We start from the raw sequence: 115,149 nt of genomic DNA, 5'->3' as shown, positions 1-115,149 counted from the left end.
TTCATCAAGTAGGCCACATCTGTAAGGCCATTACATTTATATTACACTTATTATGTAGTGTGTGTGTGTGTGTGTGTGTGTGTGTGTTGGTATAGAAGCAATGGATTTTCATGCCATTGCTGTGTTTTGTAAGAGGACAAGTTGTGGGAATCAGTTTTATCCTTCTACCATTCAGGCTCTGGGGGTCAAACTCAGGTTGTCAGGTCTGGCAGCAAGCATCTTAACTTGCCAATGGGCCATAATATTTTTAAATTGCTTTTTATTACCTGTCAAAGAAGGGCCTCTTGTGTGCCAGACACACAGCAAGCATTTAATAAGCTCTGTTACTCTAGCCATTGAGTCAAGCGGTAGGCATCTATCTTCACTGATAGCTAGATTTCCGTATCTCATCCCCCCCGTCAGTTACATCATTACAACCTCCTAGGTAATAACTAAACTGATTGTTTTCTTATGAAGTAACCAAGTTAATAGAAGTGGTCTTATAGCTTACATGGAGGTTTTTAATCTGCAGTAGTTGAGGAAATTCAGTTCCATTATTTAAAATGTTTTGGAAAGAAATTATAACATTTACATATCATATTTGCTTTGAAAAGAAATTATAACATTTACATATCATATTTGCTTTGAAACAGAACATTTTTTAGCCAGTGTTAATGAATCTTTACAGATAAAGGACGGGTAACTCCCAAGAACTAGTACAGGAACAACAAATGAATTTGTCTCATATAAGGACCTTTTAAGATCCATTATCATCCACATCTTCCCCAAACTCCGAAAGGATTGTTTAACTAGCTACCGATAAAATACCAAGTGACGGTGGAGGTGGAGAGAGAATACACTCGGGCTTCCTGGAGGAGAGATATAACGAGAGTTTGGGAGTAAGTCATGAGAATGTGGGAAGGCACCGAGACCACACAACTGACTCTGCCCTTCATGGCTTTAACGATCAGGTTTTTACAATTTATCTCTTGCTGCCGAACAGTTTCTGTCCTCTTCAAATAAACAGATTTGGGACAAAACTTATTTATACAGTTTTGTAAAAATATAATTATTATTGATCCATATTTCCATACACAGGGACACTTTGATTTGTGTGTGTGTGTGTCTTTGTTGTTCCAGAGGGTTTGAAAAAATAAAGACTATTCTTGTTTCTTCTTACTCCATATCCAGTTTTTAGAACACAGGCAGCTGCAGGGCCAGCTGCACTTGCTGAAGGCCAGAGAGCCAAGCCAAGAGTCAAGCAATTATCAGCCGTCGGCATTTTTGCAGAAATACACAAAACGTGTAGAATCGCTTAATTCTATCCCCTCCTATCCTCTTCACATGGAAATTGGCGGCTAGGGCACATGCTGTTTTTCTCCCAGGCCTTGTGTCAGGGGGGCTATTAACACTCGCTCCTGCAGCCGATTCCCGGGCCATTTGGGATGTGCACGCGTTCACACCAGAGCACGGCCCACGGTGTCTTCACGCGCTGCCGTTTTGTTTATGCGGAGCGAGGGCCGCCGGGGTGCGAAGGGTCTGCAAGCACAGCGGGCTGCGAGGACTAGATAAAGCCCGGCTGCGACACCGGAGCAATCGCGCTGCCATGGACACCGCGGAGAGCGCCGAGCGCGCGCACAGCCCAGCGCTCCCACCCCCGCGCAGTCTCTGCCCGTCGCCAGCGCAACCCGGGTACCTATCAGCCAGGATCCACCCTCTCTCCGTGCCCGCTGCCAGCGGAGCCAGAGGACTGCTTGGCCCCGGCTCATCCCCACGCACCCTCCACCTCAGCCCTCGCCCTGTGCCCGCTGCCCTTGCCCGTGCCCAGTGTCCGTGCTCGGTCCTGGTTGTGTGCTGTGGCCAGGCTCACGTTCTTTACGCGCGGTTTGCGCTTGCCATCCTGCAGGTCCGAGGGCTTCTGGAGACCTTGGCTTCGAACCCCCAGAGAGAAAGAGAAGCAGGAGGAGCCCCGTGCTGCAGACGCGGTGAGTGACAGACAGCATGGCCTGCAGCGGTTCAGGCTGCAGAGCATCCCCACCCCCACCTCCAACCCGGGCCTGGGCACTAAGGCCCCGGGTGACCTGCGCTCCTAGTCTGTCCATTGCTTAACAGTGTGCCTGCCCCAGGCCCTGTAGGTATGAAAGGCAGGCTGGGAAATTCTCTGCAGTGATGTAGCCAGTTGCAGCTGAAGAGCTGGTTTGAGGAGAGACCCAGGGACACGGTCCCTACCTGAACCAGAGACTGGGTGGCACACAACTTCTCAATGTCTACAGAGATGCATGGTGACTGCCTTTATTCCTTTCCTTCCTAGTTGCCCAGTGGCCCTGGAGTGACTGAAGCCCCAGGAAAGCTTTCTCAGTACCAACACCCTGTCAGGTGAGTCACAGGCCTTAAGGTCTTCAACTCCAGCCCTAGGGAGGACCTGGGGGCTTCATCGTGCAGCCTGGTTCAGTAGCCGGTTCTGCAGTTTTTCTTTCTTGGAAGATTTGCCGTCAGTTACTCTGTGTTCCCATTCTGAGGATTCTGTTATTCACAGAATGGGAAGCTGTCCGATTTTTCACATAAAAGGACTGTCACTCGATGCGTGGTGAGTAAATGCTAAAAGAACTGGCAACAAGACAAAAAAACCGACTAGTCAGGAAAGTGAAGGGATGGGCCTGGGTACCTAGTTCAGTGGCAGGATGTTTACCTGCTGTGAAGGAGGCTCTGGGTTATAAGAAGGGAGATACCCTGTGCTGGAGAAGTTGTTTTGAATTTTTATTTATTTATTATTTTTAAGGCAGTGTGAAACTGTCTGCGCAGCATGCAGAGTGTATGTATTATTTTCTTACAAACCAGAAGGAAGAATGGGGTAGACATTTTACAGGATTGTAGCAGATCAAGCTTGATACTTAAGAGAAACTGAAAGTGAAAGGGTCTTTGGACTAGGCTAAGAAAGGTCAAAGGTGACCCAAGGCTGACCAGCTGTTTACTGTTTTTGTTTGTTTTTACTGTTTTTTGTTTGTTTTATCTTTTGCCACACAAAATCAGCTATTCTATAAAATTCTTTGTAGTTTTTTAGCTTTTATTTGAGACGAAATGTTTATAATTGTGTGGTGTTCTCTGGGCTGTTAGGAGAAGGCCTGTGTGCCCGTGTTAAAGGCCTGGCCTATGACTACGTGTTTATATGTGGTGTATAGTAGTTGATATGTGTTGATTACCTACATATGCTAAAAGTAACCGAGGGACACAGGGAAAGCAAGTGACAAGTGTTGAAATAGAGTTTATTGTGGTCAGATTTTTTTAAGATTTTATTTTTATGTGTCTGATTATTTTGCCTGCATGTATGTATGTGAACCATGTATATGCCTGGTGCCCACAGAGGTCAGACGAGGGAGTAGGTTCTCCTGGAATTGGAGTTAAAGACAGTTTTAAGTTGCTATGTGGGTGCTGGTACCTCAACCCAGGTCCTCTAGAAGAACACTCAGTGCTCTTAACCACTAAGTCATCCCTCCAGCTTAACTTTGGTCACTTTTGAAGTGAGTTCAGAGTACTAAATACTAAATACATAATTGTTGAAGGGTTGGAGAAAGCTCACAAAGGGTGGATTATAAATTAGTTATGGTTACTACGCTGAGTCTCCAAGAGTCAGATAAGGGGACACTTAGAGCAAAAGACATGACATAGAAAATGAGAGACAGGATCTTGGTACAGCATGGCTCCTGCTAGAGCTCCTAGACCAGGAATGTGGATGTAGCTGCAGTGGTGGCAGCAAGGAAGTGGAAGGTCAGAGCCTATACATCTCCATGTGGAGTTGTGTCCAGAGCCCATGGACTTCACTCTGTAGGAGGTGTTGATGGTTATCAGTTTTAGCCAGAAGAATGGTGTAATCAGACTGATGCTTCAGGAAAATCATTAAGGGTCTAGAATAATGATTTAAAGCATCCGAAGTGAAATTGGAAGTAGTTATAAGTAAGAAATGAAGGAGAACCTTTCTAAGTCATCAGAAAGGGAATCGGGACTTGTGGAGATGTAGGAGGTACTTAGGTGACAGAGCTGGGATTTATAATGCACTGGGAAGGTAGGTGAAGAACAGCTAAACAGCCAGAATGCCTCCCAAATTTGTGACTGCTGACCAGGTGAGTGCCGTTCTATGACAATGCAGATGTGGGGAATGAGTAAACAATTCTGAAATGGATGTGTTGTATTGCATGTGCTTTAGGGCATCTAAGCAGAGCGATTAGGGAGAGAGACACAAATATGCCAGGAGCCAGCCTGAAAACCTTCCCTGCCAACACAGGGGTGAGGTCTATGCCTATGAAGGCTGGATGAGGTCATGAAAGGGGTAAGGGTATTCTAAAGAAGTGCAGAGCAGGGGGAAGAGCTGACCATTCTCAGAGAATAGGGGAAGAGCAGACTCCACCTAGCATACGGAGTAAGGGAAGGCTACGAAGCTGGAAGAAAAATCAGAACAGGGAGAACTCAGAAAAGGATGGCATCCCTGGAAGAACTGTCCACAGAGAAATTCTGACCAGAGTATGATGATACCAGCTGACCGTTTTGGATGGGGAAGGTTAACAATTCCAGTTACATACTAGAACATATATTGGTATATTGTAGACAACTCTTTGCTGAAAAAATTAATTGTAGTTTTTTTATTAAGTTTTATTAATCTCCATCTTCACTAATATTGTTTGTCTTATGCTTTTTATTCAGTGGTCAGTTCTTTGAGGGTAGGGTTTATGATTTATTCGCTTTTGATTGGTGGATTATGTTGGCACAAGAGCTTGCTACCACATTTATTGGATGCATAAATGCTACTTGTTTAAGTATCTGGATTGTAAACATTTTTGTGCCCAATGTGGGTCACAAACCCATGGCCCTGAGATTAAGAGTCTCATGCTAGCTCAGTGGGTAGAGCATGGTACTCTTATTTGCAGGATCATGGGTTCGAGCCCCGCATTAGGCACCATTATGTAAACAGAGACTGCACTTTCATTTCCTGCCAACCCAGGCCCAAATAATCACACAGAAACTATATGAATTACAGCACTGTTTGGCCAATGGCTCAGACATATTTCTAGTTAGCTCTTACTACATCTTAAATTAACCCATTTCTATTAGTCTATGTATCGCCACGTGACTGTGGCATTACCTAATTTTCTACATGTCTTGTTTCCTTGGCAGCTGGCTGGCATCTTCCTTGACTTCATCTTCTTTTTTTCTCTGTATCTCTGCTTGGATTTTCCACCTGGCTTTACTCTGTAAGCCACTGGCTGAAACAGCTTTATTCATTAACCAATAAAAGATATATATATATATATATATATATATATATATATATATATATGAGGGCATCCCACATTAAATATATTATGCTAGAAAATTTATGTAAACTCTGTTGCTTAACTTCCTGTCTTTTAAAATTGAACACACTGAACACAATATAATCTTTTCTTTGTTAGACTCACTTAATTATGTGTAGACAAGGTTCTTTGCCCTACACCAAAGTGACTTCACAAGAGTTGTTAGCTCAGCACTGTCTATTTCTCTTCTTTGGATGAAAATTTAAAAAAAGAACACCAGGCCAGATCAATAGTGTCAAATTTTTAAAATTCTGAGGTAATGATGTTTACTTGCAAATTAATTGTATAGAACCTATATAACTCTCAATACATTGATATAGTGTTCCCAGATTTGGTTGGATAAGAGAGACGAGGGATTGGGAATAAAGACTGGCGTTGGAGCAGCCTTTCTACCTAGCTAGTTGTGGAGGCATAGACAAGCTTTTAAAACTACTTTTCATGTACATTTCTGATCAAGTGTATTGGCTATATCTATAACAAAGAGCTATACCCAGAGGTTTTCTGCTGGACAGTGGGTGATTGCTGTCTCTGTTCAGGGTCCAAGCACTCTGTCATCCTAGTAAAGTTGGCTGTCACTCACACCCACGTCTTTGGAGCAGTGGTGGATGTTTTGCCTTCTAAGGAAATTTAGAAAATGGAAGTCTAACCTTCTACATTTTGTAAGAATAAACATACACATAACTCGTGAAGCAAGATAAGCATTGATCTTCTGCTTTAGAGGTTGCAGCCAGTTTTAAATCTAACCCATAGCTTGATGTAGATGTAAGAGAATCAAGCATTTATTTGTACTCTGACAAGCGGACTTTATAAATACCGTGGTAGTAGCAGTTTTAAACTCTGCATCTCAAGGCTGTCGCTAAAATGTGTAAACAAATTGTTAAGCATAGAGAGCTTATGGGAATTGATCATTCTGTGGCTATCAGGATCCTGACTGTAAAACATAAGGATGGTGTGTCATCTGCTTCTTTCAGACTGTTCTGGCCCAAGTCCAAGTGTTACGATTACTTATATCAAGAAGCAGAGACTCTCCTGAAAAACTTCCCAATTCAAGCTACGATTTCGTTTTATGAAGATTCTGATAGTGAAAATGAAATTGAGGGGCTGACCTGTGAAAATCAATCTAATTAGTTACTTCTGATGACAATTGAGCTGGATAGGATTTGAATTTTGTGTATAAATGTATCATAAACTTTTAAAAGTTATTTATTTGTATATAAATTGTTAATAAAACTATTTTGTAATCACCAAGTGTTGCGGCTTTTCTTTGTCCCAACACTAGAATTAAATGTTGGGATTTAAGCTAGGCATCACTGGGCTCTGGTACCCACAAAGGATACTTTTGGTCTTTTTATTAAACTGCAAATTTATCCTTAGTTACAATTTTTCAAAGAGCCATAGTACTTGTTTGCTTTTTGAAGACTGGCTTTTATAATGTCTGCTGTTTGTTATTGATCTCAATTGGATGTTGTAGTTATAGATGATGTAATCTTGGTAGTTAGTGAAGGAAATTGCATCCTGCGATGAGTGTCGTATATACTAGTATATGTTTGCTAGCTGATGGTGGAAATGCTCCAGTTAATCTTATTTCTCTTAATTTTTAAGGACTGTAACTAAGCAGAGGGTAGTATGACTCTCACCCTAATTCTCTCCTTTTGTCCTTGATCTGGTGCTCAATACTTACTGAAGGATTCCTACAATTAAAACAAAATGCTTGAATTGGAATTATTTGTATGGAGTACAGAAAAGTTCAGAACATGAAAGTATGTTTTCTTGTCTTAAGTAAAGCTAAGATTTTACAGACATGAATTTTCACATTATCCATTTCCCCTTTGCTCTAGTTCCCTGCTCACAATTTTCTCATATAAATATTTTCTTATGGGAAGCAAAACAAATTCTCAGTGGTTTTTCTTACATAGCCATCACATAAGAAACCTTACCCCATAATTGAATGAGGCAAAAAATGCACAGGTTTCATGGTTAAGGTGACATATAAGCTATAATCATGATGTATTTTTAGTTTATACATCATCATCAAGTCAACAGTTCAACTGCAGGTAAACATTTTTATTAACCTATAATCTGAGCTACTTGTGAGGATGAGGCAGGAAAGCCACAAGCTCGATGCTTGCCTGGCAATATCTCAAAAATATTTTTCTGCAATATTTGCGAATAAAGATGTGTAAGGTGGAGATGAGAGATAATCAGCCAGCTAAGAAGTACCTCTTGCTTGAATGACTAAACATCTTCACAGACCTTCTCTTATGATATTAAAACATAATTATCACAACTTTGACTGTCAGTAACTCTGGAGACTACATAATAGAAATAAATAATGTGTCCAGAGTCAGGAAAAAAATAGAAACCAGAAGAAATTGGAGAGTGTTATACAAAACTGTTCATTGGGAAAATGTTCTCTTTCTGTTGGATTTTACTCTGTGGACCTGTATATTCTCTCAGATTATGTAAAAGAAGGCCCAAGACATCACCAGCCCAGACCCACAACATTAGATGCTTCCCTTGCTAACAAATTAGGATAGTATAAGGAGCCCTGTCTTTTGTTAGATACCTATTACTAATCATATAGGCAGTGTGGTTTAGATATGGCCATTTATTTCTACAGAAACCCAAGCAGTAAGATAAATATTCCTTTAAGAAACTAAAAGCCTTACCCTCTCTCAGGAGCAGATTGTGGTGGGGTGCGGAGAAGGCAGAGGGAGCAGGTGCAGAGGAGGGAAGGAGAGAAGGGGTATTAGTATGTAAAAAATAAAAAACGAACACAGAAACTCACACAAACCATTAAGTATAAGAACAACACCCAAACCAAATTACTCCATTTAGGGGTGAGCTCCCCGCAGATTTCAGGGAAGGAGAAAAGCTACAGGAGGAGAAAGAATGTGAGTGTGTGGATGGTGTGGGAGACTGGAAACGTCCTTTATTTGTTTTCCAGAGAATGCAGAAAGGTGAAGTTTTCTCCTTAACCCACAGCAGAGGCTGCTTGCCTTAGGCTTCTTAGCTCAGGAATTTGTGAGGTCCTAGAGCTTAGTGTTTCGCAGGAGAAAAACATCCAATAATCTGAAAGTTTTTAGAGTGTTATTTTCTTCTATATTTAAACAGTCTGATGGTGTTGTTTGTCAAGGGACAGGCGCTGGTGTTCTGTGTGAACAGGAATCTACAGGAAATTACTGTCGGACTCGATCAGCACCAGGGCCTGGGAACAGCTTCACCCACTAATCTCCCAGCAGAAAGCTGTCATTTCCCTGTGGTGCTGAAATTTGGACCAGAGACTAATTGAGCATGCGCTGCTATCGCACAGTCCCTCCCCCTCCATCCACCGCTCCCATCCCATCCTCTTTCCCTCTGACTCCGCCCCCACCCCGCCTCCCGTGAGCGTGCCACGTCATGGCGCGCCTGACCCCTGGCGACCCCGGAAGTGGGTCGGGGGCTTGGCCTCTGCCCGGCCGCGGAGCCGGAGCAGGCGGTGGTGGCCGCTGGGGGTCCCGCCAGGCGATCCTGTCTGGTGGCGGAACCCGGACGCGGCCCGGGTCGCGGGGCCCAGGATGCTGAACGTCCCTTCCCAGGCTTTCCCGGCCCCCGGCTCCCAGCAGCGCGTCGCCTCCCAGGGGCGCAGCAAGGTAAGCGAGGACGCCGTTGCCTACTGAGTCTGTTCCTGCTGCTGAAACTGGTCTCTGTAGGTCCGCCTGGCACCCTGGGTCCGGCGTGGTTGCTTCCCTCCCTCAAGCTGCCTTCTCCAGTCTTTTGTTCTTTACTGCCAGAAGGACAGGGTTGAGCAGTAACGGCCAGAGAATCTTCGCTGCAAGACAGGTGACTAGGGAAGTCTGGAGTCTGCAAACCTCCCATCGGATTTACCGCCACCTCTCCAAGTCCTGCGCCTCTATGCATGTGATAGCCAAACTGTCCCAGCACTGCCTTTTCTAAGGGCACTCTTGGCTGACTTTGAATATGATACCATGCTCTTGAATATTTGTTGAATATGGTTACTGTTAGCAGCAGGTGGAATACGGATATATATTTACAAACTTCAATTTAAAAAATGTGCCCTGTGTTCACTGCAAGGCGAATGCTATTTGCTTATGTTATTTTGGCACTTCCTTATACTGTGACCACATCTTGGTGTTTTCTTTTGGGACTTCTGCCTTCTTGGGCACTTGATTTCTGAGTTTTACTTTATGTGACTTTGGTTACTTCACTGAACGTTCCTATTTTTCTTAGACCTGACCGTAGATCAGAAAACGAGTTGAGGTTTACATTTGTTTTTCAGAAGTCTGTGAACGCAGCTTTAATCATACATAGTATTTAGATGTTTTATGTGCTTACCGATGGCCACATATGTCCTGAGGACTTTTCCTATGTCCATTGAATCTTCGTAGTTACCCTACGGAGTGGGAACTTTTACTATCTCTATTCCGGATAAGAAGAAATAGGTTAGCAAAGGGTTGACATTAGTCGAGTAGGCTCGTGATGTGATTATAACACTTCCTTCATTGATGTGTGTGCATCTGTTCACCGGCCATGGAGTCATGGTGTGCAGGTGACATGGTCTGTCAGTGTCCCGCTGACAGCTGCTATGGCTTCTTTGCCATATGGACTCCCTTTCCTGAACCATAAGTCAGAATAAACTCTTTCTCCCGTAAGCTGATTTTAGTCACAGCAGCAAAAAGTAACTGATACAGTATGGTGTGGTGAAGATGCAGTCTCTGAGAACTTAGCCTGGGGCAGTACAGATAAGTAAACAGATAATTATAATTCATTCTTCAGTGGGGTGTTATCACCAAGAAGGGGTTGGAGTCAGATTGGAGAAAATACTGTGAGCAAGTGCCTGATACCAATGGGGTAATTTCTTCCCATTTGGCCAAAGCATTTGATAGAAGAGCTGACGCTGAAACACATAATGCAAAGCATGACCAGCTGTGAAGGGTGTGACCCACAGTCGAGGGATTTGCAGACATAACTGTAAGGAACCACTGAAGAAGAGACACTCATGATTTGTTTTGCGTTTTCAAAAGATTTGACTGCCCTGGGGATTACAGAATGGAGAGCCCAATGATTTTCTCTGGGATAGGAATTGTTTTTCTCACTCTTCACTCTTTAGTTGGAATTGAGACGCCAGAAAAACTTCATCAATGGTCAGAATGAGAGTGTGGAATGAGATGATAGAATGTACCCCAGAGATACTGACCTATATACTTTGGGGATAAAGGAATGCTTAAAATAGATATGACTCTGAAAGTTGAGTTAGACAAGCTTCTTTGTGTGTGCCTGTTTCTGCAGTACCGTTCTCATGGTACTTTGTCATGTGGTAATTGGACAGATGTGAAGAGTGGCCATATTCAATTCAGAAGATTTCACTAGATTATCATAAAAAAAATACTGGCGTACCTTTGTGAATACACTTTGTGTCATTGTAAGAGAATACCTGAGAATGGAGAAAGGACAGATTTATTTATTATAAAGGGAGGGTAAAGAAGCTCCTGTCTTGTCATAGCCTTTTGCTTTGTTGGATATGGTGAAAAACATCATGGGACAATAAACAACACAAAAGAATGTGTAACTTCAAACCCATTCATAATCAACATAAGCCCTCATAACCTAAATATGTGGGCCCCAACTTGGAGAGTATTACATGTGCTTTCGGGAGGAAGCACATTCGGATCAATCCTTTACCTGAAAACCTTGGAAGTGTATTTTATAAATGAAAACAGAACTCAGAATATTCTGTTACTGAATATACTGTAAGTAGGGTTTGGTAGACATTTTCTGCAAAGGGTTCATGATTCAATGCCTATGTTTTCTGTTACCCTAGTCAACAGCGTGAGTCCTCTTGACCTGTGTCTAAGGTGCATGCACTGCCCATCCCTAAGTCACTCAGTAGCCATCTTTTTTGTTACTAGATAGTCGAAAATGAAAGTCCTGGTCTTCAAGTCTCCATTAATTTACCTAGTAATGGCCCATGTGCTGGAGTAGCAATACTGGAAATTCTCCTGTGCCAAAGAAAAGCCATGAAATGCTTCCTATAAGTAGAAATGTGAACGTTCTTAGTAAGAAAAAAAATTATCCACAGTTAAAACAATTTTCCATGAATTGTGAAGGAAAAAAGAAAATGTATGAATTTTTTTAAAAAAGTATCCCTAGGGTGTTTGGTGTTGCGCTTGGTTTCAGGAAATCTTTGAGGCAGGATTAGCTAATCTTGGTTGGAGGTCTCTGTAGGGAACTCATTCCACCGGACAAAGCTGTGGTGGCTAGTTTCTACACACACTGTCTACATTCACACTCAATACCAGAAGATAATTTTGCCAATTCCCTGTATCTGCGACACTGAGGGCCTTGACATTTCTGCCCTGTGCTTATGCCAATGACTTCTTCATTTATAACTTCCTCCCCTGTCCCTTGCCCCCTGCCCCCGCCCCCTCACTGCCCACACCCTCTGCGCAGTGCTAATCTTTCTCAATGCTATACCAGTGTGTTTGCAGAAGACATTGTTGCAAACTCATTTCTGATGTTTTGTGTATATTAATAACTCAGTAAAGGTCCACGTTAGCCAATCATTGCTGTATCTTCTATCAAGTGTCTTGATTGTTAAGGTCACAAATTTTGGTTCAAATTGGCAACAGTAACATAATTAGTAACAGAGGTAGGACCTGGACATCCCAGCTTTCTGACTTTAGATTTAGTACCAATATGAGGGAAATTTTTGAGAGAATTTCTAAGTCCTTTCTCATAGCCAGGCATCCTAAAAAATATTTTGTTTAAAATTCTAGGCATCTGAATTTCCTGAACCTCTTGAACTAGATGGAAGGGCCTCTCTCTCCCTGTAATAATAATAATAATAATGATGATGATGATGATGATGATAATAATGATAATAATAATAATTTAAATTACCCAAAGGTAAAAAAAAGTCAAAGAAAATAAAAGGGAGATTAAATTATAAAAAGAAAATAAAAAAGAAAGAAAGAGCCAGTGGCATCTTCCCTTTGTAATCCCAGTACACAAGAGGCTTGATGGCTACCAGTTTGTAATCAGCCTGAGCAGCTACAAGGCAGGACCTCCCCTGTTGAAAACAACAAATAAGGTAGATTAAATTTGACATTCCTCACACACAAGCGATGAGAGGATTTGCAGAATTGTTGGGCTTCAGTTTTATCTTTTCATTCATTTATATTTTAATAATATATATTTATATTTTTTGAGATGGGATCTTGTTGTGTAGTCCAGGAGAGCCTCAGCCTTGCCATGTTTCCATCTCAGCCTCTCAGGATTTCTTTTTAAAGGAGAATAAAAGGGCGACAAAGCCCAAAAGCAAGTCAAAGGAAGCGGGAAGGGAAGCAGCCAACTTGAAACGGATGTAATTTCTGTGTTCCACTCTTAGGTACCTTTAAAGCAAGGCAGAAGTCTTATGGACTGGATTCGACTGACCAAAAGTGGAACAGACTTAACCGGACTGAAAGGCAGGCTAATCGAGGTAACTGAAGAGGAGCTTAAGACACACAACAAGAAAGACGACTGTTGGATATGCATAAGAGGTGGGTGGTGGTTATTTAACACTTCAGAAACTTGCTGGTTTTCCACTGGTAATGCACACAGCCCAGTCAGGATTTGTTTCAAACCGTGACAACAAATTGCCTCACTGGTATAAGATGATGGCGTTCTCAGTTTGGACAGTATTCTTCCTTATAACCTTTTACATTTGATGCAGAAGATAGGGCTGGAATAGAAATCTTTCTTTAGCATCCCTATTGCATTCCCTTTGAAATGAAGCATGAGTTTCCCAAATAATTTACTACCAAGGCAATAAAATTAAAATGTTCAGTGACACCCAGTATGTGGAATAATTGCCCATCCCAGAGCCTGTGGTCTCTGAGAATCTAAAGGAAACCGTGTGTGTGTTGTATGCACGTGTGCATAATTGTGTGTCTATATGCACTTGCTGGTGCACATGCACAGTTGTGAGCACGCTGTTGCATGTGTGTCTGTGGAGACCAGAGTGTAATGAGATTCAGATTCAGATGCAGTGAGAACACTGTCTCAAAGCATAAGGAGGAGACAGCTGAAGTCAGCCTCTGGCTTCCATACAGATGTGCACATACCCCTAACTGATACAACACACGTACACAAAGAACCAGTTCATTGGGACTGTCATGTTAAGGTGTGGTAACAGAGCTTCAGAGTACATAACATACATTAGCATAACTGAAGGATAGAATTAAAATTTTCATTGAGTTGTATGTAGATTTTGTTCAGCAATTGTTGGAACTAGATAAACAATTGTAGACACAGTAATGAAAGTGGTCATGCAGTTTCTTTATTTAACACAAGGTGGCAGAGTTGTCACATTCTTTAGACTAAGGCTTAGCGACACTCCCATTTCTGTTGCTGAAAAATGGTGAGTTACACCATGTCTTTACCTTGTGAATGTATCTTTTTTCATCATGTTTTAGGGCCAACATAATTAACAATGCTAAAAATTCTAAGTAAGTGAAAATTCTGTTCTATAATGGCTTATACTTGCTACATACATGATCTACATTAAATATATTTATTGGATGAATATAATCTAGAACTTTAAAATTTGTTTGAATGTTAAAACCAAAAATTAGTTTTGAATGTTTACTTTGATTTTGTTTGTTTTTGTTTGTTTTTTGGTTTCTCTGAAGCTTTAGGGCCTGTTCTGGAACTAACTCTTGTAAATCAGGCTGGCCTTGAACTCACAGAGATCCTCCGGCCTCCTCCCGAGTGCTGGGATTAAAGGCGTGCGCCACCACCACCCAGCTGAATGTTTATTTTTACTTAACATTTACTTAACAAGTGTGTCAGACTTTTTTGGGATCTTGAAATCCCCTAGTCTTTTAACAGTTTTTGAGACTATTAAATGACTTTTGTTTGCCTGATTCTCTAACATTACTATTGACTAAAATTAAGAAAAGTAAGGAATATTCAAAATTAATTTAATAAAGGTAATAACCCTACTATTTGTTGTAAATAACACCTATGTTTATGAAAATAACTTTTATAAAAGAAAAATAGAGAAGTACATCACTTTCTTTTTTGGTAAATATCTCTAATGTATAGTTTAATGGATGACGGCTCATATATACTGTGGTGTTACTGTCTCCAGTCTGATATTACATGTCTGTTTAGCTTCTAGAAAATCTCACATTTATGAAAGGACAAGAATTCCAAATAAACATAATATTTTAGTTAGTTTGAGGGAAAATTTTCACCTTGGACCACCAGAAGTGTTTTTCCTGAGCTTGCTCTGGAGTTGTACTATAAGACTCTGTGACTCTGTGACCTATAGAAGAGAAGAAAGGAGAAATGTCGCCCAAAGTATGGTGAAACCATTAATTCTGTACGGTTAGCCACTGTGGTTCACAGGCATAATTACCTAACCCGAGACACTGGCACCTTCATCTGGGGATGACGGATAGGCATAGGTGTCACTTGGGGCTAACGCAGTGCTATCTGTAGGCACTGTCACATAGATCTGAGTGTGAGGTTGCAGTGGAGTGTGCTGCCATTCTGTATTTAGTCATCTGAGATAGTGTGGCCGCATGGAGGTTCTGAAGGTTGTAAAGGCTTTTCCTGTCTCTTTAGAGTTGGAGATAACTGAAAATCAAGCTCTCAGAAACTGAGACATTCAAAATTGCCATTGAGAAGGTTAAAAAGAAAATTGGTCACAATGCTTGGTACATATATGATAGACAGTAAATATATTTATTGAATGAATATAATCTAGAACTTTAATATTTGTTTGAATATGAAAGCTGAAATTTAGTTTTTAAAATATTTCCTTTTACTTATCTGAGTGCTGTCAGACTTTTTGGTCTTGAAACTCCCCTCCCCCATTCTTCAAATCGCCAAGCATAGAAAGCTGTGTATGAACATTTTTGTCTTTAAAAAATACCCAAGAGCTGGTTGTGGTGGCGCACACCGGTAGGATTTGCTGAAGGAGGCAGAGGCAGGAGGATCACGAGTTCGAGGCCAGCCTGGGCTACACATTTAAAAAAAAATACCCAAGACAAACAGCTTTTTATAAAAGGTTTATTTAGCCAACATTTTCAAAGGTTTCAGTCATGGTCACTTAGCTGTGAGGCTTTGAGGCCTGTGGCAAGATGTAACATGATGTTAGGAATATGTAGCAGAGGAAACTGCTTACCTTATAGAGGTAGAAAGACAGACAGGAGGGTTGGATCTTTAATGAGCTTGAGTTCCTTCCACTAGGCTCACCCAGCTGAAAGGATGTATGCTACACGTCAATACCACATGACCCATTACATTTCCTCCTAGATGAGTATGTCTAAGATTAGTGAAACCATGTATATCCATACAGCTCATACACATAAATACAACCTAAATGCCCATCCAATGATGAGTGAGTAAATTAAATGTGATTTATCCACATGGCATATTACCTAGCCGTAACAAAATGGATGAACCTTGCAGATATGCTACGTGGAAAAAGGAAGCCATATACGAGTATGTTTTGTATGATTGCACTTGTATGTAATGCCGAGAATAAGCAAACCTATCAAAATAGAATGTTGTATGTGTGTGTATGTGTGTGCGTGTGCGTGTGCGTGTGTGTGTGTGTGTGCGTGTGTGTGTGTGTGTGTGTGTGTGTGCGTTTGTCCACAGAGGAGAAAAGGAGAATGCTACTGTGTGTTGCTAAACTATGTACCCATTATGCAGTCTGTGTCCTCTTACAAGGGTTCCTGATTCTTGACACTGTCAAGAGAGCATCTTCCTCTTAAAGTATGCTATCTCCTGGTTTTAGTTTATCTTTTTTAATTGAAAATAGATTGCTTTTCATGCAATATATTATTTACAGTTGCTTCTCCCCTAACTCCTCCCAGATCTTTCCTACTTTCTCACCTATCCAAATCCACACTTTCTTTCATTAGTATACAAACAGGCATCTATAATAATGATAATATTAATAATTAACACACCAGAATAGGGCAAAACAAAGAAACATAAAAAAGAGCCAAAGTAGAAGCCTAAGAAACATGTACACAACCTGAGACACACATTCTCACACATGCACACACACACACAGTTACACACACGTTTAAAAAAAACCTATGTAAGCAAAATTGTAAACCATAATATATAATAAGCAAAAGATCTGTACGATTTTTTTTAAAAAAAGGAAATGCCCAGACAAAGCATTATGAGACAAAAATTTCCAAAAATACCACTGAGTTCATTTTGTTTGGCTGCCTACTGCTGGCCATGGGGTCTATCCTTAAGTGTGGTTTGTGTACCCTATGAGACTCTGTTGGAGAAAATGAATTTTTCCTTTGTGAGCAGTTATCAATTGGAGATAACATCTTTAACTCCATCAAAGACCTCAGAAGGATATAATATTACCCAAGTAAACAGCAAGTACAGTGCAAGCCACTTCCAACCCTATAAAAATTATAGACATCTGACTGCCTAGACAGGCACCCAAGGTTCCTCTGCAGTGTTGAGGCATTTAATCTTTGGCCTGCAGGCCTAGAATATTAGGCAGATTCATCTATAAAGCAGGAATTTTGAAGAATTGATCTGCCTAGTCTTGACAAAGTTCAGCAGTCACTTTTCTGGGTGTCCTGCAGAATCTCTGGCAGGCTTTTCTATGAAGCAGGAATGTTAAAGGACTATCTCACCTTATCTTGGCAAAATTAAACAGTCTTTTTTCTTTGTGTTCTGCTTCTCTAGTTTATACAGCATACTGTCAGCAGTCAAGGCAAGAACAGTTTCTTTCCCCACTGGCTAATCTTGCCATAATGAAAGCAAAATCCATAATGAGTTTCTTCTTTGCTCATTATCTTTGAAGTAAATTGATGCTACCAGGAGTATACGTGTCTCATCGTCAAGAAAAGGCCTATGTTAACAAAATATTTTAAATGTCATATTCTGTAGGTCTTTGAAATGTTTGAGGACCATCTATCTAAAATAAATCTCTGTTTGACCTTGAAAACATACCTAACATGACTAGTTTTGTTGTTACAGGTGACTAGTAACCTATATTTCTTTGTTATCCTAAATAGTTTATAATAATAACTTTAAAGGACTAGAAATTTACATTATATTGTTAAATGAGCTGCATAGATACAATACTTTGTTTAGAGTAAACATGTAAGTACAGTATGTTCTAACAAAAATAATTTTAAATTTGTGTCACTATACCAAAATCCATACCAACATAAAATATTTGAGATTAGTGGTTGTTAAAAAGAAGATTCAACAATCCATCCTTTTCCCCCCACTATTTCTACACTATAAGAGATCCCTGAATCTAATCTCCTTTATTAAGCTGTCTCCTTGACTATGACCAGTAACAGTCTGTAACCAACCTCCCTAAATTATGACAGACATCTATAACCCATTGAATGAAAAGCCATCCACCCCCACCTCTTGGGAATGTAGGTGTTGTGTTCTCCAGACTGCTTTTGTTGTTTGGGGATGCTGGCATCTTTAAGAGACCCTAGGAAAATAGGGGTAATGGCAAAGTCCAGTGAGAGTTAGCTGTATTATTTGCTGTACAGTATCTGTGCAATGGCAAAGTACAGGCTTATCTGAAGCCTTGGCTGGAGTAGTCTGTGAAGTTGGACCATCTCAGCCAGCAGCTTTGAAGCTGTTTTGGATGCAGAACTCTGAGGAAACTGCAGAGGCACTCTGAGATTCTAGATCACCTGGGCCACCCATTTTCACTAGTGTCTGGTCCCCTTCCTCAGACAACATATAAACATCCAAAGGTGACATGCATAGCTGCATTAACACAAGTATGGAATATATTTCTGGTGTGTATAAAAGTCAGTTAAAGATGATTTTTTTGTTTTATATTTAAGCAGGTAAAAGGCATCTGTTAACTTTAAAGTCTGTTTGGACTGTATAATCAAACTGTAATATAAATCTCTATCCATGCCATATGAAAGAATGGTATGTAATAATAACTCATGAGGACTCTGTAGCCAACAAGATTTATCATGTCTCATCCTGTCTCAGAGTTGTTCCCATGTCAAAGGATCAGCTTACACATTGCCTGCCCTGTGGTCTTTTTTTTGTCTTCCTCCCCCATATCTGAAGCCAAGATACTCAAGAGGTCTCACCCCAGTCAAGTCTGAGCTCTATTATTCTGGAAGAATTCCACAGTCTTTTGTTAACTGTGGAAACAAAAGCATAACCTTTCCCCTAACACAACACATTGTCCAACTTCCATTTTAAAGTTATGACATTTTTAAAATATATAGGTTAGTTTAATTTAGCAGTTTCCATAATCCAATGTCTTTTGGCAGCTATTGGGTTTTTGTACGTTAGCATTTAAAAAAATTTAAAGTTAACAAGACATCATATAGGACCCAGACTCCCTGTGTTTTCCATTTTATGTGACTTTTTTTTATTACCTTACTCTGTCTTTAAAGACTTCATTATTTTAAACTATTTTTTCTATGACTGCCTATCTCCATTTTCTTTTCCATAGGTCTATGTATATTGTTAAACACTGTAACCTATTTAGAGGGATTTTTCTATCTGACCCAGTGTTACTGCATATCTGTAACCTTTTCTGTCTGCATGAGCAAAGCCTTACACCTACCATGTGTAACGCTGGCAGCTCAAGCATGCAGGAGGTGCTGGGAGATGTGTCTCTGTACCATGGCCGGCATGAGTCTGAGACACAAGACTAGGAAGCCATGTTTGGCTCTGTTTTGTGTGTTTAGAGCTTTTATTTATTTATTTATTTATTTATTTATTTATTTATTTGAGATAGGATTTCTCTATGTAGCCCTAGCTGTCCTGGAACTAGCTCTGTAGACCGGGCTGGCCTCAGACTACAAAGATCCACCTGCCTCTGCCTCCCAAACCATGTGCCATCTAGAACCTTTATGTTAAAGCTTCCTCAGCTCTTATGGGAAATATGTGCTCAGATATTTCATGCCATTTGTAGTTGGGCTTTTTTGTCAGGACTACTGGCTCCCCAGTAATGACACAGAGACTTATTAATTATAAAAGCCCATCCATAGTTTAGGCTTGTAACTAGCTCTTGTAACTTAAACTAACCCATATCTTTTAATCTGTGTTCTTTTACGTGGCTTGGTTATCTTTACTTTGTAATGCTGTGCTACTCGCTCTGCATCCATGACTGACTTCTTGACAAGTCTCTGCTCTTCTTCCCAGCATTCTCTCTGCCCCGAAAATCCTGCTTAGCTATTGGCCGTATAGCGTTTTATTAAACCAATCACAGTGGCGTACTTCACACAGTGTAGAGTAATATTCCACAGCACTCAGGTTTGCGCCACCTTTACTTCCCTGTGGTGATGGACTGTCACCTCGATTTGTGAGCCAAATTAAACTTTTTCTCAAGCTGCTTTGGTCAGGGTATCTTATCATAGCACAGAAAAGGAGACTAAGCTGTCACCAGTAGCGTTTATTTCTGAGTAACCGGCAACAAGATGCTCAGACCTGCTGTTTTCTCATGTCACATTTAACAAGGTTCTGGGTTGTTTTTGTTTGTTTGTTTTATTGTTAGGAAATGCCTTTTAAAAGAAGACAAGATAGGTTGGGAATAATTCTCTGTATCAAAGGAGATAACTGGTTTCTTTCCTAATTAGCAAATTACTAATACATTGCCAAGTGTGATTGGCTTTTATGTCTTAGACCAACAAAACACTAACAGTCTTCACTGCTCTTGGAGATGGGTTCTGTAAACATCCCCAGCTTTGTCCATCTGAAGAAGATGGGAGGTTCTCAGATTCACAGAGTGGTCCTGGTCTGTCAGAAAGAAGGCAGAGTCAAGAAGGTTGTAAACATGAAGGTCTGCGGGGCCGTGGAGAACACATGGGTATGTCGAATGTACTGACAAAGCTGTTATTAAAGGTGTTTGAAAGAAAAGCTGGCTGTTGAAACATGTGAAACTCACGCATGGAGGACCATGTCTGGTGGACACGTTGGTTTTCAGTACTCTGACCAAGACTTGGTTGCCCAGAAAGTTTGAAATTTGTCTAGGAACATCCTGTGTCTTAAAAATCCTACTGGAGGTGATTTTGATCCTATTACCTCTATATTTCTTAACTGTGGATTTTGAAGCATTATCTTCCTAAATGTGATGGACTGCAGGATTCTCTATGAATTCACCGCCTTTAGTGTTTGCCTCTGTAATTTTGTACTGAACTCTAGATTGTAAGTTATGTCCTAAAGTAGAAAGCCACATAACTTTTTTTGGTAACTACCTCCAGGATTTACAACAGCCTCCTCTACCTCCAGGATGAATATATTGAATAATCATTTCAGGAGTTTGGGTTATTTAAATGTATGGAAGTCTTCCTGCATGAGGAATGAGTTTTAAATATTCAAACAAAAACAATTCTGCTTGCGCCTTTAAACTGTTTACAGGTGAATTTGTCTGCTGTTAGTTTTCTGGTGCAGATATAGAAAGTTTGCTTCCTTGATGAGGCCTCCCTCCAGTCAGCATTTCCTGCTTTGTTCCCTGTTCGTCTATTTTAAAAGATAAAAATGTAGTTGAATGCATGCATAGATTAAATAAATGTTTGGGGATGGTCAAAAAATGAAGGTCTGGAAACCTTTATTGCTGCAGAGATGAGGCAGGCCTTCCTTTACAGAGCAGGCCGAGTGCTCATCGGTGCTTAGCCTTAGTGAAGATCTGACTCGTGAAGAAGAAATCCGTCGTCCTCATCACATTTCCACCAGGGCAGTAGACGGCAGTGCAGTGAAATTTTATTTTTGTGGAGTGTGTGTGTGTGTACATTCAAAAGTCATGAGTTTTTTTTTTGTGTGTGTGTGTGTGCGTGTGTTGGGAAGCAATTCTGTGTGGTCTTTTGCATTTCTTTATGTTTTGTGAGCAGAGACTGTTCTGGACAATATTTTCGTGGATGCTTGAATGCTGAAAAAACCTGGTTAGTAACAAAAATGGGTTACTCGTGGGTCAACTTAATAAAGATCATGTCTCCCTCCAGAGCAGAGAGCAGGCACTCTCGCTGGCAGTTAGGAAGGATGTAGTGAGAGCTGCGGGCCACTTCCCACCTCTCAGCTCCCGGACTAGCTTTACCCGAAATAATTACACGGAAACTGTATTCTTTTAAGCACTGCCTGGCCCATTATCTGTAGCCTCTTATTGGCTAATTTTCACATCTTGATTAACCCATTTCTAATAATCTGTGTAGCACCATGAGATGGTGTCTTACCAGGAAGGATTCTAGCCTACATCCGTCTGGGGTCGGAGAATCATGGCGACTGACTGACTCGGCTTCTTTCTCCCAGCATTCTGTCTGTTTACTCGGCCTACCTAATTTTCTGTCCTATTAAAGGGCCAAGGCAGTTTCTTTATTAACCAATGAAGTCAACACAAAACAGAAGACTCTCCCACATCAGAAGGACCTGAGTTTCCTAAAGTCCATGTTCCTCTCCTGGAGGAATGGGAGTGTGCAGGTCCACTAGGCCTGTTGCACATAGCTCTGTAGGAATTGGGGCTCAAGGAACTGGTGTAAATGTTGCTTTTCTAGTGCAGGTATCAATATATTAAACTTTCATGCTTTAACCAACAAGTCCCCTGTTGTTTAGAAGAGACCAGGAAACTGGCAGGTTAATTAGCTGGCTTGCTAGAGTGGAGAAATTCCAGAATTTACAGTTCATGAGACTTTGAAAATATGAGCTCCTAAATGGAATACTGGGAGTATTTATAGGTTTTATAATTTTTAGGAAGTCATTTGGATATTATTTCTGCTTGCTTTGGTGCAGGGCTTGTTTACAATGTCAGCCCCTATATGGAGTATCATCCTGGCGGGGAGGATGAGCTGATGAGAGCAGCAGGAGCAGATGGAACGGATCTTTTTAATGAGGTAAGTTTCTACAGGTAGTCAGAGCCTTGAATGCAAGGGTTAGCAGTGGCATATTTATAGGAAGAAACGCTGGCATTCATTTGAGATAGGTAAGCTTGAATTTTGAAATGCAGGCAGATGTTCACAGGTAGAAACTGTGTGATTTTTGAAATCAACTGTGTCAAAATTCTGAAGATGGTTTCAAGTATATGACATGTACTTTGAATCCTCTGCCAGCAAGACTTGCACTCACATTGATTTATTTTGGTAATGACAGTAATTGACTTATAGAAAACACCACCAGTGGGAGGAGGGAAGCTGGACCTGCTGTTACTGATCACTTTCGTTTGTTTTTTTAATTTAATTAATTTTTTTAGTTAACATACAGCATTCTTGCTTTTTCCTCATGGGGAAGTGTTGTAATAGGAGCGGCGGGGTGCTTCCCGCCACCCGGCCGCCCGCACGGCTAGCTTTACCCGAAATAATTACACGGAAACTCTATTCTTTTAAACACTGCCTGGCCCATTAGTTCCAGTTTCTTATTGGCTAGCTCTTACATATCGATCTAACCCATTTTTAATAATCAGTGTAGCCCACGAGCTGGCTTTCCAGGAAAGATCTTAACCTGCATCTGTCTGGAGTGGGAGAATCATGGCGACTCACTGACTCAGCTTTCTTTCTCCCAGCATTCTGTTCTGTTTACTCCACCCACCTAAGGGTTGGCCTATCAAATGGGCCTAGGCAGTTTCTTTATTAATTAACCAATGAAAGCAACAGATTAGAAAGAAATCACTCCCACATCAGAGAAGTCTTATACATCCAGTCTGTGTTACTGTGTGGGACCCATACCTCTTGGAGGAAGATAGATAAAGTTGATTAATGAATAGGAAACTTACTTTTCCTAAATTAATAGCAGAAGTTCTACATTATCTCAAAAGATGTTTATATCAGCATCCTTTCCTCCAAATTTACAAATGAACATTAGTTTCCCCTCTATTTGAGAGTTATATAGAATATGTTAACTACCATCAATTTTGTTAGTGGTTATTCTGATATAATAGTCAGTAGAAGTTTAGTAACTGGCTTTTGTTTCACATTTCGTTTTATATATTAATGATAACCTTGTTATATAATACTAGGCTTTAACCATTTAAGATACCTGTTCAGATTGGGTTATTTTATGGTTGTTTTGATCAAACATAATTTGATTTCTGTTATTTTTAATACTTTATCTCTGAGATTATAGGTAGTTATTGTTGATCAGGTTGTCAGAAATGTAATTTGTTTTATGTTTAAGAATACTTTGGTGCATCTGCTTTACTGTGGGACTTGTTTGCTCCGGTGCTGTCCTCGTGCTGCCCAGTTTGCATTTGCTCATTGACTGGGTTACCATTCCCTTGGGAGAGTCCTCTTGCTCTTTAAGAGCTGTTCCCTTTGCTCTCTGTTGTTTGTTACTTCCTAACAATGCAAACAAAGTCAGTGTAGGACCATTTGCCTAACTTGTCTGCTGTAGCTGTCTGCTGGCTCTCCCTGTGTTCTCTGATGGAATGTCCCTCTTCAGCAGAAGATTCTCAGTAACACTGTATGTTCCCCAGCACCAAGTTTACATGGGACACGTGTAAGGAAGGTGGTTCTTTACTTAACACATTGCTGCGTCCCTTGGCATTAATGAACCAATAAAATTTATGACTTTCACTCACTGTGGAAATAAAGTTTTGTATTTTAGAAGCTTCTGGTGTATTCTTGAAACATCTGGCATCTTTTACTATAAAACTTCCCCTACACACCATGTTTGAGTTGTACAAAGAATTTATTGGTTCATATCTTTATTGGCTCTATCTGTTTCTAGTTTTGGTCCCACTGCTGACTCTTTTTTTTTTTTTTTTTTGTCATTTCCACATAACTGATAGGCCAGTTTGATTCGGCTCAGTCACTGACAATCACACTGGCTTCCTTTCCCCCTGTGTTCCCTGGTGCCTGTGACCACAGACAGGGGCTGAGCTCCTGAGTAGTCGTTTCCCATCCTGGCTCAGTTTGTGGTCACTGGCCAGATTCTCTCATTAGCCTGCACCCTTTCCTTCCACTCAAGTCCCCAGTGCTGTTTCTAGCCCTGGCACTTTAGTACTAACCAGATTGCTTTCTGTTCAGGTCCAGTTTGGGTACATGACAAATATATTCTTGGTTTTTTTTTTTTTTTTTTTTTTTTTTTCGAGACAGGGTTTCTCTGTGGTTTTGGAGCCTGTCCTGGAACTAGCTCTTGTAGACCAGGCTGGTCTCGAACTCACAGAGATCCACCTGCCTCTGCCTCCCGAGTGCTGGGATTAAAGGCGTGCGCCACCACCGCCCGGCTACAAATATATTCTTAAAGATGATTGTCTGAGCAGCACCCTGCTTTGTCAGCCCTTAGATGGTCGTTACTAGTGAAATAAATCTAGTCATCTGACTGATCTTAGAGACCCTAAAATAGAATAGTATGTCAGAGTAAATATTCTACCTTGAACATACCTAAGTGTCTGCTAATTTAGAGTCCTGTGATCAACAAGCTGTGTGCCCTTGCCTCCTTGGGTCTCTGTCTCCTATACCTGTTTGCTGAAATCACCCCCATTCTCACACTCCCAAAGGCAGGTTTACATACAGTAGTGTGTCTACTGTAATTGCAAATCAAACTTAGTTTCAAGTAATAATAAGTTAATTTCTACTTTGTAGTGTATTTGCTTTTTAGTGTTATTTCCTCAGGATTATTAAGATTCTGTTAACAGTATTATTTGACCTAATTATTTTAACGCTTGAATAACACATGACCATTGATAATTATATTGAATAAATTGATAACTGAATAAATGGTTTTTCTTTACTGATGTTTTTGAATGTTGTATTTTTCTTTACTTACCTTTTTACAATTAAGAATTTAAATTTTCTTTAGGGTTTTGCTAATTTAAACAGTGTTATGCTGCTGGCATAGTGATGTACACCTGTAATGCTAACACCCAGGAGGTTGAGGCAGGAGGGTGGATGGCTGTGACTTAGAGGTCAGCTTTTTTTTTTAAATATTTATTTATTATGTATACAATATTCTGTCTGTGTGTATGCCCGAAGGCCAGAAGAGGGCACCAGACCCCATTACAGATGGTTGTGAGCCACCATGTGGTTGCTGGGAATTGAACTCAGGACCTTTGGAAGAGGAGGCAACGCTCTTAACTTCTGAGCCATCTCTCCAGCCCCCCTTAGAGGGCAGCTTGAATTACATAGTGAGTTCCAGACAGCCTGAGTTAGAATTTTCTGTTTCATCATACAGGAAGAATATGACAATAATTTTCATATATTATGAAGGATATCCTTTTTTTTTTTTCCTTTTTGATTTTCGAGACAGGGTTTCTCGAGCCTGTCCTGGAATTAGCTCTTGTAGACCAGGCTGACCTTGAACTCGCAAAGATCTGCCTTCTTCTGCCTCCTGAATGCTGGGAATAAAGGAGTGTGCCGCCACCACCACCTGGCTGTGAAGGATATTCTTTAACACTTTGCAAATGGCAGAGAAGTAAAAAGGGCAGGTTATATCTGAGTATTCCTTTGAAATTGTTGGGCCCTTGTGGACACTTGATGGTGTCAGAAACACCCAGAGGTCTGTAGACAACACTTGGAGAATAGCGTTCTAAACAGTCTCTGTCTGCTGCTGGCTAAATGAGTCTGCCTTGGAGCAGTGTATGAAGGCTTAGCTCGGCTCATGGGAAAATAGGAGCATCTTGTGGAGGTAGAGTCATGTTGCTTGTCGGCCATTCGTCTCCCAGGTTCATCGTTGGGTCAATTATGAATCCATGCTGAAAGAATGCCTGGTTGGCAGGATGGCTGTGAAGCCTGCTGTTCCAAAAGGTAAGTAAAAAGCCCATGCCTTTAAAATAAAATTGGATTTCAATGAATAGGATTAGATAAGTCACAGTATTTTCCCTATTTTTACTGGCTTTCTGCTATAGCTGCTCTAAAGGTTTTATTCAGCCTTGGGCCTTCACATGCATGTACACATGTTCACCCCATACCCACACATGTAACAAAATGCACATGCGCACACATACACATACACAGGCATGTACCACATGAAATGGAGAAAAGAAAAATAAGGAATTCTATAGTGACTTTCCCCGAAAAATGTGACATATTTTGTAGAAAGTTGCAAGGAGAAAATATCAGAAGGAAAACTGTATTTGCTTCCTTGTTTTCAGTAATCTCACATTCTGTCCTTAAATAACCAGATTAGTGGCAGTACTGGTTATGGATGTTGGCTGAGTATTTTTTAGTTTAGTGGTTTTACGTTTATTTTTTTAAAGTTTTTTTAGAGTTGGCCTCTCACTCTGTTATTCCAGGCTAGACTCAAACTCATAATCCTTTTTCCATAGCCTCTGAGAGGTTGGGATTACAGATGTGGCAGGTGTGTGGCCCCATGCTCAGCTTTTGCCTGGTGTGATTGCTCTCACATGACTCAGAAGTCAAAGACTATAAGAAGTTATACAGGACAGTGTCGCCTCCTGTCTTTGTCCCTGGGTTTACCGTGAATCTTCCTTGTCTCCTCACCTGTGTAGTCCCATTCTTGGGTAAGCTTCTTTTAAAATATAGTTACCTCTGAGTTAGAGCTCTCCTACAGCTGCTGTTCAAGGTCAGATCTTCCTGATCTCTTTCAGAAGAGCACCCTCTGGGACTTTGAATGGAATTGCAGTGGCAGAATTACTTCCTATAACCCCTTTCTGTGAAGGGGTATAGTCATTTTTTTTAGTGACTCATGACTCTTAAATTCAGAGCGGATTGGTCTGTTCAAGCAGAGTCTTCAACTAGTTAGTTCAATGAGTTTTATAATTCGACACCTTATTGCTGAAAGTTTCTCTCAGTAAACTCCTGTGTAGGTCCTTGGGTTTTAGATATACACAGGAACACTCATGATAACATAGGATAAAAGACAGGTACTTAGATCTGTAAGAAGCAAAGTTGGAACTGAGCCCCCGTTTATGGCCTGCTCTTTAATGAAAAGCGTATTTAACAGCAAAGGGAGATGCTGGATTGTCTTGTCTGTCGTGGCCTTTTTTATAGGGTGTTAAGGGAAAACAAAGAATTTTCCTCTGAGAATCTGGCCACAGTTCTCAAGGTAGTGAGGGTTCCCTTCCTGGTGTGTACTAAAGCCATTATTCTAGAACTTGGTTCTTATTAAAAGAAAATCTTCATTGTGCTTCCAGCCCAGCAAGGAGGCCAGGAGCTCTTCAGCTTAGGTTTATCTCCCACTTAAGTACTATCAAGGATTTATATGAAAACAGGGGAGAAACTGGTTGTGATGGAATTACAAGAAAGAATTTTAGGGTTCTTAGTATAGCATAGGAGGCAATGCACCTCTTCACAGATTGCATGTATTTTCTTGCTTTCAGATCCCCAGAATCCAAGTAAAAGCTGCAGGTAGGTGTGCAGCATCTGTAATCCCAGATTGCTCCTACAAGGAGATCAGAGACTGGGACAGGAGCTAGGCTAACTAGCCTGTACCCAGCTAACCTGGTTTTACAGCAGGACCAATACTCGAAGGCTGTCTTCTGTCCTCTACCTGTGTGCCATGGCCACATACCAACAGGTACACACATGGCAACCCACATATATCATATACTTGCATACATGAAGGAATGTTTTAAAGTTATTGTGTGAATTAACTAAAGCAAAATTTATCAGCCACCTAGAATCTAAGCCGTGTGTGTGTGTGTGTGTGTGTGTGTGTGTGTGTGTGTGTGTGTTGTGGGTGGCCATGGTGGCCAGAAATGCCACTGCTGTTTCTGTGACCCTTTGCTTCCCTAGTTATAACAGTGTATTTCTGCAGTCGTTAGAGGTGAACTAGCATGTGATGCTGGTTTTGTTCCTATGAAGAAGCATTCTTGTTATTGACAGGTCTGTGACAGTGTGGAAGAATCAGCCTGTTTGGGTCAGGAATATTTGTGGAGTAGTAGTGGACAGTGATTCGAAACCACAAGTCATTAGGAGGCAAAGACAAGAATTTCACAGCGCAGAAAAGCAATGTTTATGAGCAAAGGGACTTTTTTCCTTAAAAATATTTTATACACAATATTTTGATCTTTTTTTCTGCCCCAGATTCTTCCCACCTCTCTGTCCACCCACCTACCCATCTTGGTGTGCCTCCCTTTCTCTCTCTGAAGCAAGATGAAAATCAAAGAAAAAGAACAATAAGACAGAAAACAAAGACTCTGCAAAAACATGAACAACAACAACAAAAAAAAATAAACTATGGAGACTGTTTTTGTTAGTCATCTACTCCTAGGCATGGGGCCTGCCCTGGAGAGTGGTTGATAGACATAGTAACACTCCTTTGGAGAAAACTGGGTTTTCTATGGTCTGTGTGTGCCAGCTGCAGATAGCTCCTCGCTGGGATTAGAGTCCTGTGTTTTCTTCCCCTCACAGTGCTGGTACCCTGTCTGACCTGAACTTGTACAGGTCCCACGTGTTCTTCCGGTCTCCATGAGTTCACGTGTGCATCAGTCCTGTTATGTCTTGGAGACATTGTCTCTCTGGAGCCATCCATGAGCCTTTAGGGGAGGGGGCTTGACAAAGACTTCTCATTTAGGGCTGAGTGCTTCAAAGTCCCTCACTCTCTGTCCATTAACAGGTTGTGGGTTTCTGGTTAATTCCTATATACTGCAAGAAGAAGCTTCTCTGATGACTGGTTCAAGGCTCTGTTTTTTTTAAGAATAGCATTAGTAGTCATTTTATTGCCATGTTCTTTTTTTTAAATATTTATTTATTTATTTATTTATTTATTATGTATACTGTATTCTATCTACATGTAAGCCTGTAGGCCAGAAGAGGGCACCAGACCCCATTACAGATGGTTGTGAGCCACCATGTGGTTGCTGGGAACTGAACTCAGGATCTATGGAAGAGCAGGCAATGCTCTTAACCTCTGAGCCTTCTCTCCAGTCCCTGCCATGTTCTTTTATCAGAATAATAGCTGTAGGTTTTCCTTGACACTTGTGACCTATTTAGTCTCAGGTTTTTGGCTACTTTAGCAGCATCAAGTATGGGATCCACTTCATGGAGTGGGTCTTAATTTCAATAGAAAAGTGGCTAGTTACTTCTGTAACACTTGTTCCACTATAACCCCAGTATGTATGGAGGCACATGACTGTCGGATTGTGCGACTTATGGCTGGGAGATATTGATGAGTACCTTTGTCCTCCTGTACTGTACAGATCAGTCAGTAGCTTTTAATTGGGCATAGGTTCAGCTTCTCTGTGTTCAATGATGTAAGTGTTGTCTTCATCACCAGGACCCTGCCATCAGATTGTGGACAGCAACCCCGCAATCTTGACAATAGCCTCTGATGTTTTGATGGGGGTTCCATAGGTCCCCTTTAGCCCTCAAGTACCTTATTATGTAGACTGAGCAGAACGTTGAAAGGAACTAAATAGTTAAAGAGAAAGATCTAATGATATACCAGAAAGAAGTAAACGGCTTTAGCAGTAAGTAGCTTGTATGCCTCTCAAGGAGGTGCATTCGGGTTACCCATAGTAGAACTCCGGGATGACACAGGAAGAGAGGCTGAGGACAGAAGGTGAAGAGACTACCTGCAGTGGGAGTTGGGGGTGGTAGAGATGCTGAAGAGGAATTTTCTACACTGATGTTTTTTCAGTATCAAAGACAGGGATTTTCATAATGACAGAGTGAGCATTTCACCATAACATTTCCATACATGCATGTAATGTATTCTCATATTTACCTCCTACATTCCCTCATCCTTTTTCTTCTTTGCCATCTCATATCCACAATGTCCTAATCCCTTCTACTAAAATTGTTTACATGAGGCAAACTGTCAGAACCCAATGTAAAAGTCCCAGAATTGGCATTTTGTGTGCATTTCCACACGAGGCAGTTCCAGTTCTCAGTTTACTTGATTGATTGTAGTGTGGTCCTGATGAAAACAGCAAAGCTGGCAGACCCAGAACCGAAGCCATGGCAAGATTTACTGTGATCAGGCAAGAATTCAGCTGTTTATTATAGTCCTTTATTTAAAAGGTATTGTAGATTGTATTGTGCCTTAGAAAGATTTATTAGTAATAAATTAAGGAGTAGAGACCACTTATTGATAATTTGTATCACAGAGGCACCAGATTATCTGATAAATATGAAGAATGAGTGATGTTCTGCCTTCGTTCTCTCTGGCTGCCATGATGGTTGTCAGTCGTGTGGCTATTGAACTCACATGCCAAATCAGATGTACTGTAAATACACACTGTACTTCAACTATTCATACTTCAAGTATGAAAAAATGTCAAAGTGAAGTATCTCATAATTGTTATATTAATTACACGTGAAGTTGTAATATTCCAGGTGCAATGTTAAATATAATATAGTTTATTTCTTGCTTTTACTTTGTTAGTTTAGTTATTAGAAAATTTTAAATTATGCTTTGAGTTGTATTATATTTCTTTTGGGGAGCAGTTTTAGATCATAAGTGTACTTTAACATTTTAATGCCATATTTAAAAATACTCATATTTTTCAGTGGCAAAGTATGTCTCAGGAATAGTGTAGTGATGAGGTGAGCAGGCCTGCTTTTCGTCCCACCCGGCTCCCGCACGGCTAACTTTACACCCGAAATAACAACACACAAACTGTATTCATTTAAACACTGCCTGGTCCATTAGTTTCAACCTCTTATTGGCTAATTCTCACATCTTGCTTAACCCATTTCTAATAATCTATGTAGCACCACAAAGTGGTGGCTTATCGGGAAGGATTCAGCATGTCTGACCTGCGTCCATCTTGGGCCGGAGCTTCATCGTATCTCACCTCACTTCCTTCTACAAAGCATCCTGTTCTGTTTACTCCGCCTACCTAATTTTCTGTCCTATCAAAGGGCCAAAGCAGTTTCTTTATTAACCAATGAAAGTAACACATAGACCCTCCTCCATCAGAATAGTCTTAATCTCTCGTTGCTTTTTTCATATTTACATCTATGTATTTAGGTTTTGTGACCACTTCCTAACAGTGAACAGTTTCTAGTAAACAGCTAGAAGCCGAGACTAGAACACTCAGAGGGACAGGGCTGTCAGGTATGTGAATTTAGAGCTGCCCTAACATCTTGATTTAAAAGTAAAAATGCTGAGGCTTATAGGCACGTGTACCTTACTTACTAAGGACAACAGAATTGTTTGCCTGACTAATGTTGTCCACTTTTGAATAATTCATTGCTTCTTTATTCTCAGTGCATATCAATTGGGGTTTTTTTCCTCCTCAAGGAACATTGCCAATACTTAGAAGCATTTTGATTATTACAACTAACCTGGATGCTGCTGGTGTTGTGGACAGAGGCCAGGGATGCTCCTACTAGCACACAGTGCCCAGGACAGACTCTCATGACAGAGAATTATCCAATTCAAAGCATCACTAGTGCTGAAATGGAGAAATTTTTGTATGTGCATTGGTAGTAGTAGTTGTTGTTGTCATTCTTACTATTGCTATTTTTAGCATAGCATCTCATCTAGCCCAGTCTGGTCTCAAACTTGCTGTGTAGCTGAGGATCTCCTGGCCTGTATGTCCTAAGTGCTGGGATTGAGGTGCTGAGCCATTAACTTCAAGGAGCCATGTTGCCTTGTCAGCCAAGGACAGCTGGTGAGTGGGCTGACTGCCAGTGGAGGCTCGGCATTGGTGGAGAGTTTGTCCAAGGTTCTTTTCTGGAGCCTTCATTTCCTTTTAGGTAAAATGGAGACAGTTCAGACAGACAGGCAAAGTGCAAGCTTACAGGCCAGCAAAGCCTCCAAGGTGTAAACACAGGCAAGCGGACTTAGTGAAGCAGCCTGTACCAGATGAGACATGTGCTCACTTGGCTGTCTTGCCTTAGTTGGCTCTTGCTGCCTTAGTGCTTATTGTCTGGGTTGTTGTAAATAGGGGTGGCGGGGCTGCATTCCCAGCACCCCGGCCGCCTGCCCGGCTAGCTTATGCCCAAAATAACAACACACAAACTGTATTCATTTAAACACTGCTTGGCCCTTTAGCTCTAGCCCTTACTGGCTAATTCTGATATCCCGATCAACCCATCCCTAATAATCTGTGAGAACCGCTCTTACCGGGAAGATTCTAGCCTAGTCCATCCTGGGTCGGAGCTTCATGGCGTGTGTCTGCCCGGGAGCAGGGCATGGTGTCTCTCTCAGGCGTCTGCTCCCAAGAGGAGAGCTGTGGAGTCTGAGCTCACTTCCTCTTCCTCCCAGCGTTCTGTTCTGTTTACTCCTCCCACCTATCTTCTAACCAATAAAATGGGCCAAGGCAGTTCCTTTATTAGCCAATGACCTTCCTCCATCACTGGGTGAGGTTTTGGTATTTATGTGTGCATATGTGTGTGCTCACATGTGCTAGATTTAAGGGAGGTAATTTGTTATACAGGACCATTCTCTGAGCCAAACTACTGCCATCTTCAAGAGTCCTCTGAAAAGATCACATAGCTGGGCTTTGTTAACTGTTATTGTTCATTCCTAGAAGGAAGAGCAGGGAGAGTCATGTATGCTACTCACTTGAGAATTCAGCCATCTTTCCCAACTAGTTGTGTATAGTGCTGCCCGAATTACACATGGCCTTGGGGGTCTCAGAGAAGGGCTAGGGGACATAGATGGGGAACGAACTAGGGAAAGGGGCTCTATCTACACAGCCATGGAGATATTATCATCCATGCTGGGTCAGACCTTTCAGCATGGCTGCTGTAAGGTCACCCATGCTTTGCCTGTGACTCCCACTCATTGCTCTTAAGTAAACATGAAAACTCAGGGGCTCCCAGAATGAGCTTTAGTGGAATCATAAGTTGATTTGTCACCAGAACACAGGAAGGAGGGGTTGACACTGTTTCTCTCTCCGCTAGGGAAGGAATTCTAGCAACATAATTCAAGCTAGGGGGTGAAACACCCCTATTAGGAGACAGATGCACATCTGAACTGCAGGATTGCAGTTGTGTTTTGCAGTATTGCAGCGACTGACTGATGCTTATTTGGTTAGTATTTATTTTGCTTTCTGGCAAAGCTGATTTGGGAACATGTGTATATTCACCCTTGTCACTCCTGTCTCTGATCTGCCCTTTTCCTTACCCTGCCACACTAAAGAAGAATTGAGTGCTGTTGGCTGCCAGGGTTGCCTCTGAGTGACTAAGCCCTTGGAGAGGAGGGGCTTTGGCCAGGCAGAACACTGCCATTTAGCCAACATGAGGAAGAGATCTCAGTTTGCGTTTTCATAGAGACTTCTAAATGATGCAAGTAGTTATGGAAAGAGAATATTGCATTTATTCTCAGGGAAAAGGTTTCTCTTCCAGCTAAAATGATGCAGATGTAATGTGTTTAACATGGAGAAGAGTTTATACGGCTCAGCTTTTTAAAACTTAGACTGGGGTAATTTTGAAGGTAATTTAAATAATTTAAAAGCAAACTTTCTTCACACTGGAATTTCTTATATTAAAAAATGGGGAAAGGACATTTCTGCAGAATCCATTAAGTTCTGGCAGACTGAATTCAGTGCATATTAAGAAAATAGTCCTCTGATATAATTTTTTCCCTAGAAACAAATTACCTGGAATAATTTTTCAAAATCTATGAGTGCCTTGGGTAAAAACAGAATTTTTTCATGACAAATGAGATTTATCAGATTGCTGGCTCTGTAGCACACTGAGATGGATTTAATATACAGTACTGTGAGTTTGCTGTTTGTTCTTAGGTGAAGCAGATAATCACAGCTGCAGAGGCCATAACAGGTAAAACTATGGAAGGCAGTTAGGACAGGCAGTGGTCATCAGTGCTCCCTTACAAATGGTAATGGCTAGATGTTCCTTTGGCAGTGATGGCAATAGCCACTTGAGGTACAACTTTTATGGTGTTTTAAGTCTTGTATGTTTTTAGGAAGTATTAAACAACAACGTGAAGAAAAATAGGACTGGATTTGTAGGGAGACAGATTCACTCTTGACTTTGGTGAAGAGCTCTGGATCCTTCTAGGCCTTGGCTTCGGATCCTCTTCGTTCCTGAAGAAGAGAAGGCAGTAGTCTGTTGTGTATTTTAGGAGTCCTCTCAGTGTAGAGTTAGTTTTATTAGAAGGGGAAACGATGACTAGGTGGTCTTCTTAGTCATGGCCACTTTGTGTTGGGTGAGTGAATTAGAGGAGTGTATGGGATTTTGGATTTTTATAAATTAGAAGACAGAAGATTCGAAAGCAGAGCCTGGCACACACCTGCAACTCCAGCACACGGGAGGATAAGAAAGAAGGGCTGCAGGTTTGAAGGATGGAGGAAGGGTACTTTGATTTAAGTACATTTCTTTTTCTTTTGTTTTGTTTTTCGAGACAGGGTTTCTCTGTATAACAGCCCTGGCTGTCCTGGAACTCACTCTGTAGACCAGGCTGGCCTCGAACTCACAGAGATCCTCCTGCCTCTGCCTCCCAAGTGCTGGGATTAAAGGGTTGCACTACCACCGCCCGGCTTACATTTCTTTACAGCATGGTGATGCCATTCTACCATGTCACCTTCCAGTCTGACTTCGGGACATGTTATCTTAGCTTGTCTTCCTTTAAAGCCGCAACCACCTGCTGAGGGGATGAAACCATAGTTGTGTCACAGTTGGGCTTGCTAAGATATATTAGACTTTGGTGAGTGTCCTGCTATCCTGAAAGAAAATACCTGTGAGGGGTTTCTGGCTTGTAACTCTAAGAATTGTATTATAAGTACATGTGAAAGTTTTAACAAATTTACCTGATTTTGGCCACTTTATGTTTATAATAGTATACATACAGACTGATAATAAATAATAAAACCCCTTTGGAGTGTTAATATTTGTTTTTAATAGGATATAACCTAATAAATTCTGTTTTCTTTATATTAATTTAGAATATGACATCTCAGATAAAACTTGGGGTATATGTGCTCTTTGGAGAAATAATTTGTGGCTCAGTTGTAAAACACATGCCTAGCATTCCCAGAGACCACAGATTGATTGCCAGCACTTGGGGGTAGGGGTCAAGAAATAAATTCCAAAATACTGAGGGATGTGGATTATGCACAAGACATACACACGTACACACACATGCACACATACACACATGCACACACACACACGCACGCACGCACGCACAGAGCCCTGGGAAGTGTCCTGATGATCTCCAGAGACCACACTGACTTACTTGAAACAATGGCTCTCCATGTCATAGTCCCATTTCTGTCCTCACACCCTAGAAGAAAGCAGCCCGTTGAGACTGTTAATAGTTTAACCAATAAAATGACTTGATAGTCTCTTTAATGATATAGTATTCTTACCTGACTTTTTCTCCCCAAATCATCATACAGACTGCCATGAAGGAAAGAAAGTCTTAAATGGTAAGTCATATAAATTAGTGATAAACTTACATGTTGATACTGCTTCACAGAATTGTCTGGGGTATTTGGATTAAAAAAAATTCAAAAGCTGTCTTTGCTTGTCTAAACTTAACGGATTTACTAGAACTTTATGTGCCTTTTATTTCAACTATTACTTTTAAAACAATTACTTTTATGAAATCTCTAAGCCCAAAGCATAAATGTTTTTAGTGACTAAAACAGGACTCAGGTGGCTCCCTTTAGGTATGTGTGTGAGTTCACACTGGTGTCAGGACACAGATCCAAGTAGCATATTAATCTGCTGTTCCTTGGTTGAGCAGCACAGACATCACGGTTGGCACTGCCCCTTTCACACCCAATTGAGGTGTGGTGTTAATACTGACTGATGAAATGCATGGGGCTCCTCTGACTGAGTGTGTTATTGTACCTGTAGATCCAGATTTTTTTTTCCTCCCTTTTTGCAAAACAAAGTTACAGAAATAGAGCTAGCAAGCTAGGTTTTCAGAAGAATCACCTTTTTTTTAAGTGTGAAAGTAGCCTGTAACTTGCAACTTAGGATGTTTGAAGTTGTCATGGTATAATATTGCAGGGAATGCAGGAAATGGAAGGCTGCTCTTAGGCTCATCGGGTGCTTGGCTCTTCTGTGATGCTGCAGAAACAACCATCCTCCTTGCCTGTCACATGTCGCTTTCAGCATCTTTACTGCAGATGCACTGTATTTAATGTTTCAATTAAAAATATTCTTAGATCTCACTCTCCAAGTAATGTGGAACCATTACATGTTGTGACTTGGAGTCTCTATAATAATGGGGTATAGTTGTATCTATTTCCGTATATATATCTGTGTATCTATGTATGTATTTGTATTTTGTAACTGTTTCTCACATTTGGCTCAGCTAAGGCTGTGTGGTAATTCTATATTATGTTTGCGAATATAATCTGCCTGCTTTGTATGTCATTATTTCAACAGTTAATTAAAATCCTGAGTGGGATAGGTGAGTTTTATTTTATAGTAAGGCGCAGAGCCCTTAAACTGACGCCATTCTGTCAGCCAACACTTTGAACGTTCTTTTGGAACACCTGACTGACTTACTCTGCTCTGACGTAGATTTACCCCCGAGTCTCCAGAGGATGTGACTCTGTGGTTTCTTTTTGCTCATACTGAAAACAGGATAGATTCTGTCAAGTGTGGCCTTGCTCTTCTAATGAGCTGTATTTCTGTGCTACTCTCTTGAATTTTAAAAGGTACCTGGAAATGGTCTCTTTTGTGCTTTCCTGTTGAAGAAGAAAAAGCAATGGTTTTGCATAAGGCTCTAGTGCTGGCACAGAGCTTTCTGATCTTAATCAAACATACAAGATCGTACAAGATCAAAAATGACTGTAAATGTATGAATTTTGTTGATGCTTTTCCTCACAGTAAATTTTAAATTTTGATGCATGTTTTTTAAGAGACCACCAAAATAAAAATGACAATCTTTTAATAAAATATCTTTCACCACTTTCAAATAATTTAATAAGACTATTTTTTTATTGTATTCATTTTAGAAAAAGATGCTTGTGGCTCTGGCTTTAGTTATAAGGCCTGATGGTCACATATATCTTTGAGGCTCTTGGTCTGAAAACATAGTGTGCTCTGCATAGTAACAGTGGAAGAGATGAAAGCTGAAGAAACCAGACAGGCTTCACCAAGAGCCTCATTCCCAACAGTATTGCTATTTTGCATCCGTACTTTTCCTAAGCCTGAGTATATAGGGAAGTTCCGGAAATCTCTAACCTCTCTCACCTGGAAGTGCTTCCAACTCCAGCCTCCTGTAGTGATTGTTGCTAGTCTGGGAGCTCTAAGGCTAACTGGATAACTGTATTTTTTCCCCCCTGTAGTTTGAGATGTGGTAACAAAATTAAATAGTTTATTTTCAAAAGTTACTTAGCAGTCCAGGCACAACCAAGGCACTCCTCTGGAGGGAGGAAACAGTGCCTGCAGGCTCTCCAGAGAGCTTCCCTGTCTCAGAGCTTTCTGAAATGACTTGAAAACCAGTTGGTGTAGCCCTTTAAAGGCCATGTTGATGTAGACACGTGTGAATTAATCAAAATGGAAAAGAATGCCATACTGGTGTGCCATTAGAGCTGCAATACTCAAGCACTGTGGTAAGATGTATCCATTTCTACAACCGTGCTGGTGGTTTAAGTGAACCTGGTACAGCCATAGTCCTCTAAGAGGGAGAAATCTCAATAGAGAAATATCTCCCCATAAGATGTGGCTGTAGGCAAACCTGCAGGGGATTTTAATAAGTGATTGATGTGGGTGGTGTCATCCCTTGGCTGCTGGTCCTGGGTGCTGTAAGGAAGCTGGCTTGAGCAAACCTTGAGGAGAAACCAGGAATAGCCCTCCTTTATGGCCTTTGCACTGGTTCCTGCTTCCAGGTTTCCTCCCTGACTTTCCTCAGTAATAAACTGTACTGTGGGTCAGTAAGTGGAAATAAACTTCCCAAGTTGATTTGATCATAATGTTTTATCACAGAAATGAAACCCCTAACTAAGACAACAACCATTTTGACTAAAGCTAAACATGCATGCATACTATATCCCACCAGAATTGTAGATTTTGTTCTTTAAAATGTGCATGTCAGTGTGCAAGGTTTATAACCATGTTCCCATAATAGTGCCTGTTCAGGAATGACTTATCAATAGAAGAGTGGGTGAATTGTAACTAAGTCATACAATGCAATAATTTTCAGTATAAAAAGGAACAGACTACTTATGCACTTAACAGAATGGCTAAAATCTCAGGAAATTCTAGGTTTGACTTGTTAGAACTATAATGCTAAGGATGAACAACAACAAAAGACCAAAATAAACCATGCTTTATGATCCCTTTCTATATAGTATAGAGTGCCACTAATATATGTCCATGATTTAAAAACTAGTTTGGTGTCATAAGTCACAATATGGTTACCCTTGGGAGAGAGCAAGCTATAGGAAAACACCCAAAGAACATGCTGGTGACAAGGGTCTTTCTTGCTTTATGGTTTAGTAGCATGTTTATTAAGATGTCCCTTATGTATGTGTGTACATGGGTTTAGTGTGGTGTAGATAAATTACTGTTTTTCTTTGTGAAGGCATGCTTCCCAAGAGCCAAGTGACAGATACACTGCCCAGGGAAGGCCCTAGTTCTCCAAGGTATGCACTCTTCTTTACATTTCAAAGTGAGAGCACTTCTGCACAAACCCACAGACACTGCAGGAAAGAACCTAGCACAGGGGTTGTTTCTTGTTTACTGCCAGTTTTGCTCAGCTCACAAATGGCAGCACCTCTTTATCAGATGGGTTGCAGAATAAGGTTGTTCCATAAGTGATTTTTAGATAACTGAAGTTTGATTGTTTTAAATACTTTAAACCACTATTTTAAAATGATTTTTTTCTTTCTGGTCAGGTGATAGTGACTCACACCTTTAATCCCAGCAATCAGGAGGCAGAGGCAGGTGGATCTTTATAAGTTCAAGGCCAGCCTGGTCTGCAAAGTGAGTTCCAGGACAGCCAGGGTGGTTACACAGAGAAACTCTGTTTCACAAAAAAAAACAACAACAACAACAACAACGAAAAAAAAACATCAAAAGAGTTTTTTTCTAATAATGATAAAATGCATGTTCAGGGTAGGAAGTTTAGAAAACATAGTGGTAACCCCTTTCAACCTTAGACATCGATGCCGAACTCTGGGGCTGACTGACTTATACAATACCTTCACACACAACATTTGTAGTACTGGTATTATAGTGTCGTTTGTGAGCGATATCTTTTGTTGTTAATAATCTGTGAAAACTTCTGTATTCCATCACATAGCCATACCATTGTTTATTTCAATATTCAATCTTTATATGTCTATTTTGGTGGTGTTTTTAAATTTAAATTTTAATGGAAATTCTTCAATATGTTTTAATATTTGACAACCTTGGGCATGAGCCCTCACCTTTCACCTTGGTTGGAACAGGACTTTTTCCCCGTGACGTTTGCTACCACGTGTGCTGAGGGCAACTAGTCTGTGAGCTTTCAGGGATTCTCCTGCCTCTGCCTTCCATCTTCCCACAAGAAAACTGGGATTACAGATGTGCACTCCCTCATCAGGCTTTAGGTGGGCTGTGTGGATTTGAACTCTTGTCTTGATATTTATTTAGCAAGTATTTTCCACTGAGTCGTCTCCCCAGCTCAAGAATGAATTTCTTTAGTAGTGATATTTTCATTATAGAGAAGGAAGGCGATGAGCATGCAGATTTCTTTGTGCTCCTTAACAACACATGTATGTATTCTATTATTCTCTGAGAAGATTTTTTTAGAACAATGTATAGCCTTTATTTGCCCATTTTGGTGGTCTATTTGGAAATAAATGTCAGGTATATCATGATGACTGTAACATGTTAAGGTTACCATGTAGATACGAGTTTTACCCTGAGAAGTCTATTTCCCACCGTGGATTTTAAATGTTGATAATTTCACGTGTTATTGCAAATCATTCTGGATGTTTTCTTATTTCACTTTACTGTCTTACAGCTATGACTGGTTCCAAACAGAGTCCTCAGTCACCATTGCTATATACACCAAACAAAAGGTAAACATTCTATTGAAAACAAGAGGAAATAAATAGTAAGAATTAGTTGCTTTTATTTACATGCAGATTCTTTTCTAAGATCTTTTTTATATTAGCTTATTTGTTCTCCATAACAATCCTGAGGCAGAAAGCAAATGTTCTCCCTATTTTACAAAGAAGGGTTAATTTTTTCCCCAAAGCCTGTGTTTGGAAGCTAGGTAGGTATTCTGGCTCCTGCCTGGCAGATAGCTATTACCACCCATCTGTGTAGCCTGTAAACCTATTGAGTGTTGTTCTGTGTGCTTTCCAGTTAACTTTGCTGTAAGAGTACACTTTCTGGGATTAGAAAGACTATACTGCTGAGACTTAATATACTTGAACTGTTAATGGCATTTGGGTGCCCCTTGGAAACAAGGTTAGGGAACTTGCTCATTTATTTGTGAATCTTCACATGGCACTTCTTTTATATAAAGCACCATTATACGTCAGAAATGTGATTCTGGGCCAGGTCCACAGACTTGTTTTACAGGGTGGATAGTCCAGCTAGAAAGCTGGATGAATATATTTACATTGTTTCCAGCCACATCCTCCAGTGCCTGCTCACCTTCCACATTTGAGGAGCCTTGTGAATGGAATCTATTTCTGCAGTAATTTCAGTAGGGTTTGAAATGCAGTGACTGAGGAAAGGGGACATTTACGAATGGGACGATATGTGTAATGCATGGTATAAGTAGTAAGTACCACGACACCTCTCTTTCGTTTCTGTGTACTACTTATACCATGCATTGGACACATCATCCCATTCGTAAGCTTCCAGTTGAAGAGAGGGAGGAGGGAATATATGAGTAAGGGAGGTCAAGATCACGATGGAGAAATCTATAGAGAGAGCTGAACCAAGCTTGTGGAAACTCGGGAACTCTAGACTGACAGCTATGAGGCTCCATGGACTGAACTAGGCCCTCCATATGTGGGAGACAGTGGTGAAGCCTGGACTATCTGAGGGGCCCCTGGCAGTAGGACCAGGATCTATCCCTGGTTCATGAGCTAGCTTGTTAGGACTCATTCCCTATGGTGGGATGCCTTTCTTAGCATTAAGGTTGGGGGGAGAGGCTTGGTTCTGCCCCAACTTAATGTACGAGACCTTGTTGACTCCCCATGGAGCCCTTACCCCTTAGGAGGAGTAAATGAGGGGTAGGCTGGTGGAAGGGATGTGCGCGGGAGCAGGAGGAGGGGTGGGATGGAGAACTATGTTTAGAATGTAAATGAAATTAAAAAACAAAACTTTAAAAAAGTTTCTTGGATAATTTTGAGATTGGTGGAGATCAATAGGTTACATACTTTCTCAGAATCACACGGTAGTAGAAAACTAAAATGAAAACAATTAAAGATCTTAAATTCTGGGTCATAGTCTTAGTTTTTTTCTATGTTGTTTCTTAAAAAAATATTCTTGAACAACTAATAGATGCTGACCAGTGTTCTACGGATAGTCTGTAGGGTTCATGACTTTAAAACCATGGCTACAGTGGATGTTAAACAGAGGAAATGTGTGCTTAGAATTACAATGACGTTCATAGAAGGGAAGGGACTGGCTTATATGAGGGAGAAATGAGAACCAAGAATAATATTCATGTTGCTTGGAGACGTGTACCAGGAAAGCGCCCCTCATCGCTTCAGAAATGGAGTTCTCTGGGGGCAGTTCTCAATTTTCATCTTTCTGTTTTTGCTTCCTTTAAAGAATATCAGTTTAGACTCAGTAATGGTTGACCTCCAGGGTGACTCCTTGAGAGCAGAAACTTTTATCCAGGATCATTCTTATCTTATACATATTGGTGAGTATCTCATTTTTACTAATCGGAATATTTTCATTTTCTTTCACTATGACAATAGCATGGTCTGCAGTCTAGAAGGCTGTAATATTTTATCTGCTATCATCATTTTGGTTTGTCATTTCTGATCATTTTACAGTCAGTGTTTTTCCTTCATGCTAATAAAAATGGCAGCATGGTTCCCTTTCCAAATTGAAGTAATTATAAGCCTAACATGTTGTCTGTTGTGTGACAGAGCCCTGACTTCATGCAATCAGATGTGATCAGAATCAATCATAAAATATTAGTTCACTTTTATAAGTGTCTTACTTGATGGCTATAAATAAGACTCTGGAGACCTCTGGTCACCATGTGAGCATTACTTACTGGGATGTCCATTCCTTGCACCCCAGGACATCAGAGGCAGCAACCAAACAGCCTGGACTGCAAGCTTGCTCATCTCCTAAGAGCCAGAGATAAGCTTTGTTAATTTTGACCTATCGGGGGTAAGAAGTTCTGAAACCAAAGAAACCAAATGTTGGATCTGTTTGTCACCTATAATGAAATTGAGTCTAAGATCTCATTGTTTTCTCCTCTTATGACTAGGATGTATTTCTAGTTAGAAAATAGATGTGACACACACAAAACAATCCCTGAACAATAGCAAATATATATTAATTTTTTAAATAAATTGTCAGTGTGCATATGTACATGATGTGAACATGCAAGTGTCATGGTATAACATGTATGGAGGTCAAAGGGCAGTTTTATGGATTTGGTTTTCTCCTTTCTACCCTTACATGAATCCTGGGAAAGAACTCGGGTTGTCAGGTTTGCATGGCCAGCACCTTTACCCAGTCATTCATAAATGGGGAATGGTTGTGGGGTGGGGACTGTGGGGCCCTATCCCTTGGTACTGAAGAACAGGCTACTAAAGGAATCTGGGTGAGAGGGGCCTGCTGTCTTCAGTTGTATAAACACTGATGAACCAGGCTCCAGTGGATAGTTCCAATGCAGAGACCACACTGATAACCATGGTCCAACCCAGAGGGACACAAACAAAACAAAAGACATGAATATGAGAAGGAGATGAGTAGGGAAGAGGGCAGGTAGATGGGGGAAGAGAAGGCAGGGGTGCAAGCAATCAGAGTGCATTTATATACATAGGAAATTGTCAAGAGCAAAATTAATAATAATAAAACAACTTCTGGATACCAGTTCTGCATTGGAAAGACTGAAACAGTGCAGAATGAGATTTAGAGCAGAGTGATGAAGCCACACTTTGCCTTTGCTGTTTATGGAACGGATGTTAGTGAATATAAAGATCTGTCTCCTGTTAACCATTTAACCATTCATTGCATTCATAATACCTGAAAGTGCTTGCTTGCTTATAGGCTCTCAAAAGATTGATATATATATATCAGACAGACAGACACACACACATATGAAAAGCTAAGTTGACACTGTCTGACCTGTGTCAGCAGGGCACAGGACGCACAACCAGCCTGCAGTGTTGCCTCCTCCCCCAACTGCTCATCTTGAGTCTCACTCTGTATGATTGTCAGTCTGGAATGAAGGTCGGTTACCAGCTTGTGAGTGGTTGAATATTTACTCCTCAGTCCATAGGGAGAAGTATGGAAAGATGGAAGAAATTTAAGCAATTTGATTCTTTCAGAGCACGTATTTTCTTTTAGTCTCTCAGTACATTCTTCTAGTCTTGAGCAGTTTGAAGTAGTACATTTAAGTTGATCTTACAGGTATAGATTGATTTTATGAATTGAATTTTGGTGGTAACTAAAAAACTTTTTTTTTTTATTTCAGGGCTAAGCCATGAAGTTCAAGAAAATTTTTCTGGTAAGTACTAAAAACCAGAAAGAAATTATGTGTGTATACACACACACACACATAGGCATGTATAGGAAGAGAAAAAAAAACAGGCATTTGTCTTTATTTTTCTTACATATATTTTCATGTCATAAATACATTACTTTTAAAGTACACTCTTTCTGGTTTCTGTTTTTCCCTGCTCTTCTTTATTTGTTTGTTTGTTTGTTTGTTTGTTTATTATGTATACAATATTCTGTCTGCATGTATGCCTGCAGGCCAGAAGAGGGCACCAGACCCCATTACAGATGGTTGTGAGCTACCATGTGGTTGCTGGGAATTGAACTCAGGACCTTTGGAAGAGCAGTTAATGCTCTTAACCTCTGAGCCTTCTCTCCAGCCCTCTCCTTGCTCTTCTTATCTCTCTATTTTCCTTTTCTCTCTCTTAAAAACATTCCTGTCCGATTTTGTTCATCTTCTCTGCCCTGCTCCTCACATGCAGCTCATAGGCACGCACTAGACCAGACACACTCTCATAGCTACATACACTCAAGTGGATGCCAGGGTGGAGCACACTGAGCTGCAATATTGCCACATGCCATGTGTAGTTCGGGTTCCTTGGGAGGTGAGGACTCAAAATAGTTTCTGACTTCCAGGCTTCTCCCCTTACCATATACCATAGTAAGCTCTTTACATTCAAGGAGCTTGTTTTTATTCTCATGAAGTCTGAACTCAGTCATTTAATTGAATTCACTTTGCTCATCTGTTGCTACACTGTGAACCTGTACTCTCAGGTTCACAGTGTAGAAGAACAGATACCTAGCTTCTGAGCAAAGTAAAGTGTGTGTTACGACTTTAAAAGCATGTTACTCATCAGATTTAAGTTGGTAGCTAGACATCCTTGTTTTATTACTGGCCTCACACAAAGAACTGTTCTAGTCACTGAGCAAGGAAGAGCATCTGAAAGACTTTCAGTGACGAGCAGTTCCCATGGGCTTTCTCTTATGTACGTCCTATGTGCTAAATCTTCTGAGTCTGCTCTTCTATTTTTAGGCTCAGTGTTGTTCTCAGTTCACAATATAGACCTCTTAGGCTTAACTAAATATATGAAAAGAGAATAAATTGTTTGGTTTGATGGGCCCATTCGGTGTGCCTGTGCTTCAGGCTGTGGCTAGAATGTGTATTCAAGACTCCATCGTGCCCTTTTGAAAGTCACACATATAATATCAGGCCTTGGTAAATTGGTTTGAAAGAAGCCAGTCTGAATCTAAAATGTTGTAAAAGGAGTGGGCCATGTCCTGCTGCCCGGCTAACTTATCCCCCGAAATAATCACACAGAAATTATATTGATTAAATTACTGCTTGGCCCATAAGCTTTGGCCTCTTATTGGCTAACTCTCACATCTTGATTCAACCCATTTCTAATAATCTGTATGTCACCATGAGGTCGTGGCTTACCAGGAAAGATTCAGCATGTCTGACCTGGCAGCTAACTCCATGGAGGCAATCTCTGCCTGCCTTCTTCCCAGCATCCTGTTCTGTCTACTCCGCCCACCTAATTTTCTGCCCTCTCAAAAGGCTAAGGCAGTCTATTTATTTAACCAATGAAAGTAACACATAGACAGAAGAACCTCCTACACCACTAAAATAAGCTGGATTTAGCATCAGATAAAACAAAAATCACTTTTACTGACCAAGTGAACAAAATCTTATTTTTCTATTAATTTTTATTGTTATATAAGAGCATGTTAGTGTACCCATATGAGAAAGTTTAGTTTTAGAATAAAATTTTGTATTTAGTATCAGTGAAACTAGTGAAATTTCTTTTCTTTTTAGTACGGGTCATTGAGAATGTTGGAAAAGTAGATATTGTCCTGCAAAAGAGAGAAAATATTTCTTGGAAATGTCTTGGTCAGCCCTTGGAGAAGCATGATTCCTTTATCCCAAAGAAAGATACAGGTATGCAGTACTCTTTTTTTTTTTTTTTTTTTTTTTAATTTATTTATTTATTAAGGATTTCTGCCTCGTCCCCACAACCGCTTCCCATTTCCCTCCCCCTCCCCCGATCAATTCCCCCTCCCTCATCTGCTCGAAGAGCAATCAGGGTTCCCTGACCTGTGGGAAGCCCAAGGACTGCCCACCTCTATCCAGGTCTCGTAAGGTGAGCATCCAAACTGCCTAGGCTCCCACAAAGCCAGTACGTGCAGTAGGATCAAAAACCCACTGCAATTGTTCTTGAATTCTCAGTATTCCTCATTGTCCGCTATGTTCAGCTAGTCCGGATTTATCCGATGTTTTTTCAGACCTAGGCCAGCTGGCCTTGGTGAGATCCCAATAGAACATCCCCATTGTCTTAGTGTGTGGGTGCACCCCTCGTGGTCCTGAGTTCCTTGCTCGTGCTCCGTCTCCTTCTGCTCCTGATTTGGACCTTGAGATTTCTGTCCGGTGCTCCCGTGTGGGTCTCTGTCTCTGTCTCCTTTCATCGCCTGATGAAGGTTAATATTCCTGAGGATGCCTATGTGTTTGTCTTTGGATTCACCTTCTTATTGAGGCTGAGAAGCTTCTGTAAAGCAAAGGACACTGTCACTAAGACAAAAAGACAACCCACTGACTGGGAGAAGATCTTCACCAACCCTGCAACTGACAAAGGTTTGATCTCCAAAATATATAAAGAACTCAAGAAACTAGACCGTAAAAGGCTAATCAACCCAATTATAAAGTGGGGCACTGATCTGAACAGAGAATTCTCAACAGAAGAACTTCAAATGGCCAAAAGACACTTAAGGTCATGCTCAACTTCCTTAGCGATCAGGGAAATGCAAATCAAGACAACTTTAAGATACCACCTTACACCTGTCAGAATGGCGAAAATAAAAAACAGCAATGATAGCCTTTGCTGGAGAGGTTGTGGAGAAAGGGGTACACTCACCCATTGCTGGTGGGAATGCAAACTTGTGCAACCACTCTGGAAAGCAGTGTTTCGGTTTCTCAGGAAATTCGGGATCAACCTACCCCTGGATCCAGCAATACCACTCTTGGGAATATACCCAAGAGAGGCCCTATCATACAACAAAAGTATATGCTCAACTATGTTCATGGCAGCATTGTTTGTAATAGCCAGAACCTGGAAACAACCTAGATGCCCTTCAACGGAAGAATGGATGAAGAAAGTATGGAATATATACATATTAGAGTATTACTCAGCAGTAAAAAACAAGGACTTCTTGAATTTTGCATACAAATGGATGGAAATAGAAAACACTATCCTGAGTGAGGTAAGCCAGACCCAAAAAGAGGAACATGGGATGTACTCACTCATATTTGGTTTCTAGCCATAAATAAAGGACATTGAGCTTATAATTCATGTTCCTAGAGAAGCTAAATATGCAGTACTCTTATTTCTTATATTTGTTTTGTAAAGGTTTTCAGTAGCATTTTATTTATTTGGCATGTCTCTGTGTGGGCACACATCCATACAATGGTTTTCATGTGGAGGTCAGGGGACAGTCTGCATGACTTGGTTCTCTCCTACCACATGGGTCCTGGGGATCAAACTCGGGTTGTCAGTCTTGACTGCAAGAACCTTTACCCACTGAGCCAATCCACTAGCCCATCTTTAAAAAAAAAAATACCTGATGGTGTTCCAGTGTTTCCTTTTCTCTGTGTGACCTTTCATCGCACAATCTCGTTTGTTGTTTGTTTTGATGTTCCATACCAGATGCCGTCTTTGATATTTCTGATCTCATATCTGCTCATGTTTCAGCTGGTAACAGCTGTGCATAAAGGGTTGGGCTTGTTGCCAGTATATTCCCTGTGCAGATGAGTGTTTTCTCTGAGGACAGTTTGATGCCAGGATTTGTGAGTCTCCTGGGAACAGTATTCTCCCCTCACACAGTCTTTGGAAGGCTTGTCTGCAAAGAAAGCTGCAGTTCTATAAATGCGACTTAGTCTCATCCTTCTCTTCCTCCTGTTTTTGTTTGGTTTTTGGTGTTGGTTTTTTGTTTGTTTCTTTGTTTGTTTTTGTCCGATTCCCCCCCCACCCCCCACTAGAATACTGTCTTAGTTAGCTAAAGTACTATGACTGCTGATCATAGCTTAAGAACAGAATTTATTTTCTCTCAGTTGTGGAGTTTATAAGTACAGTCATGGTATTGGCAGGATTAGACTCTTCTAAGGCCCCTCTGCTTGGCTTGTGTGCTTTTCTGAGTGTGTGTGTGCGTGTGAGTGTGTGTTAACTTTCTGGAAAGGGACACGATTGCCCTCACTGTCTTCAAATGTAGTTACAGTCCAAGGTCCTGGCTGCTACAGTTTTGCCACTCTAATGAGAGGACACAGTCTCCTCGAGTGCATGCCCAATCCACAGACCCTGTGCTACTTTGTAATTAGATTAGAGGGCCCATTGCACGGCTGTGCTAAGTAGGAGAGAGCTTAAGTGGGGTGGCGAGCATCTGAGCCCTTAAACTTTTAACCCGAAAGTTTCCATTTTACCTTTTTCTGATGTTAGCAGTGGTGGGTCCTGCTAACCTCAGGGCATTAAAGGGATTTTTTTCTGTTAAAAGATTCCAGTCTGCTGCTGCTTACATTTCTGGTTTAGGATTCCACTTTCTCAGGTCTGCTGAGTTAGTCACTAGTCATCTGCTTTTTTTCTAGTTCCCAGCATTTTTTTTCTTTTTCTTATTTTACATACCAATCCCAGTCTCCTCTCCCTCTCCTCCTCCCACTGCCTGCACCTTTCATGCACCCCACCCCCCATCCACTCCTTAGAGATGGCGAGGCTTCCCATGGGAGTCAACAAAGGCTGGCACATCACTTTGAGGCAGGACCAAGGCTCTCCCACCATATCAAGGCTGAGCAGGGTATCCCTCCAAAGAGAATGCGTTCCAAAAAGTCAATTTAAGCACTAGGGATAAATCCTGGTCCATCCCACTGCCAGTGGTCCCACAGATGCCCCAGCCATATATCTGTCACCCACATTCAGAGGGCCTACTTTGGGCCTATGCAGCCACCCCCCTCCCGTCAGTCTGGAGTCAGTGAGCTGTGGGTTTCCCCATCATGGTCTTGATGCCTTTGCTCATATCCATCCTCCCTCTCTTTGTTTGGACTCTGGGAGCTCAGCCCAGTGCTAACTGTGGATCTCTGCATCTGCTTCCATCAGTTGCTGGATGGAATTTCTATGATGACAATTAAGGTAGTCATCAATCTGATTACAGGGGAAGGCCAATTCAGGTTCCCTCTCCACTATTGCTTAGGGTCTTAGCTGGGGCAGCTGAGATGGGAAAAAAGGACAGAGAGGGAGAACAAAGAAAGAGACATCTTGATTGAGGGAGCCATTATGGGGATAGTGAGAAACCTGGCACTAGGGAAATTCCCAGGAATCCCAGCATTTATTTTCATCCCTCCTGTTCTTTCTGTCCTTGTAGATGTATGACCTAAGCAACCAAGCATATATGTGCAGTCTGTTGCAGTCATTTAGTGGATTCAGATGGTAACTCTTTGTATTCAACTAAACATCTTTTAATTTTTAAAGTTATTACAAGCTATGGAAATTCAAAATAACTTCTACTCTCATGATTCAATATAGAACTAAAAATGTGTGTGAGTTTCGCCCCACCAATAACCAATTACCTAGTGATTCCAGTTGGGTATCCTAGAGTCGGAATCAATCCTGATACTAAGTAGAGGCTAGTGCAGACCCCATAGTTAAGGACTTGGTTCCGTGAACTTCCCAAACTTCTGGTGCCCATCATAGTTCCCAGGTTCTGTACTTTTAGTAAACCAACATTAGAGTTTTCACTGCCCCCACCTTGGGTTAAAAAAAAAAATGTGCTAGAGTGTTTTGCAGAACTCAGACAAGCATTGTACTTATGCATTTATTATAAAGGACACAGAGGATTGTGAGAAGTGTAGAGCTTCTATGCCATCTATAGCTAGGCCGCTCCCCAGGCATCCCGTGTGTCCAGCAAATGTTAGACTTTCTGAACTCTGTCCTGGGGGTTCCTGTTACACATCACTGACCATTACAGTTCAGCATTCGGGCCCCATCCAGAGTCTGTACAGAATCTACTAAGAGTCACCTCCTTAGAACAAAGATCCTGTCATGCTGGGCATTCAAGTGATTTGCAGTTCTGCATCAGCCATACCCATCCCTGGGAAATTACAAAGACTTCAAGAACTAGAGTGAAGGCCAACTTCCCATGGCTGTCGCTCTGTGTCAGAAACTGGAGGCAAAAGCCAGTGTCTTTTTTATTATTTCTCATTATAAATATACATTTATGGGTAATTTGTGTTTCAATCAGACATCCTGTTTTTTTGAGTGATGTCATATGTTGAAGACTGATTTAGCATTGTGCTATGAAACAGAAGCAGAAATTATGTTCCCAGGAAGGAACAAGAACATATAACAAACATAAAATGGAGAAACAAGCCTACAAGGGTGAGTTATGCAGTCCAAACACAGCACGCTTTAAGGGAGTCTTACATAAAAAGACAGGTGAATTTGATATCGAGTGACTACCTACAGAAGGTGGACTTCAAATGTTTTGGAAGGGGAATCCATAGCTTTCACAAAAGCAGCAATCTTCAGGGGATGTTTGGGGGAAAGCTGCACATCCTTACCAGCGGTTTTGTGCCAGGCACTGTACAGGTTATAGAGGGGAAATTTTTAAGATTATATGGGACACTTTAAACCACTTTGATTTTTGCCATAGCAGTGTGCTGTGAGCCTTGTGGTATTAGGTAGGGGAAGAACACAGAAGACGTGGCCTAATGTAAAGATCCAAGAGAACGGGGTGGGGCACTGCCACCTGAAAAGAGAACAGAGCCTGTTGCCCAGGATTATCTGCTCCTAGTGACAGAGGAGTCCTAGGCCGCCAGATAAAAGCCTAGTCAAAAATCAGTGATTCTGAAAACCAAGGCTAACCTTCATTTGAAGATAGAATCACCATCATTGAACTGCTTACCCTGTAATCTCCCGAGGCTTTCTGTGAACTCTTTTATCTGCGCTGTAAGTTTCTTTTAGTCCTGAGCTACCATTTAAAAAGAAATCTTGAATTTAAGAAAAAGTAAAGGAAAATCAGGCAGGAAAGCTTCAGCCATGTTCTTGCTGACATTGGAGTCAGGAGTGGTACACAGTAGATTTCCTGCTTTGGAAATAGCTCGGTGTTTAGGCACCTGTTTTCTTTGACAAATGAGCAAAGACAATTTTTCCTTTCCCTTTCTTAAATCGTGACCTAAACTGTAGTGAGAATTCTTACCTCACCAGTGTATCGTTGATTTGCTGTCAGTCCACATTGCATTTACAATCAACCACCGTATGGTTCCTAGGTTTTTGATGTGTCTTAATAACATTATTGACTTTTTAAGATCAGTATGTTTTTTAGGTTTTAGTTTGAAATTTTAGTTTGAAAGCAATTGTGTAAGTTGAAAACCAATGTGTTCTCATGGCAAATTGTTATTGCCGCCGAAGATTCAGATGCATCAAACACAGGAATCAGAGACCGGAAACTGTGCTGTTGTGTGCCTTTGCTCCAAATGCAGAGGTTGTGTGATGCTTGACTGCATCTCCTCCCCAGAATGAAGATTATGGATGAATAGTTGTATGTATGTGTGCACATGTGTGCCTGTATATGTGGACACATTGAGAAATCATTATTTTTTTCTAGTCCTAATTTCATGTTTTATTTATTTGCTTTTCCTGTAATATAGAGTTTAATACCTGGATAAGGGACTTTTTAAAGATCTGTCAATAAACAACCCAGAAAATTGGTCTTAAAAGAAGAAAAAATGACATTAAAAATGACATTTTTTAATAACATCATAATTTTGATATGTCAACATTCATGAATAAGCTTTTAGGTTAACACTTGTGTATACACACACACACACACACACACACACACACACACACCTTAAATTCAGGTTGAATTATATATATGCAATTGCTAATATTGAATGTTAGTTTTAGTTTCACCAGGGCTTCTTGGCTGCTGACAGACACATGTACAAAGGAGCGTGTGCCTGTAAGGATGTTTGCTGGAACATGACGAGCCGTCATTTCTCTCAGGTGTTCCGTGGGCCTGCACACTGCAACTACACAAAGAGCCACTGTCACCTCCCCAGCCCTTGCTTGTGCATCCATGTTTGTCTGTCACCTTAGAAAGGACTCATAGTTACTAGAAATGAGTAAATTCTGTGACCAGCAGTAAATGTTTCACCATATTTTACTCTCTAAGCTGTCTGCTCTGCTTAGCTTGCAAAAAACTGTTGCTTGCAGGTAACTTGGATATGCTTTGGCATCTTGCTGTCGTGCTTCCCCTTCTATGAGAATTCCCTGACTGAAATCAGAACAATACTAATACGAGCTGACAAGACAATACCTAAGTAAGAACGCCCTGCTCTGTTAATGCAGCAAATCCATTGTGGCGGGTGTAGAAATTGGCAAGTCAAAAGACGAATAGTTTTCATCCATCAGTGAAGTCAGGATGACATGCACTGTGCGCTGTACATATTTAGAGGGAAGCACTGTGGCCTTTAGGCTAGGCAGGAAAGGAAGGCACCAGCCCAGGGTTTCTCACTCAGGGAGTGCCTAAGGCACTCCAGTTAGTTTCCAGTTAGTTGCTACTTCTCCGCCTAGGAGGAATGTATAAGGATAAGATATATGTTCCTAGACTCTGCCTTCTGTTCTTCAGCACCATTCTCCCAAGATTTGAAACCTCAAAATTCCCTGCCCAATGGCCCAAAATCTAGGGTTTTTTTCTTTTATTTATTTACTTATTTTTAATAAATAAATTTAATTTATTTATTAAATCTTTAATAGATTTCTGCCTCCTCCCCGCCACCGCCTCCCATTTCCCTCCCTCTTCCCCAATCAAGTCCCCCTCTCTCGTCAGCCCTAAGAGCAATCAAGGTTCCCTGCCCTGTGGTAAGTCCAAGGACCACCCACCTCCATCCAGGTCTAGTAAGGTGAGCATCCAAACTGCCTAGGCCCCCACAAAGCCAGTACGTGCAGTAGAATCAAAATCCAGTGCCATTGTTCTTGAGTTCTCAGTAGTCCTCATTGTCCGCTATGTTCAGCTAATTCGGGATCAACCTACCCCTGAACCCAGCAATACCACTCTTGGGAATATACCCAAGAGATGCCCTATCATACAACAAAAGTATATGCTCAACTATGTTCATAGCAACATTGTTTGTAATAGCCAGAACCTGGAAACAACCTAGATGCCCTTCAATGGAAGAATGGATGAAGAAAGTATGGAATATATACATATTAGAGTACTACTCAGCAGTAAAAAACAATGACTTCTTGAATTTTGCATGCAAAATGACGGAAATAGAAAACACTATCCTGAGTGAGGTAAACCAGACCCAAAAAGAGGAACATGGGATGTACTCATAATTGGTTTCTAGCCATAAATAAAGGACATTGAGCCTATAATTTGTGATCCTAGAGAAGCTAAATAAGAAGGTGAACCCAAAGAAAAACATATAGGCATCCTCCTGGATATTAACCTTCATCAGGCGATGAAAGGAGACAGAGACAGAGTCCCACATTGGAGCACCGGACTGAATTCCCAAGGTCCAAATCAGGAGCAGAAGGAGAGAGAGCACGAGCAAGGAACTCAGGACCGCGAGGGGTGCACCCACACACTGAGACAATGGGGATGTTCTATTGGGAACTCACCAAGGCCAGCTGGCCTGGGACTGAAAAAGCATGGAATAAAACCATCTAGTTTCATCCAAGGAATACCCAGGACTGTTGTTGGAAGAACGTGGATGAGTTCATTTGTCCATCCTTGTGTAAACCTCACTTGGTGACAGATGAGGATGAAGACAGAAAAGGGGAGAATTGGGCTGTAGGCCTCAGCTATTTCAATATGTGATACTCTTAGAAGCTTAAGAATGCCCAACCTTCTTGGATATTATGAAGGCGTATGTTTTCAAGATGCAATACAGAACACATTACATGTGACAGTTTTGACTGATGTATAATATTTTACTATTTGGCCATAAACCATCTTAGTTTTTGGTTGTATTCTCAACATGGGGCCCAGGAAGTGGTAGGGTAGTGATTCTCAACCATTGCAATGCAGCGGTACTTTAATACAGTTTCTCATGTTATGGTGATCCCAGCCATAACATTATTTTCATTGCTACTTTATAACTATAATTTTGTTACTGTTATGAATTATAAATATCTGTGTTTTCCATTGGCTTTAGGTAACCCCTGTGATAGGATCATTCAACCATAAATTGGTCATAACCCACAAGTTGAGAACCAACTGTTGTATATGAATTCTAGTTTTCCTTTAAACACTGGTTGCTGGTTTGGAGGCCCTTTACTTCCTGTGATCTGGAGTAAATTTTTTCTGTACCAAGTTACATACTATTAGATGAATCAGAGGGAAAGAGAGGAAAAAGTAATTAAAATGAATATATTACTGAGCGATTCTGTTCCTGTAAATGCTATTTTCTGAGAGAGGAGATAAACCATTATCAGTCTTTGGGGGTATATTTATACTCAATAGAATTATAAATGACAATGTTTTAGAATTTTTATAATAAATCCTTCTAATAAATGGTAATTGTGTGTAGTATAGTGTTTCTAGTATTTACAGAAATTCTTGCTTCCTTTTACAGAGGTCAGTATATGTCATAAACTTACAGTTTTCAGCTGTCACTTAGTAAAAGGTTCTTTCTTGTTTAGTCATTTAGGCAGGATGCTTTATGATTCATATGCATGTACAATTCATATATAGAAGCATAGAATAACATTTTTCTTTTTTTAAAATGGGGTGTGATTTTATTATGTTTTTTATATTTTTTAAAGGAAAATAAACTATATTTTTTCATTATACATCTAATCCAAGTTCCCACTTCCTCCCCTCCTCAAATTTCCTCCCCAATCCCCCACCCCCACCCTTATCCACTCCTCAGAGAGGGTAAGACACATTGCTCTGCGGAAGGCCCAAGGCCCTCCTTGCTATATTTAGACTGAACAAGGTATCCATCCAAAGAGAATAGGGTCCCAAAAAGCCAGTAGAAGCTGTAGGGATAAATCCTGGTGCCACTGCCAGTGGCCCCCGCAGTCTGCCCAGCCATACAACTGTCACCCACATTCACAGGGACTAGTTGGACCTCTGCTGGCTCCTTCCCTGTCTGGCTGGAGTTGGTGAGCTCAGGTAAACTGTTTCAGTGGGTGTCGCCATCATGGTCTTGACCCACTTTGCTCATATTCTCACTCCTCCCACTCTCCAACTGAACTTTGGGAGCTCAGCCCAGTGCTCTGATGTGGGTCTCTGCCTCTGTTTCCATCAGTTGTTGAATGAAGGTTCTATGATGATATTTGAGATATTCATCAGTCTAATTACAGGGCAAGGTCAGTACGGGCCCCCTCTCCCCTGTTGCTTAGGATCCTAGCTGGGGTCATCCTTGTGGATTCCTGGGAATTTCTCTAGAGCCAGGTTTTTTGCTAACCCCATAATGTCTACCTCAATCCTTGCTCTCATCTCTGTCCTTCCTTCATCTGACCATCCCATTCCCTCAAGTTCTCCTCCCCCTCTTCTCTCTCCCCTTGTCTTCCACTCTTCCTACTCCCTCCACCCCCATGCTCCCAATTTTGTCAGGCAATCTTGTCTATTTTGACTTTCCAGGTAGATCTATATGTTTTTCTTAGGGTTCACCTTATTACTTAGCTTCTCTAGGATCATGGACTATAGGCACAATATCCTTTGTTTATAGGTAGTATCTACTTATGAGCGAATACATACCATATTCACCTCTTTGGGTCTGGGTTACCTCACTCAGGATAGTGTTTTCTGTTTCCATACATTTGCATGAAAAATTCAAGATGTCATTGTTTTTTTACCGCTGAGTAGTACTCTAATGTGTAAATGTGCCACGTTTTCTTTGTTCATTCTTCGGTTTAGGGCATCTAGGTTGTTTCCAGGTTCTGGCTATTACAAATAATGCTGCTGTGAACATAGTTGAACAAATGTCTTTGTAGTATGATTGAACATCTTATGAGTATATGCCCAAGAGTGGTATTGGTGGATCTTGAGATAGGTTGATTCCCAATTTTCTGAGAAACTGCCATACTGATTTCCAAAGTGGTTGTATAAGTTTGCATTCCCACCAGCAATGGAGGAGTGTTCTCCTTGCTCCACATCCTCTCCAGCATAAGCAATCATTGGTGTTTTTGATCTTAGCCATTCTGACTGGTGTAAAATGTTATTTCAGAGTTGTTTTGATTTGCATTTTCCATGATGGTGAAACATCACCTTTCCCAATAACCACAAATAACAAAAATATCTTGGATAGGTAGGATCAACATTTTAAAAAGGCAATCCTACCAAAAGCATTCTGTAGATTCAGTGCAATCCCCATCAAAATCCCAACACAATTTTTCACAGACCTTGAAAGAACAATAATCAACTTCATATGGAAAAACAAAAAACTCAGGATAGCCAAAAAATCCTGTACAATAAAGGAACTTCTGGAGGCATCACCATCCCTGACATCAAGCTCTATTACAGAGCTGATGTCATTACAGTAATGAAAACAGCTTGGTATTGGCATAAAAACAGAGAGGTTGACCAATGCAATTGAATTGAAGACCCAGATATTAATTCACATACCTATGAACACTTGATTTTTGACAAAGAAGCTAAAATTATACAATGGGGAAAAAAGCATCTTCAACAAATGGTGCTGGCATAACTGGATGTCAACATGTAGAAGAATGAAAATAGATCCATATTTATTCCTATGCACAAACTCAAGTCCAAATAGATTAAAGACCTCAATATAAATCTGACCACACTGAACCTGATAGAAAAGAAAGTAGGAAGTAGTCTTCAATGCATAAGCACAGGAGACTACTTCCTAAATGTAACCCCACTATCACAGATACTGAGAGCAACAATAAATAAATGGGACCCCTGAAACTGAGAAGCTTCTATAAAGCAAAGGACACAGTCAATAAGACAAAAAGGCAGCTTACTTAATGGGAAAAGATCTTCACCAACGCCACATCAAAGGACTGATCTCCAAAATATATAAGGAACTCAAGGCACAAAATGCAAAGAAAATCTATATTGAGAATCAATCTTATTCATTGAAAATGACTGTGACATGAAATATCAGTGAAAGCAGGGAAGGATGAAGTCCAATACTAATACGTGTGTGTGTGTGTGTGTGTGTGTGTGTGTCTGAGAGAGTGTGTGTGTGTGAGTTTGTGTCTATGTTTGTGTCTGTGTGAGGTTGTGTGTATTTGTGTGTGTCTGTGTGTTTGTGTCTGTGTGTGTCTCTGTGTGTGAGTTTGTGTGTGTATTTGTGTCTGTGAGTGTGTTTTTGTGTGTGAGTATGTGTGTGTATGTGTGTTTTCTTTGCACTTTGCTTCTGATGTTAAAAATATGTGTGTGTGCTCTTAAGTCAATTGAACTTCTTTTGTGAATTGTCTATTCCACTCAATTGTTCATTTATGGATTTCTTTTATACAACCACAGAACTAGAAGTTTCTGTCTTACTGAGAGTCATAAAAATAGAAAAGCCCTCACCTACCAAATCAAAAAAAAGAACTAGAAATATCAGTTGAATGCAGCAAATTCCTGTGTACAAGATGACCATAAAATATTCGTGTGTCAGTGATGTGACAGACTTTGGTGATTTTCCATGGACGGCCTCACCCTCTCTGAGGACTGAATGGGACGTGAAAGGGAGAAGAAAACAGGGAGGGAGAGGTAACTGGGATTAGTATGTAAAATAAAAGAAGATTGTTTAAAAAAATAATAAAATGGTTTGTTCCTTTCTAGTTTATGAAAGTGTGTCTTCTGGATTTCAGGAATGTTTTTGCTTCGTTTTAGGAAGCGTGCTCCTGTGCAGACAGGAACGAGAGACTCTGAGCACATGGGCTTTGTTATATTCCCTTCCTTGCCTTGCCATCATTTGATCATAATTATTAGTCTATTCACAAACATCTGTCTATTCTTCATAAAATATAAAGAAAGTCATATAAGTACTCATGTCACATAAAATGCTTTATTAAACAATATTGCTTTTCTCTAGCTGAAATGTCTTTCCAATTTTATTTTCAGATACATAAAAAATAATAAAGCTGAAAGAAACATTAAAAAAAGGAACTCAAGGAATTAGACGTCAAAATTCTAAATAATCCAATTTAAAAATGGGGTACAGAACTAAACAGAGAATTCTCAACAGAAGAAACTCAAATGGCCGAAAGGCACTTAAGGAAATAACATAGTTTTCTTTCATCAGAGTGTGGTGTTAGCCTACTTGACAGTGATAGTAGCGTTAAATTCCAAGTACTCAACTTTTAAAACCTTTTCATTGGGAAAAAAAAACTTGAGAATGTAACCATCTTTATCAAATGTTTTTATATGTACAATCAATATCATTATAAATATAAAGCCTAAAATATGGAGTTGCTTACAAAATATGTATAAGAAGAAATTGGGTTTTAATTTCTTGACATGTTTTAATGTGCTGTTACAGGTATGAAAAGATAACACTCATTTTATTAGACTTATTAATTCTCCATTTTTCAAATTATAGATGTGTTCACATGTTTTACAAGATATCTTAGAATACAATAGGTTTATAAAGTTACTGAGCTTTAGAGCTGTGTGCACGGTAATGAGACTGGAGTTCTGGAAGAGCCGAGTGGAGCGTGGGTTCCACTAGTGACCTACTCGTGTTGCCTTCTAGGCTTGTCCTACAGAAGGTGCCAGCTGATTTCCAAGGAAGATGTTACTCATGATACAAGACTTTTCTGTCTGATGCTGCCTCCAAGTACTCACCTTCAGGTGCCAGTTGGGCACCATGTTTACCTCAAGCTCAGTGTCACAGGTAAGGGGATTAGAGCCACGGTGGGGTGGAGTGGGGAACATGTTATTTTGTACAGTCGTCTAAGTTACTGGCCCTTTTGGACACCTGGCTTTAATGTTAGGAAGCCTCTGGGTCTGTGGCTGCAGGGGTGTGAAGACTGTGGCTTTGCTACTGATGACCTGGACAGGGAGAGAGCACACAGTGGTCTCCACAGGGAGTATCATTAGAAACAGACCTGTGTCCTTGGTATCTCCCAGGGGCTGTGCCACTCAGGAGATTTGAGTCTATAAAACTCAAAACAAGTGAATAATTGCACATGGTTTCCTTATGTATTCTACCAGTTCAAGGTGTTCAAAACTGTGTTCCTTGCTGTGTGGATTATTTTTCCCTTATTTCGTCCTAAATCTCTTCATTTACTTATTTCAGTTACTCGAGTTCTTACGGATAGCCAACATTCTTGGCCTCTTGAAGCTGCAGGCTCCTTACTTCAGTCTGTGTTTGTCTTATAGACGCCTTGCTGGGACTTGGTGTAGGTGTTCTTCCGTGATGGTGCCATGAGGCTCTTCATCATCACTAGTGCAGACTGCCGCCAGGAGCTGTTGTCTCCCTAGCATGGCTCTCAGCCAGTGAGCTTTTAGTTATAGGAAATAATGAGAACCACGGATGAAATTGTGCTCTTTCAAATGTTTCATGACTCTTTTCTTTAGCACTTGATCAAATCATTTTGCTTTTACAAATAAAACTTTCCATGACCTAATTAGATTATCCTTCCTTTCATTCAGCTGCCAAAATAATAATTTTAGAACATTAAAACAATCCAAAATATATAAAATTAGAAGTGAAATGCCTCCTTTTCTTTCTCTAGTGCTCTCATTGTTGACCACTAACTGTTGCTAAGTGTGTGGTTTATATTGGAATTGGTCTGTCTTTATTGTTACACCTCCATGGAAAACATTGATGCCATTTTATTGTGGCCTGCTTCACAAGTTATATATCTGTCTGGATTCATTATTATAGACCATACTTAGTTTTACAAAAAATTTACAAAAAGTCTGTATAATGGTTAAGCATTGGTTTGTTAAGATTATATCCTTGAATTGAAACATGGATATGGAGCATCTCATTAAAGGTGTATATACATTAGTTTTAAACATACACCGATAGCATCATAAAATTTTTATGTTTTATCTTCATTAAGAGATTTTTAAGTATTACACTTTTCTTTGTTTTGATTTTTTTTTCCAGGTGCAGAAATAGTAAAGCCATACACACCCGTGTCTGCCTCCTTACTCTCAGGCTTTAGAGAACCAGTTCCTCCCCCAAATAAATACATCTACTTTCTGATCAAAATCTATCCTGATGGACTCTTCACACCAGAGCTTGATCGTCTTCAGATTGGTTAGTAATGTTGATTTGTAGCCTTGTTTGTACTGTAGATTGAATCAGTGAGTGGTCCTCTGTGATCTCCATGTGGGAGTGTGTTATGCACCTTAAACTCAGCGTGTCTTCTCTCTGTCTGGTACTCCATGTCCTCCATCTTTATCATTTGCAGCATCTCTGTTCATCTCTGCCCTGCTCTGGAGACTTGCTCATTCCCCCAATCCAGTCAGCCACAAGGTTTGCTGTCATCTTTCCTCCCAACGCTGTGCTCTGAAAACAAGCCTCCATCCTTTCCATTTTGTCCCCTAACTGATCTCTCACACAGCTCTAACTGGTGTCTTCCTCTTCGTGCATATCCCAGCAGCTTCTCCACTTCCTCTGAGAATAGACTCACTTTTCTCCCCAGCTTTGAAGCCTCTAGCAGGTCTTCTTTACCTGTACTGCTCAACTCCCTGCAGGGCTTACAAGGGCTGCTAGGCTCTAGCTTTTGTGTTTGGTATTCTCATTCTTAGGTTCCTATAGGACCCTCATCTAGAATATCCATCAGCCCTTCCTTTGCAAAGACTCGACAGATGAGCACTTCCATTATGAAGCCCACCTTCTCGGAATCACTTAAGAACAGTTGCTCATGCTCTGTTTTAAGAGGAGCACACCGATTGTTTGTAAGATTGACATTTACAGGTAGAAAGTGTCTTATTTCCAGGACCTAGCTTGACAGTTGGCACATACTAGGCTGTCAGGAAACGAACTTGGAAAGACTGGATAACAGATTATAATGTCTCTGAAGATGCGAAATCTTTCCTTCTTGTTTCTGACCCTTTCTCTGTGTTTTCTCATTTTTCCCTACCTCCTTTTGATTCATTTTGCCTTAATGGCAAAAATGTTCTTCCTCTTCTCTGTCAGCATCAGCTCACAGTGGGGCCACATGGTGGACTGTCAGTGAAGTCTTTATGTTACTTCTGAAAGGCACTTTAGAATCCTGTAGTGTGATTGTTCCTTAGACTGTTAGTACTGTCTTGTGTAAAACTGAAGAAATTATAAGCACTCAAACATTTAAGATATAGTATTTAAATAACTTCAAGATAAGGAACAGTTTTGTTTTTTATTTTTCAAGTTATGTTGGAGATTTCTGAATGTACCCTGGTGGCGGTGTTCTTGTATGAGAGGTGTGGACAGTCCTGTCAGCCGACCCCCACAGAAACTAGGCAACTGCCCAAGAACAGTTGCTTTCTGATCTTGCTGTTTCATAGGAATTAAGCTCATGATGGCTCTTCTTGTTTCAGCTGACAGATCTTTTTAAATCTTACTGGAGAAGTCATGGCACTGCCAATGTCAGGCTCCGGAATACATTTGTTTCCCGTCTCGCCTGCCCAGCTGGGCCCTGTTGTTACTAACCAGTGTGTAAATAGCAAATATCTCTTTCCCTCCTACCTTATTTACTCCTTAGCCTGATTATCGCCATCAAATCCCAACATATTTGGATATCTGATGATTGCCTCTGAAATTCCTCTCATTCTGTAGAGACTGATGTGGCATTCACAGGTCAAATGTCCATCCTATCATTCATCAGTGCTCTGTCTCTGTTTCCCTTCCTGCTTTTTTGTATTGTTTTGTTTTCTGATTTTATTTATTTCATTTGTTTGTTTAGGAGATTTTGTTTCTGTAAGCAGTCCCGAGGGCAATTTTAAACTATCTAAACTCCAAGAAGTAGAAGATCTGTTTTTATTGGCAGCTGGAACAGGCTTCACACCGATGGTTAATGTGCTGAACTACGCTTTGACTTGCGTGTCCAGTCTCAGGTACGCTCCCTTCTCTCTGATTACTGTTACTCAGGAGGCTTTAGTGCAAGGCATTCATTGTCCGTGGTAGGTAGTTCGTCTGCTCTCAGAGCCCCACTTGCCATGTTACTCTGCTCCTCCTACTGACTGTATTGCTGGCTTCTTCTGTCTCATTTCATGTTTTTATAATTTGGGCTACCCTAAAAACAGTCACCAAGTTCCTTCGGACATCTCCACTTGTGCATATTTTAAATCTAATAATGACTTACATTTAATGAGTTTTCCTTTTTTCCTTTTAAGGAAGGTGAAATTGATGTTCTTCAATAAAACAGAGGATGATATAATTTGGAGATGCGAACTAGAGAAATTGGCATTTAAAGATAAAAGGTATTGCACCTGTTAACTCAGACTTAAGTTTTGCTGTATCCTGGGACATTGAGTGTGCTGGAAGCTGGAGCAGAGCCTGGGTCCTCTCGTGAGCCGTCTCTCTGCCTGCACATGGGGCCGTTGCTCACCATCTCAGCAGCGGTTTTCAGTTTTAGCTGACGGAGTTAGTGGGCATTAATGACCCTGTCACTGGTTTTCTTTTTATGCTGGTGTTATCAATAGAAAGCAGATCTTGTCAAGCCGAACTCAGGGAGAAAGAAAGGCATGGCAAGAGCTTGTGTCATTACAGAAAAAAGAAAAACTGTGAAGCAAGGTCAGTTGCAAGCAGTACAAATTCAAGAACATTGAGCTAGACAGGCCACCATACTTTCTGAGGCATTTATGCAATCATCTAGTCTCAGAATGCCAGGGATTTCTAAGTTGTAAGAATATCTGAGATGATTATTTATGTTCATATAGTCTCATAAAAATCAAGTTACCAGTCCTTGAAAAGCCCGAACACCCTTAGGTGCCACCGTCCCTAGGGCTGAGGATGCAGGTCTTTGGCTCTTTGTTGTGTTCTCTGCTACTTCCCATAATCCTCTGTCTCCTTTAGTGAGTGGCTCCTAAGTTACGGCTGTGACTTGAACATGTTTAGCCTTGGAGCACTACTGTTCTTAACCTGGCTGAAGCCTCTACCTCGGCATGTTTACTCTGCTGAGGCAGCTGAGGATGAATTCAGGAAACACAGATCACCAAATTCCAAGCTTTCACACTGGGAAACATTGACTGGGAAGCTTGCAGACCAAACCCTAGTTCCCATATCCTCAGCTTTAAGCCTTACTGTTCCACGGGGAAGGAGAGATGGCTCAGTGAGAAAGAGCCATTTGCTGTGGCAGAGGACTCAGATGGTGTCTCACAACCGTCCTTAACTCCAGTTCCAGGGGATCATGCCTTCTTCAATAGTCACCTGATGGATGTATACACATCCAGGCAAAACACTTATTCATAGAAAATAAAAAAAATAAATCTTAAGCCAGGAGGGTGGTAGCACATGCCTTTAATCCCAGCACTTGGGAGGCAGATGCTCGTGGATCTTTGAGTTCGAGACCAGCCTGACCCATAGAGTGATTTCCAGGACAGCTAGAGCCACACAGAGAAACCGTGTCTCAGAAAACAAACAGCAAACAAATCCCCAAAATGCATGCATTAATAATCTTTAAAAATTAATGTAAAATAAGCCTGATCACTTGAACTCTTCTTTAGGAATTGCTTAGCTTCACGGACCTGTGCCTTTATCTTCAGACTCAAATAGTGGTGCCTGTCCTGCTCGCCCTGCTACACAGCTGGGGTCTGGGGACCATGTCAATGCTTTGGGAGTGTTTAGGATGGGTTAGAGGCCCTCTGTCAAGGAGAGAATGGCTTGCCTTACTAGAACCCCTGTTTTCTCAAGCATTTAAAAGATTTTAAATGGACATGGGTAGGGTTTAAAATAAATGTTTCTAGTAAATTTTTTTCTTTTTTCTTTTTGGATTTTCGAGACAGGGTTTCTCTGTTGCTTTTTTGGTTCCTGTCCTGGAACTAGCTCTTGTAGACCAGGCTAGCCTCGAACTCACAAGAGATCCACCTGCCTCTGCCTCCCGAGTGCTGGGATTAAAGGCGTGCGCCACCACCGCCTGGCTCTAGTAAATTTTTGGCAGAAGTATTGTTAAGTTCCTTAAAGAGAAATTTTACAAACTTTAAGAGATTTATTTGAATGACTAGGCATTATCCTTTAGTACTAAGGGTTGATTCTGATAAACTGTCGTGAAGGGACATGCACCTGTGCACATGAGGTGTCCTTGTTTTGGTCTTCATGACTGGGGTGTGGGTTGCTTAGGCTACAGTGTGGAGGACTGGTTTTTAGTCCTGCCTATAATTGTGCTCGGCAGCAGAGTGAGCCTCACCTAGTCTATCTGATTACAGCGTATTTCTGTCACGCTGAGCCTCCCCTCCTCCCTCCCATCAGTCATCCTCGGGGATGCTTCCATTTGGAGACAGGGTCCGGTGTTACTGTCTTTAAGATTTATTTATTTTTATTTTATGTGTATAGTGTTTTCTTGCATATATGTAACTATACTACATGCAGGACTAGTACCCAAAGAGGCCAGACAAAGGCATTAGATTCCCTAGAATTGGATTACAGTGGTTGTGAACTGCCAAAGTATTCTTAACTGCTGAGTCATCTCTCTAGCTCTTAGAGACTTTTTTTTTCTTTTCAATGGTCACAACTGGAGAAAGAGGGGCTACTGACATGTAGTTATTAAAGGCCAGGAACAGCTCAAAATGCTAGAAGTGTGGACCGGGAAAGCCCTGTATTATACCATGATTTTTAATAATAGTAGCATTGTGCTCTGTCATGTGAACATGCCCTAATTTTTTTAAGCAGCCTCTGCTGTTTGTCATGGTGAGAAGTTCTCCATACTCCCCTGATTACTTAGGGTGAAAGTGTCCTCAGGCCGGGAACCTCCTGATAGAATCCTCAGCACAGAGTGACCCAGCAGCATCTCTTGATGGCATTGGTGCCTTTAGTTTTCCACTGGAATCGAGCAGGAAATGCCTGGCAGCTCACAATGGGCAGGTTGCTTCTATGCCCGAGAGAAGAGCAGGCATCATTGAATTTCTGTGCTGTCTGCACATGGCCTCAGCCCACGCAGCCCAGTGATCCTGTTCTTGTGAGAGAGATGTGGGCTTGCTCCCACTCTGGGTGAAGCTCTCTTCTCATCCAGGACAGCAGCCCCTTACAGTGACCTCCCATGATCTGTGCTGCCTTCCTTTCATTGTGTTCATTGAGTACCAGACTGTAGGCAGGAACAGCCTGGGAGTAAGTATAGAAGGAGCTCATACCTCACCATGGTCCAAATAGGTGCTGTAGAGACGATGCCACTGGTTAGCCTTCTTTAAAAAGGATACTTTACTAGTTTACTACTTTACTAAATTACTGGGTATCCATTGCAGATTAGAGCCTATTTACTCTCAATTTAGCAATTGTATTGTAGTGAAAAAAATCATTGGAAATCCAGCCATCTTTGGCTTTTAATTCACTATGGCAAAAAGGTGTTTGGATAAAAGATAGTAACAGTGTTTTAGTGAAACAAGAGGCCAGTTCAGTTCCCCAAATCCAAATGGAACCAGAAGTCCTCCAGTTTTAGAACTTGAGAGTTTCCCAGTGTTTGCATAGACTTCACTGACTGGATGTCTAATCTGAAATCCTAGGTGCTCCAGAATCTGATAGAACATGATAGTGTCATGTTGGCACTCAGAATGTTTATGATGTTTGAACTTTTTGAATTGGGGTTTCAAGTGGGTGTGCTTACCGCTGTGTTTGGGGAGGCAGTTCTACGTAGTGTGGGTTAGAATTGCTGTGTAGACTTTTGTGGAAACCTTGATGCTAAGAACTGAAGGCTGATCTGAGCTGTGTGGAGATTGTGATTGGTGGGGAAGTTTCCTCACCGCGTTCAGTGAATGCCCTGGGAAGCCTTTGAGGCAGGGCCTGTGTGCAGGGCTAGGCTGCTTCCCTGATCTCTGCCTGGTGCTCTTACTTGTCTGCTGTTGCTGTGCCTGGCCTGTCAGTTCTTGGGAGTCTAACCCAGCTGTGACAGCGGCGTTAAGGCAGCACTGTCAACCACAGTCTATTCTCACATTCGGTTTTTTGCTCCTCTCATCCAAAAAGCTTTTTTTCCCAGGGCTTAGGCTGATGCTTAGCGGTCCCTGAAGAAGCACAGTGAACTGAGTCTGTCGAGATGGCGGCACAGCAGGTGTGGCAGGACTCTGGTTTTCTATCTTTTAGCTCCCTAAACTCTGAGCCCTCTCTAATTTCCACGTGTCTGATTTCATAATGTTTAAGTACTTCTATATTTTGGCCACAAGGGATACAGTAACTAAAGATGACATGATCCCTGCTTTCATGGAGTTTCGGGTCTGAAGGCAAAGTAGACAGTGGAATAGCGGACAGGGAAATGACAGACAGTGGAATAGCGGACAGGGAAATGACAGACAGGGGAATAGCGGACAGGGAAATGACAGACAGTGGAATAGCGGACAGGGAAATGACAGACAGTGGAATAGCGGACAGGGAAATGACAGACAGGGGAATAGCGGACAGGGAAATGACAGACAGTGGAATAGCGAACAGGGAAATAGTGGTGAAATGGTGGGCAGTGAAATAGCAGACAGAAGTTCCCTTGCGGGCTACATGCTTACCACCTGAAGTAATGGCCATGAAGAAAGGGAGAGGCCACCCTTTCTGCAGTACATAGAGTGAAAGAGCAGTGGGTATAGCACTTGCTGGTGGACATGAGCGTGAGCTAAGAGCAGAAGAGTGGGGCTCTTAGGAGCATCACAGAAGGAAGACTGAGTGGGCAGTATCACGTTGTGAGGTCCGAATGGAGAGGCCGGAGCCAGGGCTGCTCATAGGGTGTATGCAGACTGTGGCAGGGGAGCCTCCCAAGAGGAATGCTGAGGTTCTGCCTCACACAACCTAATGAATGACTATCCCTCACAGGGTTAGTGCTAGGCTCTGGGCAGCCAGACTACATCTGCCTGATGGAGATGGAACCACCAGGACCAAGAAGTCAAATAGGCTTTTTAATCCAATTGTCCAGGGCAATCATGGGCAGATTTGAGTGGGGATTAAAGTGACTGTTGGACAGATGATTACTAGCGGTTTGACAGACTCTAAGATCCCAGGGAAGTCTCTTGCTAGTAAGTTCAAGAAATGAAACAAAAACCAAAAACAGATCATTGCCCTTCTCTACAGCAAGGCTAATCCTTAGATTGCCCTCACCCATAGCAAGGCTAATCCTTAGATTGCCCTCACCCATAGCAAGGCTAATCCGTAGATTGCCCTCTCCACAGCAAGGCCAGTGCTTCACGAATCTGCATTCACATGCAGGTGTTTAGTAAATGTTTATGTAGAGCCTATCCAGTCTCGCTACGCTGCCCTTTGGGAAGGGAGCCTTACTGACTGAACTGTGACAATAGAGGTTTTAAATACAGACTTTGAAAACTCTTTTTTTTGCTTGTCCTAGATTTGATACTGAATTTGTTCTCTCAGCACCTTCTCCAGAATGGAATGGCAAACAGGGGCATGTGTCACCAGCTCTTCTCTCTGAATTTTTACAAAGAAGTTTAGAAAACTCCAGAGTCTTCCTTTGCATCTGTGGACCAACACCATTTACAGATGAGGGGATAAGGTGAGCAGCAGTCGGGCACCAGAAGTCTCAAATGGAAGCCCACATAGAGAGCACTAAGGAAGCCTTTTGGTTCTTCCTGCCATGCTGACATATACTTTAAAGTCTTTGGTAGCTATGAAAATAGTGGTTTTTCCAGTCCACATACTAGGAGCGGATTGGGGCCTGGATTATGCTTAGTGTCAGATACAGCTAGAAAAGTGATACTCAGCCAACAGTGTCCTCTGCCCACAGCTGTCAGTATGAACGGTCACGAGATCAGTGCCACAGTCTCTCGGGACATTGGGCTCTATCTCCCCTTCTACCCACTTTAATGTAAGTAATTATGAGTAAGCCATTTTCATTTCAGTGTGGCTCTGTCTTTATTCCCTGCAGCTGTCTAGAGTTGGTGAATAAAATACAGTGATCCCATCCAGGCAGCAAGTCCAAGTGAAGGTGCTAGATTGTACGGCATAAGTAAGCAAGACCCGTAGCTAGACGACACAATGAAAACCACCTTAGATGATCTAATTCTAAAATCACACTTGAAAATAGGTGGTTAGATGCCCCCAGTGCTGGATTTTTCTATTTTAATTTCTGACTCCTTAAATTTGTTTTGTATAAACCTAAAATTTTCTAGATAGTCTGAGTCTTATTTTATTTTATTTATAAAATCCCCTGACTCCAAATTTTAGGAAGCATTTGCTTTTGTAGGATACAGGGCTCAGTGCTGCACCCTCGCTGCACTCCAGTGCTGGCCCCGGTGTCTCCGAGCACTGTGTAGGCTGCAATGATACCATTAGGTGATGGACACTTGAGACTGACTGCAGAGGCATCTGCACACCCATCCTTAGGTGATGGACACTTGAGACTGACTGCAGAGGGAGCTGCACACCCATACTGCACACCTCTATCCCTTGCCCACGATCGGCCTCTCAAGCTTGGGGCCAAGTCTTCTTCATTTTCATTCATTCCTTTCTGCACATCATAGCCACTCCTGTGCACACTGGAGCCACTCAATGTGCGCATTAAAGAGTAGGTTGTCGTGGCTGTGTGTTTCTAAATGCTATAAAGCAACTGTAATCTCTACAGCTCTTTTCTAAACTGCCTCAACACTAATCCTGCTATGCTGAACTGGCTTATGTAGGGGGCTCAGCAGGTCTCTTAACCATGCCCCATGGTGCCCTGAGATTACCTACCCTGAGCAAACTACACAAGCTGCCTGTCAAGGTGACATGCCCCAGATCAGCATTTGCATTTCATGACATCTCCCTTGTGACTTTCTGTTCAGACTCATTTCCCTGATTTCTTGTCCTTGCCATCTTAATGGAATGCGTCTGTCTTTCTTTTTGAGACCAGGTCTCAGCATGTAGCCCTGACTGACCTCAAACTCAGAACTATGCCTGGCTCTGCCTCTGCCTGTGCCTTCTGGGTGTGGGATTAAAGTGTGCACCTTCATGCTGAGCTAATGCGGCTTTCATATCAGCAGTGACAAGAGGCTCTTACATTATCATGGTTTTGTTGTTCTGTAAACTAAATTTCCTTGCCATCCTTTCCTCGGGCCTCCAGAGTTAATCTCTTGTCTGCTACGTGCTGCACGAAAGTCATTCTCCATCTCCTCCAGTTCCACTTGAAGCCGTAGACTAGAAACCCTCTAACCTTGTGCTGGTACTGAAGCTGGGATGACTGCACAGCTGCTGTCATCAGCCCCTGGGCAGCACAGCACAGCTACGCAGCGCTTGCATTTTTTTTATTTATGTACTAATCTAGAGATAATTTAAAGTATCTTGGGATACATACAACACAAATACACTGCCATTTTATATGAGGGTTGTGAGGGCCTGCAGACTTTGGTGCCTATGGGCAGACCTAGAACCAGGCCCCTCAATACTAACTGGATGACTAGCTGTATCCCAAGCTTACCCTCTGCATCTCATTGCATCTCATGAGCACCTGGCAATTTGTATAATAAAGGGTTAGAAGCCCGCAGTTTAAAAAACAAAACACAAACAACGATGCTTTGATACACTCGCTACCTTGAATTGAAGACATGGATAAGTAGATTCAACTTCAGAGGCTCACACTGTCCAGAGTGAGACAGATGTGACTGAAATACAACTTGGAGTCAGGTACTGTCACCTAGGGGTGTGTGTTTTGAGGAGACCAGAATCATGTGGTCATAAAGGACCTATATTACAAATGATGGCTAACAGCAGTCAGAACTGGCATGGTGTACACACCTGTAATCCCAGTATTCTGGAAGCCAGGACAGACTGAGCTATTTAAGTAGACCCTATCTCAAAAGACAGAACAAAACAAAAAGAATATCCGCTTATCATTGCCATTCACAGCACCTGAAAAAACCTGCCGTCAGAAAGTAGAGAAAGCGTGTTAAAGGCATCGAAAGAGTAGACTGGTTACAGGGAAGCCCTTGCCTGGGGGTGACAGTATACAGTCTAGAAAGTAGAGTGGGCTCCCAGAGCGAACAGCTTGACCTCTGTGCCCTAACCCTGTGCCACATGGCCTTCCTGTGGGTATTCCTGCTCTGAACAGAAGTGCTGAATAAATAATGATTATTTTCGGCAGTATTTTAAGCAGCCACTTCTATGGTCTCAGTCTCTATTTGTATGATTTCCCAAGCTGAAGGGTATTTCAGCAGTTTGTTTTCCTGCTCCTCACTTTGAAAACTGCTGAGGAAAGTGAAGAAAGCAAAGCTTTATTCTGCCTTTTCTGTATGCACTGGGTTCCTTTATTCTGCCTTTTCTGTATGCACTGGGTTCCTTTATTCTGCCTTTTTCTCTGTGACAGTGTGTACGCGTGCTGCTGGGCAGCCACATAGCCAGAGCAGGTTTTCTTTATAGAGTCCTTCAGTTGATCAGTGAGGAAAGAATGGTGGAAGTAGAATCTCACCAATCTGAGCAATTCTTAGGCGCCCAGGGGTTCTTAGCATCTAATAAGGGAGGTAGCCATGTGTTGTGTGCCTCTTAGAGTAACAACACTCTGAATGAGTAGCCGAAGAGAAGTAAACCTGTCTGTAAGGAAGTCCTAGACTCCATCCATTTGTCAGGTGTAAGGAATAAGAGGACCCAGGGCCGGGCTATTTAAGAGTGTCATGGGGTGCAGCAGAGTAGACGGTGGGGAGTCCGCAGTGCTAAGGTGGGAGCAGAAGGGAAAGAAGGACCGTGGAGATCAAATGTATCCAAAGCCTTGTTCACCATTTACAATGAATCAATTATAACTGGATCTTGACTCAAGTCACTGAAAATTTAAATGAGAAAATTTGAACACTCATTAACTACCTAGTGCTGTTTAGGAATTGTTAAGTTTCTGATGTGACCATTGTGTTTTTAAGAAACAAAGATGACTTGAGAAGATGAGGAGGTATGTTAGCAAGCTTTGATCTCAGTGCTGTTTAGGAATTGTTAAGTTTCTGATGCGATCGTTGTGTTTTTAAGAAACAAAGACGACTTGAGAAGATGAGGAGGTATGTTAGCAAGCTTTGATCTCATGCTTTCTTTGTAAGCACTTTTCCCAATACTCTTTCTGTTCCTCAGGTTGCTGCATGATCTTAACTTTTCCAATGATGAGATCCACGGATTCACAGCATAATAAAACGCTGCCATTGTCTTTTATTCAACTAGTTTATATTTGTGATCACCTAGGATTTTTTTAAAAGAATTTTTGTATGTACGAAAGGTTAACCAGGCTTCCATTTCCAGAATGAAGTCGTGTGTCTTCAGTATAGGTAACTTGGTTTAATTTTGTACCGTGGCTTCTTTTACTACTGATGCCTAACCCGGAACGTCAATCATGGCAGCAGACGCATACAAACAAGAGCCTTTGTTATGACCTGCAAGTTTTCCTTACCACTGAAATTGTATCACTGTTCTGCAATAAACACTTGTATTTTATGACATGATAAAGTAAGTAATCATTTTGATCACTTTCTATGCTGCAAGATGTCTTCTGAGCAATATAGATTAAATTTTACACTGTACTGTTTACTCAGGAATTGATGGTGTATGTCACTATTATTAAAACATGTAATGCTGTAACTATTGGTGATCTAGTTCTGTGGGTGTCCATGGCATTGGTACAGAGTAGAATAAAATTATACTCCCATACTTTTATTCTCTGTGTTAGACATGTGACTGAAATGGAGTGTCTGTCTTAAAGGGAATTTTCTTTACTTATTTGTTTATTTTTTCAGAGTCTCACTTAGTAGCTTCGACTGGGCTAAAATTTGCTATGTAGCCCAGCATGGCCTGAAACTTGCAGTGATCTTCCTGCTTCTGCCTCCTGGTGCGTGCTCCAGGTGTGTGCTCCCATGCCCAAGTTTAAAGGAGATTTTAAAGACACCAGTAGAGTTCAATATCCAAGCCCCAGATGGTAGAAGAAAACTAACTCCTGCAAGATATTCTCCACGTTCTCGGAGTGGCAGTGCACTCCCTGCCTGTGCACATACAAATCTAAATAAATATAATTTTTAAAAATGTTTTAAGATACCAATAAAAAATACTGGAAGTGCTTCCTTCACACTTGTAGCCTGGGACTAGGTGTATAAAGAGCTTGCCAGAACCCTAGCAACTGTTTCTAAGCCCAGACCAAAGGTGTCAGCAAAGGTTGAAGAGTGGCATCCAGCCCATGGCCTGGGACAATCGTTCATCCTTCTGCAGCTCATCCACACCGGCTGGGAAGAGGAGGAACATTCTGTCCTCGGAGGTTCTCTCCAGGCTGGCTGCTTCTCCAGCAACTGGCAGATGAGCAGGGAGCCCTGTTGACTCTGGTATGGGCAGTCTTCAAATCCTTCCAAGCCTGGAACCAAGCAGAGGATGAAGAGCTTTCCAGAAGGACGTGTTGGATGCATAAATGGCTGGTGCTCTCCTAATCCACGCAGCAGCAGTGTTTATACAGACAGAGCTGGGAGGAGTCCCTGGTTTTCCATGAATGGTTTTGTAAGTCGCTACCATCTCTGAATGAGTGCCCAGCACATTAGCACTTCCCAAAGGACCGACCAGGACGCTGCATGTGTAATCTCTGCTGGCAAATGGCTGCTTGAACACCCATTCCTATCCCTGTGTCTTCCTCTTCCCTCTTCCGAGGCTGGAGTCCAGCAGCTCAACTGCAGCCGTGCTGCTCACAGGGACTTCAGATCCTTGTTACCCCTCATCTCTTTCCCCTGGAAGGAGGTGTGTACCATCTTCTTTTTTTTTCTTTCAGTAATTCGTTGGTATTTTGTCAATTAACTTTCTTTCATGAGTGCCTTGATGTTCCATCTCTTCTAATCGTCTTTGTCCTCCACTCCTGTTCCGGTTCCCCTCTGCTGGATCTCTTCTTTGTTCCTCTTTTTTTGTGCTTTAGAGCAAAAGAAAAGCCAGAAGCCCTGCAGATAATTTCTGCTCACATATTGGTTTGCACATTAGTTTTTTAAAAAAAAGTGTGGTTTTTGCCCATTTGTTGAGTGGATAATTTATTTTTCAGGTGCTTTTTATTTTAAAAAAAATTCTTTGTCTATTCTAGATGTTAATCCCCTGTCAGTGAAGTAGCTGGCAGAAATGTTTTTCTCCCATTTTGTAGGATGCCTGACTGTCACCACTGATTGTTCTGGTTGCTGTGCAGAATCTTTTCATTCCATTTGGCAACTCTTGCTATCATTTTCTGAACTATTGGAGTCCTATTCAGGAAGCCCTTGCCTGTACTGTCAGTGTTTTCAGTGTTAAATTAAAGCCTTTGGTTTATTTAGAATTGATTTTCTGTGGTTTTTCTACAGCAGCTGTCTACTTTCCCCAGAATCGCTGCCTTTTTCTTGGGTGTGTTTCTGGTGACTCTGTTGTAAATCAGATGTGTGTAGCTGCATGGGTTTATTTCTGGGACTTGCTGTGTAGGAAGTTTAAAGCCTACCAGGCAGAGTGAGCCAACCTGGAGTCTGCCTGGTACTGTCAGCGGTCCTCATGCCTTGCCAGTGAGGGGCAACCATGTGACATCAATGGATCAGAATGCCTGGGCGCTGGGAGGGTATATAAGGTTTTCCCTGTTGCTAAATAAATGAGTCTGCTGTATTCCTTTCACCAGACTCTTGTCATCTGTGTCGCTCATGCAGGGCCTTCTCACCCCCCACTCAGGAAGACGTTAGGACCCAGCTACATACGTGTCTTTTTTTGTGCTAATAACATGCTGGGTGTGTTACTCTAGTGCTGCAGTGTAGTTTTGAGTCAGATATTGAGGTGCTCTTGGCTATTTGGGTGTGATGGTTTGGATGAGAAATGTCTCCTAGAACCTCTGGTATTTGAACACTTGGTTCCCAGTTGGTGGCACTATTTGGGGAGGATTGGGGTGTGGCCTTGATGGAGGAAGTATGTCACTGCTGGTGGTGACTTTGAGAGTATATAGCCTCACTCCATTTCCAGCTCATTCTCTATTTTGTGCTTGTGGTTGAGGTTGAACTCCCAGCTTCCTACTGCAGCCGTCATGCCTCCCGCCATGATGAACTCCAGCCCTCTGCAACCATAAGCCAAAGTAAACCTTCCCTCCATCAACTGCTTCTGGGCATGGTGTTATCACAGCAATAGAAAAGTAACCAGTGCTTTGGGTACCTTATGTACTTAGGATTGTGTTGTCTATTTCTGTGAAGAATGTCGTTGGAATGCTTGGTTTTTTTTTTTTTAACACATTTTTGTTTTAATTTACTGCTGCTACCAGAAAAGATCACCACAAGCTTAATGGCTTTAAACTGCATGCTTGTGTCATTTCCTGATTCAGGGTGACTCACCTGGGTCCTCTGCAGAAGCCCAGGAAGGATTGTGAGTCAGGGTGGGCTCTTCCCCAGAGGCTCCAAGGACATTTGTTCTCCCAAACTCCTCCAAGTACTAACACGTGACCAGAGCATCTCTCCCCCGGTCTGCAGGGCTCCTTGCAGCAGCAGTAGGACCGCCCTCATTTCCTTCATGGCCAGTTTGCTTCTAGAAGCTGCATATATTCCTGCTGCTTTCCACATGGCCTGCTTCCAGAACTGCCTGTGTCCTGCTCAGACACTGAAACTCTAAGTTCTTCCTGCCATAGCTTTCTTTCCCCAGCCAGAGAAGACCCGTGGCTTTGAAAGAGCTCTTGTATTTAGGACAGACCTACCCAGATGAACAAGGTGGCCTCTCTACTTTGAAGGTCTGTAATCTGTTTCCCCACGTAACAGAGCATAATCAAAGGTTGCATGCCTTAAGGTATTGGATCTGAACTGTCCATTGGTTTATAAAGAAGCATGTTTGTCTCTGATAAGTTGCTTAGGCTTTGTGTAGCTATCACTACAGGCTCTTGCATGCATACTCAAGTTCCTTATACTTATACAGGCCAGCTGCTGTCTTCTCTGTGGTCTGCCCTCTCAAGCCTGGAAAAACATGTCCCAAACCAACTTGTGCCAAGACTGTTGATATCGCAGATCTCTTTGGCAGATGAACCAGACTGTGTGGTTCACACTGTTTAGAATCATTGCTGGTAGTTTATAAAAGAATGTGAACTCTCAACCCATCCAGTCCTTGTCTTTTAGCTTCAGTTTATGGTCAAGTCATTTTCTCTTGGGGCAAACCTCTAACCAGAATGCAAGAGTGATTATCTAAAATGCAAAAATATCTTTATTTCTTGGTTAGAATTCCTTTACATTTTCAATTGGGGTGGCGTCACGTGTTGTATGTATGAGGGTTGGCATGTCTGACAGGGGCGTATCTAGTGACCAGAAGCGTCTTTGGGTGTCTTCCTGCATCACTCACCACCGTAGTTTTGCTTTTGTTGAGGCCAAGACTGTGTGTGACCCTGGGAGCCTTTGGTTTCACTGACCGGACAGCAAGGCCACAGGCACACCTGCCTTGCTTTCCCAACACGGAGGTGCGGACATGCCACAAGCCCAGATTTCACATGAGTGCTGGCCATCTGAACGCAGACCCTCATGCTTGCACGACAAGCACCTTATTGGTTGAAGCAGCTCCCCAAACCCCTGAAAATCCCTTTCTCATTTCCATCCCCATCATGGAACGGAGGCTCTAATTCGAGTCCAGCATTGCTCACAAAGCCAAATATCCATCTGTGAATGGACTGATAAAGAAAATGATAATATACAGACAGTGAAACATATGACCATAGGGAGAGATGGGATATTAGATGAGCATTGAAACATGCTGAATGCAGGAAAAATCCAGCTTTTATAGGTTGCCATATTTATGCTTCTTTTATACGAAATATCTAGGAAGGGATATTTATAGAGATAGAAAGGGATTATGATCACTGGAAGATGGAAGGTTTTTTTTAAAGTTGACATTTGTGATTATGTACTCAATTTAAGTAGACACATTGTATGGTATGAGAAGTATATCTCAAACAGGATGGTTTAGATAATTTAAACTTGAAAGAAAATAAGAATGAGCAAACCTCAAACTTCATTAAGTGAAAAGGACACATTTCAAAGGTCAAAGAAGGAACAGTAAACACTGAAGACAATGAGGAGTGTCTACCAGGGCATGACAGTCATCACTGAAAGGAAAGAATATGTACTAAAAACTATATACTGCAAGAAAAAAATACCTCAACGGCAGAAACGCTGAAGTGAATATTCCAAGACCAACACCCAGGTGACTTCAGTAGAATGATTGAAACTCGAAAAGTTTTAATCATCTAGAGAAATAAAAATGAACCTTCAATAGTTGTCTGGCTCTTCAACAGCCTTGTGTTTTGCAAAGCACTTGCAGGGCTGGGGCTCCAAGGAAGAGCTTCACCTAGCATGGACAAGGTCTTGCTTGGATTTGATTCCCCAACGCCACACACACAGGAAAACAGCAGCAGCAAACAACTTTTGAAAAATGGAAATATACCCTCAAGAGCCACAGGAGAATGCTTGTTTTTTAGTGGAAAAGCTTAAGTGGGTGGAACATGAAGAAACCCTGTTCCAGAAGCCTCCCTTAAGGTGTCTACAAATGGAAAGGGTTGGACAAAGACGAAGGCATTTCTATACAGGCTGTGGAGTACTTAACCCTGCAGGACCGAGGCTAGATGAAGGTAAAAGAAGAAAGACTCCAGACATGAGCTCTGACACGGGAGGGTAACCTAAAGATGAGCTTGGGGCCAGGGGCCATAGTTCATTTGACTGGCGCCTGCCTAGCAGGTATAAACCACTGGGTTTCATCCCCTGCAGCAATGAAATGTAGTGCATGGTGGTACTTGCCTGTCATCTCAGGACACCGGAGCTGGATGCAGGAACAAGGTCATCCATGTAGGTCAAGACATCTCATTCAGTCAGAAAAACAAAGGAATAATGTCTTTAAAAAGAAACCACCATCCCCATAGTAAGTGTTTGGATATTGTGATTTTGAGATATTAAATAAAGCAAATTGGGTTTTTTTTGTTGTGTTTTTAGTGTCTTTTAGTCCTCAGCCTCTATTTCCCATTTAATACCTTTGTAGTGAAGTAGATTAAAACTGGTTCTGCCCATCAAATCATTATTCGACTTTGAGAGTTTTTTATTAAAAGTCTAAGAAGACAATAGGCAAGGGTCCACTGTACTGCTTCCTTCAAGCTGTGTGTGTGTGTGTGCACCCTCACAAGCATGCAGGTGACATGGAGCTCAGAGGACAGCTTGCAGGACTCTGATCTCCACTTCCAGCATGTGGGTCATGAACTCAGGTTTGGTGACAAGTGCCATTACCCACTGAGCTATCTCCGTAGCCTGACACTGGCTCTTGGGGGCAACCACTTCCTCACCTAAGGATTGTTAACTCCCAAAACAAGTGTCTCCAAACCAAGGGGAGATAATCAGGGCAAAGGACATCTGTAATGCAATGCTCCCCAAGGGAGGCTCTGTAGGGCAGAAGCAGAGTGTCCTGGCTTCCAGGGCTCATGCCTTCAGCTTTTCCACAGTGAGAGGCCTGGAAGAAAACATTCAAAGCCAATCTGTGCTAAGTGGAGCATGCTGGTACACAGCTGTAATTCTAGCTCTGGGAGGCCATCTTGGACTACATAGTGAGTTTCGGGCCAGCCTGGGCTACGCAGACTTTACCTGAGGTAATGATGCTGACGATCTGTGCTAATAAAACTAAATAAAACCAAAGCATTACAGTTGGTTTCAGTGGCAGCTCAATGCAAATTAGGATCACCTGAGTTGGCCCCGCCCCAGAACTGATTGATGCCCAACACCCACCCAAGTATGGGCCGCACCTTTTGGCAGTCCAGCTTGGCCCTCCTCTTCATTCTGAGTTGATTTGGCCTGTAGCTGCAGTGAGCCCTTTGCTGATGTCAGAGCTCACGTGTCCAGACTCAGGATCAGTGACTCTCCAGGGACCCCCCAGGTTTTTGGTGCCTGATGGAGACCGCAGATGCACCCAGTCTTGTGGACTGAGAAACTGCCAGGCTGTCCTCCTGCTGCTGTGGGACAACTCCAACTTCAAGGAACAAGCCGCTACAGGGTTATTGTCCTCTCAGGTATAACTCAGCTGTTGTTACTTTAATGGAGACTGACTTAGTTGTTTCTCGTGTGTGTGTGATTAGTTCTGTTTCTCTAAAGAACCTCTAATATACCAAGTAAATTCAGGAAACGGAGTTTTCAACAAAGAGCAGAGGCGACAGCGGTTCATGTACTGCGTCTGTTTCTAAGTGCCAGCCTGTACCAGTTGTTCCTTTTCCGAGAATAAGCAAACTTAAAATACTACGTAGGATTTATCCAAAAGCCGTGTGAAGAAAGACTTCTCCCTGGTTATTGAGGCCATCTCTGCTAAATTACTTAGGTGATGTAGCTTGTACATGAGCTGTGTAACTAACGGACCGTTGGCTCTGTAAGACATTATTGTCTTGACTACATGTCTTCTGGTCTCTAAGCACTGCTCCTGGCCCTCCTCAGTCACTAGGATGGGTCAGTACTGGGCACCTGCCAAGGTGAGTCACACACCCTCGCCCCTGTTTCCTGATCAGATTATTGATTTCTCCCATGTGCACTCTCTCCATGAGACTCGGCCCTAACCAGTGCCCACACAATTGAAATAGGCACCGCAGAGGACTGGATTTGTTTCATACTCCACTGTCGCAACTCTGACTTGGTCACCAGTAGAAATAAAGTGTTCTGATGTGGGAGTCCCCTCCGTGTCTGTGATTACCACTAATGAATAAAGAAACTGGTTTGGACCTATAGCAGGGCGGAACTTGGCTAGGTGGGGGAAACTAGACTGGGAGAAAGGAGTCAGAGTCAAGGAGAAGCCATGGAGCCACTGCTGGAAACAGACATGTTGGAACCTTGCCGGTAGGCCACAAACCTCGTGGTAAAATATAAAATACTGGAAATGGGTTAATTCTAGATGTAAAAGCTAGCTAGCGATATGCTTAAGTAATTAATTGGCCAAGCAGTGATTTAGTTAATACAGTTTCTGTGTGATTATTTCAGGACTCTGGGCAGCCAGGAAAACAAACAAGCAGCTTCCTACTACAATGTTCCTTCTCCCTGTTAGTTTAACCATACAAAAGAGAAGCCATCTGGGGAGTGTGGCAGGGACGAGAGCGACAGGTTAGCAGAGAGGCGCACTTTAAACAGCTACACTTAGAGGAGGCAGCACCAAAAGCCAGTCCTCTCTTCGATGGCAGATGGCATGGTCTGCCCTTTTAATCACAACCTGCTTTGGAAAACTGCACTTACTCATCTTTCCGTGTTTAGCTCCCAAAGATGGCGTTATGAGCCCATACTCGAACTTCCCAGCTCGAACCTTTGCAAAAATGGCTGTTCAGAGTGAAATAGAAGCACACGCTACAGATGTCCCTGCCCTCAGGGACTGGAGAGAAGACTAAAAACAAAAATGTCTGCAGATTAGACCACAAAGATACACACAGGTGCAAAAAGAGTGTGCGTGCATGCACACAGGTGTGGTGCGTTTCACACCCTTACACTATAGCCCCGTTGTTTGTTGCCTTCAAATGCCCCATCTTCCCGTCTTTGCCTCCCGAGGTCTGAGATTACAGGTGTGCAACACACTAGGAACGTGTATTTTCTCATGGGCCAGAAACTACAGAACAAATTTATTTCAGTTATCTATGACCCAAATTGAATTTATTAACATGGTTCCTGGTAGCCTTGTGGCTTTAATACAGTTTTCTAGGATTTGAATAGAATAAAGTTTGCATTCAAATCTATAGTCTAGGTCACTAAGCTGCCTGTGTCTGCTCTGCTCATAGTGTAGGCCCTGTAGTTGTGAACAAACTCAGAAAATAGCAAACCATAAATTCTAACTGTTGATCTCTTGAGTAGTGTTGTTACCTATCATAATATTATATGAACCAAAATACCAACTTCACATACTCCAATATTTTTGTTAATGTTTATTAATTTTTAATTCATACTCAGTTTTGTGAATTCATATTCCAAATATTCCCTATACTTTTAATAAGGACATTTTAGAGTGCTTAAGCTTGAGGGAGACCTATCTTTGCAGTTGGGGTTCAGTGAAATACAGGCAAAGCAGTAGAAGTTACAGCTGTCAGCATGAAGGACATAAACCCTGCAACTGGGTAGCTTTGTGTGCGCTTGATCGGGCAGGAGGAACAGACCATGTCAATGTTGTGCTACGTTTTTGTCCTTTATTTTGGAGCAACTGGGGACTTGGAGGTAAGGCTGAGAAAGCTGGCAACTTGCTCCTTATCAGAGTTAGGCTGATTCCAGACTCTGTCCTTGGCTGTGTTAGTCCGTGGTGATTAGACATCGAGGGGGTATGCTCACGGTCATGTCGTCAGAGGCAGCCTGCGTGCACCCCTTTCCAGGGCTGTCCTCCATCTAGAGCACGCTGAGATGAGCAGTTGTGCTTCGCAATGGCTGTTTAAACAAGTGTGCAGGAAAAGCCTTCTGGATTTTTCAGTGAAGCACACTCAGGTGTTTGCTATGATAGAGACTCCTACTTTCTGAGAAAGTTAATATTTTACTATACAGAAGCTTCAACGAGCAATCTGAAGACTAGCCTTGAGAAACAAATCAGAAAATCCCAGCACAGCATCTGGGCTTGTTTGCACTGTTACATGTCAACTTCTATAAATATATACACTTACGTTTTAAAACCTAGAATTTATTATCCCGAGCTCCATGTGAGGTGGGACCTCTGCACACAAATAGTTAGAAGCTGCAGTGTCCAGTGTCCGGTGTCCAGTTAGAAGCTCATGCCCAGGCCAGGGGTAAAGAAAAATCCCAGCCAGAGCTCCCTGCACTCATCAGTGTTTGGGGACGCACACAGTGCAGACACTAAAGTGACAGGAGAGAGCTCTTCTAACGGGGACTGAACTGGGATGGACCCAAGCCTATTGTGTGCACAAGGCCTTGCCAAGATATAGGGCAATGCCCTTGTGGGAGCTGTGTTCAGTTCAAAATGTTCCTTTCTGGCTCCTCTTGTCTGTGGAATCTTTAATAATAATGGCTAGTGTTTATGTAATACTTTTTGATTAGGAAAACAGTTTCAACAGCTCTTCAGCAGGCAGGCCCTGGGGAAGCAATTGTCTAACAAAACAACACACAGAGGCAGATACTTTGCTAACTGAATGAATGACATTCCGGAACAGCCCACCACTGAGGGTCTCAATGTGGAGATTGTGTGTGTGTTTGTGTGTGTGTGTAGACACTATGCTCTTTTGTGAGAAGCTAATGACCTAATAATAAAACATAAAGATAAATTTGATCAAAATCTAGCCCATACCTGTATTTTTCTATAATGAGTTTCTATAAACTCAGGTGGGTGCAAATATTCCCAGTAAATTGTTTTTAGCATTTGAATTATTTAGTAATGTTATGTTTTTCTCAGTGAACATACAAGTGGCCTGCATGTTATTTTCATTCTTTTACCATCCTAACCTGATTTTGATACCAAAAGTCATATCAGCCACATAGCTTGTGTTTTGGGATATGTAATAATTTATTTCTATTTACGATATAGTTTCCCTAACAGAGATTTACTCATTTCTGCAGTGCCTAAGACATTACCTAAAAAACTATTATCAATATTTTCCTGATGTTGAGGGAAGATTTTTTTTAAACCTTAGTTAGTTAGTTAGTTTGTTTGTTTGTTTGTTTAGTATTTTTAAGTCTATCTGGTTTTGCGTGGTTTTGTATTTTCTACCTTTGAGTCATATTTGCTGACATATTATTTATTTAGAAAATGATTTGCTTCACCTCACCTTTCTACTGTGCTGGGGGAAATTATTCCAAGGGCTTTGTTATTTTCAGTGGCTGAGAACGTAACTCAGTGGGAGCGTGCTTGCCTACAAGGCATAGGCCCTGGATCCACGGGCAGAATTACACCCGTGTATACACAGATAGAAGTCAGCAGCTGTGTTGTTGGTGCTATGGCACCTGTTGGTTGATGCTTTGGTTACAGTGTTGCCTCCGTGTATCCGAGGCCATTTTAACACGCCCCCTCCCCCGTCTGCATTGATCCCATCCAAGTTTTAGCTTTGTAAGTGATTTTTGGAGACTCAGTCTCTGGCTTTGTCAGTATTTTTCAGTCTCATTCCCCTTTCTTTACTCTTGTTCTCTGCTAACTGGCTGCTCATCATACACCTGTCCTCTGTGAGAAGCGTGGGAGGGGAAGGGAAAATGCAGTCGTTTTGAATTGAGATGAAGCTAAGAAAACAGAATGCCATTTCCTCTGAGAAGGGCTAGTCTCAAGTTCTTTTGTTGTTGTGTTTCGTTCTTTTTACATTTTTTCCATTCTAATTTATTTTCTGTATATGGGTCTTTTGCTGGCATTTGTGGCTGTGCACTGTGTCATTTGGTGCCAGAAGGGGGCATCAGATCCCCTGGGGCTGGATTGACAGATGGTTGTGAGCTGCCATGTGGGTGCTGGAAATCAAACTCGGGTCCGCAGCAGTACTCTTAACTGCTGAACTATCTCTTCTGTCCCTCAAGGAAAAGTTATTTAGTTTATTTTTGTGCTGTTTGAAAGCCCTACAAGCTTTGTTCTAAGGCAGTGGTTCTCAACCTTCTTTGTAGTGACATTTCATTTGTATTTTAATAAATAAAGCTTGCTGAAGATCAGAGAGTAAGACAGCCCCACTGGTCAGCCTTACAGACCAGGTAGTAGTAACACACATCTTTAATCCCAGTAGCCTGACTAGTTGCCATAGAAACCGTGCGGTGCATTCCTTTAATCCCAGAACTACAGAGGATTGTAAAACAGGAGGAGACAACTCTCAGACACAGTCTCATTCTGAGATTCCTGGAGGCAGGATCGCCATTTCCAACTGAGGTCGAGGTAAGAGCCAGTGGCTGGCTGCTTTGCTTTTCAGATCTTCAGGTTGAACCCTAGTTTCTCTCTCTGTGTTTTCATTAATCGTGCTTCACTTCCTAATGCTGCAACCCTTTAATACAGTTCCTCATGTTGTAGTGACCCCAAGCATAAAATTATTTTCATTGTTACTTTATAACTTTAATTTTGCTACTGTTACAAATTGTAGTGTAAATATTTTTTGGAGGTAGAAGTTTGTTAAAGGGGTCGCAACCCATAGGTTGAAAAACCACTGTTCTAGGGGCATGTCTTAAAGGAATACTAATTTTTTTTATTGAGTAGCATACTTCCATGCAAGATCAGACACAAAGGAAAGGATTTTCTGTTTGCTTTAAATGCTGTGATTTACTGCAAAGCTTGTGGATGCTGAATCCCAGGATGGCAGGTGAAGGGGAGGAGAAAGCAGCGGCTGTACTGTTTCTCTGTAGGTCTCTTTCGAAGGCCAAGGGAGTTCATTTTGCTTCTGACAGTTCCGCTAACTAATAAGTCATCTCACAAAGGGATACAGGTTTTCCTGTCTGCAGCCTCTGCAAGCACAAATAGAATGGAAGCATTTAGAAGCATTTGTCTATCTTTAGTGACCAGACTCTGAGCCGATGTCCCTATCCCTATGTATTGGAATCTTTTTGTTTTCATCAAGAATATGCTCAATGCTGTATCAATGCACGATACACCTTATGAAATGTCTTTATGAAAGCCATTCCCATGTATAATGAATATATGCTCATAAAAAAAAATCTACTTTAAAAGACGCTCCCGGGCCAACCAGGAGTTTACAAACAAGTAGTGCAGCAGTCTGGGTGTATACAAATAATTCTTAGAGATATGCCAAGAGGGCTGCGGAGGGGAGAGGTGGAGCCTGCAGTAAGCAGGTCTGTCGAGACACCTGGAGGAAGAATCGAAGCTTGGATTATGAGACGGATGGAAAACTTTCCAGAATGTGTCAGAATGGCTGAGGGAAGCTCTGGTCAGAAGGAGAAAGAGACTGATTAGGGCTCTCTGAAGGCAGTGAGGCCAGGCCCACGCAGGAGCCAATGTTCTCATTTGCCTGAACACTGGGATGCCGGAGATGGGGCAGCAGAGGACAAGAAGGAGTACCATGGTGCAGATCTTAATTAGATGTCGGCGGTGCTGTCCAGCACAGAGGTGTGCAGCCAGCTCTCAGCTGTCACCTCCAAGCAGAACACGACGCCCCCAGGCAGAGCTGCTGCAAGCGGTAGCATCTGCTCTGCCCCCCCACCTGCTGATGTTCACAAAGCAGCCGTTTGGTGATAAATTTCTCTCCCCATCCAGACCATGCCCTTGGCCAGCCTTTCCTCTTCACCATTTCCAGGCAGGAACCTAGCTGGGATAGAGCAGGGCAGTTGGAAAGGACCAGGGCTTACTGAGTCAGAAAAGGAGAGGCTCAAGAACATGAGAGCTGATGACAGCCATGCTGGTTCATCAGCTGGACGACCCACCGGGTGCTGAAGCGCCACAAGGCAGGATGTCTACACATTCTACTGAAAGAGTCTTCTATCTCATGCCCTAAGAAGAGAAAACCCCTGTGGTGCGGTGAGACCAGCTCCCTCTTGTGTGATTCTGGGCCACGGTGATTATCATGGCAGACAGGTGATAGTCACATAAGCACCTGGGAGCTAAGTGACACCTGGCTGCATCTCACGTGGCTCTCGCTAATCCCCATGAGCTACACTGTATTAGTATTTCATACTTGATGACTAGGTGAGTAGATGCTATGGGAAATTGTGTATGCTTCTGGATTCAGGCAAGATTAGCAATCAGAGTTCATAGCAGATCTTTGACCCCTGAGCCTACCCTGCTTCCCCTACCCATGACTGTGCCTCCTGAGTAGATGAGGGAGCCCACCTCCTTCGCTTTGCAGTGTAGGGGTGAGGGAGGTGCAAGAAAACTGATCCTCTAAGGTCTGTTCCATCCACCAATGGGGCTTTCTCAGAGATAACCGTTTCTCAGATTAAAATTTATTCTCGCCAGGCAGTGGTGGCACATGCTTTAATCCCAGCACATGGGAGGCAGAAGCAGGAGGATCTCTGTGAGTTCAAGGCCAGTCTGGTCTACAAGAGCTAGTTCCAGGACAGGCTGTAAAGCTACAGAGAAACCCAGTCTCGAAAAACAAAACAAACAACAGTAACAACAACAAAATTTATTCTCATGCTGTTTGATGACTCTGAGACGTTGTCCTGGTTCCCAGTTCTCAGGCTAGGACATTGAGGATGTATGTGGATGGCTTTGAGGTCCTCCTGTGTTCTCAGCTGGAAGGCAGAGAGTCCTGGGAGAGCCATTCTCCCGTCAGGCAGGAGCTTTAAAAATAATAAGGTAGCTATTCACAGGAGAGAGAGAAAGAGATGTTATTTTAGATTATGAGCATAGAAAAAAATCTAATGGGTTTAATATTTGAACTGACCTTTGTCAGAAGGTAGGATTTTGATGGTCAGCCACGGGGTCAAGCTATGGAGCCTGGAGAAATCTGGTGAGCAGTTTGGTGGTTTAAAAGAAAAAGACCCCCAAACAAAAGGAGTGGCACTATTAGGAGGTGTGGCCTCTTTGGAGTAGGTGTGGTCTGGTTGGAGGAAATGGTTGCAGCTGTAGAGGCGGGCTTTGAGGTCTCATATATGCTCAAGATACTGACCAGTATCTCAAACCACTTCCTGCTGTCTGAAAGATGTAGACCTCTCAGCTGCCTCTCCAGCACCATGTCTGCCTGCATTCTGCCTTGTTTTCTTCCATGATGATAATAGACTAAACCTCTGAAACTGCAAATGAGCTACCTTTTTTCTTTATAAGAGTGGTCATGGTCATGATTGCTCTTCACAGCAATAGAAATCCTAACTGAGATACTCACATATTCTCTCTCTCTCTCTCTCTCTCTCTCTCTCTCTCTCTCTCTCACACACACACACACACACACACACACACACACACACACAGTTTTTAATTTCTCCCCACTGCTGGGGCGCAGTGTCCCCATCTATAATATGGCAGGGCTGAGCCAGTATATCTAAACTCGCTTCAGCGCTGACCTTCTGTGAGTCTGTAATTGCTTTACTCAAATTGGCTCTGTGATTTGCAAGAGAATGTGATAATATTCCAGCAGACCGTTACAGTTCTTTCACAAGATTAAACTGAAATAGTCGTGCTTGGGCATTAACATCTCCCTTTGTGAGTTCTGATTAGTATGGGCAAGTCCTGCCTCCTAAAGCACTTGCAGCTAAGTTTATCCCATCTCATGCCCACTATAGCACAGCACAGTCCACCAAGCCTTTGGGTAGTCTTGACATTCCCCAGGGGGTTTGCAAAGTGGCATGCTGACCCTTATGTAGAAGGCTTTCTTGGACCACCAGCCCCCAAATCACGACACAGAGACTTATTATTAACTATGACTGCTTGGTCTTAGGTTAGGCTTGTTTCTAGCCAGCTTTTTTTTAAATTGACTTTAATCAATCCATTTCTAGTCATCTATGTACCACCTCATGGCTCGTTTATCTTATCTACTTACTGCTCACCCTGCTTTCCTGCATCCTCCATGACTGGCTGACTGGCTCCTTCTGCCTGCCAGCTCCACCTGTCTCTCCTTTGCCAAGCCATTGGCTGTTCAGGTATTTTAGACCAATCAGGTGCCTTAGGCAGGCAAGGTAAAACAGCAACACATCTTTTCTTTCTTTCTTTCTTTCTTTCTCCCCCCCCCCCATCTCTCTTTTGGTTTTCGAGACAGGGTTTTTCTGTAGCTTTGCAGCCTATCCTGGAACTAGCTCTTGTAGACCAGGCTGGCCTCGAACTCACAGAGATCTTCCTGCCTCTGCCTCCCAAGTGCTGGGATTAAAGGCGTGCGCCACCACCAGCCGGCTAAGCAACACATCTTTATATAGATAAACAAGTGCAATACATCTTTACATAGTTAAACAGATATTCTATTCCACAGCACCCTTGTGAATTAGGGGATCTCTTCCTTCCATAAACAAACAAAATAGCTTTAAAATCTTATCAATATTTTATGTTAAAAGTCACACAATACGCAGAAATATAAAAGCAAATATAGAAATGAATAAAAATCTTCCACTCAGAGATGACTATGCTTAAGATGTGATCATTTCAATCATTTTCTCTATTAATATACCCATATGCATATAATTTTGTGAAGTATTGTTGTTATAGGATTTATTGCATGTGGCATACAACAATATAAGACAATTCTTTTATAATCAATTTTATAGTTTACAAAATCTCTATTTTACTTTTTTTAAAAAACTATAAACATTTTAATATAGTCTTACACTTAGGAATTATTGTCATTAAAAGGTAGATTAGAAGATTCACTTTCTATTTTTACAATTGCATGGAGGGGACATGGAGATATCTCAGCTGGCAAAGTAAGCTGCAAGTGCAGGAGCCTGAGTTCAATCCTCGGAATCCACATTTAAAAATTCAGGCTTGATGAAATGTTCTTGCAATCCCAGCACTGGGGTAGTGCAGACAGACAGGTCCCTGAGGCCTGATGGAATGATTTTGTAATCCCAGCACTGGGGTAGTGCAGACAGACAGGTCCCTGAGGCCTGATGGAATGATCTTGTAATCCCAGCACTGGGGTAGTGGAGACAGGCAAGCTTGCTAGCTAGCTAGCCTAGTCTGGCTAGAGTGGTCCAAGCCAGTAAGAGACCCCCCTCTCTCTCTTAAAAAAAGCAGGCAATATCTAAGGAACATATACTCAATGTTTTCCTCTGGACTCCATATGCAGAGTCATTATGTGAAGTTTCACCACATACACAAAATGTGTATTGTTTTTAGCACACATGAGTGAGGGAATAAGTGATGTCATGTTTACTCATGTGGAATAATTAAATCAAACTAGTTAATATATGTTAACATTTATAACCTCACCTATTTAACATTTTTTATAACAGTTGAAATTTACTTTCAGCAATTTCAGAATTCCCTTATGCCATCATTCAGTATATCCTCCACTCTGTATGGTCAATATTTTAATTTTGGGGGGTTTTTTGAGACAGGGTTTCTCTGTGCTTTGGTTCTTGTCCTGGAACTAGCTCTTGTAGACCAGACTGGCCTCGAACTCACAGAGATCTGCCAGCCTCTGTCTCCTGAGTGCTGGGATCAAAGGTGTGCGCCACCACTGCCCAGCGTGGTGAATATTTTAGAAGCCAACTCAGTCTACCTACCATTTTCTACTGCGACCATCACCCGCTCTTTCTCCCCACACCCAGTCTCTGGAGAACACCGCTCTACTCTCTGCTTTGTGTATTTGTTTGAGATTCTATATGTAAGTGAGAATGCATGGTGTGCGCCTGGCTTATTTCTATTAGGATACTCTTCTCCGCATCTGTCCATATCGTCACAAATTACAAGTCCTGTGTATACAAATCCTGTGTATATAACTGCCCTATTGTTTTTATCCATTCAAGCAGAAGGGCACTGAGTTTGATTGATTAACTTTGCTGTTATGAGTGGTGCCAGGATGAACGTGAGAGTCAAGAAATCTCTCTGGTAAACAGACTTTAAACCTTTTAGGTAGATGCTAAGATGTGGGACCACTGGGTCTGGGCAGATCTGTTCTGTTTCTTGAGGGTTTTCCATGATGATGGAAATACTTTGCAACCCAGTTAAATGGAAGCGGGTTTTCTAGATCTTCACCCTCTGGCAGGTGGGAAACAGTAACTCCTTGTAGTTTTCATCGACATTCCCTTAGTTCTTGGCTCTTGTCATAGTTTTTTTTTTTTTTTTTAATCTCCCGGTCATTTGTGCATCTTCTTCTGAAAAGCTTCTACTGAGAGTCCTGCCTGTTTTAATTAAGCTGACTTTTTTTCTTGCTGCAACAGTTTAGATCTTGAATGCCCCGAAAGGCATGGAGTCAGAGGCTTGGTCTCCAGGTCAACACTACTGAGAGGCAGTGAAACCTGGAGGAGGCACTTGATGGGAGTTGTATAGCATGAAAGTCTTGCCCACCAGAGCTTGTGGGGCACACCCATTCCCCCATTCCCACCTAATTTTGTATACTACCCCTGAGGTGAGAAATTTTTGCTCTGCCACACACTACAGCTAGGGTGTGCTGTTGACCCCAAGTCCAGGCAACAGGGCCAGTTAATCATGGACTAAAAGCTGTAAAAACTGGAGCGATATGATCTCTTCCCTTTCTCATTGGATTGTCTTTGTTACAGCATCAGAATGCTGAAGACACATTGCTGTTGACTTGTTCTGGTACATTGTATATTTTGGCTATTAACATAATGCATAGCTTAGAAATCCTTCCTCCCAGTCTTCACTCTGTGTTCCCTTTCCTGAATAGAAGCTTTTTATTCTGATGCAATTCCATTTGCTTAGTTTTCTCTTAGTTGTTACACTTTAGGAACTAACTTTCAACAAAAAAGCAAAAACGACCAAACAAAAGAAAGCAAAACACTCAATTGCCCAGACTAACGTCACATAATTTGTCTTCATATTTTCTTGTAGAAGATGATGATTTCTGGTCTGTAAAGCCTTTAATCAGTCTTGAGCTGACATTTTTAATATAGTGATGCTAATAAGGTTTTGATGGAGGAAGGTCATTGGCTAATAAAGGAACTGCCCTGGCCCATTTTATTGGTTAGGACATAGGTAGGTGGAGTAAACAGATCAGAACGCTGGGAGGAAGAGGAAGTGAGGTCAGAGACTCCACAGCTCTCTCGGGAACAGACGCCTGAGAGAGACGCCATGCCCCGCTCCTGGCATGAAGCTCCGACCCAGGATGGACTAGGCTAGAATCTCCCCGGTAAGCACACCTTGGGGTGCTACACACAGATGATTAGGAATGGGCTAAATTAATATGTGAGAATTAGCCTGTAAGTGCTAGAGCTAAAGGGCCAAGAAGTGCTTAAAAGAATACAGTGTCTGTGTAATTATTTTGGGGCATAAGCTAGCTGAGCGGGCGGCTGGGGTGCTGGGGAAGCGGCCCCGCCGCTCCTATTACTTCAAGGTTTCAGTTTTATGTGTGAATATTTATTAAGGTTCCCAGCTCTATTTATTGAAGTAACTATCCTTTTGTTGTTGAGTATTCTGGCACTCCTGTCAAAACTCAGGAAACTACAAATGTGTATGTGTTGGTTCGTTTCTGATTTCTGGTTTTAATTTTGATTTCATCAAAACTGAGGGAGATACTGAGAGTAAGTTTATACGGGAATGCACAGCTCTGAACGACACTACAGTCTTGCACAGCCGGGTAAGCTACCCTGCCCAAAGGACCAGGGAACCCCCCTTGGAGTCACATGCAACACTCTCTCCAGACTGGGTGAAGGCCATGTGACTGGGATGACTTTGTTGTCTGTGCAGGAGATGCAGGTAATTGTTATGCATTTGAGATAGTTACATTGTCTCAGGAGAAGCGTCAAGTCATTTCTAATTGGGTTCAGTGCAAACCTTTCTGCTTCCCCTCGAAGCTACAGTGTCGATATGCTTAATTTCTTATGGGCTCTTAGTGGGGATAAGAGCAGGAATAAAGGAACAATCATCTTACATAAACACTAGATGCCTAGAAAATCTCCAGAATTATTATGCCCTAGAGACAGGGCCCTGCCACTGTGGGGGAAAAAAATCAATAAGACTCATAAGCTTCTTTTCACCACTGACTCAAAGCCTCTAAGAATGGGTTACCATTAGCAAGATGGGAAAGGAGTGCTGTGTTTGCCAATGGACGGTGGGCGGAGCAATCCGCGGATCTAAGCAGCTGACTCTCTCTTCCTGGCGGTGTAACCACACAGAAAGCATCAACAGTTTGTGTACAGAGGGGCATGCTGCTGAGAGAAAGATAGGATAAGTCTCTGGGGTAGTGTTACTTTTCCTGGAAAGATGCAAATACATACCTATTCTCTCCGTATGGGCACTGGCGACAGGGCAAAGAAGCAATGACTTTACCGACAGGTGCATGGGTGGCTGTGTTAGCAGAGATATTGGGGTCAGAGCCTAGGCTCTGATGAGCTAGGCTCAGCCAGACTCCAACATTTTTGTATTAGCAAGCATGGCTTAGAGTGCACAATGTCAGGCAAGTTTGGATACTTTTTCTTGAAGAGAATAATCACGATACAGCTAGGATCACATGAACATGCCAGAAAGGCTGGCAGCACTGGCAATTCTACTTTGTATTGCATCAGCTCAGCAAAGTGTTCTTGCAAGGAGAAGTTTGTTTAATACATAGAGGACACACATGCATGGAACATACAAAGAAGCCAATAACCATTAGCTGCACCCCACAACAGCAGAAATGCACTGAAGTCCTTAGATTCTATTTTTTAAAATTTTAAATCTTTAGCTCAGTGTAACAATGGATCTACAGCACTGAGAAAAAAAGCAAAGCCGTTGTCCTCTTGTAAAGCTACGGGATGAATGGCACTAATTACCACAAAGAGACTCACTTGCTGACACAGACGCATCTCATATGGACAAAATAAAATACTTCTTCCATCATAGCCATAGATGTAAAGCAGGAGGGTTTCTCACATCAGGACTGCCCACATGGCAGGCTTCGCATCTGAATGATGAATGATGCTGATTACAAATAGCAGAAATGGCAAAGGAACTTACTTGGTCATTTTATACGTCAAGAGTCCAGATAGAATGCATGTGTGATCAAAGAGAGTGCTTTGGGTCACTCTGAATGTATTGAATGTATATGCCTTTAACTCTACAATTGTACTTTTGTAGAACATGTAACATTTAGATCCACACATACTTCAAATCACAGATACACCAGGGTTTAAATGTGCTTTTAAAAAATCACCTTAAATAATTGTGTACAAAGACTCTCCCATCGAGAGAGATATTTAAAGGAACCTTGACTTAAGACACAATTTTCAAAGTAACCAAAGGCCTGGCAATCAGAAGAAAACATTAATGACCCACAACTCCCTCTGATTGTGTGTGTTGATACCAGCTGACGCTAACTAGATTCACCATTCCAAGAAGTACCTGAATCCAGAGAGCCATCATGGGTCTCAGAAAACATGGTGACCACCTGAGCAGAGGGCAAGGCTGAGTTCTCTGGACTGTCTTTACCCCTCCTTGTAAAGCCTGATGGTTGCAGCCATGAGAAGGAAGAAGAGGTTTTTTTTATATATTTATTTATTTATTTATTTATTATGTATACAATATTCTGTCTGTGTGTATGCCTGCAGGCCAGAAGAGGGCACCAGACCTCATTACAGATGGTTGTGAGCCACCATGTGGTTGCTGGGAATTGAACTCAGGACCTTTGGAAGAGCAGTCAGTGCTCTTAACCTCTGAGCCATCTCTCCAGCCCCGGAAGAAGTGCTTTTATTGTTGTTGTCGTTTTGCCTTTTGGATGCCTCCTGGGATTGGCAGTTCTCTGATAAAGGAGCGCATTGGAGGTCTAACCCATTGTCCCTTGCTGAGCTTGTGGTACAAGAAGCGTGAGCTCTAGCTTCCCATGTTCTATGTCTGCCCATTCTGAGAAGTCCAATCAGGCATCAGCAGTCATAAAGTTCCAGTGCAAAGCGCAATGGTCCTCCAAATACACCTACAACGAGAAGCCAGCAAACTTATTTCTATAACTGCTCATTTTTTTTAAATATGGGATAGACAATAGATAGCTGAGATTTACCCCCATAAGTACCATCACTGAGAACTAAGATAAAGAGAACAAAAAGTTGAGATGCCCTGCAATTTTGCTTTTACCTCCAGTTTCCTCCGGGAGAATCCCAGACAGTGATGTTCACGCTAGTCACCGCATTTCTGTTCCTGCCGTCTGCAGCCAGTCAGTGGGTGTCGCATTCGCACAACTCTTATTGGAAACGGAGACCAATTTGTCTGCCCATGGCTCCAACAGGTTCCTACTTACTAAATATTAGAAGAGAAAAGTAGTTTGCATTTTGACTCATTGGGAATTCTGGAGATTTTCAGAGTGCCTGTCTTTCTGTAGAAGTCGTGAGAGCCAGAGTTCACTAAATTAAGGTGCTATTTGGTTGCTGTTCATTTTTTAACCATCACCTTGGCAGATAGCAGCAAATAAGAAATCTCATTAGAAACCTTTCCTTTCCCCACAGTTCTGTTCCAAACAGCTTCGAAGCCAAGGAGAGGCTCATTTCCTTTGTTTCACAGGAAGGGAGATAACCTGAAGATTAAACCCGTGAATCGGTTTGATAAAAGACACCATCAGACTGACTTCATCATTAGGTGATTTTATGTCCTCATATTTACATAGCTCTTGTGCCTTACAGAACTGAAGCCAATTTATCTGTTTCATTCAGCGCTTCCATCCCAGTCTTCCTTCTGTCTCAGCCTTCATTATGCCAGTCAGCAGCATCCATGGCCATCAGCAGCATCTGTGGCAGCCAGCAGCAAGGCCCACGTCAGAGGCTTAGATCAAGAAGATATTTGTTACATACCAAGAAGTCCCATGATCCCTTGGCCTCGCCATGCTTCATCTTCCTTACATCATCTGTCATCTTAGTTGTCATGATAGGTTCACAAAACTGCAGATTCGTTCAGCAGGGCAGTGGTAGCACACTCCTTTAATCCCAGCACTCGGGAGGCAGAGGCAGGCGGATCTCTGTGAGCTAGAGGCCAGCCTGGTCTACAAGAGCTAGTTCCAAGATAGACTCCAAAGCTACAGAGAAACGCTGTCTCAAAAAACAAACAAACAAACAAAAAAAAACAAACAAAAACCCCGCAGGTCCCAGCATCCCCTCCTTGCTTGATTTAAAGTGAAAGCAAACAGGATACAAGGACTGGTGCTGGTGCCGAGGTGGAGGGAGGTAACTGGAAACAGGATGGAGAGACCAGCCCAGCTCTTCAGAGGCATACAAGTTAGGAAACTGGTGAAAACAAAGAACAGCAGTACCACTGAGTATTTGGGACAAGCACTATTATTGAGGAAGTACTGCATTGCAAACACACTATTGAGTGCTTTGTGACAAGCACATTACTGAGCACTCTGTTGCAAGCACTATTACAGAGTACTTTGTGACAAGCACCATTCTTTCCCTTTGTCTCATTTAATCCTGACCACAGTGCTGTATGATTAGAAACTCCATTTTATAGAAATAAAAAGATGTAGCAAAATTAGAAGTCTTTTAAAACAGGTTTTGGATGACATTTTATCTTGACATTCTGTACATACCATTTGCATATTTATCCCAGATATGGACATATGTGCCTTAGATCTATCTTCAAGAAAGGACCCATTGCCTCAGCTACAGGAGTCTTGTTAAGTTTACTGTAAGAGGGCAGCCCCCATAGGAGGGAGGGCAGCCCCCTGCAGGAGGGAGGACAGCCCCTACAGGAGAGAGGGCAGCCCCCATAGGAGGGAGAGTAGCCCCCTGGAGGAGAAAGGGCAGCTCTTACAGGAGGAAGTGTAGCCCCTGCAGGAGGGAGGATAACCCCCTACAGGAGGTACAGCAGCCCCTAAAGGAGAGAGAGCAGCCCCTGCAGGAGGGAAGGCAGCCCCTGCTGAAGGGAGGGTAACCCCCTACAAGAGAGAGGGCAGCCCCTGCTGGAGGTACAGCAGCCCCTACAGGAGAGAGGTCAGCCCCACAATAGGGCAGCCGCTCCCTGTGTGGCTGTACCCAACAGCTGATTGGCTTAGACTTACTAGCCAGGTATTCCAGCCATATAAGGCGAAACCCTGGGTGGTCCTGATCTCTGTTCCTCCCATCAAGGATGCTCCCTAACAGTCCCAAGTCACTCTCTGGGAGTCTGCTTCCCAGATGAATTAGACTGTAGTTATTTTGTCTCGTTCTGTAGCCCTGGCTGACCTAAACTCACTATGAGGACCAAGCTGGCCTGGAACTCACAAAGATACTCTTATCTCTAAAGTGCTGGAATTAAAGATGTACACCATCATACCTGGCCATATTTCTATTTGACGTTATTGCAGACATATTAATGTGTGGCTTTTATTCTAGTTTTTGAGTGTGACATTCCTTCATGCACAGTTCTCATCACCAAATAGCCTTTAAAGATCACTTTTATACAATTTTGACTAGACTGGTAAAACATAGCTTTGCATGTGCAAAGTCCTGAGTTCAAATAACAATAATGTAAACAAATAAATTTGAAAGTAAACGAATGTAACTGCAAGACAATGTCCCCAAAAAATAAAATAGGAAGTTTCCCATAATCCTCTATCAAACAGTTGGAATTTTTTGGTGCATTGCCTGCAGGCCACTTTTCTCCTACTGAATAATTTTTATGATTGTAATCACAATCATTGAGGAGTCAAATTTATCACATTCATTAAAAATTACTTATTTTTATGTGCTCAGTTGGCCCAGAGAGTATTAAAAATAATATATTAAATGTTATAAATTCAATAAAACATAAGCTAGGCATCAACTGGGCCCTCCTGTTCCCTTCGTGATTTATGTAGATGCGTGTAAACATTTGAACATGCTGCAGATGGGCTCCAGAGCTGAGACTGGGAGTATTTCTACTTGCTGCAAATTATTCAGTCTTTCCATCCCAGGTCCTTTGTTGGCCCACAGGGCAGGTTGACTGTGTGTCAAACTGGAAATAGGCACAGTGCTTCCTCTGCTTGCCAAATATGGGCACATATAAAACCCACAAAATAGATTTTAAAAAATAAATAAACCACTTAAAGCCAGTACTTTGTGACTCTGCTCCCTTCAGTAATGTTTTGGAGACTCTGTCTTTCAGGAGCTCAGCTCCTTTCTCACCTGCTGAGTAACAGACAAATTCTACCCCTCCCATCATGCAACAGCAGTTCCATCCAAGGCCTATATTAATGTGTATGTATGTGTGAATACATATGAATATTCAAATACATCTAAAATATTCAAATATATACTATTTTCTGAATAAGAACAAGTTACATTCTACAAGGGGCTCTCTGTTTTCAGTGTTCGAGAAAAGTATTTTGTTTCTAACGATAAAATAAGAGGGTATAGAATTAGTTGGAGAGTGGAGTATGATGTTAGGAGGTGTGCCGGCACACAAGTGTGTATCGTGAAGTTTCTGTAAACATTGCTGTGGAGAGTTGGTGTGGGAATTCCTTCTGTATATGTATTGCTCTTATTGATTAATGAATAAAGCTGTTTCGGCCAGGGGCTTAGCAGAATAGAGCTAGGTGGAGAAACTTAAACTGAACGCTGGGAGAAAGAAGGCCGAGTCAATAGGAAGCCATGTAGCTGCCACAGGAGACAGATGCCTCCACAGGAGTCCACTAAAACTTGGCTGGTAGGACACGACCTTGGGGTAATGCACAGACTAATGGAGATGGATTAGTTCAGACTGTCAGAGCCAGGTAAAAAGAATATGCTTACACTATTGGCCAAACAGGATTGCAAATAATAGAGTTTCTGTGTGATTACTCCGGGTCTGACTGGCTGGGAACGAATGAACAACTCCTGTCAACAGAGGGTAAAGGATATGAGATACACAACATTACAATGAATCTGAACTAAAGTTCTCAGAAAAAAATGCCACGCTTATGTTGAAGATTCTACAGGACTGATTGATTAGAAATTCACGAGTTTGGGTCAGGCAGTCGTGGCACATGCCTTTAATCCCAACACTCCAAAGGCAGAAGCATGGAAGATCTCTGTGAGTTCAAGGCCAGCCTGGTCTACAGAGTGAGTTCTAGGGCAGGCTCCAAAGTTATACAGCAAAACCCTGTCTCAAAATACCAAACAAAATAAAAATAAGAAAAAAATAAATTAATAAATTTGGATGTTATATACATCTATAGTCAAATTATCTTGGGCTATCTTTAGCCCACATAATACCTATCTTAGGTTTCTATTGCTGTGAGGAGACACCATGATAATGGCAACTCTTATAAAGAAAACATTTAATTGAGGTGGCTCACTTACAGGTCCAAATGTTCAGTCAATTATTGCCATGGGGGAGCATGGTGGCACACAGGCAGACATGGTGCTGGAGCCGAGAGTCCTTTCATCTTGACTCAGAGGCAACAGGAAGTTGACTGTCACACTGAATGGAGCTTGAGAAAAAGACCTCAAAGCCCACCTCCACAGTGACACATTCCAAGAGAAGGTGTGGCCCAGATTAAAGATGTGCCCTCCAGTCTCAATGTCTGGATTAAGGGTATATATCATCCTGCCTCCTCCAATAAGACCACTTCCTTCAACAAGGCCATACCTTCAATTAGTGCCACTCCCTATGAGCTTATGGGGTCAAACACATTCAAACTGCCGCAATGACCATTTGCTGTCCCCTTCTATGTCTGACCTAACATCTTTGTGATCATCATTTGGAACCTTGTGGGATGTTTTAATAGACCACTAGCTTCCACAGCTCGCAAAGAAGAATGTCATCAGGTGTATCTGAAACCTCTAGCAGAGATGTTACTTTGTAACCTGTGTGCCTGTTGTTCCCACCAAAGTATTTGCAAGTTTCTAAATTTATAACTTTGTTTTTATCTATAACTAAAATGCCACGAATCTGTTATTGTAGTAGGACATAGAGTTTGGGGCAAATATTTAAACTCATATTCCTGATCAGAACCACCCATATCTGGCTCTAGAATAAACCATTTCTTATTCACTTTGAGGTGAGAACAAAAACCAGTGTATCTTAATAATGCATGGACTGTCTGTCAGATAAGCAGAACAGAACAGATGGAGAAGAAAAATGGGTCCCTTGGAGAGAGATTACATAGAATTTAAAAGTTCCTATACATCAAAGGAAGTAACAGATACAGTGATGTGTCAGCCTACAGATTGGATAGAATCTTTGCTTGCTACAGTCTAACAAAGGACTATTATCTAAAACATATAAAGAACCTAAAAGACCAACCACCAAGAAACCAAGCAGTCAATAAATGGACTAGTATAATAAACAGTTATCAAAAGATGATATACAAATGGCCAGTAAGCATATGAAAGAAACATCAGCATCCTTTGACAATCAGGGATATGGAACATAAAATGACATTGAGAGTCCATCTCATACCAGGCATAAAGGCTACCTGTCTTGGTGAAGCTATGGGGCAAGGGGGACACTTATACGTGCTGGTGGGAATATAAGACCAGTATCTATGGAAATCAGAGTGGAGGTGCCTCAAAAACTGAACATAAGATTACCATATGACCCAGCTCTGACATTCCTGACTCCTTACCTGAAGGCTCTATATTGAGATATGTCAGAAATACTCGCACATCTGTGTTTATTATGGAACTTTCAAAATATCCAGGTTGTAGAATTAGCCCCAGTGTCTGTGATCAGATGTATAGTGACAATGTGATATGGATAGTCACGATGGAGCTACATGCAGCCATAAAGCAGGACAAAATTCTGTTGTTTGCCGGGAAGCAAATGTGAGAGGAGATCGATCATCCTACAAGTAAAATAACTCAGCCTCAGAAAGGTCAATACGGCATGCTTTTCACTCATTTGTGGATTTTCAATTTTACGGAGATACATAAGATCACTGATGTGTGGAGCACAGGAAAGTATAAGACAGAATGTGGGGATGGATGAACACAATGCGAGCTGAGAAGGGAAGGATGGGAGGGGGTGAAAGTGGCCAAAATACAAGATGTACTTGTACGAAAATATTTCCTGAGTCCATCAGTACTGATGAGAAGTGGGAGAGTGATTCATGGCTCAGAGCTCCAGCCCTTTCATCTCCATCCCTCACGGGCACGCTTACCTTACGTCTTGCACTGCAGCCATGCTTGGTTTTCTTTCTCTTCAACTCCAGTTCCCCTGAAGATGGAAGTTATAAAATCATCCGTACTAGCTCAGACTTAAGTATAATAAAGGGTTATATATTTAGAGGTAGACCCACAGATCACAGCCCTCTGCTCGAACAGGGGAACAGGAACTGAATCCAGAAGCCAGGAGAGGGAGCAAACACATGCTTTACTTAGGCATTTACAGTATAAGAGGCCACGCCCAAGTGGGCTGGTATTTTAAAGGCTACTGGGTGAAGGAGTTCCTACGAAAGCCCCCAACCCATGTCTCCATTTAAGTCACTGTGTATACACAAATAGAATAGTTTTAAAAGGGTCCCCAGAACTACGTATCTGGAACTTTTAGGAAATGTGGCCTATGAAATGGGCAGTGAGGGCAGGAGAGTCAGTTCGAAGATGATGTGCTTGGTTTCATGGGGTAGGATTCCTGTGGCGTGAATCTAATTGATCTTAATAATAAAAACCCAGAGTCAGATATTAGGGGGTGAAATTTGAAAGATCAGAGAAGCAGAGGGGCCAGCCACTAGTTCTCACCTCTACACAATCCTCAGACCGAATGGGGTATCCTTTCTCTACAAGTCCCCAGACTGAATGGCCTGAGTCCCTCTCTGTCTCCTCCCATCTTATATTCCTCTCTCCACCCAGTCATTTCCCTTCCTGTCTCCACCTTCCTAGTGCTAGGATTAAAAGTCTGTGACTCCCAAGAACTACTGCCTGGCTCTATTTCTCTGAATCAATTTCATGTAGCCCAAGGTGGTCTTGAACTCACAGAGATCCATCTGCCTCCCGAGTGCTGGAATTAAAGGTGTGTGCCACCACTTCCTAACTTCGATGGCTAACTAGCATGACTAGCTCTGATCTCCAACAGCACATGCAAAATATCACCACAGAATCTTATTGAGATTGTTTGCAATTGGTGTTGGAGAGTATATGCACAAACTGTAATGATGATTACCGAGGCTGACCTGGCCTTTGGCTACCTGTGGACATCTTGTGAAGAACCAGAGATGACAGTGTCATTGCCAACATCAGTTCATAGAGAAGGGGTGGGGTGGATGTGGTTCGGTGATGAGGTAGAGTAGGGGGATGGATTTGTAAAGAAGGAATCTGTGAATTCAAGAGTGTCCATGGTTAGGGCTTTTTTTTTGTTGTTGTTGTTATTTTGCCTGATTTAATGTAGCATTCTTTTTTAAATGGGGAAGGCATCTTGCTGGGGATGAAAAATGATTTTTCTGCTGCTGGCTGCTGTGAACTCTTGTTACCATAACAACCGATTCCAGGAGCCAGGAGGAAGAATTTGTCTGTGGAGACAATCTGCATGGGACCGTTGCGATTTCAAAGGGAAATCTTTACAGTCCTGTCAGCGGAGCTCCTGTCATTGTGGTGGTGGTAGCATGACAGGTTACATTCTAGTTTAAGGTTTCTGAAGGACTTGTCTATTATCGACTCTAACGAACCGGGAGCCACACTGTTTCTGACCCATTATCAAAAGCAAAGCCCTGCAGGAGGTTCACCCTATAGTGGCTGAGGTCAGTTCATCTTTTCCTTTGAGTGCTGCTTATGGTAAAAATTAATGGCTCCCTTTTGGGGGTTTAAAAACAAACTAAGAGACTAACAGTGTCCTATGGCAAGCTTTTATCTCACTCTATACAGAGCTCCAAGTGTTTCCATATTCTTCCAATAGAAAAAAATCTCTCCAGCAAGCACCAACAGGAAAAAGACATTTCACTGAGGCTTAGTGGGGAAGGTGGTTCAGAGCTCAGAGCTCGTACCTTTCACCTCCATCCCATGTAGACACTATTCCCTCAAGAGTCTTGTTGCAGCCACAACTGAACCTTTTCTACTCCACCCCAACCTCCTTCCCTCTGCCCTTCCTCCACGTCTCCACCTTAGAAGACAGAATTGCTAGCTATGCTGCAATAATGCCTATAGCATCCATCTTTACAAGTCCCTGTAGAGACAAGTCAGCACTCACCATGTTGCAGATGGCAGAGGCTTTATTTGTGCTGTACAAACAAAAGATCTACCAGTATATTCCCATCTTAGATGACGGATGTGTGTGTATGTGTACATGCATGCATGCTTGTGTGTGTGTTTAAATGAGTTATTTCAGGTCTCTGTGTGTCTTTTGTTTAAAGCTAAGTTTTCTTGGTCTTTAACGTGGATCACCTCTCCAGATTTCTGCCATGAGAAAATCTGAGTACAGTTTCTACATCAGTATCATAAGTGGTGAAGGTAATAGTCTCCCAGACACAAGTTTTCTTTTCATTGTGGGTGAGGTCGGCTTGAATCCTTGCTAGGACCAGCATGACTCTACTATGTGTCATTATGATGGTTGGTTAGCTTACTCCTTCCTCCATCCCACACTGGTATTCCCGACTTGAAAGATGATCTTCCTGGTTAAGTTAATTAATATTGGAGAAATATTTGCATGAAGAAATATTTTTTTGAGGAGATGCTGATGACTCTTGCATTTTCCCAGCCACCTTTCTGTGCCCAGTATGATGCCACTCCTAAGCATAGTTTACTGGAGAATTAAATATTATTAGAATCTACTTGTAAACCTCTTCATTAAATCCCCTTCAATATTTCACCAAAAAATAAAGTCTCTCATTAGTTCTGCTTTCATCTATAGGTTTATTGATGTGTTCTTGTGGGCTTTGGACGCAATGGAGAATCATTAGGGGCATTGTTTATTAGTTAGCTTCCTACCATGGTGACAAGGATCCTGAGATAAATTATAAAGAGGAAAGATCTATTTGGACCCATGGTCTTGTAGCTCTCAGTCTATTGCTGGTTGTTGGGTTGCTGTGGAAGGCAGTACAGGAAGATGTGACCCAATAAAATGAATACAGGAAGGACTGAAGTTCCAATACCCACCCCCCAGAACACATCTTCAATCTCACTTCCTTTCACTTCCATACATCCTGAAAGTTATACCACCTCCCAGGAGTATAGATTACCAAGTCTCCAACGTAAGGCCTTTGTGGGTGCCGAAGACCCAAGTGATAGACATCAGTATTCATACTATGTTTGAATATGCCTCTGGCAGGTTTGTATTTTGGTTCATTTCTATGAAAATTGAGAAAAACACTAGACTGTTGCATAAGTTCTAATTGGTGTAATAATAAAAACCCAGAGACAAATATTAGGTGGTGAAAGCTAAAAGGTCAGAGAAGCAGAGCAGTTAGCCACTAGTTCTTACCTCTATGACTCTCAGCCCAGAAAGAGACTTAGCTCCTCTCTCCACTCCACCTTATCACTTCCTGTCTCCGCCAACCACATCACTTCCTGTCTGTCTGTACAGACCTCCAGACCTCTATGGTTAACTAATGGCTAGCCCCTCCCTCTGATCTTCAGGCAAGCTGTATTTGTAAGTACAAACAAAATATCAGCACACTAGACTTAGAATGCGAGACTGATTAGCTAATGGAACAGATCCATCCTTTCTCAGGAAATTTGGGATCAACCTACCCCTGGACCCAGCAATACCACTCTTGGGAATATACCCAAGAGATACCCTATCATACAACAAAAGTATATGCTCAGCTATGTTCATAGCAGCATTGTTTATAATAGCCAGAACCTGGAAACAACCTAGATGCCCTTCAATGGAAGAATGGATGAAGAAAGTATGGAATATATACATATTAGAGTACTACTCAGCAGTAAAAAGCAATGACTTCTTGAATTTTGCATGCAAAATGACGGAAATAGAAAACACTATCCTGAGTGAGGTAAGCCAGACCCAAAAAGAGGAACATGGGATGTACTCACTCATATTTGGTTTCTAGCCATAAATAAAGGACATTGAGCCTATAATTCATGATCCTAGAGAAGCTAAATAAGAAGGTGAACCCAAAGAAAAACATATAGGCATCCTCCTGGATATTAACCTTCATCAGGCAATGAAAGGAGACAGAGACAGAGACCCATATTGGAGCACCGGACTGAAATCTCAAGGTCCAAATCAGGAGCAGAAGGAGAGAGAGCACGAGCAAGGAACTCAGGACCGCGAGGGGTGCACCCACACACTGAGAGAATGGGGATGTTCTATTGGGAACTCACCAAGGCCAGCTGGCCTGGGTCTGAAAAAGCCTGGGATAAAGCCGGACTCGCTGAACATAGCAGATAATGAGGACTACTGAGAACTCAAGAACAATGGCAATGGGTTTTTGATCCTACTGCACGTACTGGCTTTGTGGGAGCCTAGGCAGTTTGGATGCTCACCTTACTAGACCTGGATGGAGGTGGGTGGTCCTTGGACTTCCCACAGGGCAGGGAACCCTGATTGCTCTTTGGGCTGACAAGGAAGGGGGACTTGATGGGGGAGGGGGAGGGAAATGGGAGGCGGTGGCGGGGAGAAGGTAGAAATCTTTAATAAATAAATAAATAAATTAATTAATTTAAAAAAATGGCAATGACTAAATTGGGGCTTAATTTTTTAAAATATTTTGGCACAACAGAAAATTTTCTCCCAAATTGTTTATCTTGAGCTGTGATTGGCTTTCTAAAAGGTACATATGTGATGTTGCAGTTGGATGAATTTAGAGATAATTTTGTCTCCTATAATCTGCTCACACTTCCGAGGGTTTTCTCCCATCATTCAATATGCTGTTATTACTTCCTGCGTGTGACGTGAATAATTAATGTCTAACTATTTAGAAGAGTTTTAACAATGAAAAAGAGTATATTAGCTATCGACACTTCAGTGCACAGAGTAGCTCTGGGATCAATTCATCTTGTGCAGCCAGAACTTGTCCCCTCCAGCTGTTACCTCTGTTTCTCCGTCCCTTTCCAGGACCTGTTAAACATCATTCTGCTCTACTTCCATGAGCCGACTTTGGAATGTCCTCTACACCCCATCACAAGGTTTTTGTTTTCTGAGTCTTATTTTATTCTGCATAATGGTCTCCAGTTCCATTTATATTATAACAAATGATGCAGTTGATTTCCTTCTTCGTAAAGACTGAAGACATATTTTACTTGTGTATATTACGTTTTCTCTATCTGTCAATGGGCATTTAGGTTGCTTCTTTGTTATCTTAGTCTGTTTGAGCTGCTATAACGAAATGCCACAGACCAGGTAACTTATAAACACTAGAAGTTTATTTCTCACAGCCCTGAAGGGAGCGGGGCTAAGATGGAGATATGAGTAGATCTGGTATCTGGTAAGGACTGCTTTTTCTTCCAAGATGGTGCCTTATGGCCATATCCTTGGGGAGAAGCAGAGAGGGACAGCCGAGGGCACTGTCCTTGTGTGGTGGGACAGAAAGGCAGTTCTCATGTACTGCTTTTATAAGGTCACTAATCCCACTGTGGGAGCTCCGCCCTCATGGCTTAATGAACTCGTAAAAACTGTATATTAATGCTATCTCAGTGACCGATTTCCAACATCTGCATTTTAGAGCAGACCTGCACATTGGATTACAACCCTGTCTCAGCCTTTTGAAGAAGGGCAATGGATACATCAGGACTTTGTATCTTTAAAATATTTAGCACAATCAGAAAATTGGGAACCTATTTCAGTTCCTTTGGATGTGTGCCCAGAACAGGGTTCTCTCACTGTTCTCAGTCAAATGCCATTCACAGGTAGAGTTTTGGTTCATTTGGACTGTCTGGCAAAGGGAACTTATACTCTAGTAAAGGAAAAGCAAAGGAAATGATTGTGTATAATAAGGATGATGATTGAGAATGTTAAGGGGAAAACTAAGAGGGAGACAGGGAGGGGGAGAAAGGGGGAGGAGAGAGAGAGAGAGAGAGAGAGAGAGAGAGAGAGAGAGAGAAGAAGAAGAAGAAGAAGAGGAGGAGGAGGAGGAGGAGGAGGAGGAGGAGGAGGGGAGGGGAGGGGAGGAGAGAGGAGACTGGGAGGTAGGGGAGGTAGCAATATGTTAGGACAATCCAAACGAGGACACAAACAGCAACAAAGAAAAGCAGAATGTTGGGACAGCAGATGGAACATCAATTAAAACCAGCTTTTTGAGATTCTAGTATTCTCCAGATACAGCATGTTAACAAATTTCTTATTCCCAGCTCAACTTCTTCTCTTGTGTGGGTGAGGAGCAAGGCTTCGGGGGACTGCATTCTTCTCTGTGCTGTCACAGTTGTGAGTAAAGGGCAGGCACAGCCCAGCTCAGCCTGACTCCAGCGCTGTGTCCTGCTGCCTCTCGCGTGCAGGTGCAAAATCAACCGGGCAGAGAGAAGGCACAAGCATTTCTAGGCGACTCACTGTCCCAGTAAATCACAATTATAGCAAATGAAATAATCACACACGGGATTCGGGTGTCGGAACAAGGCTTTGGAGATAAAATATGAACCTGAAATTGGATTCAGGGGAGGGAAATGATAAATGAAGCATAAATCAAAATATCTTTTTCTGACACGTGGTACACCCAGGTCGCAGAACCAAGGCTTCACACAGAGGTGCTATTCACAATTATTTTATGATTGGAGATGCATAGGTTGGTGTTAGCGAGGCAGAGGTAGAAATATTTTGAAGCTTTTTTCTTCTCCTTTTATTCTGAATGACATAAAGCAAAATGCTAAGATAAATGAGCCATGAAGCAAGTTTTGAATGTAAGAGTAAACACACCTCACACCATCACCTTCAAGCAAGCATGGCGGACAGCTGAAGAAGCTGTACTTTCAAAGCTGCGTTTGCTCATCTGGACCAATTGAAGGACTGGTGACAGCAAGGTCACAGGATCTTCTGAAATGCATGTGTCTGTGTATTCAGAACCTAGTCAGTCCACTCCAGGACTTGCGGTGGATTCTATCCCTGATGAAGTAAACACAATAAAGGTGACATTTATTTTTAGATTTATTTATTTTATGTGTATGACTGTTTTGCCTGCATGCTTATGTCTGTTTGTTGGATCCCCTAGAACTGGAGTTATAGATAGTTGAAAACCACCATATTGGTGCTGGGTTATCGAACCTGTGTCTTCTGCAAGGGCAGCGAGTATTCTTAACTGCTGATCCATCTGTCCAGCTCCCCAGTTGAGCAGACTCAATCATTCTGCTTCCTTACTGTATTTGGATTATAGAAGCTCTTTCTGAGCTTCTGGATTGTCTCACTCCCCCTTCTGTATGTCCCCTTGCTCTACATGAAGTGAGCAGAGCTGGAAGCCGGGCACTGTGCTGGTTGTGGGTCACCTCATCACACAGGCTTTGACAGATAACAAGACATAGGCAGCTGCCAGAATTTAATGAGGTACTAAAGCCTTCTGATAGGACAGAGACACAGTGAGGTGACAGGAGAAGTCTCGGAAGAGCACAGAAATTAAAGCCATACCCCAGGAGGATCTCTAAGTGTCTTGAAAGCCTTATGACCTCCTGCATTTTAAGAGTGAAGAAAAGTTTTCTAGAGATACAAGCCAGAGGATGTTCCAGGAAATGAGACCAGTATGGGAAAAGGCTCAGGGACACAAAACAATTTTACAAAGGTTTGAAAAAAACAGAAAGTTGCACCAGGCCATGCCTTAGGTGCATTGTGTGGAAGAAGGCAGAAAGTGTGTGTTGACTCAATCCAAAGCAATTTAATATACATGAGGAAGCAGAAAACAATTTCTGTTTCTGCCACCTGTCACCTCTCCTTCCTCTGAGCTATATAAAGGACTCCCTCCTCCCTCTCCCTCCTCTTAGGACTTATCCTCAAAACCTTTTAATATTGGATTTGTAGCATTCTACTGGTAAATTTATTTTCTCCCTGGTCTTCTTTTTAAATAAAATGACTTGTTCTTTACTAAGCAACACATGTATAAGTCAACCATAAAACCCAGTAGGATCAACCCTACCCTGCCTTCCATGGGGCCCTTTCATACTCTTTCCAAGGAGAAATACTTGTGTGGCTTTCCTGTTTGCTGCTCCAGGATTCTATACATATAAAAGTTAACTCAGAGGCTGGAGAGATATCTCATTGGGTAGCACCTGAGTGTGGGTCCCCAGCTCCCATGTAAAGGCTTTGTTGGCAGCCTATGCCTAGAACCCCAGAACCAAGAAAGATGGGCAGCAGTTCCCAGGGGCTCACTGGCCAAACAGCCTAGCCAAATTGACAAGTTCTGGGTTGAGTGAGGGATGTTGCCTCACAAAATTAAGTCGGATAGCAATAGAGACGTACATCCCTTGTGAACCTCTGACCTGTACAAGAGTGTGCGTGGACATACACATCTTCATAAATATGTGTGCACACATACATCTCTACATACACAAAGGCACTTTAAACTTATGGCTTTTTTCTTATTTATTTATTTCGAGACAGGGTCTCACTATGTAATACTGACTGGCTTGCAACTTGCCATCTATAACAAGGTGGCTTCAAACTCATACAAATCCTCCTACTTCTTCCTACTGAGTGCTGGGATTAAAGGCATGTGCCAACACACGTGGCTTTTCTCCTTTTTTTTTAATCTATCAAATGTTAAGTTTTATACTGTTTCCACCTTGTTTTATTTCCTACTTAATATCTGAAAAGTATTTTCGAAGAAGCTTGTACAATTGTTTCTCGTCCTCCTTCCTTCTCAACGTGTGTGTGTATGTGTGATCTCGTGTAAATCCGTGCACCATGCACATGCGTGCTGTCCATGGAGGCCAGAAGAGGACACTGAATCCCCCAGAACTAGAGCTACAAGTAGTAGTTGGTCATCATGCAAGAATTTAGCCTGGGTGCTTCTAAAAGGTGGTCAGTGCCCTTAGCCTCTGACCTACCTCTGTAGCCCCTTGCCCTTGTTTTCTGTGAAGCGCAGCATCCCATTGTGTAGGACTAAACGATAATCTGCTTACTCACTCTCCCAGCCTCCCACCTCCACTGATGCGTGATTAAGAATGTACACAGGTGTTTGCAATGACAGTGCACACGCGTGCGTATTATCTCACTGCTAAATCTCTGGAAAAGGAATTTCTGCTTCTGTGACAAGTGCAGTTGTAGCTGTGATCGGTAATGCCAAAGGCATTCTCCACTGCAAGGCTCTGAGAATTCCTGGGTCCTCACACACTCACCAGAAGAACGGGGTCAAGCCCTACAATGTTTCCAGTCTCATGAGTCTGGCATGTAGGTGAACTTTCAATCTGCATTTCTACTACTGCGTAAAAATATGGACAACTGTTTTATATATTTAAGAGACCATAAAAAATTATGCTTAAAATTTTTTATATTATTTTATATGCAACTACTTTTCTATAAAGTATTTCTAACCTTTGTCCAATCTCAAGTGCCTTTCTGACATTTTATGAACTTGGTATAAATTTTGTATTTATTCTGCACATGTTTTTGGGAACCAGCATCCACTCCTACCCCTTATTATTCCCTCTCCTCTATTGTGGGGGTTGGAAGCCGAAAAGCATTCTTTATTAGCTTACCTTTTCCCTGTATGCAGTTTACAATTGTGCATGTGAGGCGATACTAAAAGCTCCGCCCACTATCCTTCAGCATGTTGAGGCAGATGAATGGACTCCACTCTGGGAAGCTGTGCAGGATTCCCTAAGTTCCCCCTCCAATAACATCCCTCAGGACCAAGGGGTGCTGGGACAGTCATTACAATTTCCTGGCGGACAGCAGCAACGCCCAATGAGATGTGTCTGCGGTCCCTGTAAGGCAATGGAAGATTGTTATTCAGAAAGCATACGGGTGCATGTAAAGTTCCACACTGTAGCGCTGGCATGACGGAATAAAGGAGCCTATTTACAATATAAAATGACAAGAAATAAACATAATTATGCAAAACCTGAATGAAGATAAAGCCCTGTCGAAGGGATAGCAAATCTTAGACAAGAGGGAAGCTATGCCTCTAGATTTTTATTTCCTTAAAATAATATTTATTTTTTTTTAATATACATGAGCATGCAGGTGCATTGTGATCCTCTGGAGATCAGAGGGCAACTTCTGCAAACCAGTGCGTGTTCTCCACCCTGTGAGCGTCTGGGGATTACACTCCCATCTTGCTGGACCCCATCTACTCTCTTTACTTTGTTTTACATATGGATTATTTATCTGATATTTTGCAAACTTTTTGGGTCTCATGGTTATTTTTATAATATAGCTACACAATGCCGTTTGCACGTCATTGGAGATGGACCTATTGTTTCTTACCATGAATAATGACAAAACAGGTTCCTTCCATGTCTGTCCCCTAACTCCCTCTTCCACAACTTTCAATGTTCGCTGACAGTGTAGTTTGCATTCTTTTTTGTACCATTTGTATATATTTTCTAGTCTTTAATGATATCCTTGATGCGGAAATTACTAGTAGAGTTTATTACTCCTTTTATCTCCTCCCAGCTTCCTACATCAAATCTCTGATAGTTAAATCAATTGCTTATTGCCAGGCATACAACCTTCTAGTTAAATCAATTGCTTATTGCCAGGCATACAACCTTCTCCACTTCTCCACTGCCTGAGGCACATCATTATCACTATTTTGCTTCTGAGGTGTGGACTAAGCTGTTTGCTCTCTTGCCTCATTCTGTAACTGCCAATTCCTGCTCTATTCACGTCATCCATCTCTTTTCATTTTCTCCTAAAGCCTTACAACTTAAAAAAAAAAACCTTTGGCTTTTATTATTTTTATTGTTTAGTATGTTTTGTTTTGTTTGGTAGAGGGTTTGAGACGGAGTCTCCTGTAGACCGGATTGGCCTCAAGCTCTCTATGTGGCTGAAGATGGCCTTGAATCATTGATCCTTCTGTTTTAGCTTCCTGAGTTCTGGGACTGCAAGCGTGCAGCAGTGTGATGTTTAGCTTTGCCTTTTCTTCCTTTGGATCATTGGCAAGTTCCTACTAGTTGCTGCTGTATTTCCTTCTGTCACTTTGCCATCTCCTTTTTAAGTTCTTCTGGGTTTTGATTTATGAATTTTGAGAATGTTACAGCTTGAATATGAAATGTACCCCACAGGGTCACATGTTGAATCCTTTTAAGTGAGGGGTCCTTCTAAGTGAGGGCACAGTGAAAGCACCAAACTAAACCACTCTATGGGTGGAAAGAAAGGTTTATTTTGGAAAATTCACAACTGCCGTGTCTATCTCTTAGTAGGCAGAGAGAAAGAATATCCAAATGGTGGCTGTCATGACTATCTCAGGTGGTAGAGACAAAAGCAGAAGGCAGGGAAAGCCTTGCCAGTCTCCAAGGGAGGGGCAGCTGCCAGGGAGGGAGTCTGCAAGCGGGAACAGCCTGGAGTTAGAGTGGATGCGGTGGAGCTTCACTGGCCAGAAAGGCCTGGGAGCCACAGTTGGGCTTTGGTGTGTGTTGCAGGTGTGTGCCAACAGAGAACTAGATGCCCCATTTATAGGAGGTGATCAGCTGTAGGGGGAGATGAGAGAAGTGACAGATAGAATCCTGCTTCACGGGTTTCTGAGGAATGCTGATCGCAGGCTTTTGTTTATCTACCAGTAATCCTGTTTCCTAGGTCACAGTCCAACTTGAGCTGAGCCCGGACTGTTATTTTGGTGCTTGGGTTCCCACTTTGGACCTAATAGTCCCCAGCTGCTGATGCTCTTTTGGGAGTTGGTAGAAACTTTAGAGGATAAGGGCTGACCTATAGGAGAATAGGTCACTGGGGGCAGGGGTGCTCCGGAAGGTAATACTTGTTCTCAGGCCCATGGTCCCTTTCTGGTGCTATCTAGCATGACGTGAATAACATCTGCTACCATCTGTCCTCACCACAGTGTTCTTTCTCAGAATCAAGATCAATGGAGCTAAGGGTGATGGACTAAACCCTCTGGAAACATGAGTCTAAATAAGCCCTTTCCCTTGAAGTTGATTTTGCCAGATATTTTTGTCAGAGGGAAGCAAAGTATTACCAATACAGTCAGGGAATTATTCGCTCGATTTTTAAATTTCATGACTAGCTTCATATCTTAGGCATTTATTGCTGTGAAGAGACACCATGACCATGGCAATTCTTATAAAGAAAACATTTAGTTGGGGACTTAAACAGTTTTAGAGTTTCAGTCAATTATCATCATGATGGGAGCATAGTGGCATGCTGGAGGAGTAGCTGAGAATCTTGCAGACAACAGGAGGTCAACTGAGAAACTGGGTAGTATTCCGAGCATAGGAAACCTCAAAGTCTACCCCCATAGTGACACATTTTCTTCACAGACAGGCCATAACTACTCCAACAAAGCCACATCTCCTAATAGTGCCACTCCCAATAATATTATGGGGGCCAATCACATCCACACCCCATATCCTTATGAATTCTCTACATTTAATAAATTAAGTTACATTTAACTTACACCTTTCCTTAGAAGGCTAATTAAAAACACAGGTAGGTGCAGGAACTAATGCTAACCTGGCAAGGCATTCTGGGTAGGATTTTGGCTTTGCTCAGAAGATGCTTAGAGTTCCCATGGCAAAATTCGTTCTCTCTAAGCTATGTAAGCAGCTTCTTCCTACAAGAGCAAAAGCTAGTAGAAAAGTCGTGCAAAGGCTCACCATAAGAAAGCAAACAGAACTTATGGCTGCTTCTGGATCATTTTTTAATGAGTTTCTTTCCTTTTTCTTTTTTTTTTTTAACCCCACACAGCTCACATTATCCCAGTCTTGGGTTTAGAGAGGGAGCATCAAACGTGATAAATTCATGTTATTACAGAGCATGAGATTGATTTTTAATCATTTGAAATCAGGAACATAATCTTTTTCCATTTGTTATGCTTTCTGTGGTAGATCTTTAACATCTGACTTTGCAAGAGGAAATGAAAGAATAAAAATCCGTTTGCAATTTACCCATTTCAGTTTTTCCTTCTGAGATGCACAGAGTAGGAAACTTGTATTTCAGTGCAACAGGAAATGAGAGAGTGGTCTTTGAACTTTCTGAGACTTTTAGGGTCACTTGCTATTCATCTGGGTACATCAAATTACCAACCAGCTAGAAGAAAATAATTGGAATGACCCGACATTGTAAAACTGCGGCTCAGCACAAGCAGGGCCATCCTGATCAATGGCAGAGACAGAAATTACCAGCACCAGAAGTGCTGCAATCGTTCTTATCAAGTCTCTAGAATTGCTATAAAATGGTTTTCTCTGTTGCCCAGAAGATGTATCTTTGGGGACCTCTACCTTTGTCGCTCTTTCAAAGGCCATACAAGTCCTTTGAATCACTGCATCAAAACCCCTGGGGACATTTTTTTTTTTTTTTTGCCTTCTTTTCGTTTTGTAAAGCCCGACATTCCGTTTTAAAGAGGCATGTGGAGCCCTAAGGGAATACACACAGCGCTTAGAAACAGTAGTTAGGAAAACCACATGAGCCCATAGAATAACATTTCTGTCAAGGTGGGAACAGGTCACCGTTATAGCACAAGGGGATGCTGATAACCACATTACGTGATATCAGAAGAACCGTAGATACTTTACATATGTAATCTACATGAGCTATTAATACTAGGTCTTCTGAATCACAAATGCTTAGTTAAAGGCTATGTAACCAATTACAGTGTTTTGGTAAATCTCAATAGTCAACTGGATAAGATGTAGAACTGCCTATGAGACAGGCCTCTAGGCATGACTGTGAAGGGTTAAGAAGGTAGGTACACATAGTATAACAAACGTTGTATTTTATTATGTTGATGGTCATCATATAAGGTTCATACTCTAAATTCCTACCTATGACCCTAAGCATATCTCCCCAAGGCTGCTCACCTCTGTGACATATCTTAGCTGAAGGTCAGGTCCAGTATCTAACAGAAATCTCTTATCCGAGGGTCAGGATCCAGGGAGACTCTTCAGCCACAGGGCAGATCATGGTGGCATCTCTCCAGATGTGCAGAGCAGAGCATTGCCCTAGGTCTCTGCTTATAGACTGTCCCATGGGCGTCATGGGGTTCTAGGAATGTGTCTGGCTATCACGAGTGAGTGATGTCCCTGAGTTCTGGTTAGTAGGTGCAGCCTTGGGTGTAGTGGGGATCCTGACTAAACTATTTTTACATGTCTAAAAGGCGTGTTTTACTATGCTCATTACAAAGACTAGCAGCATTCCCTGGGCTCAGATCCTGGCCTGTATAAAAGGGAGTGAACCGAGTACAGGTATCCATCACTTTTCTTCCTGATTACAGATGCCATGAGGCCAGCTGCTCTCACCTGCCACCTTGACCTCCCTGCCACGATGTGATGGACCGCACCCTTAACTGCTGAACCAAAACCTCTCTCCCTGAAGTTGCTTTATTACAGCAACAGAAAAAGTAACAAAGACATAATGGTTTAGGTTTTCCCTTCCTAAGTCTTATCCTGTACGGATACTGGGATTGAAAAGCATTGGCTCGGAATATTTCCCCGTCTTCTGATTTCTTGCATATTGAGAATGGAAACCCTTGTTGTGCTTGTAGGAACACAACCCAAATACAAAAACAAAACAAAACAACAACCACAAAACAATCAATTTCTGGTCCTGTAATGAGTTTTTTTTTCTTTCAGGGTCTATCTTGTCTCTGAACACATTCTTTATTAATCCATTTAATCAGATACTGTTAGAGGCAGCTGATTTTTTTTTTGTGGGTGTGTGGGAATGGGAGCAAATTGGTCCATTTGGAAGTAAAGTGGCTAACATCATCACCATGTAGGCTATAGTGCTTTAAAAATCAAAGACATTAGCTGAGCCATAGTGGCGTACACTTTTAATCTCAGCACTCAGGAGGCAGAGACAGGCAGATCTCTGTGAGTTCGAGGTCAGCCTGGTCTACAGGGCTGGTTCTAGTTCAGCTAGGGCTGTTATACAGAGAAATCCTGCCTCAAAAAAACCAATAAAAAATAAATAAAAATCAAAGACAAAATTAACTATGTAAGTTGTCTCTTGTGCCTCAGACTGGATCTGAACAGTTTTGCCTGGTTCTCCTCACAAGAGCATCTCAGAATGTTGCCCTTGGCATAACTCTGGCAATTTCTCAGTGATTACTTGAGTCACTGTTCAGATTGTCCCTCTCCATCTGCTGCTGTGACCCCACAGTAGCAAACCTAACATCTTACACTGCCTGGGGGGCTGTTTATTTGACCCTTGAAAAGCTGCCAGGACCTCTTCTCAAGCTTTCTTAACTAGCCCTTTGTAAACCTCCCCTTATAGCTGGCTGCAGATGGTCTTTCCATACTATGCAGGATACTAGAACCCACCAGAAGCATCTTCAGTTACGGTGCCTAGCACACCAGTGGGCACAATTATCAGACACAGTAGGACATATCCAGTATGAATCATCCTAGAAAAGGCATTATGGCTTTATCTAGAGAATACGATAATGAAATGCTAATTTTAAGGAATACAGGATATTCAAGGCTATCAAAAACAGTCATCTTTCACAGAACCAAGGTGTCCTTCTGACACAAAAATCACAGAGCTTGGCATAAAAAGAAAGGTCTGCTTTTGCTGAGATTTGGTTCTCTCCAAAACATCTACTAATTTACTACTGAATGAGCTAAATGTGCAGAGCTCAGGTCTAGTCAAACAGGGAGAAACATCTCCTAGCAGCTCTTACCTGTCTAGTCTGGCTAATTCTGGTTAGGAAGGACGCACCTTCCACAGCTATGCATACATGAAATGACAGAAGAAACGAGAGTCCCTTGTCCCCAAGAATGTGCAGGTTCACCGTGCTCAAGTAACGCAACCTTCAAAGACTGTAAGGTTAAGCTACTACTACATTCTCCTCACAGAAAGATGATTCTCAGCTTGCCTAGAACAGCCTGGAGTCCCCCACCATCTGTACTGCATTAACTCTGCCTCTGGCTCTCTGGCATGCCCTGCCATGACACATCAGCTATGAAACCACCAACTCTCTCTTGAAGACTGTCTGGAAATCACAATTCAATTTCCTAGTGTCCAGTATTGTGTGCCTTGTAAATTTCTAAAATGAGGAGCAGTCAGACTGGATAAGGAGCTACTGTAAAAAGTTACTGCTGTATCAGGTCATCCTGGTGTTCAATACCATCTGCTCTGGGGTATAATGTACAATACCAGGTCACTTTTTATTATATTTGTAATTACCTTCTTGTTGTGGGGAAGCTGCTTGTTCATTTCCAGGTCACCCAGACTCCTGAAATAATCACACAGAAACCATATTATTTAAATCACTGCTTGGCCAATTGGCTTTAACTTCTTATTTGCTAACTCTTACATCTTAATTTAACCTATCTCCATTAATCTGTGCATCACCACAAGGTTATGGCCTGCCAGCAAAGTTCCCCAGTGTCTGTCCCCAGTGGTGGTTCCATGGCTTCTCTCTGACTCCGCCTCCTTTCTCCCAGCATTCAGTTTTGTTTTCCCTACCTAGCTCTACTCTACCCTATCAGGCCAAGCCAGTTTTCTTTACTAATTAACCAATCATATTCACAGCATACAGAGGGGCAGTCTTTTTTCAAAAGCTTGGTGATGTGAGCATTGAACTTATCTTATTTACTTATGCAATCAAGCCAGGGATATAAAGACAGATAATAACATCCACTATGACTCATAATGTCACCATTTAGTTTATGTTATGGCTATTCTTGGTTGTCATCCTAACTGTATTGGAAATGAACTACAATTCAGAAATGGAGGGCACACTTGTGATTCAGATTTTTGAGGCAAGAAGACAACATACCTTTGATTCGAATCTTGAGGTTGGAAGATAACACGCCTTTAATTCAGCTCTTGACACTGGAAGGCACACCTTTAATCCAGGCCACACTTTCTGCTGGAAGCCTATATAAGGACAGTGGAAGAAGAAAGGGTTTGTTCATTCTTCATTTGCTGTCCTTCCCTACCTCGTCAGCACATCATTCCTTCACTGGCGTTGGAGTCTACTTCTTTGGGACTCCAGCATATATAGGAGACCAGTGGAGACTCCCAGTCTCGTGGGACTGAACAATAGCTAGATTCTTGGGCTTTCCATTCACAGCTAGCCTTTTTTGGACTG

The 115,149-nt window shown here is 42.0% G+C and overlaps 2 protein-coding genes and 1 long non-coding RNA gene across 6 annotated transcripts; 2 read left to right on the top strand and 1 right to left on the bottom strand.

Moving 5' to 3' along the window:
• Positions 1-1,330: 1,330 nt before the first annotated feature.
• On the top strand, positions 1,331-6,564 carry Ripply2 (ripply transcriptional repressor 2). 2 transcript variants are annotated; one of them, XM_041679501.1, is made up of 4 exons: positions 1,331-1,671; positions 1,886-1,964; positions 2,291-2,355; positions 6,296-6,564. In XM_041679501.1, exons 1-4 carry the CDS (start codon positions 1,586-1,588, stop codon positions 6,450-6,452), a joined length of 387 nt encoding a protein of 128 aa, XP_041535435.1. In that variant the 5' UTR covers positions 1,331-1,585; the 3' UTR covers positions 6,453-6,564. The 2 variants fall into 2 exon arrangements, with proteins under 2 accessions (XP_041535435.1, XP_041535436.1); XM_041679502.1 differs by lacking the exon at positions 2,291-2,355 and having other exon boundaries at positions 6,296-6,529.
• Positions 6,565-8,754: 2,190 nt separating this feature from the next.
• On the top strand, positions 8,755-74,557 carry LOC121466036 (cytochrome b5 reductase 4). 3 transcript variants are annotated; one of them, XM_041679498.1, is made up of 16 exons: positions 8,755-8,956; positions 12,712-12,865; positions 22,080-22,180; positions 25,945-26,026; positions 35,500-35,529; positions 38,646-38,706; positions 40,071-40,128; positions 41,843-41,936; positions 43,734-43,766; positions 45,573-45,695; positions 58,461-58,601; positions 59,826-59,978; positions 61,609-61,759; positions 62,039-62,125; positions 67,174-67,338; positions 70,869-74,554. In XM_041679498.1, exons 1-16 carry the CDS (start codon positions 8,882-8,884, stop codon positions 70,921-70,923), a joined length of 1,563 nt encoding a protein of 520 aa, XP_041535432.1. In that variant the 5' UTR covers positions 8,755-8,881; the 3' UTR covers positions 70,924-74,554. The 3 variants fall into 3 exon arrangements, with proteins under 3 accessions (XP_041535432.1, XP_041535434.1, XP_041535433.1); XM_041679500.1 differs by lacking the exon at positions 59,826-59,978 and having other exon boundaries at positions 70,869-74,557; XM_041679499.1 differs by lacking the exon at positions 35,500-35,529 and having other exon boundaries at positions 70,869-74,556.
• A 33,192-nt stretch (positions 74,558-107,749) lies between these two features.
• LOC121466009 lies at positions 107,750-114,937 on the bottom strand. Its single transcript, XR_005976706.1, has 3 exons — positions 114,835-114,937; positions 114,240-114,288; positions 107,750-107,866 (listed from the first exon to the last, which is right to left on the bottom strand). It is a non-coding gene; the product is annotated as an uncharacterized LOC121466009 (long non-coding RNA).
• Between the last annotated feature and the right edge of the window lie 212 nt (positions 114,938-115,149).

This window comes from Microtus oregoni, unplaced genomic scaffold (genome assembly GCF_018167655.1).
Source record: "Microtus oregoni isolate MIOR12 unplaced genomic scaffold, Mior012 000032F_ref0000030, whole genome shotgun sequence".
Lineage (NCBI taxonomy): Eukaryota > Metazoa > Chordata > Mammalia > Rodentia > Cricetidae > Microtus > Microtus oregoni.
Note: the sequence above shows the minus strand (reverse complement) of the source record. Positions and strands in the feature narration are given on the sequence as shown.

Excerpts from the sequence above, each read along its gene's own strand:
- Ripply2 (XM_041679501.1), top strand. The coding sequence starts at position 1,586 with ATGGACACCGCGGAGAGCGCCGAGCGCGCGCACAGCCCAGCGCTCCCA. Across the intron at positions 1,672-1,885 it reads CCGTCGCCAGCGCAACCCGG|GTCCGAGGGCTTCTGGAGAC; the intron begins GTACCTATCAGC and ends GCCATCCTGCAG. Across the intron at positions 1,965-2,290 it reads AGCCCCGTGCTGCAGACGCG|TTGCCCAGTGGCCCTGGAGT; the intron begins GTGAGTGACAGA and ends TTTCCTTCCTAG.
- LOC121466036 (XM_041679498.1), top strand. The coding sequence starts at position 8,882 with ATGCTGAACGTCCCTTCCCAGGCTTTCCCGGCCCCCGGCTCCCAGCAG. Across the intron at positions 41,937-43,733 it reads TTCTTATCTTATACATATTG|GGCTAAGCCATGAAGTTCAA; the intron begins GTGAGTATCTCA and ends TTTTTATTTCAG. Across the intron at positions 58,602-59,825 it reads CCTCAAGCTCAGTGTCACAG|GTGCAGAAATAGTAAAGCCA; the intron begins GTAAGGGGATTA and ends TTTTTTTTCCAG.